This window comes from Phodopus roborovskii, unplaced genomic scaffold (genome assembly GCF_943737965.1).
Source record: "Phodopus roborovskii unplaced genomic scaffold, PHOROB, whole genome shotgun sequence".
Classification (NCBI taxonomy): Eukaryota; Metazoa; Chordata; class Mammalia; order Rodentia; family Cricetidae; genus Phodopus; species Phodopus roborovskii.
This window is the reverse complement of record NW_026126486.1, coordinates 1,397,298-1,541,476: the sequence shown is the minus strand read 5'-3', so window position 1 is coordinate 1,541,476 and position 144,179 is coordinate 1,397,298. Positions and strand designations below refer to the sequence as shown.

The 144,179-nt window shown below is 46.9% G+C and overlaps 2 protein-coding genes across 4 annotated transcripts; one reads left to right on the top strand and one right to left on the bottom strand.

Moving 5' to 3' along the window:
* The first annotated feature begins 66,619 nt into the window (after positions 1–66,619).
* Brd7 (bromodomain containing 7) lies at positions 66,620–98,154 on the top strand. Of its 2 annotated transcripts, none has more exons than XM_051195085.1 (17): positions 66,620–66,894; positions 67,086–67,294; positions 71,497–71,626; positions 71,938–71,995; positions 75,005–75,149; positions 78,861–78,971; positions 85,818–86,002; positions 86,792–86,915; positions 87,480–87,555; positions 88,803–88,910; positions 89,520–89,655; positions 92,063–92,174; positions 94,226–94,282; positions 96,488–96,599; positions 96,829–96,972; positions 97,646–97,789; positions 97,888–98,154. In XM_051195085.1, exons 1-17 carry the CDS (start codon positions 66,846–66,848, stop codon positions 97,890–97,892), a joined length of 1,905 nt encoding a protein of 634 aa, XP_051051042.1. In that variant the 5' UTR covers positions 66,620–66,845; the 3' UTR covers positions 97,893–98,154. The 2 variants fall into 2 exon arrangements, with proteins under 2 accessions (XP_051051042.1, XP_051051041.1); XM_051195084.1 differs by having other exon boundaries at positions 66,621–66,894; positions 97,923–98,154.
* Positions 98,155–100,269: 2,115 nt separating this feature from the next.
* Adcy7 (adenylate cyclase 7) lies at positions 100,270–141,738 on the bottom strand. Of its 2 annotated transcripts, XM_051195082.1 has the most exons (26): positions 141,562–141,738; positions 123,932–124,352; positions 122,555–122,758; positions 121,482–121,649; positions 120,722–120,871; positions 120,306–120,454; positions 119,604–119,715; positions 116,090–116,217; positions 114,672–114,830; positions 114,393–114,525; positions 112,209–112,400; positions 111,911–111,945; positions 111,342–111,422; positions 111,101–111,173; positions 110,013–110,110; positions 108,350–108,434; positions 108,002–108,130; positions 107,250–107,348; positions 106,440–106,615; positions 105,634–105,802; positions 105,251–105,406; positions 104,632–104,778; positions 103,984–104,088; positions 103,670–103,784; positions 102,637–102,761; positions 100,270–102,485 (listed from the first exon to the last, which is right to left on the bottom strand). In XM_051195082.1, the coding sequence occupies exons 2-26, from the start codon at positions 124,100–124,102 to the stop codon at positions 102,339–102,341; spliced, it is 3,306 nt and encodes a 1,101-aa protein (XP_051051039.1). In that variant the 5' UTR covers positions 124,103–124,352; positions 141,562–141,738; the 3' UTR covers positions 100,270–102,338. The 2 variants fall into 2 exon arrangements, with proteins under 2 accessions (XP_051051039.1, XP_051051040.1); XM_051195083.1 differs by lacking the exons at positions 123,932–124,352; positions 141,562–141,738 and having other exon boundaries at positions 121,482–121,596; positions 122,555–122,722.
* Between the last annotated feature and the right edge of the window lie 2,441 nt (positions 141,739–144,179).

The window sequence follows — 144,179 nt, the reverse complement described above, 5'->3', positions numbered from 1 at the left end:
TGAACCCCAAAGGACCTGGAATGAAGGATAGGAGACATGAGAAATCGGCAGCAAGACAGGCTTTCTGATCAAGCTGCAAAATTGTATTTTTCTCAAGCATGTTATATAGTGGTTAGGGTGGGGAAGCTAGGTAAGGTGGGGATGGGGTGGGGGGTCATGGCCTGGTAACCGGACCACAGGATGTTCTTAGTCATAGGTCACTGAAGGTGAGCAGAATATCAGCTAAGAGGAAATGCAGGTAGAGATAAACAGGTTGTTAGCAGGGGAAGAGGTCGCAGGAGTTGCTAAATACCCTAACTGCATAAGGAGGGGTTACCAAGTAAACTACTGCATTCCTGTAAGCCCCAAACTCTACCTGTCAGGAAGTTGGGGAGGGGGAGAAGGTTGATTGGGACTGAAAGTAGCAATCTTCTAACTCAATGGGCTATTCTTAAAAAAAAAAAAAAAAAAAAAAAAAAAAAGCAATCTCTAAGGTTTATGCCACAATCGCTCCTGGCAAGAGTTGGCAGGAGTTTCTATATGGAAAGCTCCAGAGGCCCCTCAGTCAGTATGAGCACCTTACACCCATGTCCCCTTAAGTGATGTGGATGACTGTGAGCCAGTCGCTTGCCTGTTGGTCTCTGATGCTGCCTTTGTCCTCATTTCCCAGCTACCTGACTTCTACTTTGTCTTGGTCAAGCATGGTGCTCAAAAAAGAAATGGTCAGAGTATCCCTGGACCCCTAAAGTCTTGCATAAGCAAGTCCTTTTATTGGATTCCCTCTAATGAAAGACCAGCAAGAATGGGACTTACAAGGCCTCAGCCAGCACTCAGTGCTGGTTGTTCCCTTGTGAAGTAATGGCTCTGCAACTCCTCCTAGCTGGTTGGAAGCCTCTGACACTCTGAATGAAGGTCTTGCCTCCCACTCAGGAGGATGCTTGGAGACAGGTCCCAACAGTAAAGGTTGCAAGCTGACCAGGTTCTGAGTGTGCCATGAGCATAGGCCAAGGGGGACAGATAATTCAAAATGTTACCAATGAGAACCAGGCCTGCCCCTTCACTGGGCACTGTCATACTCACAGGCTTGTGAGTTTGTCCTACACAGGCAAGCAACTGAAGCCCTAGAAAGCCAACAGCTGGGAAGTCCTGTGCAGAGCAGGAGTCTTGGGTCAGGGTCAGCACCCTGGACACTGCCCCTGGGACAGCAGGTAGCCTCTGAATAAGTGCTTCTTCCCTCTCCCTCTCTCTCTCCCCGCCTAACCTCCCCATCTGAGCTGCTGCGCAAGGCACCTCCATTACTGCACTTTGCAACTTCAAGTTGTTCATCCAGTGACCTGAACACTGGAAGCAGAACTCCCCAAGCTGTGGGGACACAGGGAAGAAAACTCCCCGAGCTGTGGGGATGCAATAAATAGAGCTTCCTTAGCTGCGAGGTTGGCTCATACCAGGTCAGAGGCCTAGGCCTGTGCATTGAACGCTTCTATGCTGAGCCTGGGCTTGACTGTAAAAAGAATGAAACTCATGGTAGACTACACCACTAAAGGGCTGCATGGATTAGGAAGAAATGTAGGGGAAAAAAAAAATCACCAGATGCATAAACAGTAAGCGCTCAATTAATACTAACCACTCCGCAGTGGAAACTTGGTGAAATCAAGGCAGACAGGATAAAGATCAGAACCTTGACAAAAATGTTATGACCTAGAACTACTGAATATATCCTGAGCTGGACACTCCATATAGGGGACACCATCTGTTGGAAGCTTGGGGAGGTGCATGTGTGCACGTGTGTGAGCGTGTATATGACCTGTCACACCACAGTCAGACAATGCTAGCCTGCATTTGCGGCAGCAGAGGAGTGCTATGCAGTCTTGGCGTGAACACGATCCCCTCCCAAGCATGCAGTGTCACTGAAGCTCCTAACTGTGATCCTGAAGGAGCAATTTCCCCCTGGCTTGGGCATGTCGGTTCAGGACAAGGCTGATTGCACCTCCCAACCCCGGTGAGAGGAGAATCATGGCTCCAGGCAGTAAGTGGCTCCAGCGCTTCACTCAGACTGGGTCACTGCTGCCTATAGCTACCCAGAAAGAAAGGGGGCTGCTGGGTAAGGCAGTGGACAGGTGAGTGATCAGCATGCTTCCAGCAGGCCCCCAAGCCCCTCCTGTGCACTCCAGGTAAAACTAACCCCTCCCCAGAGACCCAAGGCTGCTGCTGGCAGAGGCAGACCTTGGGTAAAACATCCACGGTCAGGTTTCCCACTCTGAATGGCTTCTTTCAGAGGTGCAGAGGTGAAAGTTTTGTGGGTGGGATCACTCAGCTTCCTGGAGGAGCTAGAGTGGCCCTGGCCTCCCTTAGCAGACCTCCCCTCTCTAGGCCTGGCACCTCAGCTCCCTTGTCAGCCCATCCAGAAGGCTCCAGGCTGGGCTGACTGGAATGGCTCCCCTCTCCTGGCCCATGTCTCCCAGACCTTGTCCTGGGCTACTTCACGGAGGAAGAGGGTGGCCCTGAAAGGATTCAGAAAGCTCCAGGTCTGCATCCTGCTGCTTTTCCATGCTGCAGCCATAGCTGGGGCATGTGTGCGCCCCACCTTTCAAAGCTTGCTCAGAGAGGTTGGCTTGCAAAAAAGATGCTGCGCCAGGTATTGGTGGCACATGCCTTTAATCCCAGCACTCAGGAGTCAGAGGCAGGTGGATCTCTGTGAGTTTGAGGCCAGCCTGGTCTACAGAGTGAGTTCCAAGACAGGCTCAAAAAAAAAAAAAAAAAAAAAAAAAAAACAAAGAAAGATGTTGCATGGTAAGATGGTAAGGTGCGGGTGTCATTTCAATGCATCTCCCAGAGACATGTATGCCTGAAGCTTGATCCACAGTGTAGAGATGTTGAGCAGCGGGTCTTTTGGGTAGGTGCTGGTTCAGGGTAGTTAGGTTATGGGTAGCTACTCAGGCTTGGTCTCTCAGGAATGGATTGTTATTACAGGAGCGAGGCTGCCTCATGACCCAGCTGCACAAGCAGTTGGCTCTCCATTTTGGCGGCCATGTTGTGACGCAGCCAGAGCCCTCACTAGTCCCTCACCATGCTGCTTGCATGCCAGAATCATGGGCCACATGATTCCCTCAAAAAGTAGGGGGAATGGGTCAAGAAGAAAAGAAAGGTCCAAGAACAGCACTTACGGTCAACAAGTCCTGGTCATGTTGGAGACCGTGTCCTCCTATAAACACAGCCCCATGCCTCCTTACCTTCCTTCCCTTTCCCCTCTAGTCTTCAACTCACTCTTTCTCTCTTGTTCTTATTCATTTGTGATGCCTAATTTGGGTTATTAGCTTGACTATATGTGAATTAGCAAGCAGCTGGGCACATCGTGGTGGCGGATACTTTTTTTTTTTTTTAATTGGGTCATTTGAAGTCAGAAGCCTCACCCTAAATCTGGGCCACACCTTCTAGTGACAGCCCACATAAAAGGACATGGAAGAAGGAAATTTTTGCTTTTGCCTGCTTGTCCTCACTCTCACTGGCAAGTTCAGCCACCCTGTTCCCGAGGCATCCCTTCATTGATATTAGAACCTGCATTTTTGGGATTCCAACATAGACTGAAGAAATCCCCAGGGGCTCAGCAACATGTGTGAACTGAGCAACTACTGGGTCCTTGGCCTTTCCCTGGGAAGACAGCCACTGTTGAACTACCCAGACCATTGCCTGTAAGCCACTCTAAGAAACATGCACATGCACATAAACAAGGTCCTTCCCAGAGCCCTGAGTAACACATCAATGAACTATCTTCTTATATGTATTTCCCTCATCATAAAGACATATGCCTGACAATTAAAAAGTTAAGGTCTGGAAAACCTGGAGTCAGAAGAATACAGGCAGAAGCTAGGGCCGAGGAGACAGCTCAGTCAGAAACGTGCTCACTACAGAGCACGAGAGCCTGCGTTCAGATGCCCAGTGCTGGCGTGAAGTCAGTGTAGCATCCCAGGACTGAGGAGGTAGAGGTAGAAAGATTCCAAAGTCTATGGCCAACAGTATCCAAACTGAGAAGCTTCAGGTTTAGTGAGAGATCTTGTCTCAAGAAATAAGGGGGAGAGCAGCTGAGGAATGTACTCAATGTCAACCTCTGACCTCCACAGACCCATGTACACACAAATAAAATGAAATAATAAATACATGAAAATGGAAGGTAGGTATAGTGTTTCACACCTGTCTAGAGGACCAGGAGTTCAGGCCAGCCTACATAGACAGTGAAATAAATGGAGTTCGGGTCATCTGCCACTGAATGTCAAATCACGTCCTGTCAAAGAACTGTAATCCTAAAGACATGAGTACAGCAATGGCTCTACACCGCCTCACTGTCTAAAGCCACTCCTGAAGAAACCGAAGTAGCTAGAAACTAGAAACTTCTAGAAGCTTTGTTCCAATGTCTGGCATGGGTATTAAGATGAATCCACTCACACTGTTGACTCAAATGCCTACTTGCCACCTCTCATGTGGCCCAGGCTTCCTCATGAAATAATGACTCTGAAGGACACAAGAGAGGAGGTTCTGATAAGAAAAGGAAACTGTGGCATGGCATTGTCAAGGCAGTCAGTCGGGAGCCCACCTGGAATCAAAAGGAGGGACTATGGGTCTTGCTGTGCACTCCACAGGAGGTTCTTAAAACCCCGCCTTCTTCAAGATGCCACTCCTCTGCCACAGAACTCTCATTCCTGGGGTTACAGGAGTATCCCACCATACCTGGTATAAAATAAAATTTATCAGTGCAATATTGTTGTCTTTTAACAGACTTCAAAAGAAATAGATATTCAAGCTTTTTAATTTTGGAGAGCCTAAAAAGTATAATAGAAAAAAGCCACACTGTTATCTTCTATATATCCATGTAAATATTTATTTTCTCTTTCACAGTTTCACACTTCATAGAGTACTTTGCTCATACCCCTCACTATGTATCCTCTCATTGAGTTTCCCCTCCAATCGAATCCCTTCTTCTGAACTTTGTTTTCTTTTTTAGCATGCTACATTTAATTAGTTACCTTTAAATGTTAGTGTGTTGTTGTTGTTGTATGCACGTGTATGGTATATGCACATGCAGGCATGTGCACTCAGGCATGCCTCAGAGGCCAGAGGAGGATGCTATGTGTCCTACCCTGCTCCCCCTTACTCCTTTGAGACAGGGTCTCTCACTGAACCAGGAGTTAGGCTGGTGGCCAGCGAGTTCCTCCTGTCTCCTCACCCAGCACTAGGCTTGCAGGTGTGTGTGTCTGTGCCTGGCTTGTTACATGGATGCTAGGGATACAATTCAGGTCCTCGTGCTCATAGCACAGCACAGCACAGCAGGTTCTCTTCCCCTCCCAGCCCATCTCCTCGGGCTCCATATCTTAGGTACTTTCCTTTTCTTTTCTTTGTTTTTGTTTTTTCTAGACAAGGTTTCTCTGTGTAGCCTTGGCTGTCCTGGAATTGGCTCTGTAGACCAGGGGGCCTGGAACTCAGAGGTCCGCCTGCCTCTGCCTCCTGAGTGCTGGGATTAAAAGTGTGTGTCATCACTGGGCCTCGTATGTACATTTTCATCCTGATTTTTGTGCTTATTATTACAGGGCTGCCAAGTTCACATTTTATTCAGTTTTCCTCTACAACTATCTGTCTGTCTGTCTCTCTCTCTCTGTGTATGTGTATGTTTGTGTGTGCACGTAAGAGAGACAGACAGCAGTGTGTGTCTCATTATGAAGCCCTGGCTAGCCTGGAACTTGCTCTGTAAGCCAATTGGGCTGACCTTGAACTCACAGAGATCTGCCTGTTTCTGCTTCCTGAGTGTTAGGATAAGGGTATACTCCCAGCAAAGCAATGACCACAAAGGGACATGATCTAAACTTTCAAATGCACCTTCCTTAGGGTGTGGTAGCACACACAACATTAGCCCTAGGAGTGTTAAGGCAGCAAAATGCCCGAGTTCCAGGACAGCAGGACAGGGCAGCCTGGGCAAGACCCTGTCCCTAAAACCAACCAAACAAGCAACACTCTTCACTGCATCACATGGAAGTGTAGTAGACTTGGCTTGCATGCCCTCTGATGTCAGCTTCTCATTCTGTTCCCACCTGAGCACTGTAGCAAAAAACCAACCGTGATGACATCTGGAGTGTTGTGGCAGCTGTACGGTGCACATGCCATCTCCACCCCTGCTCAGTATTTCCCTCCATAATGTCTAGTACTTACTGAGCACCAACTGTGTTCCCAGCACTCTTCTGTTTTATATGAAATGACTGATCATAATTCTCACCACTTTATAGGTGAAACCTACATATTACACATAAGAGAACCAACGCAAAGAAAGGTTGATAACGATCTCTTCCGCTAGCTGTTGTACCAGGCTGAACCTGGACCCAGACCCAGGTCTGTTTGACTCAAAATCCAGGGGTAAAGACACTGCGGTAGCATTGCAGACATCAGGACTGACTGGGAACCCCAGCAGTGAGTGGGGTATCAGGGTCTAAGCTCCATGTCAGAAAGAGAAAGGCAGCAGGTGTGGCCTCCCATGCTGGGCTCAGCCTCTGGGCAACTGACACGCTCAGGGAGTGGAAACGTGGGAGGGCTAAGTATAGCTCAAGCTGTCTCGGTCTTTGGTGGCTTTTAGGAGGAAAAGTGCCGTTACATGGTCACTGTCCAGGAAGGGGGCCTGGCCAGGACAGACCTGTTTATTTCTGTCTACTACTGTCAACTTGACTAAATTGGGAGATTAGGTATTTCTGGGAGGGCCTTTGTAGAGACAACTGGGCCATGAGGTGCTGGCCTAAGAGCTGGATTTATGGCATGACAGCTTGTGCTTCACTCAGGGAGGTACCAGAACACAGGAGAGGGGGCCTGGTTACAAAGGTTCCTGGGGTCATATCTGCCCTGGCTAGCCATGAGGTGAGCAACTCTTCTAAGCCACATGTTCTTACAGCCAGACATTTGCCCAAGCACATGGAACTAAGTGACTGTGACTGAAGCCTATGAAAGCATCAGCCCAAACAAGCAATTCCTCCCTTCTGGTGTTCTCTCGGGCATCCTGGTTACAGTGGTACAAACACAACCAGCCCACCAGCCCTCCTCCACAGCAAAGCTGCTGCCTTAGCATCTACCCACCTCTCCCAGCCCTCCGGTCCCTACCATTCCAGGCCACTGTAAACGCCTCCTGGGCGTTTCCTGGTTGAATTCAGGCTCCTATGCGCTATTCTCTACCAAGTAAGCTTTATTAATTTACCAATCATGGGGCTGGAGAGATGGCTCAGCAGTTAAGAGCAGTTGTTGTTCTAGAAAAGTCCTGGGGTTGGGTTCCCCGCATCCATATGGTAGCTCACAACCATCCATAACTCTAGTTCCCTATTCTGATATCTTCTGACCCAGGCACCCACATGGTGCATATACATACACACATGCAGAAGAACATTCATACACATAAAGTAAATGAATCTGAACAATAAAAAATTTAAACACCAGTTAAACTAAGTCACCACTTGGCTAAAATGTTTCTCAGCTTTCACTCCTTTGAGTGAAAGACAAAACTCTGAACTTGTCCTAAAAAGAGTCAGTTCCAGACCTTTAGCATCGCCTCCAAGGTCTTGTCACTCTGCATTTAGCTCACCAACGCATCTCAGGTCATTAGAATCAGGCTTTCCTCTTGTCACTCACTGGGCCTTTGCATATGCCGTTCCCTAGATAGCTTGTCCCTCCCTTTCCTTTGTGACTTTCCCATTGTTTTCAAATGCTTAGAAAAGTTTTAGTCTCACAGCATTATATCAAAAGTACACAGATGTCCTTTAAGACACATACCCTTTCTCATTAGCATCATCCCCCAGAAGAGAGGTGCATTCATTACCAGCAGTGGGTCTACATGACACAATGTGATCATCCAAGTTCAGTTTATATTGGGGATCCTTCATTTTATTATCTATCCATGGGTTTGAACAAATTTACAGCATGCATTCATCAGTATAGTCCAGAGCCATTTCACTGTCCTAAAATGTCTCTGCCTTACCTATCCACACTGGTCCCTGATCCTTTCAATTCCCTAGTCTTGCTTTTTCAGGAATATCATTCTTGGCAGTACACCACCATGGCATCTCTTGGCAATGCACATTTAAGTTTCCTCTGAGTCTTTTTGTGTTTTACAGACTTGTGTCTGTAATGTCCAAATAACATTCCACCTCTCCGTAATTTATTTTCACACCTACTGAAGGAAGGCTACTCCTCCCAAATCACCAAGTACAAGCAATTATGAGTGGAACTACTATGAGCATCCATGCTTAGGCTTTGGTATGGGCATACGTTTTCAACCTCTTTGGGAAAACATCAAAGGATGCAGCAGAAGGCCTGTAGGGTAGAACAGGTGTGGTTTTGCAGGACACTGCTCAGCATCTTCCCAAGTGCTGCTGCCTGCTTCACTTCTCCAGCAATGCATGGTAGTTCCAATGTTCCCCAGCCATGTCAGCATTTGGTGGTACCCTGTTTTGAATTTAGCCATTCCCACAGGTTCACACTGGTATCTTCCCCAGGACATGTGATGGGAGCATCCAAGAATGTCTTTTTATGAGCTCTTTCCTTGTTTGTAGATTTGTTTTGTTTGGTTTGCTTTGCTTTGTTTTGTTTTGTTTTCCAAGACAGCCCTGACTGTCATGGAACTCACTCTGTAGACTAGGCTGTCCTCAAATTCACAGATATCAGCCTGCCTCCACCTCCTGAGTGCTGGGACTAAAGGCATGCACCACCACACCTGGCCCTGCCATCTGTAGATCTTTGATGGTGTCAATGACTTTGCCCCTATTTTCATTGGGTTGCATGTTTATTTATTGTTGAGTTTCAAGAGTTCATTGAATGTTTGGATAACATTTAGCAGACAAGTCTTTGGCAAATAGTCCCACTCCATCCGGGGCTCACCTTTTGGCATTATCTTCCCCCCCACCCAACTGAAGTTTTTAAATGGCATGATCTTAGATTACCCAGTCTGTCTTTTACAGATTATGCTTTCCAAGTTGTCTGAGAAGTCACAGCCTAACTCAGGGTCGCCTGCATGCCCTGCTGTCTTCCAGGAATAACAGACTTTTGTGTTTTATACCCAGATATAGTCTATTTTGCATTCCTGTTTGGGAAGAGTGTTTGTTCTGGTCCAGGTTCATCTTCCTGCAGACAGATGCCCAGTTATTCCAGCACCTTTTATTGACGAGACTGACTTTGTCCCATTACATAGCCTTGGCTTTTGAGCTCGCCTCACTTTTTAAGTATTTAGTAAACCTCCCTGAGAGATTTTCCCTCACTTCCCCACCCAGAGGAAGCCTCTCAGAGCTGACCCCCTCACATGGGTCAATCACTTTGCTGGCCTGTAAGCTCCATGGATGGATGCCATGGGTCTCCTCATGTCCACACCTGGTGACACTTATCATATTTGTCCAGATACTGCCAGGCTGAATTCATGGTCAGCAGGACAGCAATCTGATCTTTGTTTATGTAGACTTAATGGTCCTCATACAAGGCAGATATAAAGATTACCATTTCCAGTAAGATGAAGTCAAAGTCACCCCAAGCTCAGTGTGGCTTCTTTCTAATTTTTACACAGGCTCCTGCTTCTTGCTATGTAGCCCAGTCCAGCCTCAAATTCATAATGGTAGCAATCTTTTTTTGTCAGCCACCAGCTCACAAATAATGACACAGGAACTTACTAATTATGAAAGAATGGCCTTTAGCTTAGGCTTGCCTCAACTAGCTCTTATAACTTAATCAATTCATATTAATCTTTCTGTCTCAGTGCCTCAATGGTGACTCAGTCTTTCTTCTTCCCAGAGTTCTTTCTCTCTGCCCGGAAGTCCCACCAGCCTAGTTATTGACCGTTCAGCTATTTATTATACCAATCACAGCTTCACACTGCGTACAAATATCCTACAACACGGAGCACCCCGCCTCGGCCTCCAAGCAATGGGATGAATGCAGGCATGTGCTACCACACCTCACTCTCATGTTGTTAGTAGTTGTTTCACAGAGCCCCTGTGTCACCCAGAAAACCCACCAGCAGGCAGATCCCAGTGTGAAGTTCCAAGCCAGGGCACAGAAACTGCAGAGCCACCTGTGGCCTTGGCCAGATGACAGTCCTGACAAGGTGGCCATGGGTTCAGGAGACCCACCCAAGCCAGGTAGCAGCCAGTGTGCTGAAGTCTCGTCTCCTGCTTTGTTCTGCCTAGTTCTACTCCGCAGTGCCTGCCAGGAACATAACAGTTAAATTCTCTGCAGTATTATTCTCTGCTTTACTTGGCAGCCCACAGAATGTACTTCTGATGTGGCAGGTAACCAGAGAGGGTCTTGGTCTCAGCAATTTGCTGAACACAGGGTTTTGTGCACGAGCATGCATTGTGACCCTTGGGGTTTCCATCAGGAACTTCCCAAGCCTCCTTAGAAGGCCTGTACACCCCAGAAGAGGGAGCGCGATGGAAGGTCAAAAGACGGAGGCTTGTGCAGCTGACCTAGGAGCCTCTACATTGCTCAGCAAGGTGAGCCATAGGATTTATCCAACACTAAGGCATAGGCACAGCCTTGGCCAGCAGGTAAGAGTACAAGCAATAATGTCTATGGTGCCTCATTCTTGGGGCTGTATGACTTTGTAAAATGGCAATCAACTTCTCTGAGTTTATAGGCCTGCTGAAGAACGCAGCCTGTGGGGGTTAGCCTCCCCACAGTGCTCCACAGGTCCAGAGCAGGACCCGACACACAGTGGGAACTTACTTGTTGGTAAGCAAGGATTGCTGACAGATGTAATCCCAGGGATGACATGTGGAAGATCTGGAAGTGTGTTCATGGAACTGACTGCTCACAGTTGCACTGGGCCGAAGACAAGCTTAAGGCACAGACTACTCCAGAGGAACTTTCTGAGTGAGTGAATATGAACCCTGACGCGGGGTGTGGTACCTAATTCACACTGGCCATTTTTCTTTGTTCATTCAACAAGTATCAGTGGAGGGCCACAGCTGGTGCCACCTGACACCCATTCTCCAACCCCCAGGACCAGCCAGGTGTCCCACAAGTCATTTGATTCTAACCCTGGCTCCCAAGGTGAGCGTCAGACTGCATAGGTCCACAGGCTGCTCACCTCAGGTGCCAGCCACACCTCTGCCAGATTCCCACAACCCCATCCTGGGGAGTAATTCACTCCCATGACTCACAGAACTCTAGAAAGTACTGTACTTACAGTTGCTGATCCACTAGAAAGGATACAGCTCAGGAACAGCTAGTAGTGGCAGGGTGTGTGGCAAGAAGGACACACCATCCCCCACACTCACTGGACACCCCCGTATCTGCACTGATGCCCCTGCAATGTCTTCCTTCCAGACTCTTTATAGCCCAGTCTCCTCCCCTCAGCAGACTGTATCAGGGTGGGTGGGATTGGTAGCTCCATCCCTTTAATGCACTGGCTTTTCACTGACCATCCCCAGGCTGTTTGGAGCCCACCCTGAGTTACCCATCTTTATCCCTGCAGAAATGCCAAGGGTTATAGGAGTTGTGTGCCAGAACGGAGGAGGTGGTAGGTAAAAGCTAAATACATTTCATCACACACCACTCATTCTCCTGGAACTTTTTATTTATTTATTTTTTATTTTTATTTTTTAGGATTCTAAGTGGAATCACCAAGAGGTGCCCACCACTGCCGCTCCCCAGTGGGTCAGTACACAGCCCAGACAAGCTCTCCAGGCTGTTTATGCTTAGCTTAGTGGGACCCAACCCCAACTTTCTTACATGCCATTGAATCACCAAGCTCTGAGAACGTCTGCATGGCTCATGTTCACAGGCAACAGAATGCATTTACATCTAGGACTATTCATAAGTACAATCTTGACCTAACAGAGGGCTCCCTGAACCTCTAATGGTCCTACATTAGAGATGTATGTTATAGAGGGGCAAGAGGAAACAATTCTATAGAAGAAAAGTCGAGAGCCACCCTTCAGATCCTGTCTTAGGGCTTTTATTGCTATGAAGAGACACCATGACCACACAATTCTTATAAAGAAAACATTTAATTAGGGTGGCTCACGTTCACTTTCAGAGGTTTAGTCTGTTATCATCATGGCGGGGAGCATGGCCACATGCAAGCAGATGCGGTGCTAGAGCAGAGAGTGCTACATTTTGCAGGCAACAGGAAGTTGACTGATAGTCACACTGAGGGAAGCTTGAGCAAAAGAGACCTCAAAGCCCGCCCCCACAGTGACACACTGCTTCCCACAAGGCCACACCTCCTAATAGTGCCACTCCCTTTTGGGGGCCATTTTCTTTCAAACCACCAACAGATCTCAAAGGCAAAGATCAGACATCCCAAGACCAGGGTGAACTGACCCACTCCTGTCCCCTTAGAGACATTGCTAGTTAAGTATCATCCCCTCTTCTGCAACTCATCAGAGCATCATAATTGATCACCTATACACCTGTCCAAATCAAAGGAAAACTACATAAAGTCAAAGATTACCCTTGAAAAATCTCTAAAATCTAGACCAGGCTAGCCTTGAACTCACAGAGAACCACCTTCCCCTGCCTCCTGAGTTCTGGGATTAAAGGTGTGCTTTGCCATGGATGGTTGAAGCCTGGACTCCTAAGGAATGAGACCTGCCAGCCAGGCAGTTTTCCTCCAGTATTGCCATAGGTTTCCGTGTTGACTGAGCACTGAGCAATGGGTTTGACTGCTGTCAAGACGCTGAGGAGTATGGTGTTGCCTAACTTCTAAAGAGTCAGAGTCACAGAGCGGAAGTCAGGCCTCTTTTTCCTATCTCTCGCCCAGCCACTGGTCGCCAGAAACTTACTGAAGTTGACGATGAATTCAAACTTGTTTTGTTTCTCATAGAAAGCATTTCTATGAGAAGCACATGGCCACAGACAAGGCTGCTAATGCCCTGAGTGAAGAGCACAAGGGTTGTGTAGTCCAGATCAGTGATGGGAACAGCAAATATGGTTTTTCCATGAAGCAGGGTGTCTTGACCCAAAGCAGAACACACTATTGACAAAGAGACATTCTTGTTAGAGACCAAGGAGAATCTGAGAGTAGGAAGTATAGGTCTGTTCGGATACATTGTGGACACCAAGCTAAGTGTTCTCAACATGGTTACTGTTTCAAAAAAGGAGAAAGAAAATGATATTTCTGGACTGAGAGACACTACTGTGCCTTGGCTAGAAGAACCCCAAAACTTTTTAATATCTATAGAAGATGATATCCAGGGGCCTGGAGAGATAGCCCAGCGGTTTAAGAGCACTGGCTGCTCTTCCAAAGGACCTGGTTCAATTCCCAGCATCCACGTGGCAGCTCACAACTGTCTGTAACTCCAGTTCCAGGTGATCTGACACCCCCATACAGACATACATGAATGTCCAAACCCCAAAGTACATTAACTAAATAAATCTTTAAAAAAAGAAGAGAACAACGGAGCTGAAGAATTGGCTCAGCAGTTAAGAGAACTTGACTACTCTTCCAGAGGTCCTGAGCTCAATTCCCAGCAACCACATGGTGGCTCACAACCATCTGTAATGAGATCTGGTGCCCTCTTCTGCAGTTCAGTCATGCATGGAAGCAGAACACTATATACATAATAAATAAATAAATCTTACATAATAAATAAATAAATAAATCTTTTAAAAAAAGAAGATGATGATGATATCCACTATGTTGTTAGAAAGCCCTTAAATGGGCTGGAGAGATGGCTCAGCAATTAAGAGCCCTGGCTGGAGTTCCAGAGGTCCTAAATTCAATTTCAGGACCCACATGGCGACTCAAAACCATATAACTGTAGTCCCCTGGGATCTGATGCCCTCTTCTGGCATGCAGATGTGCATGCAGACAAAACACCCATATACATTAAATGCATAAACAAATCTTTAAAAGAGAAAGGAAGAAAGAAATAAAGCCCTTAAACAAAGAAGAGCAGAAGCCTAGGACCAAAGCAGCCAACACTGAACATCTGTTGACTCCACATGTCCTGTAACACAAATGCTGACACATTTCTCTGAAAACAATGCATCAAGGAGAATGATAAACTTCTAGCCAAAGAAAAACACCAGGAACAGACTGCCTCATCGAGAGCTTCTACTTCTGAGTCCAGTCAAAAATAAGAACTCCAGAGGCAGACGGGCACCTAAGAGTTCGGGGCCAACCTGGTCTACAAAGTGAGTTCTGGGACAGCCAAGGCGGTTACACAGAGAAACCCTGTCTCAAAAAAAAAAAAAAAAAAAAAAAAAAAAAAAAAAAAAACCAATAAGCAAATAAGAATCTGTAAGAGTAAGAAATAAATGATCATATTTTGAATCTCAAAAGGGAAAACCATGAGAGTCACGCAGAGGCATGGGAGAGAGGAAAACACAGAGCCTTGTTTTCTCCTACATGCTTTCAAGTAGTTGCACATCCAATGTCAAATCAAAGGAGCCATAAGAGACCCTTCAGCCTTAGCACCCTATCCAGAGTGCCCAATGTGTGCAAATACACTGAATTGGCTATGCAGACACTGGACATCTGACCCAGGAAAGCCTGAAAGAAAGAGGGTATGACAAGTCTTCCTGAGCACCTATTCGGTGTCTGGTACATTCTGTCTCTTTAAAGCCCTCCATAACTGTGTACAGTAGAGTGCCATTAGCACCTAGACAGATAATTATTGCTTTTTGGACTAGAGAGCTCCAAATATGGTGCCTTTTCTAAGGAACTCCTCAGATCACACAGCTTAGGGAGAAGTTGACTCATCTCCCAGTGCAGATGTTAAAGGGGCTGGGAACCCATCCTGGACTCTCTTATAGCCAACTGCCAGCATATGACTTGAATACCGTCAACCAAATGCACCTATCTAGATATAAATATGCAGGGCCAAAGGCTCCGCTTGCTGAGTAGGCAGGAGAGAGCCATAGCCTTAGCAGCAGGCACAGTCCAGGGGCAAAGCAATGAGTCTCACAAGTCAAGAACAACCTGACAGTGTAAAATGGAATGGTCAGAAAGCCATAGAGGGAGGAAGCAAATGAATAGGGAGGCTAAGAAAGGATGCCCAACTGCTGGCAAACAGGAAGCAATGGGAAGGGAGAAGATGAGATGGGGTGGGATGGGAAGGGAAGGGATGAGAAATGATGGAATGGGAAAGGAAGGGAAGGGAAGGAAAGGAAAGGGATGAGATGGGATGGGATGGATTGGATGCTTCCTCACATGTGTCTGACTACAGTGTGAAAGTCTGAACAATGTGAACAGCCTTGCCTTCTGGTTTTACACTTCCTATCTGTGACACTTGTAGTTCACAGAAACTCAGAGTCCTCCCAACCTCAGGAACAGTAGGGAGAGGAGAGGTCCATGGAGAAACATGTGCCCCCACTAGCTACAACACAAGAGGCCTACTGTGTGCTCTAAGATCCCCCCTGCTCACCCAACCTTCTGTGCACTCGCTGCCACCGATTTGTGGGCAAAGCAGGGCTCTATGCACATGTACAAAGACGGAGCACTAAGGTGTTCTCTGTAGCACTGTTACAGGAAGGGAACAAAAGACAGACCCTCTGGGGTGGAGGCCATTGTGTGCAGCCCAGATTTCTCTTCAGGGCTGAGATACTTGCTCCTCCCTCCATCTCCCAGAAATGCTGTTTGATGGCTCATAGCTGTGTTCCTCTAGGAATGGTCTTTACTGGACACAGCAACCCTGCCTACGGCGACACACCCTCCCAGAGGAGCCCGTGGGAAAGGGCAGGGCAAGGCAGAAGGGGAAAGTCCCTGGCCCTATTCCTCTAGCCAAACAATTCGGAAGGGCTGCTCCTCCTCCAGGGGGCCCCACAGGATCACCCAAGGACCCAAATGAGACTCCTGCTAGGCAGTTAGCACTCAGGACCTAGTCTCTGGGTGTGGGTAGAATACAGAAAGTACCTGCCAGGCAGAAGTGATGCAATTAATAATGTCTTTCACTGAGGCAAGGGGCAGGAGGAGAATGGACTGAGCAGTAGAATGACAGCATTCTGAGGTGTGGCTGACTGTTGCATCCCTGCACTGAGGCAGCCCAATGGAGGGCTAACAGCGATTAGTCACCAGGCTAAGGTAGAATGTAGGACTATCTCTCTCTTGTAGGAAGAGGACATGAAATACTCATGACCGAGCACAGGTCTTAACTGTAAAAGCAACCACACTCCAGAGAACGTGGAATCATCAGCTTCCAGCAAGTCTATGTATGTCAAAGTAGACATACTGGAAAGCAGTAGGCACAGATACAGGCGGTGAGGTCAGTGAACTCAATGTAAGGACTCAGACGTTATGCTGGCCTGCCCCTGTCACTCAAGCAGTACCCTGACCAGCCCAGGGTTCCATGACTACTAGTCTGAAGGAAGGTGTAAGGGACCCCTCTAAAAGCCCACTTATGCACCTTTTCCCACTGTTCCCCTGGGGCAGAAGCCTTTTCCTGTCTCCTCTTCTGTCCTCTCTCTGTCTCTGTGTCTCTTTACCTCTTTTCTCTTTCCTTCCCCCCTTTCCCTTTCTAATAAAACTTCTCATCTCCCCTCACTCCCCTTCCCTGGCACACCTTGGTCACCCTCAACTGCCACAGAATCCGCCAATGTTTCCCTAGAGCTTTATCATAACTCTCAGGAGTCTTGAACCCCTCAATTCTGATGAGCCCTCTACCTCTTCAGCAACGATTCCTTTTCTTCAGTGGCTCAAAAGTGGTGCTTGTCAAGAGGATGCCAGGTCTGCTCCCTCTCCTAGTACCAGCCAGTAACTAGCATCAACTCACAAAATGACCAGGGTGCTGGGCCTGCTTAAGGAAGGGAAAGATTGTGTGATAATTTGAATGAGAACGCCCCCATAGGCTCATATGTTTAAATACATGGTCCCCACTTGGTAGAACAGTTTGGGAAAGATTAGGAAGTGTGGCCTCGTTGGGGGAGGCAAGCAGTGCGTGGGAGTAGGGTGTCAAGACTCCTGCCAGTCCCAGTATCTCTGCCTCTGCCTCTAACTTGCAGATCAAGATGTAAACTCTCATATCCGAGCTAGTGGTGCACACCTTTAATCCCAGCACTCAGAAGCCAGAGTTAGGTGGATCTCTGAGTTCAAGGCCAGCCTGGTCTACAGAGCAAGTTCCAGGATAGCCAGGGTTACTCAGAGAAACCCTGTCTCAATAAACAAAAAGATAAAAGTTCTCAGAAACCATAAGCTGAAATCAAACACTTTTTTATAAGTTGCCCTCATTATGGTGTTTTATCATAGCAATGGCGAAGTAACTAAGACAGACTGATGAAGAAACCAGAGGATTTCGTTAACCTACGTGGTGAAGGCTGCTAGAAGGTCCTTGGAATTCAGTCCTGAGGCTTCTGGATTAAGGGAGTTACAGGGAAACAGGTGACAAAGTCAGCAAAGAACATATTGGTGACATGACCCATGATCAAGTTTAACACCTTGGGGCATGGTGTGCCTACCATGCAACTAGGATGATCCTGTGGCCTTGCATCGTCAAGATGCAATGAGGTCACCCATGAACATACTGGGCACCATGCCGGACACATCTCGGGCCCTCCATTGATATCAACCTCAGAGTCCCCAGGAGGACTCTTCCAGAACCTCCCACCAGGTACCCTTTCCAACATCAAGCTGCTCTCTCTGTCTCGGGAAAGGATTAGGAAAGAGGCTCTTCATAGGCGGTCCTCAAATTCCTCAAGCAAGAGGGGATAAAAGAGTCCTTTAATTGGTACCACAAAGACTTTTCCAGAGAGAAAGAAATAGAACTGTTAAATGAAAGGCAGATTTCTCAGCGGGGCCGGGAGTGGAGGGCAGCTGGCCTGGAGTCAGAACCCAGCTACTGAGCCATTTTCCAAGATGGAAGCCAGGACAGAGGGAGTGTCTTACCCCACTCACACTCCCTAAGTGCCCTAGTTCTGGCTGGCTGAGGCATGCTGCATGAATGAATGGGAGGTAGTGCCGGCATTGCATGACAGCATTTCAACATGCAGCTTGGCATGGGCCACTCCTTAGGATGGAACCTTAGGGAGGGCTCAAGTCAGCTGACAGACATAGCAGCTGACTTGAACTTATAGTCCTAACTTACAGCTGAGCTGACATGAAGATACAGTTCCATATGGTGCATGCCCCATGGCCCTGGGTGGATTGAAGGCCTTCAGTACTTCAATGGTCAGCAGCTCCTCGGGAGCATGCTCCCATTAAAAAAAACAAACAAACAAACAAACAAACAACAACAACAAAAAAAAAAACACTGAGAGACCGATCTCACAGCACACAACAAGACCTCAGCTACACTGCTGGCCTGAAGAAGAAATGGGGTGGGAATCTGAGTCCATGTGTGGGTCTCATGAAACCCAAGGGCCCAGGTTAGGGCAAGGTAAGCATTTTGTCATCCACTATTTGTGTGTGCATTCATGTGTGAATCTTATGCAGTCACTAGCAAATTGCCCAAAGCTGGTTAATTTGTTAGGAAGGAAGGAAGGAAGGAAGGAAGGAAGGAAGGAAGGAAGGGAGGAAGGAAGGAAGGAAGGGAGAGAGGCAAAGGTTTATTTAGCTCAAACTACCGAAGATCCAAGAGTGTGATGTCAGTTTCTGTTTGGCTTTACTGAAGGCCTTTGGGCAGATGGCATTACAATGACAAGACAAGAAACGGAGCGTGGGGAGGAAAAGCTAGGCTTAGTCTTCTAAGTGTTCTGTGAGTGTCGCTCTCTACTTGCTTTGTACCTGAAACACTTTTTGTTTTGTTTTTAGTTCTGTTATTTTGAGTCTTCATACATGGCCCAAATCCTCTTGCCTCAGACTGCCAAATGCAGAAATTACAGCCATGTACCACAATGCCCAGCACTTCATTTCTTAAAGGTTCCATCACTTCAATATTGTCTGTTGGGAATCAAGTGTTGATTATGTAAATCTGTGTGGACAAACCACATCTACACTATAGCAGTTCAATTTTGGAGACATTTGTGAGGGTCATCACATGATCCATAAGAAACATTGCTTGGCCCTGCAGGTTTCAATCAAGCAACACATGAAGTCTGACTTGCATGTGAAACAAGGCATCTCCACCCCTTCCAAACTCAGATCACCTCTTCTCCAGGCCTAGTGAAGGGAGACTTCAATCAAAAGAGTCTGGCCTCAGAGGAAGTCGGGCCCCCAAACACCAAACCCAGGAAAATTTCAGACCATGTTCTAGCTTTGCAGAATGAAGGTGCTGAATCAAAATTCCACCCAGGAGGCTGGAGAGACAGTTCAGCAGTTAAGTGCACATACTGCCCTTGCAAGGACCCTGAGTTCAGATCCAAGCATCCACATGAGGTGGCTTAGACAATTACCTACAACTTCAGCACCAGAGGCTCCAATGCCCTCTTCTGGCCTCTACGGGTACTGCACCCACATGCACATACTCCACCCTCCATCCCCACACACATACACAAGGAAAAATTAAAATAAATTGGCTCAAACCAGAGTTATCGATTAATGTGTTGAACCACACCTGGACCCATCCCAGCTGCTATAGCAAAACTCCTTATTCCAGGTTCTTTGTGAACAACAAAATTTATTCTTACTGCTCTGGGGACCAGGCAGTCCCAGATCAATACACAAGGTATTTGTTGTTGCACATTCTGCTGCTTCAAATAGTAGAAAGGCCAGAAGAGGCTAAAACAATCCTGCAAGCTTCATTTATACAGGTTCTAATCATGCTGCTAAGAGCAGAGCCTCAGACCCTACCCTCCTCCCTTTGTCCCCACATTTCAGGGGGGAGGGCATAGGAGGTTCGAGACAGGGTTTCTCTGTGTATCCCTGGATGTCCTGGAAATCACTCTGTAGACAAGGCTGGCCTTGAATTTACAGAAATCGACCTGTCTCTGCCCCCTCAAGTGCTGGGATTAAAGTTGTACTGGAGACAAGATGCTGGCACGTGGAACAGGAAAGGACACAAACAGTTAGATCACAGCAAACCATTCCTTAGGTAAACATTCACTACAGAACTGGATGTTTGAGGACTGGAGAGATGATGGCTCAGAGGTTAAAAGCACCGGCTGCTCTTCCAAAGGTCCTGAGTTCAATTGCCAGGACCACGTGGTAGCTCACAACCATGGACAATGAGACTGGATGCCCTCTTCTGGTACAGGTCAGCCTATCCCTACCCTGATCACATAACCTTCAGTGGAGCAATCAGATACTATGTGTCTCCCGACATTGCCTGTGATTGTCCTGGTGTCTGTCACTCAACTTCAGATTTGACTCATAGCTCACAAGATGTGAAGGAAACTTAGAGGTTAATTAGGCACAAAAGCAAGTGTCCCATTAATCCACACAGTGGAATGACAGATCTACCCTCTCCTACCAACCACAGAAAAAGACACTACACTAGGCAAGACACCCTGGAGGGAGACAGTGCCCAGAAGCCTGCTGTTGAGACTAGATAAAATTAAATATGGATTATGTATAAAAGAACATGGGGGGTATTGCTTTTTCAAGTACCTAAGTTATTTGGGTTCACATATTCAAATGGTAAAATGGCCCCCAGAGTGTTCACAGTTGCCTGTGAAGGAATTCCAAAATGGCCCCAGGACCCCAGTGGGCCCCTAGTGTACTGTCCGGATCTATACTGCCCCTCCCCACCAAGCCCAGTCTGGAGGTGTGTGAACCTTCAGGAGGAGATCTTCAAATCATCTTAGATTCCTGCTCCCTCCCTCCTCTTTTCACCTCCCAGTTACAAGGCTTTACTCAGCTCTTGCTCTCTGCCACAGGCCAAAACATTCAAGATCAAAGGTTATAGGCTGGAGCCTTCAAAACCGTGAGCCAAAAATGAAACTTTCTTATTTATAAGCTAATTGTGCCAGGTACTTGTTGACAGCAATAAAAAGCCACCAAACACACATGGAGTGTGACCCCTGCAATAAGGTCACTTCATATGGCAAAGATGTGAAGCTTGAAGGTGTCACTAAGCCCAGAATCAGTGGACATAGATTTTTTCTGGGTGGGCCTGGCCTAATCGAACCAGTCTAATGTTTTTAATAATTTTGTTAGTTTTTCTAGACATGGCTTCTCTGTGTTGCCCTGGCTGTCCCGGAACTCCCTTTGTAGACCAGACTGGCCTCGAACTCACTGAGCTTTACCTGCCTCTGCCTCCCAAGTGCTGGGATTAAAGGTGTGTGCCACCGCCGCCCTGCTCTGAGTTTATTAAGATAGAGTTCAGAAAATAGTGGCAGAAGAAGCAGACATGGGGAGCAGCACCCACAGCCTGAGAAGAAGCCATCAGGCAGGCTGCAGAGGGAATGGCCAGTGACTACAGAAGCTGAAGACCTCAGCCTGTACTTGCTACAACCTGAATTCTGCTAACAACTTTGTTGATTTAGCAGAAGAGCCTCCCCCTAGGCCTCTGGTGAGACCACAGCCCCAGATGACACCTTTAAGTCTAGTGGTACATCCAGACACAGAAATGGTGAGATTAAGGAGGTGGATATAGTTTTAAGCCACCAATTTTATGGTAATTTGTAATACAGTTAGAAAACTCAGGTCCTGCTTTATTGGTAACATCCCAAATGTCCATCAACTAAAGAGTGGCTAGAGACAATCTGTGATGTCCCCATACAGTGGACAACAATTCAGCAATGAAACAACAGACTACTTTGTCAGTTATTGTCATTCTGGTAGCCATGACATTCCCAATAGAAACCACTCAAGGGAGGGAAGGATTTATTCAGACTCATGATTTCAGAGGCTTTAGCCTGTGGTCATTTGGTTCCGTGCACCTAGAGAGAACATCACTGGACATGTATGACAGAGAACAGCTGTTATGTCATGGCAGACAGGAGGCAGAGGGGGAGACCGGCAAGGACCAGGGAGAATATAATCCCCAGGGACACCATCCCACCCCACCTCTGCCCTCAATCCCTCATCTCACTCTACCCCCAGTAATTCACTTCCTCCAGCCAAGTCTCATCTCCCAAAGTTTCCAGAACCTCAAAAAAAAAAAAAAAAAAACAAAAAAAAAAAAACCCAGCCCCGCTAGAGCCAACCTCTCTATACAGAAGCCTTTGGGGAAATACCTCATATCCAAACCATAGCACCCACCAATAAATGGAGCAAGACAGACGAGTTTTTAAATGGTATGCTGAACAAAAGAAGCCAGACACAGGAAGCTTGCAAGTCTGTGATTATAATTCTGTGTGTGTGTGTGTGTGTGTGTGTTTGTGTGTGTGTGTCTATGTGTGTGTCTGTGTGTGTGTGTGTCTGTGTATGTGTGTGTATGTCTGTGTGTGTGTCTGTGTGTGTCTGTGTGTAGGCAGAGATATCCAGGCATGTGCACATAGATGCCAGAGAGCAATGCTGGGTGACTTCCTCTATTACTGTTCACTGAACATCTTTTTAAATAAGCTCTCTCACCAAACCTAGAGCTTGGCATTTTGATGAGGCTGGCTAGCCAACGATCTCCATCAATCCTCCTGCCTCCACCCTCTCCTCAGCAATGTGGTTACAGGCATACATCACCATGCCACGTTTTTACACAGATGCTGGGGACTCAGGTCCTCGTGCTTGAACAGCAAGCCCGTCTCCCCAGACCATGTACTCTATGATTCAATTTACATGATATTTAAGAACATGCAGAACTCCGTGGCAATAGGCATAGGAAGTATGGTTGCTTAGGTTGGGGAAGGGAAGGGTTGACTGGACAGAATCATTGAGAAAAACATTTAATTCAATTTCTTCAGAGAGGTATGGCTATGCAAATTTTATTCATTTGTGAAGACTCGAGCTGTAGACAAATTTCATTGTTTATCAGCTACTGTTCAACAACAACAACAAAAAACTAGTTCACCTCCACAGATTTTAAAGCTCTGAGTTGGGAACAAAAAAACCCATGGCTTCTGGGAACAATCTTCAGTGTACATGCATTCACATGTGCACACACACACACCCACACACACACCCACACACACACCCACACACACACACCCACACACACACACACACCATGCCATTCCAGGCCGAGCATTCCAGGTTGCACATGTCTCCCCTTTGGCCTTTGCCTCATTTTATGTGGAGAAGGCAGCTGCCTCCCAGCTCCAGGTCACTGCTCTGAGTGCCTGCCTGTCAGGATAAGAAGGCGAGGGCAGATGCAGCCAATTAGCTGGCCTTTCAAGTGGTCCCGTGGCCTCACATCTGGCTCCATCACTAACACCCAGCTTGAGCCAATAAAAGCCACATAAAATCACAAAGGGCTAATTTGGTGGTCAGTGCCATGACAACCTGCACATGAAGAGGTGTGGGGGCAGGACAGGGACATGGGTGGAGGCCGGGCCAGGAGGGAGTACTTGCTGACCATTTGACTCTGTCAGCAGGGCAGGAAGACCAGGAAGCCACCTCTTCATTGTAGACCCCTTCTGCTCTGGTAGATGCTAGATCGAGTCCCAGACAGTTTGAATGTGTTCTGCCAAGTGCCAAGGGAAGTCCCAGGGGCCCTGCCAGCCAGCACCAAATACAGAGCCAACTCCATGGCAGACTTGCCAGTCTGAACACCCAAATCCCTGCTCTCTGTGTAGGAGAGCAGAACAAGTCTGAGACACTGCGGAATGAGAAGAGACCTATGCCTGGTGCTTGACAAAGGAGGACCTTCTAGACAGCCCCAGCTGCTACTCTCACTCTGAAATGACACCATCAAAGCAGCCATCTTTTTTAGTTGAGAGGATTTGAAGGCCTATCATCCCAAGAAGTCCCAAAAGATGTCATGCCTGTGTCTTGTCTTAGGGTCTGACATTTTCAAGACTTAGGGATGTAAAGTAAAGTTGGACAAAACAGATCAGGGAGCTCTTCAGGCAGAGGCCCTCGGTTTCCCCCTCTATGAAAGGTTATTGAGCTACATGACCATGAAGACTTAGGAAAGGGGGTGAGCCTGCTCTCCTCTCCTTATCTCTGCCCCCGTGAGCTGAAGTTGCAAACTGGCAGCCATGAGCTGGATTTGGCCTTCAGAAATGTTTGGTTTGGCCCACAAGTGTGTTTTCAGGGAATTGGGGCCAACGTTTAAAAATGGAGAAATTTCATGTCTTAAAAATGCCAAACGCCTTGCTCCTTTTGGAAAATGGGAAAGTCTGGTGGCATGAAGCCCACATTCCCACTCAGTGACAATTATCAGGCACTGAGACCAGCTGCCACTTTCAACATGGCTGGCAGGCTCTGGTTTGCCTCAGTTTCCACACTCCTTGCTGTCCCCAGCCAGCCCACTTGGCTCATTCATTTTATTTGCCTGACCTTTGAGGCATATAAGTTGGTGACCTTTCCCATCCTGGCCAGGCCCGTCTGGTTGTGGTCTTCCCTGCACAGTGAATGGGTAACCAGCTGCTTACCCCACACAGGGTCTCCCGAATGACAAGGCACCCTCTTAAGAAGACCAGAGTACAGTTGGGGAAGCGCAATACTGAGAACCCTTTGAAGGCGATGCCGTGGGATTATTTTGCTAAACATAAAAACCCAAAGGCAGGAGAGACACTGATGTGTTTTTGCAAAATTCTAGCAAATTAAAAAAATGTGTGTGGAGAATTCAAGCGGGAGCCTTGGGCTAGCTTTCACGAGCGAATGAACTGTCAGCTGGATGAAGCAGCAGATTAACTTTTATGGGCAATGTTTTGCCCTGGGATGTTGCTCCCATGAGCTGGCTCCATGTGTCTGTGACAAGATGTGCCACTCCAGCCCTTATCTGCAGCCAGATGCGCCGCCTTGCCAGCAGTGGGCCAGGAATCTGGCTTTAAATGGCTCGGCAGCAAATGTCAAAACTGTTTGATCTACTTTTAGAAAAGCACCTTTCAAGCCATTGGAAGATACTTGACACTTTGCAAAAAGATTAGAAAGTTTTCAGCTGAGTTAGAAAAAGGAGCCGGGCGGGTTTAGTTCCAAAGGAGCAAGACAGTGACTTCAGAAGTACCCAGGACCAGGGCTTCACTTTTAAAGTGGGGAGCCAGTGGCAGGCAGGTGTCGCCTCAGCCACCAGCCTGTGCCTGTGGCATTTGGAAATGTCCCAGGACATCTTTCCTTTCTGGGCCATAGAAGAGATGGCCATGTTCAAGATTGCAATATTAAGTAAGGGCTGAGAAGGTGTGGCTACCAGCTCCCAGCCAGTAACTCATCATCTGCATGGACAGCCCAGCACACTTAGCCCACCATTGGGTCCAGATGCCCCAGGAAGTTACACAGAAGTCAGGGCACAGCCTGAGCCCACCACAGCAGAAGGACAGAGTCCCAACACTGGAGCCATAGTGACTGTGACCTGCTGGGATGATAACTGTGACCACCAGCTGGTTCTTCATCCTTGTCTCTTACCCTCTGTGCTTAGACCTGCAGCCATGCCCACTTCTGTTAGAATTGCTCTTCACTGATCCCCTAACTCTTGCTATCCACTATGGAAGGTGGTGCTTAGACTCGGGTATCTCTTTTAGACAGGAATAGGGTATGGTTGGGAAAGTTATGGTTTAGAATGGATATAGGTAGATTAGCCTATCTTCTTGTGAATTATTAAGTAAGAGTGAGATATTAGTATTTCAGCTTACATTGTTATATATTCTTATTTGTGGTAACCTATGTAAAATTAAGTTTATATTCCCTTCCTGGAAGAATTGTATATTATATTTGTCATATTGTATGAAATCTTTCCATTTATGATGCTTTATGCACATTACTCTTGCCATATTCTATGTATTTATACTTTTGCTTGTGTTCAAGACATTTTGTATATTGACACAATTTGGGATATTTATCATGCTGCCCTCTTGTCTAGACATTTCTACTAAACATTTCTACTAGACATTTCTACTCTATATCTATTTTAGGGATTTACATATATATATACATATTTATACATATATATTCATATATATATATATATATATATATATATATATATAGTTTAGGTATTTGTCCCTGCTTTACTCAAAGAAGTTTTAATCAGTTTTTTTTAGCTAAGTTCCTGAGTATTACAGATTATCTTCACCCCTGTTTCCTTTACCTATGAGATTAGTCAGACATAGATGCTTAATCTTCAGTCACTTTATAGACATGCAGAACATGGCATTTAAATGTTTTAATATTAGTACTCCATTGACACTATTGTGTCCATGAGACACTATTGCTCCTGACAGCACCGTGCACTTTCCCGAAAATATGTTGGACACTGTTGTTGCTCCTGCTGGAGTTCATCCTTGCTTCAGCTAATGGCCTCTTGGGCAAAGAATTGCCCCCACCTTGACCACTGATTTGGACATGCAGTCCTATATGCTTGCAGGAGACAAATATAGAAGACTTCTGAACCTTGCCAAGTCAGGGTAAGAGAGCCTTTCTACCTCCCTGCTGTTGTTGTGGTCTGTCAAGTTCTCTTGGCCTTAGCCAAAACTGGGTTTACCAACGTTGCTGTGAGACCTTGGGTGACTGTCCAGGTAGCCTGATATTTCTGTCCTTGCTGCACCTTTTGAAAGTTGCCCATCCGCACTTCCTGCCTACCCTAGTATTGTTATTTTCTTTCTCAGGTCTTGATGAGGTTGAAGATTAAACTATCACAACCATTATTCTCCCTTCCAAGTTATGTTAGGTACTAGACTTAAGCTTTCCATCTTAGGACAACTCCATTGTAAACTCCGTTATGCCTTCACTCTAGGACTAGATTTGTAGGTCGTTTTGTTCTTGATTTTCCTTTTCTTAGAGCACACTTTCTATGGGACCGTAGTGTCTCAGCTGAAAGCCTTGTGCTGTGCCTAAGCCTTGCAGTCACCTACAAGATAAAGATCCTATGCCAGATATCCAGTGATACCCTGGTGCTGGTGGCTTTTACTTCTGCTATGCATATTTATATGGCTTGCCTAGCTCACTCAGCCGCTTATTGAGACACGGTCTCACACTCTGTCACCCTGGCGAGCCTCAAACTTAAGAGATCTGCCTGCCTCTACCTCCTAAGTACTAGGATTAAAAGCATGCAGCACCACACCCAGGCTAAATACAGCCTCTACCCTGCTGGCCTCATTTTATAGTCTCATTTTATAACTAAGAAAACTGAGGTTAATAGACCTAATATCACAAAACTCATACATGAAAACCAAGCTAGATCTGGGCTTCCAGCCTCCCTGATGGAAAACCATGAGACAATACACATACTCTTGCATCTCATAAAACATTAAAAGAAAGCCTGTGGCTTCTAAAACCATGGTAAGGAGCAGAGAGGTCTGCAATAGACTAAGTCAGGATGTACCCATCACCACCAGATGCCCATCCCACAATGAAAGGGATTGCATCACAGTAGGAAAAGGGGTAGTGGTAGCTCACACCTTTAATCCCAGCTCTCAAGAGGCATTAGGAGGCAGATCTCAGTGAGTTCAAGACCAGCCTGGTCTACAGAGTGAGTTTAAGGACAGCCAGGGCAATACAGAGAAATCCTGTCTCAAAAAAGTGCAAAATTCAGACTAATAGTCACTTCCTGGCAAAATGACAGTTACTCTAACAAAGAAGACCTCCTAACACTACATATAGACCCTCTGCGGGACCAGGGCAGCCCTTGGCAAAATGCTACACATCTGCCAGCAGCCACTAGGTCAAAATCTACTCTAGAGGGTTGGAAATGTGTGCTCCCTTCCTGATTATAAAACTAAATCAGCTCTTTGACACTGGTCAATCTTCTGAGGCCAGCTTTCTCATCTATAAAACAGGATAGCACAGCATCACTGTTCAGGATAGGATAAGTTCTGCTGTTGTGACAAATAGCACTAAAGCACCTGTATTTTGACAAAACAAAGGTTTGTTTCTTATATGCTTTGAAGGATAATGAAGGGCTATGACCCACCATAGCAGTCACAGCTCACAATCCAAGGCAGATGTCCCCAGCTAGCACCTAATACCATGCCACAGGACCCTGCCCACCTTCACTGAGTGACAGGCAATACTCCTGTGTACTTCGTGTATTAGAAGAAGATCTGAATGAACATTAATCGGGTGCTGGCAACATCAAACAAACACCTGAGGGAAATGATTAGGCAGCTTCAGCCATGATTCTGAGACCAAACAAATAGAAGTGAGTTCCAGTTCTGGAACACTGGGTGTGACCTTGGGAAAATCCCTGAACAAGGATGCCCACCTTTATCTTTTTTTGTGCAGCATAGCTTGTTCAGTCCAGAGAAACTTGGTAAGAAACATAATTAAAGAACATCCAAAATGAAAAAGAAGAAATAACTTTCTCTCTATTCTTAGCACTATTTTACATGTAGAAAAGTCTAAATTAAACAAAATAAAATCTATCTAGTAGAGCTAATAAATTCAATAAAGTTGAAAGATGTTAAATCATTATACAAAAATCAGCACCATTGCTATGCAATAGCAATAATAATCACAAAAGATTAACAAAGTAATTTCCTTTATAATAGCAACCATCTTTTTATGATGTATTGGACCTGGCTAACTTTTTTATTTTTTTAGCCCCTCTGGCTACTGACTGACTTCTGAAACCAACTGGCACCAGCTTAAAATTGATGGTGATTGGTCTTTGGAGACCCTGTTAGATCTGAGATAGATAGATAGACAGACAGATAAGTGGATGATAGTCAGATAGATGATTGATTGATAAATTATAGACAGATAGATGATAGAAAGATGATTGATAGATAGATGATAGACAGACAGGTAGATAAACTCTGAATGAAAACTATAACACTGTTTAAAGGAAATTTAGGAGATTCTTCTTGATCTTAAATTTGACAATGGTTTCTTAAATATGACAATAAAGGAAAAATCAGATCAAATGGACTTCATCTCAAAAAAAAAAGAAAACTAAACCCTGTGTGCACCAAAAACCATGATCCAAGAGTGTCCCATAGATATGCTGAGATGAATATCCTGATCATGTGAAGATCTATAGCAACAGCAAAAACAATCAAGTCAAACAAGGATGAAGATATCTGAACAGACAGCTGTCTAAAGAAGACACACAAGTGGCCAACTAAGGACACAAAAAGGAAGTTCAGTGCAAGTATTCCTTAGGGAAAGACAAATCAAAACCAGAATGAGATGCTGTTCGATACCCACGGGGATGATTGCATTCTAAAAAAAAATGGAAAATAGCAAGTGTTGGTACAGATGTGGAGAAGTCACAGCCCTCAAAATTTGCTAGTGGACATGTAAAACGGCTCTGCTGTGGTGGAAAACAGTCTTGGCAGCTATTCAAAAACTCAGAGAATTACCTTGCCACCCAACAATTTCTATGCTGAGTATACAGGAGAAAGGATCAAAAGCAGGAACTTAAACAGTGATACACATATGCACATAACAATATTGGTGGGGGTAAAAAAACATTGGGGGGAAAGCTAAAAACATAACCCAAATGTTCATCACACGTGATGAACAAAGTGTGGTTCTGCATTCATCCCTCATCCACAGGGGATGCGCTCAAGGCACCAGTGCATGCCTGATGCCGACAGCTGCAAAGCCTACGTATAAATTGCTTTTTCCTATACATACATTCCTGTGATGGAGTTTAACTTATTCTTCAGGCACAGTGTGACAGTAACAAATTTGAAAAGATATTTAAAATTTCACAATTGTTTCTGATGTTTTCTTTCTAATATTTTCAGATCACAGTTGACCTCAGGTCACTGAGACCTCAAAGCGAGTGTGGAGTATTGTATATATGTGTGCTTTATTCCTCCATGAAAGGAAATGAAGTACTGACATGCTAACACATGGACAAGCCTTGAAAACATTTATGCTAAAGTACAGATGCCAGACACAAAAGTCACATGCTGTGTAATTCCATTTATATGACATATCCAAAATGGGTAGATCCATAGAGCACAGACTAAAGAGGTTGTTGCCAGGGCCAGGTGAGAGCTGAGTGGGAAGTGATTGTTTCATGGATGCAGACTTTCAGTAAGGAAGGTGATTAAGCGCCACACACGGGCAATGATAATGGAGACCCAGCATGGGAATAAGCCGAATGCTACTGGCTTGTTTGTCTTAAAACGTTTGTTTATGTTACATGAATTCCACCTAAACCTGGGAGACAGATCTTGTCATCTCTGTTTATGGCTGAGAAATCTAATATCCCAGGAGACAAACATCTCGTTCAAAGCCATATCAGCCTCTCTTCACAGCCAAGGTCAAGAATCACAGGTCTGGACCTGAGGAAGCCATGTTCAGCTTCAGCTTCAGCCTCAGCCTCAGGAAGGGAGATGGTACCAAGGTAAGGAGCAGAGCAACAGCAGGGGCTCTGGTGGGTCTTTGGCCCGGCAATCTCTTTGTTGTTTGGTTTTGTTTCAAGAGGCCTTGCTAGGGCATCTTCACCTGCATGCCTTCCATTTCTTGTGCTAATGCTGGAGCACTGAATGAATGTTGTAAACCCAACCATAAATCTGGCAACAACTCCCGCAGGAGCTGTGAGCCAGCAGCACAGAGGGGCTCATGCAGTAAGGCAAAGCCCCACACCTACCCACACCTCACTCAGATTACTGTGGCTGTGGGGCCATAAAGTCAGCATTTTACACCATGGTTCATTTTTCTTCCCTATATCAGGCACTGCCCCTATAGTTTTGCTTTTTGTGACCGGACTATTGAGAGATCTTAAAGCTTTGTACGAACACTGAAACAGTTTTCATTTTTAAGTTTTGTGAAGAAATGTTTGAAATAGACTGAAAAATAGGAGAGGAAAAAAATGACTTCCATAAATTTCTGTCTTTGGTTAACATATATGCGCCATCTGTATTTTTGTTTGTTTGTTCATTTGTTTGTTTTGGTCGATTGTATTCTGGTTGAACCACTTAAAAGGAAGTGTCGGGACTCAGGGAAATGGATTATTTGGTAAGAGTGCTTGCCATACAAGCCTGAGGACCTGAGTTCAGATCCCTGGAACCCATGTAAGTCAGACACATGTGTGCAATCACTCTTACACTCACTGCAGACAGACACGGGAGAACCAGTGGCCATGTGTGCCCGCTAGCCTGGAAGGGATCCATAGCAGAAACAAGAGAAACCCTACCTCAAAACAAGGAAGTCAAGAAATGACTCCCAAAAGCTGTCCTCTGACCACCAACATACACTACGACACCTGAATCCCCTCCCTATCACACACATACATACAAATAAACAAAAGTAAGTTGTAGACATCATGATACTTCAACATGTAAAAAAAAAATAGGTCATTTCCATAATTTCTTTCTCACATCTAATAAATCAATGCTAACTTGTTATTCAATACTCTGCCCATAAGTAATTTCCATTCATTTCCAGAATGTCTTTTATGGTTGACTTAATTAGTAACTAATTGAAAACCACATCTTCACGTTTCCTTGTGGAGTCATTTCATCCCTCAATCCTCTGTCTTTTACACAAGCCAGAGTCAGAGCAAAATTGACAGATTCTATGTCATTAGCAAGAAAATCTCACATGTGAAGCGTCTCATCAGAAGGCCCCCAGGTTCCCCACTACTGCTAACGCTAAACTTGATTCTGGGGTCATTGGTCAGAGCCAGATGTGCCAATATACAATGGCACAGAGAAACCCTGGCACAAATAAATAAATAAATAACAAATAAACACATAAAACAAAAAGTTTCTAATTGCCCCATTCCTTCATATAAAAAGAAGGCCTTTCCCCTTCCCAACTGGAGCTACTTGGCCCCACAGAATTGCAGATCCTAAAGAAAAAGGAGAAGAAAAGCTAAATCGTAGTTCTCTGGTCAGAAAATCCAGAATCAGACATAGGACATGAACAGAGCTCAGTAGCTGAGCTGGACCAATGCATGGGCCCAGCTCCTTCATTGATCAGTTTCAACAGCTGAAGTTAAATGCAGATCAGAAGCCATCAGTGAGATCCAGTCCCTGCCTCTCCTCTCCATTTTACACAGTAGCTCTGACCCAGTCCTTTCAGGATTTGGACCGTTTAGCCATTGTCAATTTGTTGTCATGATTCGGGAGAATTCTGGCCTCTCCAAACTCTGCAATCATACAACTTTTCCAAAACATTCTTGTCAATCTTCTGTTTCTTCTTCTGTGCTGGGGTTAAACCCACAGCCTTGTATGTGCTAAGTGCACAATCTCTCATTAACCTTCACTCGGCCACTTTCTGATCATTCCTAAACGTTTCCATCTCAAATGTCTTTCCAGGCACTCTCCTCTGGCTGTCCCAGTGACTTCACAATGCAGCGATAGCTTTTAAATTGTGTCCAGTGCTAAGCAGAGCTGCTGAGATGAACACAGTGGAAATGAACATTTTAACCATATATCTGTAACAAGTGGCTCTTCTTTTCATTTCTTTGTTTTCTAACTTCTAAAAACGTATTTTAAGAACTGCCATTTATGATCAATGATAATTTTGAAGTATTAAGTTATAAGTTCATTTAAACCCAATATTCTTTATTTACAGGGTTAGCTGTTCCTCACATTTTAATGACACGTTTCTTTGTATTTCAGTTGTTTTCATAAAGAAAAACAAGGCTCCCAATGGTGACAAAGGCATGACCAGCCTCTTTATTGACCATTCCCAAAAACAGCATTAAGATTTCAAATGTTATCCTAAAACTGGAATGTGGAATAAAGAGGTGAGAAACTGTTGCATAAATCAGGTCTCAAGTTCATCATTCCATTTGTCCAGGCCTTAAGACCGCTCTCACCTGACAGATGTCTACAATACTGGATCAAGCTATGATTTCTGTTGGACAAATCTGGGTCAGAAAAGTGCTGAGTCATTTATTCAACTCCCCTTTTCTCAGAGAGTAAAGTGACTATCTGACAAGCATCGTTCAAAATGGGGACTTAAGAAAGGTATACTGCCCACCCCAGGGAGGCCTGCCACAGCTACCTTGTGCGTCTCCTGAGTCTGTCTACTAGCTCATGGGCACAGGTCAGGATGGCTCTTACCATGAAAGAGTTCCAGGACGCAGATGCAGGCACAGGCACATCTAGACACTGTGAGTTTCCATGTGAGTGCAGGGAATTGAACCTTAGTCTTCTGAAACATCGGCCAGTGGTTTTTTTGTTTGTTTGTTTGTTTTGATTTGGTTTTGGTTTTGATTTTTGGTTTTTTTTTTTTTTTTTTTGTTTTTGTTTTTGTTTGTTTTTTGAGCTTTGTGGGGATATTTTGTTTTGTTTTTTAGAGACAAGTTTTCTCTGTGTAACCCTGGCTGGCCTGGAACTCACTCTGTAGACCAAGCTGACCTTGAACTCACAGAAATCCACCTGCCTCTGCTTCCCAAGTGCTGGGATCAAGGGCCCGCACTACCACTGCCTGACACAGCCAGTGTTCTAAAGCACCGAGCCATCTCTCCAGCTTCTTGTCTTCCTGTGGAACAGTGAACTGCAGCCTTCCAGGTGGTAGCTCAGAGGAAGCCAGAGGAAGTACCAGGACTAAACCAGCATCATGCAGTGGCCTAGAGCACAAGATACCCCAAGGGGTGTGTCTTGCTGTGAGGGCCCAGGGAGAGGACAGAGAACATTATGGTGAGGGTTGAGGATTTGACTCCATGGTGTTTGGCACCATGGGTTGCATCCTCAGCAATGCTAAAATAAAAACAAAGTTAAAGTCGAGGAGGCAGAGAAGAGAGGCACAGAAGCCAGACTGCCCAGGGTTTCTCATTAGAACAGCACTTACTGGTTCTGTTTCCTTGAGCAAGTAGCTTTCCTCTCTGGGTCTTAGTTCTCACATCTGTAAAATAAAATTATATTAAGGGCACCTACACCAAAGGATTATTGTTACTCCACCACCACCACCCAAGTCAGTTTTGTGTGGTACTTGCACTGTGTGTACAAGAACTTAATAAACATTGTCATCATTGTGACTTACAGACACCTCTACAGATAGGAAGGAGGAGGGGCTGTCCGATCAGAGCCACCAAACTAGTAGAGGGACTTTTTTTGACCCCACAACCTGGTGAAGCTTGAACACAATCAAAACATTTGTCATCTTCACAGCTGATAGAAAGCTGGGACACCATGTCCCTCAGGAACCCAACTACTCTATTCTACATCCCTAGGTACATGCCCAACAGAAAGTTACATGTGTAGCCATAATAAAACATATATGAGAATGTCCCAAAATACTAGAACAGTAGATTGTGGTGTGTAGGTGTGTGGTGTGTGGGTGTGTGGGTGCCTGGGTGTGTGGGTGAGTGTGTATGTTTGTGGGGGTGTTTGGAGGGGTATGTGTGTGTAAGAGAGAGACAGGGCCAGAGAGAGAGCTTACTTTCTCAGCAGTGAGAATAAGAAATTAAAGCTTCATGTCACCAACAGGCTAGATAATTCTCACACAACGTTGAAAGACAAACAGAAGGGAGCCGTCACTGATGATTCCAGTTACATAAAGTTCAAGTTCACAACCAGATAAAACTAATTTATGCTGTTAGATGACAGGAGAGGCCAGTCTTTGGAGGACATAAGAAGACCTGCTGGGTTCCCAGTGTTAGAAGAAATGCAGTCCTGATGGAATGCAGGCAGTCCTTGCACATGCTAAATGAGGGCTCTAATGCTAAGCCATGTCCCTAGCCCTGGGCTCTATTTCCAAGTATGGATGGCTTCCAGGGCATAGTCTCTTGGTAAAATTCCATCACACACTTACAGGTAGGTGTTATGCAATAATACATTGTTTTTTTAAATGGCTGGAAATGTTGGCTTTTAATTTGCTCATTTTCAATCAAGTTATTTGCTTCCCCACTACCACCCCATTAAATGCCAGGCATAGCATTAAATATAGAAGGGCCCTGCTGGCTCCAGACAGAGCCTTTGTTTCTGTTGGGCTTGGATAAAGCCTCCAGATCTGGTCCAAGCTCTTCCCCCTGGAGCAACAATATTAGAGCTGCTGGGACAGGCTGCTCAGCCACAGACACCTCAGTGGCTCCAAGCATCCTCCATCCCCACTAGCTGTCATCTCCTTCCCTCTTTAACTTCCTGAGCTTTCTCCAACAAGCTCTGCCCTCCTCTAGCACCCTGTAGAAGGGTAAAAAGCAAATGTTTGGCATTATGCAGAAATGCCTTCGTGTGAAGAAAAGGAAATCTCATTTTTCCCTACTCCTCAGTGCTGGTGAGAGCCCAGAAAGGGCTAAAAGCATAAATAAGCATAGAGCCTGGCACGACCCAGTATAGTGATAGCTGTTCAGATGCCCTGAATACACAGAACCTTAAATTTCACTGGGAAATGTCTCAACCAGCCAGCCTCAGCCTCCTGATGAGAAAAGTCATATTCAGGGAGTGAAATAAAAAGAGGCAGGAGGCAGACAGGGACCATTTGTGGCTCTCTGCCCTCAGTGTCAATAATGCAGTGAGAAAGCCACCCACAGCTCTGCTAGTAAACTATGTGAGTACTCTGTGACAGGTGTACAGTATTCATCAACACCAGGTACCCTGTGAGTTAGTACAGAGGCCCAAAGACCTACAAGTGCAATCTTTTGTTTTTCTAAATAAAGTTTTATTGGAACAAGCTATACATATTCACTTACATGTAACCTATGGCTGCCATTATACAACAACCACAAATCTAAGAAGTTGCCACATAAGTTGTATGTCCCATGAAACCACCCTTTACAGAAAGTGTCCTGGGGCTGGAAAATGGCTCAGTGATTAAAAACACTTGCTATTCTTGTAGAGGTCCCAGATTCAATTCCCAGTACCCAAATGGCAGCTCACAACCATCTGTAACTCCAGTCCCAGGGGATCTGAAGCCCTCTTCAGTCCTTCATGGACACTGGGCAAGCATATGGTACATGCACACAGGCAAAAACATCCATACACATACATAAATAAACAAACAGAAAGGAAAGGAAGAGAGAAAGGAAGAAAAAAGATAGGAAGGAAGGAAGGAAGGAAGGAAGGAAGAAAGGAAGGAAGGAAGGAAGGAAGGAAGGAAGGAAGGAAAGAAAGAAGGTAAAGAAATAAACTGCTAACCCTTAACCCAGGACCTGCTTCCAGGAGAGAATTCCTTCCACTGGCCTGCAAAAGGGGTGCTTGTGGCTGCATTGTGGAAAAGTCATTAGTACTTGGGGGATCAGTAACTTCAATGTAAGTAATGCATCCCATGGGATGCAGTTTGAAGTACAGAACCAGCTGCACACATCACAAGCAGCATGTGTGGCACTCAACAGTCCTGGGCTGAGGGACAGAGCAAAAGAAACTGCCAGAGTGGACAGCGCTGACGTTTGTGAGCCTTTACTCCATGTCAGTCAGTCCTACAATTACTGTTCAAGTATTAACTCTGTATTTCTTACTTTTCTCATTGTACAGCCTGTGGGAAGGAAGACTTATTTTGTTTCGTGGGTGGAATCCATCATATCGGAAGGTCTGCGTACAGTGGTAGAAGCACGTGGTAGTGACTGTTCATAACACCAGCATACCAGGAAGCAGCAAGCAGACAGAACCAGGAGCCCAGCTATACCTTTCAAAGCTTCTGCCTAGCAGCCTGCTTCTACCAGATAAGCCCTGCCTTACAACAGTGCTAGAACCACCTAAAACAGTGTCAACTTCTGGAGGGAGGTGTCAGACAATCATTCAAAACATGAGTCTGTGGAATCACTTCTCACTTAGCCAACTCTATAAAGTAGGGGAAATTTTGCCCAAAAGATGGGGAAACTAAGGTACCAAAGCTAAGTAGCTTCTAGCAACTAGCAAAGCTGGTGTTTTGACCTCAGATGATACCCCAAACTGTGTTCTTAACTGTTACCCTGAAGAGAATACAGCTAATGGACACCAGGATCCCCTGCAGATACTCAACTCCAGTCCCTTACACCTATAACTCATGCATATCCTCCCACAGACTTTGAATGATTTCTGGATTACTTATAATAATGCACTATAAATACTTGTCTGTTAAAGCACACACATGGAACACTTCAGGAGGGGCTAGAACCAAAGCAGGGGCCATGGAGGAATGGTGATGAAGGACTCGCTCCCCATGACTTGCTCAGCTTGCTTTCTTATACAGCCCAGGACCACCTACCCAGGGGTAGCACCACCCACATGGGTGGGGCCCTCCAACATCAATCATTCACAGGCTTGCCTACAGGCCCATCAGACATAGGTATTTTCTCAATAGGTTGCCTCATCCCAGGGGACCTCCAGCTTGAGTCAAGTTGACCAAACACTAACCAAATGGCACACCCACGTCACTTCACTCACAGATTTAGTGTGCTCAGCACGAGGCAAGGGTAGCTATCTCCTTGGGATTGTCTAGAATTAATTGTTTCTCATTTTTCCCCTTCAAGGTCTGATAACTTATTTGTTAATCTAAAAGCCTGGTTTTTGACTGGACTCAGACTTGGAAGTAGAAGTTTCCAGAGAAGACAGCTAACATCTCTTGGTAATCTGTCCCTGGCATTTTTCTTTGGCTTCCTTTACTCTCTGGACCAAAAGTTTAGCATAATCTTCAGCCTCCTTCTCAGTTCTCTCTTTTTCTTTTTGGATTATAATTTAATTACAACATTTCTCCATTCCTTTTCCTCTCTCCAAACCCTCCCATATACCCCTTCCCACTGTCTTTCAAATCCTACTTTTTTAACTAATTGTTATTGTATGTACACATGTACACACACGTACACACACACATACATACATATATGTATATGTGTTTTTTTTAGGTATGAGTGTAGTGCTCTGTCTGCATGAACTCCTGTGTGCCAGAAGAAAGCACCAGATCTTATTATGGATGGTTGTGAGCCACTATGTGGTTGCTGGGAATCTAACTCAGAAGCTCTGGAAGAGCAACCAGTGCTCTTAACCACTGAGGCATCTCTCCAACCCCATAGTGTGTTGTTTCTTGAGAGCAATACATCAGCATTTTGCTGCAGGGTGTGTGGAGTAATAAGATGCTGGATCTTGGGTACTTTGGTCCTGGGTGTCTTACCTTCTTCGTTTAAGGGCTTTCTAACAACATACTGGCTGACATCTTTAGAGAAACTGATAAGCTTCCAGATTCTCCTTGCTCTTTTAGGCCTAACTGCTGAGGCACTGTAGTATCTGCCAATACGGAATGTCCTTCTCTCCTTAATTATTATTTATTTATCACAATAACCAAGTTAAGAATGCTCAGATTGACACCAGCAATGCACCACTGAACAGACTTCCTCTCTGTGGTTCCCCTTGGCCTATAACAAGAGTACCCCTACACTCAACACAAGTCACTCTCTGCCACAGGTCGAAACACCTTTGCTTTATGAAAAACCTTTGTTTGTGGTTCCCACCACTGATACAGACCACATGACCCTTCTACTCTTCACCCAGAGCATCAGCAGCTACTTCTGTGGCCATGCGCTTCTCATAGAAAGTAAGAAGCTTATGTTCATCATATACTTCAATGAGTTTCTGACAGCTGGTGGCTGGGAGAGAGAAATTCGAGTTTCATCTTGACACAGCCAGCTGTCTAGGAGACACCACAAAAAGAGAGCTGTTTTTTTTATGTTTTTAAATGTGTATGGGTGTTTTGTCCGCATGTATGTATGTGCACCATATGCATGCAGTGCCCAAGGGATCCAGAAGAGGGTCCTGGATGCCCTGGACTGGAGTGCAGACAGTTGTGAGAGCTGTGTAAGGGCTGGGGATTGAACCCGGGTCCTCTGGAAGAGCAGCAACCGACTCTTCACTGTGGAGCCAGCTCTCCAGCTCCTGTTTTTTAATTTTGTATTTCTTTGTTGTTTTGTTTTGTTTTTAAATGCCATTGGTAGATGGTTGAGTCATAGAACTCCTGAGTTAGAAGGGAACAGCTGGGCAGTGGTGGCACACACCTTTAATCCCAGCACTCGGGAGGCAGAGGCAGGTGGATCTCTGTGAGTACGAGGTCAGTCTGGTCTACAGAGCTAGTTCCAGGTCAGGCTCCAAAGCTACACTAAGAAACCCTGTCTCAACCCCACACACACAAAAAAGTAAGCAGTATTGTGTATTTTACCACAATCAAAACCATACCTACAGGGTAAAGATGTAGCTTGATTGGTAGAGTGCTTGCCTGACAGGAAGCCAGGGGTTCAGTTCTTAGCACTCCATAAAAAGCAGATGTGGTGGCAAACATCTGTAGATTCAATACTCAGGAAGTAGAGGCAGGAGGATCAGAAGTTGAAGGTTATTGCTGAGAACATTGCAAGTTTGAGGTCAACATGGGCTATATGAGATCCTGTCTCAAATAAATAAATAAACACTCATTCACACCTATGTTCAAAGCCACTTTGTGTATTCAAGGCTGTTCACCAAATGTGTTGGAGGGCTGGGAGAACAAGGGAAGACTGAAGGGCTGTATACAGAATGCAGACAAATGGCCATGACTGGCAATGAACCAAGCAAGGCAACAAACTATTCTGTGTTTCCGAGTTTCATAAATTCTTCAACTTCAAAAATCTTCACGGCTGAGCTCAGTGTCAGGGTGCTTGCCTAGTTTGAACCCCAATACTGCAGACAAATAAAATAAAGAAAAATGAAGTTGCATATAATTTTAACATGGCTAGTCAGGTGAAACTGGCCCAACCATACATTCATTTTAAAATGAAAAAAAAAAAAAAAGAATCTTAAAGAAAATTCTGTCATGCAAGTCCAGCACAGGGGTCCAGCCCAAGACTCACACTAGCACGGCTGGCTTCATGCTTGGCTTTCTCTGCTCTCCTGCAACCAGCAACTCCGTAGGTGTCCCTGCAGCTGCCCGCACTGCCGGCCTGGGGCTGGTACCATGGGCCCAGCCGGGCACCACAGGCTGGCCGCCTTATCACACCGGGCAGAAGAAACAGCGTGGGGCTTGACACGGGCCCTCCCTTGGCCGCAGCGGGGCAGCTGGCTTTTTTTCCCCCTGACCATCTTTGAGCTGGAGATCAGACACAGGGAAAGATTAAAACAAATATGAATTTAATCAAGGGATTCTGCCGTCCTGGGGTGGAAACAGGAGCCTGCTGACATGAAGAGGGGCTGCAACGCTAGGGAGCCAGAGTGGAATCAAAGCCTCTTGCTTACCACTAACCGCTCAGATGATCCATATCATAACAACAAAAAAGAAAAACAATTATTTATTCTTTTTGATGTTGCAGCTCAGCAGCAACTTGCTTTTTGAAGAGAGCAAGGTCAGAACCAAGTTATTGTTTTTGCCTGAAACTTTGACAGGGACTCGGAGCTCTTCTGTGTGACTCTCGGACAAGAGATGAGAGAGACTTGCAGACGCATTTCTTCCGGGCCATGGAGCAGCTCCTTTGTTCCTCCTCCTGCCCTCCCTCCTCCTGCCCATTTCTCTCTCCCTTCTCTTCCTCGAGGACCTGAGGGCACAAAGGCCACCAAACACAAGTTCTTTCTCTGGTTCATGTTCTCTAGATTCACTCCTAGGGAAGGACCAGGGGACAGTCCCTTAGCCTCTGATTTTCTCCCCAGACATTGGCAACGCAGCTCAGGTATGAGGTTCCATGACTTGTGGCATATAGCACAAATGACATCAGTCAAGGCCCCAACCTGTGAGTTTATCGTTTTCCAGAAAAACACGATTCATCATCCAGGTCCATCCCAGAAAGAATAGGGAAAAGACAGGATTCAAGAGTACCTGCTCCCAGGAAATGACATTTAAGCTAATCTGAGTAGATACAACAGAATGTGACTGGGGAAGAAGTATGTTAGACAGAGGGAGGAGCCTGCACGGCAGCCTGGAGGTAAGAGTGTTCAGGTTCTAAGAACTGGAAGTAGTTTGATTCTGCAGGTGGGGAAGACTGTTAGAATGGCAAATCCCCAGATCTTCCATGGGTCCAGTTCCTGCAGGTCTCTCTTCATAGCAATGGAGAGCCACAGCTAAGGCCTTCCAGCAGGGTGTCACTTGATGAAGGTACGTCTTGAAGTCAACTAGAACCACAGAGCGTCAACACTGGAGTGAGAGATGACACCAGATGACACCAGCAGGGACCAGAGAGGTATCAGGCTGCTGGAGAGGAGAGGAAAATTCTGAGAAAAGTTCATACGGGGACAACATAGGCTACTGTGCCACTGGGCATGAGCAGAGTGGAGGTGAGAGCCTGTCTCCATACCTGAGAGCAGCCATCCGGAAGAAAAAGTAGCCAAGGTCTGGAGGAATGATCATTTCACATATGGAAGCTCAGGGTTAGGGCTCAGGAGATAAGGGGCCAGATACGCAGGCATGAAGATATGTAGATGTGCAGATATGCAGATGATATGCAGATGTGAAGATATGCAGATGATGTGCAGATGTGAGATATTCAGGTTCCCTTCCTCCTTTAGCACCTGCTTCCTGTATGTGGATTTTTCCTGTCTGTGGACTTTGATTCTTCACCCTGATATTAAAACTGATAAGCTCTTCAAGCTGTACCATACTTTAGGGAGTAGAGGATGGGACAAAAGGCACCAGCTAGCTCAAAAGGGCTGACATGCTATATTGCCCAGCTTATGACTACTGTTATTCACTATTTTCCTGTCACTTTCACAAAACACCTGAGAGTGGGTAATTTATAAACCACAGAGGTTTATCGGCTTGATGTTTGAATCTGGTAAGGGCCTTCTTACCACATTCACATGGCACAGGTTATCACATGTGAGAGAGAGAGAGGAGGGGGGTCCACTTTGGCCTTTCTCCTCTTCCCATAAAGCCACTCATGCCGTCTTGTGGTATACCTTTTTGCCCTCACTGAATCCAGATCACCCCCAAGGCCCTACGTCTGAAGACTACTAACACTAGGAAGTAAGGATTTGTTCATAACATCGATTTTGGGAGAAACACTGAAACCAGAGCAGGAATCATGGAAGCAGGTCTCTGGGGAACAGGCCCAGGAGGAGTACAGGAGAGTGACTCACGGGATGGCAGCAGAAGGCCCAATACTACCTCCGTGAGGTAGTTAGTGTATGGGTGAGACAGGTCCATCCCTACCAGGCCTCAGCCATACCTGAGGGGCATCCTGCTATGAAGATTTACCCACCATTTCCTGGTGCTCAACCTGAAAGGCCACTCCTGTCCCTGACACATCAAGGCTGGCCACACTCCCATGTTCAGAAATGAGTTCAGACAACCATAGTTCTTCACGTTAATGAGCCAGAGAGGCAAGAGCAAAAGGCAGGAGGGTCAGTTTCTGTGCTACACAGCAAGCTACCCGTCAGCAAATTGTCAACTAATGAATGGAGTTGGTTTTTTAAAGAAAATAGAACTGAGCTTGGCAGTACACACCTGTGATTCCATCACACTGGAGGCTGAGGCAGGATGCTCCTGAGCTCCAGTCTAAACCACACAGAGATCCAGTCTCAAAAGACAAGCAGAGTGGAAGAACAACCAAAAAGAGCCTTTTCTCTGGAGCCCATGGGAATTTAATCCTGCACAGCCCATCACAATATGACCCTCACTGCTACCCTTACATAGGCCAAACAGAAGACGGAACTGAGCAACCTGGAAGAAACCCCACAAACCCAGAGAAGAGTAAAATACCATCTCACCTCACAGGAAGGCAGACCTGGTGGAGATAGCTGTGAAGTGTTTAGAAGGAAGGCCTCACCTGCTGCTGGCAGCAACCTAAATACCCCATTTCTTCCCACTCTGACCCAGCTTGCCAGCTAACTCCCAGGTGTCTTTCTCTGGCAAACACAACCCTGGCCTGGCCAGAAGTACCAGCCAATGACCAACCCCCAGGGAAGAGCCTCAGCCCCTGACATGTGCGGACTCAGTGAAGATTTGCAGCCCAGCCCATGGTGGAATGACTTAAGTAAGTGTCCCTTCCACTCTTTATCAGTATGAAACCCCAGATGCTCAATCACACACTGTTTCTGACTGCCTCCCTCCCCTTTTTGCTTCCTGGGATGTACCAAAGCCAGCTAATGTCCATGCATGGGAACCATCTCTGTGGCCTGTCCCCGAAGACCCTTGTACTAGAAGCTGGGCCCTGTGTGGTGTTGTGCAGGGTTTGGAGCCTTTGAGAAGTAGAGCCTGACTGAAGGCATTGTGTCATGGGGGTTCCACCCTCAGAAGTGATTAATGTTGGCTGGTGGCATTCTCACAGGTATAAATGTTATTAGAAAAGAGCAGGCCTGGGAGCTAGGGAGATGGCTCAGTGGGTAAATTATTGTGCAAGCATGAGAACCCAAGTCCAGATCCCAGCATGCAGACATTTCAGCACGCACCTGTAACCCCAACACTGAGGACACAGAGACAGAGGCATTCCTGGGACTTGCTGGCCGCTGATCTATCTGAAATGACAAGCTTCAGGTTTCGTGAAAAACTAAGGTGGAGAGCAATAGTGGAAGATACCAACTTCAACCTCAATGTACACACATTCACACGTGTACACACGCACATGCACACATAAATGTGTAAGCCCAGGCCTGAGCCTTGAAGCTCTCTGGCTTCCTTTGTCACCATGTGATCTCCTCCACACTCCCCTGCCATTACATTGTCACCCATCATGAGACCCTCACCAGACTCCCAACACTGGGGGCCACTTGAGGCTGGCATTGCAGTCTCTAGAACTGTAAACAGTTTTTCCTCTCTAAAGTACCTAGCCTTGAATAGTCTGTGACAGCCACAGCGAACTGGCACATCCCACATTTCTCCCAATTCTTTATTCAGCTAGCCTACATTAATAGCTTAAAATCAAACATGATGAGAACATTGTCATGAAAATGAGAAAACATTTCAAAAGGGCTATGCCCCCTACTTTACCAGCACATTTCTGTTCCTTTTCCTAATCTCTTATCACTGTTGCCTGGCATTTAAATTAACTTGTAGAAGCTCTGATGGTGCCGGCCTATCTATAGTCCTGGCTGAGGCAGGAGGGTCACAAGTTCAAGGCCTTCCCGGGCTACAGATGAGTGTATAAATTAGTGAGACCCTGTCTCAGGGGGCTGGAAAGATGGTCAGTAGTTATGAGCACTTGCTGCTTGCTTTTGCAGAGGCCTGGAGTTCAGTGCCCAGCACCCAAACCGGGCAGCTCACAATCAACTGTCACCCCAGTTCTAGAGTAGCCAATGCCATCTTCCAGCCTCCACAGGCACTTGTACATACATTACAAACACACACACACACACACACACACACACACAAAATAATAAAATAAAAATATTTCTATTTAAAGTGAAAACATGACTGGGAATATAGCTCAGTTGTAGAGTTCATGCCCAGAATACATAAGACACTGGGTTCAACCCCTGGCACCACAAAAATTAAAATCCTTGCTCATAGTCAGCTCCTGGGGCTGACTAGCCCACCAGGATGATGACCCAGAGTCCAAGATTGTCCTCATCCTATTCTTTAGCCTCTTTTCCCACCAATCTATCCCCTAGCCCCATCCCTCCTGCACACATTCCCAGGTCCCACCCACTCCCCAGTCCACCGCCCTGCCTGACACCTATGGTGACAATCTTTTATTTACACCTATTATGAGGCTCCACCCTCAGAAGGGATGAATGTTAGTCTAGTGGAGTTCTAGAAAGCACAAAACATTATTAAAAGACCAGACCTGAGGACTGAGAGGGTGGCTCAGTCAGAAATTCAGCCAGGATGGAGTGTGCTACTCATCAAGTCCTCAGGACCAACATAGTCTCTTGGAATTTGCTTCTTTCTCCCAACAGTGAGAAACAGCCACCATCGGTGCATCTACCTATGAGGTTCTGGTAGACTCCATACTTAATGTAAAAATGACTTCTCCCATAGGCCCTGTGACTGCTAGTAAGATAATCCTTCTTTTGGATACTTAGGCTTAGACATTTCTTTCCATCATGGCTCTCTTTCCCATTATGGCTGTGACCTCATGAGTCTCAGGACCCCTAACAGCAAACTACAAAAAGTTCAATTCAGAGTCATTGCCTCAGGTGCCTGAACTGCCCAGGGAGAGGCCTAACTCAGGAGTTCCAATAGTGGCCTCGGGCCTTGGTCTCACCTCTTATCTATCACAGTTTTCATCTTTAGACTCTATTGTGCCTTGTAAGGGCCCCAGAGGTCCCAGCCTCACTTCCTGTCAGCCCCATGCTCACTAGAACATAGAATTCCTTTTCTACAACTCACTGAACAAAAACAACCTTGACTGTCTTGCTCCAAGTGGTCACACAGTCATCATTGCAACAAGCACTGAGCTGGAAGGGTGGAGCTACAGTTAGCTCATTCTGGAGTCGTAAGCCACACTCTTTGTAGGTGTGGAGTCAGTCCCACCCAAGCCAACCATGTGAACTGAGGTGGGAGAAGGGGGGTCATCAGGGGAAATGGAGTGATTCCTCCAAGAAGCAAACTCAGCGAACACAAAACACACTCCTAAGATTCCCACCTCCAGCCAAGACCACCGTCGGAATCATATCCCCATGATTGCACCTGTCCTACTTACCCTTCAGCCTCCCCATCTTAACCATCTTCTAAAGAGCCTGACTCACTTCAACTTTGAAACCAAGCACAGCTGGGATTGAGAGCTGTTCCGGTGAGTAAAGGTGCCTACGACATAAGCCTGGCAATCTGGATTTGGTCCTCAAAACCCTCACAGAGGTGGAAGGAGAGAAACGACTCTACAGAATTGTTCTCTGACCTCCACACACTCACACACACATCCCCCCCACACACATAACAACATACAAAACATTAAAAAAAAATAAAAGCACCTCCATGACACTCATTTTCCAGCCCATAAAACCCAAGGTACAAGAAACTCAACAGCTTCATGCTCTGATCATTACTCGCCTGCCCTTCCATCATGCAGTTGACAGGCATTTGAGCTAGATAGGACCACCTACTACTCTTCCCACATAGCTTTGCTAGTCTCTCTCCTCAGAGAGCATCTTTAGCCAGAGTTCCACCATTTCCTGAGAGTGCTCACCTCTCCATTATTTATTCCCCATGCCAGAAACCAGCTCAACACCCTGACTACCCCCTCAGGAAGACTCGGTGCCACTGCAGCCATACCAACCGCACTTTGGTGCAACGGGTCCCATGCTGATGCCATTCTTTTGTGGCGCAGTTCATCTGAGACTGTGAGCTCCTAGGTGGGAAAGCATTGTGAGTGTGGGCCCCTTCAGTCCTCAAGCCAGTCACCCTCTGAACTGCAAGCACCTGGGCTGGAACCTCTTTAACGCAATGGTGTTTGGATCTGTCAGGGGCATGATCAGAGGCATGGCTGCTTCCCCACTAGCTCACTCTTCACCCCTCCCCCATCTCCTGCTTTCTTAGAAGACAACGGTCTCATTGGTTCCCAGGTCAAAGCTTCCTTTACAAAGCTGGAGAAGGTAGCATTCCTTCTCTGTAGACCAGATAGACCTTGACCTCCGCATGCTCCTGACTCTCTGCACTGAGTGCTGTAATTGTAGGCGTGCACCCCCCCAACACACACACACACAGCAACTTGGAAGTGTATCTTTTTTAATACTCTGTCACCAAAATTCTGGAAGGATTCACTTGGCATGGGCCACAGAACTTCCCAAGCCAATCCTGTGGGCTGAGGAATAGGGTCCCCTGGCCCCAGTAGGCTAAGCCCCACACTAGAACCACAGGAAGCCCGTAAAATGGGATGTGTTGCCAGAGGACAAGGGAGCATGAGAAGGAGAGTCATTTAGTGGAGGTCCCTCCCAACACATCAAGCCTGGCCTGCAGACAGGATCGCTGGTGGATGGTCAGCCTGTTCTGGCTAACACTGCACATGGCACACCACTGACCACAACCAAAACAGCTCTTGCTGTTGGGTATCTGTTCCGAATACTGCTGTGCAACTCACTTATTCCCATGACTACCCTTAAAGAATGTGGAATTATCTGCCCCTTTTCTTGGAAGAGGAAAGTGAGGTACAAGGAAAGGATAATTCATTTGTTCAGAGTTCCCAGAGAAGACAGGGAGGAGCCAGGATTCAAACCTCGGGAGGCATCGGCAGAGCCTGAGCCTCCCCATTGCACAGTATCAACTACAAGGACTGCTTGATCAGGCCCGTGAGCCCTGTATAGGTAGCAGAGCAGCAGCAACCTGTCTCCCCACATGGTTACAACCTCAGTCTGAAGTCTCCTCCACTCAAACAGCCCAGAGCCATGGCAAACTGGCTAGGGCAGCCGCTCTGTCCTCTGCCCCAAGGGAAGGGAGCTGACATGAACACAGCCCTCATCATCTCACAGCCCTGTCCCCTTAGCTGGCCTCAGTTCCTCTACTTCTCAGCATCCCAGCTCCCCACTCAGCCATGTGTGCACACAGAGATGAGGAAGCTGAAGAGTTAAAGCATGGAAAACAGGCCATGGACCATGACCACTGTGAATCTTCCCCTGGCTATACTTTACCCCAAAGCTCCCCACCCCCAGCATCTGAATCCTCTAGTACATTTCTTACTTTGTCCCTAACCAGCTGGGTGACCTTGATTAACCCTTTCCCAGCTGGAGCCTCAGTCTAAGTATCCATACTACAGCTCTGTGGGGAGCTATTCCTCAGTCCTGAGACTGTCATCCTCACCTACTTCCAGCCCAGTGGGGCCCTGACACGGATGCTCAGGGGCCAGCCTGGTCCACCTGACTTCCTGTCCAGTTTCATCTCTCCTGCCTGTCTTCCCGTCAAATCTCAGTTTTCTGGTCCTCACAAATCCTTGCAAAGTAGCTGATGACCGTCCACAGGAATTCCCATGGCTTCAGTGAAGTCAGAGGCAGCCACAGGAGGGATACCCTGAGTTTTCCCAGGTTTCTGGGGCCTGACATTTTGGTTTTAAGGCATTACTGTATCAGGAGCTGGAGAGATCGCTCAGCACAGGCTGCTCTTGCAGAGGACTTGGCTTTGAGTCTTAGCTCCCACATGGTGGCTCACAACCTTTTATAACTCTTGACACCCCCTTCTGGTCCCTTCCAGGTACTGCGTGCAGGTACAGGCATACATGCAGACAAAATGCCCATCCTCTCTGGAGGCAGAGGCAGACAGATCTCTGTGAGTTCAAGGCCAGCCGGGTCTATAGAGCAAGTTCCAGGATAGCCCCCAAAGCAACACAGAGAAACCCTGTCTTAAAAAAAAAGAAAGAAAGAAAGAAAAGAAAAAAGCCCATCCATGTTAAATAAATAAAATTTTTATCTTTTTTAAAAAAAAGACATTACATAACCCTGATAGACAACCAGTAACTAAAACCAATGGCTTTCCTCATCTTCTCCCTCCCAAGATCAAGATGGAGGGCTGGAGTTGCGGGTCAGACAATTTTGCCCAGGGCTTTATAGACGAGGGCCTGGAAAGCTTAAAGCCAGCAGAAAAGAGATACATCCGCTTCCAGCTCACCTGTGACACGGTAGTGACAGGCCCCAGGGGGCACTCGGGCTCTTATGTGGCAGAGAGGCACAAGGCATATTATTCCTAGCCTGCATCCAATGTCAGTCACGTTGCCTGGTACCCCACCCTGTTCCCGAAAACCAAAGGCACCCCTTCCAGAGAAGAAAGGAGACAGCCTCTTCATTAATAGCGCTGGCGGCAAGGTAAGGCCGGCTGCCCGCCCCAAGCCCGCGCCCCTAATTATGCCACGCGCCTTTCATCCCCACGCGCACACGCGGAAAGTTTATTGTTGTATTTCGGCTTTTCTTCAGTCTCCTCTGCCTTTCATGCAAGGGGAAGGGTGCTGAGGGGTCAAAGCTTCCTCCCCCAGCGCCTCTCCCTGCTTCAGTCCTTTAGAAAAACACCCAAAGCCATAATTTGTCTTAGAATTTCTTTTGAAACAGCTACAAGAAAGACTAACGACTGCTCTTTTCCCTCTGTTTCTGATTCCAGCCATCCCTTTATCTGGCTTTCATTAGAGCCTGGGCCGCGCCTCTTTTGTGGGAGAGACTTGAGGGAGCCGAGGCAGTTTTCCCGCCGCTGTGATGTTGCTAAAGATTAAAAAGAGGCTTTGAAGCTCTGCCTGCGCCCCCTCGGAACAGGACCTCAGAAAGACCCGCGCCATCTGGCAAACCTGACATAAAGACAAAATAAAGTGATTGAAACAGTCTCTTCAAAGCCACAATGGCAGATTTGTTGATTTGGGCGTTATCTTTCATGCGAGGCCCTCAGAAGTCACCAGAACACCTAGGTAATCTCAGGCAGGCCTGACTGGAGCGGAGCCTTCCAGGCTGAAGCTTGACAAGCAGACTGGCTGTAACTGGTGGGGGCTGAGGGACGGACTGATGGCCGCTGGAAGTGGCTTTGAATCGAACCACTCAACAACCGAATCTAGAGGCCTGCTCTCTGGGATGGAATTCTTCCTCACCTGTGTGATGCCAGCCGAAGTAGAGCCCAGGCAGGAAGCTGATGCAAGGATGTCCTGGGCAGGTAGGGAAAGGCAAGAGATGAAAGGCCTCTGCTCTGGTTGCCGCTAACAGCCTGTTAGGGATGCCATGGCACTATCAGGGATGTTCCTTGTTGGGCAGGTGCTTTTCTGCTGGGTTTCACGGGGCAGTCTCTCTCAGCCAACCGAGCCCAGCAAAGGTCCTGCAGAGGTACCACTGACCTTTATTCACACACACTATGGCTGGAATCTGGCTCTTTGTGTGCCTTTTCTTGGGCTTCTTCAAAGGAGAAGGTGCTGTCATCATTAGGGTTTATATTGTGTTAGGTGGCAGTGTAGGACCTGCAGCTCTGGTCTTGGATCAAGAATGTTTTGCTGAGCTAGTGTGGTGGTGGACACCTGCGACTCCAGCACTTCAGACGTGGAGTTAGAAGAATTAAGAGTTCAAGGTTCAGCTACATTGCTAGCCTGGACTACATAAGACCCTGTCTCAAAAAAGCAAAAACAAACACTGTTTTGGATAACAGGCTGGAGAGAGCTGCGTAAAAATAGCCCCTCCTGCACTGAGCTTCAGGCCAGAAGTTTGGGGTCACCATCCACATATCCGCCACTCATGCAATGTCTCCTACTGAGAAAATGCAAGGGTTGGAATGGGGAGAATCAGCTGATTCTCTGCCTCCACATGGGATACCTAATTCAATCTCTGACTTTATTTTAAGGCCTTGTTAGCCAAACGTGTGAACAACTTGACAGCTGAGAGGTCTGGAGGCTTTTTCTTGGTCCCCTTAAACCTGGGGTTCGAGCAGATGCTGATGAACCCAATTAAAAAATGAATTGCAGTCTACCATGTTTTAGCAAAATTGTCAATTCACATCTGACCACTGTTCAACCTTCAATGATCTGCTAAAGGCCTGCTGCACACACCCACACAGACAAAAGTGATGCCTATCTGTCCTCAGATACCAGGCCCAGAGAGGATGCATAGAGGGAAGCGTACCAGCAGGAGGTGGTGGTAAGCCACTTCTGCATTCAGAACATAGGCATGGCTCTAGAGACAACTTGCCCACCCCTTTCTTTGCCTCCTCACTCTGGCCAGAAGCACCGCCTGAGCTGCAGCCCTCCCCACCCCCTTGCCCTCTCTGGAGGAAGCTTCTCATCACAGGTGGCCTACACCACCCTTCCTTCCTCTCAGAAGCACAGCTGACTTGGCAGGGGGTGCAGGGAGGGGTTCACAACACATTTCCTGGTGTGAGATTAGGTCCTATCTGTTCCCTCCCACAGTGAGAAGAGAGTCATCTCTCTCCCTCCAGAGACACCATGGCTGAAGAGCACAGGCAGAAGCAGCTCCCAACCCACCAGCTCCTACAGGGAACCTTCCAAATACATAATCCACCCTCCTTTGCTGGCTTCCATATCTTCGTTGTCTGATGAACTCCTACTCACCCTTTAAAACCCCTGTCTAATGTCACTCCCCTGAAGCCCTCTCTGAGCATTCTTCTCCCTCAGCTCACATGACACATCTCCATCTGTCTTGGGTGCCTCAGAAGTAAATATTAGACTAGTCTTCCCAGAAGAAGTATGCAGGTCCAGAAATCAAAAAAAAAAAAAAAAAAAAAAACCTTAGATCAGATGTCAGCTCCCCTATCCATCAGCTGTGACATTTGAGCAGGTCACTTTGCCCCTTTGGTCCCCAATTCCATCATTTGTGAGCAGAGAAAATAAAAGCTATCCTCTTGGATTGTTTTGGAAATTAAATGAGATAATATAGAGCAGGGAGATAGCTCTGTGGGCGAAGAGCACTGACTGCTCTTGCAGAAGACCTAGGTTCCGTTCCCATCACTCACATTGTGGCTCACAACTGTCTCTAATCTAACTTGAGTTACAGAAGACCCCATGCCCTTTTCTGGCCTCCACGGTCACCAGGAGCACACATAGTATAGGCATGCATGCAGATAGAACATTTGTACACATCAGTAAAATAAAATAGTGTATGTATAAGGGAGCCTTAAATGGTATCTTACCCATAGTGGGACTCCAGGAATGTGAACTCATCTGTAGGCAACAGGATCACACATGGTACACAGACATACATGCAGATAAAACACACTCATAAACATCAATAAGATAGTATATGTAAGAGCCAGAAATGGTACCTTACACATAACGGGACTCCAGGATGTGAACTCCATTCCTTCCTTGGTAGAATGTGAGTAATTTAAAGGCAGAACCCACTAATTACTCACTCACTCACTCACTCACTCTTCTTCAATGGTCCAACCAGCCTGAGCCCTGGGATCTCAGCTCCCAGCCAAGAGCTCAGTTACACAGCATGTCACAGTACAGGCTACATCCTAGTGCCCGGAGGTCCATTAGATGGTTCTTTCTCATGCAGCCTCAGCACCTGCTTTGACTGCCAATTATGTCCCCATAATTCCCAAAGGGGTTGGCAAAAGTTGTCTTCTCAGTCCCTGGTACTGCGTCTGGCAAGCGCTAAGAAAGGCAGAATAGACAAGTCATCTCCAGGACCTGTGACCAGGATTTGTTTTGGAAGCAGATGACAATGTCTCTCTGGATTCCACTGAGTATGCTCTCCTTTAGGCATCTTTTCTATGCCTAGCATCTGAGGACAGGCAGATGCTACATTTTTCTATGTGGGAGTGCACAGTAGGTATTCAGAACTGAACCTTCCACCCCCTAGGATGGCCAGCAAACTTCTCCCTAAGCTAAGCATCTATTTTTCAGTTATTATGATGAAATACCTGAGAGACCTGAGGCAGGGAAATATTTGTTTAACTCAGTTTCAGAACTTTCTATTCATGGTTGGCTCCATGGATGTTAGGCTACATAGACTATCTTAGCAGAAGGCCATAATGGACAACTGCAAATCTAAGGGCAGACAGGAGGCAGAGAGCAGGAGAAGGTCAAAGGACAAGAGACACCCTTCAGAGACGTGCCCCAGTGCCCCCTTCCTCCAAGGAGGCCACACCTCAAAGTCAGCTATGAACTTTTACATGGATTAGCCACTGAGGATATGAGCACCCTCACAATCCTGACATCTCTCAGCATCAGCAGCAGTGGGTGACTGAGCCTTTAACCATAAGTCTTTGGGGAGGGCATTTCATATCCAATCCAAAGCAGCATCCTTCATGAGCAGAGCCTCATCTGAACACCCTGGAGAAGACAGAGATGGACCACTACCCACTCTTTGGGTGCTCCTGATCTGCTGGAGAGGATGTTTAGTTCCTCCCTGGAGAGCATGATAGAAGACACAGGCACGACATTCTCAATCTTTAAACATGACAGTCTTGGGGCTGGGACTGTAGCTCACGAACAGAGTATTTGCCTAGCATTTAGAAGGTCCTGAGTTCAATCCCCAGTACACTATTCTTAAGAAGATGAAACAAAGGCTCTTGCTTTGATTAAACCCAAAGCTGAAATGTGGAAGGAAGGAAGGAAGGAAGGAAGGAAGGAAGGAAGGAAGGAAGGAAGGAAGGAAGGGGGAAGGAGGGAGAGGGAGGAAGGAAGGAAACAGCTGATTTGATGGAAGTACTGTGAATTTCAGATTGAAGAAAATTCCAGTCTGACAGCAGGCAGTGGTTTCGTCCCTGAGAGTGCTAACTTGTGGCCTGGTGGGGAAGGCATAGTCTCTGACTCAGGCCCAGTCTCTCACTATGGGGTAGAATTGCTTCTAATACAAGAGGACCCCTCTGATGGAGGATGTAGCCTATCCTCATAGATCACTTGGCACAGCCAGGTAGGCATATATGGGGAAAAGTAACCCATCCCATGTCCCTCTGAGAAGCTGGGTGTGCAGCATCTGTGTGAGCTCAGAGATGTGCCATCCTAAGCCACACGCTGGACACAGGTGACCCAGGATCATGCTCACCTCGGGCTCCTGGCCAAATCTTCTTACTAGAGAATCAAGCCGGAGGAGCTGGCCTGGGGCCTCATCCCTGGCGTCTCATGCCAGCCTGGCCAGGGGAAGCTTTCTCATGATCAGGGACATCTGGGCTGGCGCAGCTCCCAGAGGCCATGACATGAAAAGCAAGGGGCTTGGTGGAAACACCATCTGCACATCATAAAGCCGTTGGTGGTTTCCAGGGCTGCCTCCAGCTGCACTTGGCTGCCAGGATAGAAGAGGGGGCAGGGTGAGGACAGAATGACCAGAGTGTAGCAAGGGGGAGCTCTCCCACCTGGCATCCTAGCAGTTTGACAACCAGTGCATCAGGTTCGTCTCTCTGTGGCCACAGGGATGACACTGGAAGTTTCCTGTCCCAGAAGGTGATCTCGTCATGCCAGGCAGTGACTAGTAGTGGCCAGGCACTCTGCTCTATATTGCAAATCCTAGACCATTCCTAGGATGAGTGGATTGATCTCCTCAGTGTTCACGTGTATGCAGATACAAATGCATGACTGCAGGCTTGTCATGAGGATCAGGAACAACACAAATATGGAGTGCATTGGATGTGAAGAGGTGCTCTATGACTGTTGGCTCTTATTTCCTTACTTGCTGTCGTCTTTCCTGTCCTGAGGCTGCCGGGAAGCTAGCTCACAGAGCACTCGTCTGTGATGGGCAATAGGATTTCAGTAAAAGGTATGGAGGCTAGCTGACTGGACCTGCTGCCCAAACATCTGCCACAGCACCAAGGCTACAGCTGATCAGGTAGGAGGTTGGACCTGGCTCAAGGGAAGCTCATCTATCGGCAGTTGAGCGGGTTCTTTGTGGAGAACTTGATGATTCTGTTAGGTTCTGGAGAAATGGGGAAAAGAGATAAAAAGGAGGAGGAGGAAGCAGAGAGACTTGCAAAGAGGAGGCAGTAAAAGATCAAAGGGAGATGCGAGAGAAAGGTGGCCCCGTTCCTCTTTGGGCTCCTACATGATTCTCCATAGACAAGGCTGTACCTGAGAAATGAGTCTGGCCAAGAAGCATAAACCCAAACGCATGTCTCTTACGCCCACAGCCAATCACGCGTGTTTGTGAGCCCCTTCTCTTCTTTTACATCCCAGCAACTTGCAAAATGGAGAACCCCAAGGGAGACGGACCGTCTTGAGACTGGGGAGCTGAGAGCGTGCTGAGTAGCTGTGGACAAGGGGATTTCTGGAGGGGTGGGGATGGCAGCTGCAGAAGACAAAGCACAGGTGCGCAGCAAGACTGGCTCTATTGAGCCCCTGAGCAGAGGTGTGTGGTCCTTAGAGAGTGTCAGAGTCCTACCACCTGCCACCTCTGGCTTTGCTGTCCCAGCCTGGCTCTATTCCTCCAAGCGTTTACTCCTGACAGCTAATGAGAGGGGGTCATCACATAACCACAGACAACAAAAGGGGCCATGTCTTTGTCAGGGCTCCCCTCTGGAAGGCATATAAGCAGTACAGCCCCTGAGAAATGATGACTGAACATCAGCAGCAAGGAGTGGTATACACAGTCCCTGTGGGTGCAAATAGCCTAACCCCACAAAGAATCTTGCAAGTCCAGAGTAGAACACATGCCTTGAGATGCTCACCACAATCCCCTTTAACTGAAGGGAACCCCAAGGCCGGGACTAAGAATTTCTTAGATTTTTTTTTTTTTTTACCGTAGGCATCCTACACTCTCTTCAACTCCCCAGCCACTCCCCTGTCGCACACATGGACAGAACAAGCTCCAGCTGCCTGAGGGCACCCCCAGGCAGAGACCAAGGATGAGCAGCTGGAAATTGAGTCAGCATGAATGCAAATGGAGGGTGTCAAGGGGCTGCAACAGGGCACAATCAGCAGCCGCCACACAGAGCAAAATCTCATCATGTCTGTTCAGCCTTGGGCTAATATCTGAGGCCAGAGGATGTGATCTATGTGGATTGAATTGTTCACAGAACAGGATGGGAGAGCAAGATGATAGAAGGATGTAATGTGCCAGGTGTGCTCCTACAGCCCACCCTGCAACTTGGAGGAGGTGGGCGGCGCCGGAAGAACAGGATATACAATGACCTGACCACTCCTCAGCCATGAGCTTCTCGATTCACTGGCAGGTGAGGGGATTGGGTTTGACTTGACAGAAATCCTTCCAGGACTGGATCTATAACTCAGTGGTGGAGCATTTGTCTAGCATTTGTGAAGGCCTGGGTTGGATCCCCAGCACTGCAAAAACAAAATCAGACCCCTTCAACCAACCCCTTAGCTGCCACTTGCCCTAATCAGAATCAGAAGGAATTATCAGTGATTGTCAACCTTTCTAACGCTGCAACCCTTCAATAGAGTTCCTCATGTGTGGCGACCCCCAACATAAAATTATCTTCCTTGCTACTTCATAACTGTCATTTTGCTACTGTTATGAATTTTAATGGAAATATCTATGTTTTCCAATGGTCTTAAGCAATCCCTATGAAAATGTTGTTCAACCCAGGGGTCTAGACCCACAAGTTGAGAACTGCTGGATTAAGTCCTAACACTGTACCAAGATCTGAGGGCACCTAGGCAAAGGTGCTATCTTCTATTCTCTGGAAATGGACACAGTCATGGCAGATTCTCATCCCACCCAGTCAGCGGGTGAGATGCACTGATTGCAGGATGTACCCAGAAAAAGGATAAGTTGCTAATGAAATTCTGTTACACTGTAGATTATAAAAGCCATCCTAATTTCAGAGTTATGAAATGTAAAAAGAGATTTACTTTAGAACTTAACAATTATGGCCATACTGTCACAGTTTATAAATACTTTAGAACTTAACAATTATGGCCATACTGTCACAGTTTATAAAAAGAAAAATCCCATAGGCATCACTGCATTTGTTGCTCATGGTGAATTTGCTGGAAGTTATATTGCACTGCCTGTGTGTCATTCCATGCTGCTGCATCAGTAATCTGTCTGAGGTCACTGAGCTCCTAGGTGGACAGAGAGGAATTCAACATCACAGATGACTTCGCTGTGTACCTCTGCCTATCTCCACTTTCTCCTGATCCCTTTTAAGCAGCTCTGAACTCTTCCACGCCAGCCCTTCTTCCAGCTGAAAACAAGAAGCCCACTGAGCACCCTGCTCAGTGCCCCCGCATACCAGCGGCTTTCACGTGAGATATTTCTGGTCCCCAGAAATCTCTTCCTTCTAGGAAAGGCATCCTCCTTTTTAACCACAAGATAGTGCAAGTGACTTCTTCCCCCCTACCTCCCCTCAAGGCTACAGTCACCTGAGTCTTCATTAGAGATCTGAGAGGGGCCAGGCACACAGTTCCTAAAGTACTTTCACTTAGGCCTGTTTGATGATGGTTACTATGATAACTTTCTCACAATATGCCTAACTAATCCCAAGCTGAGAATCCCACCCATGGCGTGTGTGTGTGTGTGTGTGTGTGTGTGTGTGTGTGTGTGTGTGTGTGTGTACTGAGCTCTCACTGGCCCTCTTTTTACTTTTTCTTTTTTTAAAAAGAGATTTTTATTATTTGTTTTCTGTTACGCAGTGTATGGGGAGATATGTACATGTGAATCCAGGTGCCTACAGAGACCAGAAGGTCAGATTCCCTGAAGCTAGAGTTACAGGCAATTGTGAACCATCCACCATGGGTGCTAGAAACTGAACTAGAGTCCTCCACAAGATCAGCAAGCATTCTTGCATGGCATCTCTCCTCTCCAGCCCCTTTCTTTGTGGGGATGGGGGATGTTCGGTTTATTTTGTTTGGGGGGGGAGGTATTGGTTGGTTGGTTGGTTGGTTGGCTTTTTTGTTTTTTTTGTCTTTGTTTTTTTGAAACAAATTCTTACTACATTGCTCAGTCAAGCCTTGAAGTCACTCTGTAGCCAGTCTGGCTTTGACTTTCCTGCCTCGGCCTCCCTGGTGCTGTTATCTCCAAACCTCTCTAAACTCTCGATCATTTTGAACCAGAGACTTTGTGTGCTTCCTGCTGGCACTGGCTTCCAGACGATCATCCCACTGCTCCAAAATGCATTTGAGCAAGCAAAGAGCTCTGTTGTCCCTGTTGTTAGCTCTCCTGAGATCACGAGCTGTGTCCTGGTCCCACCGTAAAGGGTACACTTAGTGAACACCAAGGAATAGATTCACACACAGGTGCACATGGGGTGGCACATGTGTCAGCCTGTATTCAGCCACTGCAAATGATGAAAGTCCCGTTCAAGTGACCAAATCTATGGGCTCAGTGGATTGAAAAGATTAAGAGGAGAATAAGCTCTGGGCTGGACTTGATCCCAGGGCTCTTGGCTCTGTTTCTCAAAGTGACTCTTTTCAGGCAATGTTTCCTCCAAAGCCTCAGAAGCCCCAGGCTGACATACAGCCAGCTTAGTTACTACAAGACAAAGTGGTTAATGCAAAGTTCCCACCAAGGCTAGCCTCACTCAGTGTCCATCTCTGTCCCAATCACTAAGCCAGAGGCAGGGGTGATCCCATTGGCCAGACCTCAGTCACATGGCTACCCCTGGACCAGTTAGTCATAGGCAGTTTTGCTGCCCTTATTGACTCACTGTGGGCAGAGGAAAGACAGTGCTGGATGTGTAGAATACCAGGGTCCAGGGGGACAGCTAGAGCAGGAAGCAGAAGGGACGAACAGCTACTGGAGCAGGGACCAGAAACAGACACAGATGAGGCAGCTAGATCAGAGACCATTCTGCAGCGCGCTGTTTAAAAAGAAAAGAAAATGAACAAAAACAGAAGGAACTGATGGTGTAGTTCACTAGTAGATCATTTGCTTAGTATCTACAAGGCCTGGCTTCCATGCCCAGCACCACAATCAATCAATCAGTCAATGTGAAGGGAAAAGTAAGGGCAACAGAACAAGGCACGAGCATACAATGCTGAGGAACCAGAAGCATACATACTCGAGCAGGTTGCAAGGATGCCTTCCTGAGACAGTGAAAGATGAGAAGGAGCTGGAATTACAGAGCATTGAAGCAGCACTCCAGAGGCTGGGACAGCAGGTATAAGGCTTGCCCTGCTGCAGAGGGAGGGTTGATCAAAAGACAAAGATTAGACAGAGGAAGTCTACTCATGGATGGTAACTCAAGTAGATTATTAAAGAAGAGACTGTTGGGGAACCAGGCACGTGGCCAGGGCATCCGGAGCTTTGTGGACCATGGGAGAGGTGGAGCTTGACCTCAGTAAGCTGGGACGCCTTAGAAGGGAGTGTCCAAGCAGTGACATGGTCTTCTCCATTGAACGTTTCTACACCACTCTGACTCTGATGGACAGTCTAAATAACTAATTCAAGAAAAAAAAATCTATAGTACACACAACTTTCTCTTTTGATACAGGGTCATGTGCAGTCCACTTGGTCCTCAATCTTGCTGTGTAACCAAGGATAAACTTAAACCCCACACTATTAGCCTTTCTCACTTTACACAACCAAGTCCATCCTGTACCACCTAGCGTCAAAGCCCTCAGATCCTGCCTCTGCTTTTCTTTCCCAGACCTCTGCTCACCCAGCCTCCTGACTCAGTGCCCTGGCATACATGATTGATTCTGTTTGCTTGGGCCAGCCCTGAAGACTCTCAGAAGGCTTCTCATCTCCGTGAAACCTGGTCCTCCACTCCAAGTCCTCTACCTGCCCCTACCTGGTCTCCCTGCCTCCCTGGATGACACCTGTCCTTCTCTGACCTTGTAGCCTCAGCGCTCCCTATGGCCCCTTCTCCTCGGGTCACTCCCCTCTCTGTTTCTGCAGTCTCATTCCTGCCTGTGGTCCTGAATTCTCTCTACGCTTGTCTATTCGCACAGCTGGCCTCTCCTCCAAGCATCACTTCTAGGATCATTCCTTAACTCCACCAAATGTGCCCCCCTTAAATGACCCAATTATCCCATCACACCAACCCATATTCCCCACCCTCTTCCCTTCAGGACTGCACCAGAGCCTGGGGTCCTGCTCTAGGTCTCCAGAAGCCAAAGCACCATTTCTTAAACTGTAAATCAGGACATACCTCTGCATCCCCTGCCTTTGTTTCCTTATAAAATCACATTCCTGAGCCATGCCCCCCACTAGGCTCTGTCCAGCCCAGTCAGGTCTCTTACACTGACCTCCTCACACTCTTGCTCCAAGCTTGGCCTCCTTTCTGCCTTGAGTATGTCTACCAAGGAGCTCTCTGCTGCTTCCTGGGTGGATGTAACACGGACCTTGACTTTGCAGAAGGACATGGCCAGTAACGGGGAGCATTGACTGCTGAAGGGTCCGAAGCCAACACTCTCTGGGGAATTGTCCTGGGGCAATTGAGTGGACTCTATGGAAGGTGACCCAGGGCAGACCTCACTGTCTCACCAGGACTATGAGAAGCCAGTCCTGTCCCTTGAAGTGTAACTATCCATGGTGACATTAATTCTCTGCATCCCATCACTGGGCCATCTTGGGGCCTGGCTAAACTGAACCCACCTCATTTCACGTTAGCCTATTTCTCTCACTCCCCTTGGACTTTCTCCTGGTCCTCATTTCCTCCAGGGTGCTCCTTCCTAAGGCTCCCAACCCTTCTCCCGCAGGAGGCCTTGCCCGAACCCCAGGCTGGGACAAAGCCCGATCCTAACTCCTCTCCGTTCTTCATAAGAGTCAGAACATCTGCAAGTCACGGCCATCACTCATGAGGCATATATCTTCCTCATGGGTTTGCAATCTCCATGAAGCCAAAGCCATTCTAGTTCTCCCAGCATCCTCCTAGTTCCTAGGAGCACCTGTGTGTGCAGTAAACACTAGGTGGGTACACAGGGAGGGAGAGGGGGGAGGGAGAAAAGTCCTTGCCATCTCCTTTCATATTGGGTTCAGGACCCCACATTTATCTCTGTCTTGGCCAGGTCTGAGGCTGTCTGTGACTTTCAGGTTGGTAGCAAGGAGCATTTGCGTATGGGCTCGTGGCACAACCCCACACAGTAGAGGTGGCGCAGGATCCCCGCTGCCTTCTCTCTGCTGACTCAGAAGCAAGAGGCTTGGCTGCACCGCCAGTGACTGAAAACAGCCCTGGAGGCTACACTGTCAACAACATGTCACCACACATCACCTCAGACTGCTACATTGCAAAAGAGTTGCCCACTGACCAGCCTCAGCCCCTAAGCCTCAGGGCCTCTCCCAGCAGAAATGGCAGGCTGGCCCCTAGAGGACCCTGACACACCTACTCTGTCAAACTGGGACATGTTCTTAGCTATATCCTGGGCTCTGGAAAATGCTGCCTTTCTCCCTCTCTGGGAGATAGGACTCCCTAACAAAAGTCTGCAGAGGAACCAGGCCTTCCTCACTCACATCTGGAAAGGGCCAAGCATGCTCACTCATCTTTTTGCCCACTCTCATGCTGGTCACACACAGGTGTGTCACCCATTCATCAGATGAGAAAACTAGGTCAGACTGAGGAGAGGAGACACAGCTAGGAAAGGAAACTCCCAAGCTCTAGAGCTCCTCACCTGCCTTCGTACCACAAGAACGAGCTTGAAGGAGCAAGGCAGCAGTGAGGACCAGGGCCATGTTGTGCCGGAAATCTTAGGAGGGCTCCACAGGATCGCCTAGAACCAAGCCAAGGAGTTCAGTCCCAGCCCCAGCAGTCAGAGGCCACAGTCTACCCCAGGATCAGGTAGCCAAGACTGCAGATGTGGCCTGCAAGTATGCCCCTTCTCCATGGGAGCACTACAGCTGAAGCCCTCCAACTCTTCCCCAAGGGCAGGGCACAGGGTGGAGCTGGGCAGATTTTCTGGGAATGCCACGCCCCCCAGTGGCCACCTGCACAGTGCCTCTCCCTTCACAGGCCTCCCTACAAAGACACTCATCCTGTTCCCTCAGAAAAGACTTCAAGCAAGGAAGGAGGGAGGGGCTCACAATCACAGCATGGGGAGGCTCATTCGTTCATTCATTTATCAACAAAGATGGCCTGTATTCCGTCCAGTTCTGCAGAAGATACAGGTCCCTGTCCTGAAGGTCCCCATCCTCAGGATGTTGAAAGTCCAATGGATTTTCAGACAGTGTGCCAGAAGCAAGTAAAGAGAGGAGGCCAGCTTGGGGGGGGGGGTGAGTAAGATGATGGGGTGGGGGGCTGGAGAGACGATGTGGTAGCTCAGGCCCTAAGAGCCCAGATGTGCATCTGGAATTGACTGAGGCAGAAATAAGGACACTGCATTGATGGCATCTGAATTACATTTTCTTTTCTTTTGGGGGGTGGTTAAGATAGAGTTTTGTTCGTAATTTTGGAGCCTGTCCTGGAACAAGACCAGGCCGATCTCAAACTCACAGAGATCCACCTGCCTCTGCTTCCCAAGTGCTGGGATTAAAGGCGAGTGTCACCAATGCCTGGCTCTGAATTGCATTTTTAAAGGACCACAAATAACTTAAAACTTAATGTTAGTAGTGACATTTTGCAAACACTTTCTATATAGTAGGCATTGCCCTTGGTACGCTGGCCTCATTTTCTTTCATTGTTACACCCATCATATTGCTGTAGGGAGCCTGAATTTGTTTGAGGAGGCAGAGATGTCCAGAGTTGGGGAGCCAGGATGTACCTGAGGTCACAAGACTGGTAAATATGAAGCCTGGACTTGGGACAGTTCTGTCCATCCCCAGAGCTAATGTAGGGTCTCCCTGGCTGGAGACTCATTTCTAATTCTCGTCTAAATAACTGGTGCTCGGTATTTTTTCCCAGTGCTGGGGTTGAAACCCAGGCCTTGTGCATACTAGCCAAGCACTCTGCTGCAGAGCTACAGCCCCAGACCTGCTCTTGCATGTTGTGACTGTAGGTATCCTCAACCCTACAGAGGAGCCTGTAGTCAGTTCCATGTATGTGGTTTTCAGGATGTACTGCTGATAATGTGTCCAGACCCACCCTCTGCAAGATGGATATCGATACCATCTCCTGTGTCGAGTGACAAAACTTTTCCTGGGGAGACATAACACACACATCTACACACCCCAGACTGGAAAGCCATGACAGATCAAAGTACAAAAGTCCAACTTGGTAAACCTGTAAGTTTTATTGGAGTGACTTACAGGCATATGGATGAGGAGTTACTTATAGTAGAGATGACTCGAAGACAGCTGCAAAGCCAAAGCCCACCCCAGCATGGGTGACAGCTCCCAAAGCTGGGAACCTGGAGCACACTGCCAGCCTGCAGGCAGCTCAATGGGTTGGAGAGTGTTCTTTCCAGGTGACTCGGTCTAAACCTCTTTTAGGCATAAGAGCTGGTTTCTCTTTCTTCCTGGCAGCTGGGTCTGGTCTTGTAGTTTGAGAGTCTTTTCACTTGAGCTTTTCTCCTCTGAGAGGGACTCTCAGCTTTAATTGCTTTCTCTGGTAGGGAGGGGCCTAGTGAGTCTGGTCAGATGCAGGGATTTCCTGAAGCTATTTTGAGTTGTTGACCTTGCTGTTTTATGTGCTTCCCTGAAAGATGGGATGTTTCAGTGTTGGAGCTGTAGCAAGAAAACTGAGCACAGCCTCTGGGCTGAAAGGGGCTGGGGTGGGTGCACACAGCAGATACTCCACAGAGTCAAAGCAGTGACTAGGAATCTGGCCAGTTCGGATCACCCGGGTAAAGACCGCGACCCTCAGCCTTCATGTTGGATCCCAGAGGCCAGCAGCTACAAAGGAGCAGCCAAAGTCAGAGGTGGAAACCAGGGCCAGGAGATTAATGGAAGCCTAGGGCCACCCTGAGCCTCCCCCAGAACTGTCCCCTTGCTCTTCTCTAAGTTAGTACTGGGAAGCCATGAAGTCGCCATCTCCCCGTCTCCAGGAAGCTTCCGTTTTAGGCCAGTCAGAATCACAGGTATCATAAGGTGTCACCAACATCCTGCCATCACAGAATTATTCCATCGAGGAAAACAGTCACCATCTTTAGAACAGGTCCCTTTGTCCACTTTCCTTGTCTACAGGACCTACAAATAGCTACTAGGCCCACCCCTCACACCATCTTCCGCCGCTCTTTAGCAGGTGTACACCTACATATCCCTCTTCCTGACCTTGCTTGAGGCTGACTATTGCAAACATGTGGAGCCTGAGCTGACCCTGTCTGCAAAGAGTCGGGTGGCATATAGCTTAGAAAGTGGAATTTGAGGGAAAGGCAGACACGACTCAAGTTTCAGGCAAGCAAGATATGTGATCTGAGATAAGCCACCTACCTGGCTTCTCTGGGCCTCTGTTTATCCACCTATTAAATAGAGATGAAATATTATTCCTCCTGCCAGGCCAGAATACGAGTGAGAGGGAATCATGTGTACAACAATTTAGAGCATTTCCCATGTATATACTGTGACAATATCCTTTTAATTCCTTTTGTAGGTCCAGAGCAGATATGGAACTGCCCTGTTGAAGATATTACTTTAGTTGCCTACTACATAGCAAGTTATTCCAAACTCATGGCTTAAATAAATATAAGCATCACCTCCCAGTCTCTTTGCATGAGAAGTCTGGGCACAGCTCATCTGGGTACTGTGCTTCTGGGTCTGTCCAAAACTATGATTGGGATTGATGGAAATTGTCATTCTGTAACTATGTTTCTCTTATTGGTTAATGAATGAAGCACTGTTGGCCAATAGGAAAACAAGATAGACAGAGCGAGGAGACAAGGAGAATTCAGGGAGAGGTAAGAGGAGAGTCAACGTGTAGAGACTTAAGAGAACAGAGAGGTCCAGGCCCTCTCTCCGGTAAGATGAGATCATGTGGATTAATGTAGACTAATATAAATGGTTAATATTTAAGACAGAGCTAGCCAATAAGAAACTACTAACTGGCCAACAACTTTATATCTAATACAGCATCTCTGTGTGTTATTTGGGGGCTGGACCAGCGGAAAAAAACATACTCTTAACATGGGATATTGGCCAGGGCTGAAGTCTTATCTGAATGTTCCAAACAGGAAAATTCAATTTGACACACAATACAAATGGTATGTGTCAGGTACAGAGTTTGAGCTTTAAGCCAGGAATTCGAAAATGGATGCCTTGGGGTCCTTGTCTTGTAGAAATTTCTTGTGAGCAGTGACCTCTGCTTCATGCTGTTATTTTCCCTGCTGTGAACCCTCTACAGGCAGGAAGCTACTAACTCTGCACTATAGGGTCCTCTTCCTCCATCATAGGAGGCAGAGGGAGAGTGGGAAAGGGAGGGAGGCCTCTAGGAAGCACTAGGAGAGTGGTGGTTAACTTGCTGCATATGTCTCAGGGAATGAAACCATCCCTGCCCTCGGAGAGCATGGTGAAAACATATCAGGCATTACAGTCGGATCCAGCCTGGAGGACGAGGGATGCCACAGGTGAGTTGGCAGAGACCCATCTTCACAAAGAAAGAGCTGCACCCAACAGCTGGGGAGCTGGCCTGAGCTCTCTTTCCAGGGTCCTAGGAGCTTGATTTCACTGTAGCTGTGTCCCCTTGTCACACAGTGCCCAGCTTTCCAACCTGTGACTCCAACCTCACAGATGCCAAAGAGGCTGTGTTTATAAAGTAGCAGACTCAGTGTGAAAATGTAGCTGCTTTCTCTAGGAGCTCTGAGCATCACCTTCCCTGGCCTAGCCCTAGACCCTCTTCGTTTTGGCAACAAGACTGGACTTGGTATCCAGGCTGGATCAGTCTCTGTTCTGTGACTTACAAAACAATGGCTCAAGTGAGCCAACCAGAGTTCTTCCCTGGGATTTTTTTTCCCTGGGTGAAGCAAAATTACTTTCCCAGCTGTCAGGACACATCAAGATCCTAGAGACAGCTGGTGGCCATGTTTCAAACTATATGGGGTAGGGATGGGCAAAAGCTCAAGAAGGTGGGGGAACAACAGCACCAAATTCTTGTTTATCACCCTCCCCTTTCAGACAAGTAACCCAATAAATGCCCTTTTTATTGACTTGAAGGAATTCAAATTGGGTTTTGGGTTTTCTATCACTTGCCAAAAGAAGGGTCCTACAATATCAGCCCATCCTCTTGCCACTGGAATCCAAGCACAAGCTACAGGGCTGAGGGTGTAGCTCAGCATTTACTTAAAATGCACAAAGCTGGGTTTCCCGCCCTAGCATACCATGCAGAAGCATAATATACAAGTCTTCCTGGGAGAGGTCATCTAGGGGTCCAACTTGAGTTTTTTTTTTTTAATTTATGTGTGTATGACTGCATGTACGTATATGCATTGTACATATGGAGGTGCCCAAAGAGCCAGAAGAGAGCATCAGGCCCTTGGAACTGGAGTTACAGACACTGTGAGCTGCTGGACTGAATCCAGATCTTCTACAAGAGCAGCAAGTGCTCTTAATTCATCACCATCTCTCCAGTCCCAGTCCAGCTTCTTGATACTGTGTAGATGATCGGTATCAGATTCCTTCTTGAGGAAAAAAAATAGAATTATAAGGTTATTTTACAAAACATATAGGGCACTATAAGATTAAAAGTGAGGAAAGACATCTTCCACTTTGTGTACTAATGAAAAGGATTATGACTCCAGGCCTGGCTTTGAATCTACATCTGGTCCCTATCTCACCTCTCTGGGCATCCATTTCCTCATCTATAAAGTAGGAATACAAATATTACCTGCCCTTCATATTTTATAAAGTTATCACGTGTGCACACACAAAACACATGTGCACACAAAACAAACAAAAACACTGACACAGCTTTGTTGGCTGTGCACCAGCAAGCACTACTTTTAGATAACATCTCACTATGTAGCCCTGGCTAGTCTGGAATTCAGTAGTCTTCCCGCCTCAGCCTGAGTGCTGGGATTACCATCATGTACCACCACAAGCAGATCTTAACATGGCATATCTGGGCAAATGCCAGTGGACAAAATTGTCAGTGAGCCACTGCCCAGAAGGGCATCCCGAGATGAGAGAATAGGCAGGTATTGACACTGAGAAGGACACAAGGGCTACAAAGTAGCAGTCAGTTTGGGCCTCCCTAAGGAGTCAATAGCTACAACTCCATCACCTTTACTGGCCTGAGTTCTAGCTAATTTCTATATTTTTAATCTTTCTTTTCTTTCCAGTTACTTTAGCATGCAAATTATTTTTTAAAGCAACTTAGAAAAGCATAAAATTAAAAGAACCCATCCCCATTGAGTCCTGGTCACCCAAGATAACCAAATTAAGCAGTGCTGTGTGTTTCCAGCCTTTGAGTCCAGATGACATCTTCACTTAAGGTCTCACTTTTAAAAGCACTGCTCCACACTTGGTGGGTTTTATTTAACTTAGAGGTTTTACCCTATCATCAATAAGGTTTTGTTTTTTCTCTCTCTCTTTCTCTTTCTTCTTCTTTCTACATTTATTTATTTGTGTAGGGGTGTGTGTGGATGTGCACGTACCAGGGTACATTAGACATGTCAAAGGACAACTTTTTTTTTCTCCTTCTACCATGTCGGTCCTGGAGATCAAACAAAGATCGTCGGGCTTGGCAGACTCAGTGTTCTTGTTTTCCAGATCCGTTATAGATGAAGTTCAATAATATTGTTAAAGAGAAGAAACAAAAGCAAAGTGAAAAGGAGTCAGGAATTGGGGGGGGGGGTGGGAGAAAGCAGGGTTGGGGGGAAAAGTCAGAGACTGTCTCCGCCTCCGAGCCCGCCTCCAGACGCGGCCCCGTCCCCTGCCGCAGCCTGCAGTGCCGCCTCCGGCCGCCAGGAGCCGCCCCTCGAGGCAGCCTGCACTACGCGCGCTCCGAGGCCGCTCTCTCCCGCCGGGTGCGCCGGCCTCTTGCCCTCCCGCCGCCGCTCTCGCGCTTCGGCCGCGTCTCGCGCGTGGTCTTCTCGTGAGGGGCCTCGCGCCGCTGGGCGCGCGCCGTCCCCCTGCCTCGCGGCGCGGGGTCTCGCGGGCCCCGCTCCCGCCCTCCGCTCGCCTGGCCCGGACCGGAAGCGGCGCCGCACGGCCTGGGCCTGGCGCGGGGGGCGGGCTCTGGGGCCCGGTCGGACATGGGCAAGAAGCACAAGAAGCACAAGTCGGACCGGCACTTCTACGAGGGTGAGGAGCGACCGGCTAGCCTGCGGAGCCGCGCCGCCCCTGCCCGCAAGGCCCCGACCCGCGGAGATGCCCCGGCGGGGCGGCGTTCGACCCGGGCCTGCCGGCCCCGGCGGGTGTTCGTGGGGCGCTGGGAGGTGGGGCGCCCGCCCTCGGTCTGCCCCCCGTCAGCCCGCGCCCTGCTGTTGTTTCAGAGTACGTGGAGAAGCCCCTTAAGCTGGTCCTCAAAGTGGGTGGCAGCGAAGTCACTGAGCTCTCCACGGGCAGCTCCGGGCACGACTCTAGCCTCTTCGAAGACAGATGCGACCACGACAAACACAAGGACAGAAAACGGAAAAAGAGGAAGAAAGGAGAGAAACAGGCTCCGGGGGAAGAGAAGGGGAGGAAACGGAGAAGAGTCAAGGTAAAAGTGGCTTCTTTGCTTATGGCCCCGTCATCAGCTCCCAGCCTCCTTGTCCTCGGTCTAATGGGACACCAGGGCGCCTGGGGAGTCTGGCTTTGTGGAGGAAGAGTAAGATAGGCTAGAAGCCTGGATCACCTGGGAGCTCAGCAAGTCTTGTCCTAGTAATATTCTTGAGCACTTGTGCTGTCCCCACACGTCATGTAAGCAGCTGAGCCTTGGTCTTCAGGGTCTGCTCCAAAGGTTGCTTTTAGAATTACCTTGGAAGGGTAAGAAGTCACTCCCCGGAAAGCCTTGGAGGTTTGGCAGACCTAGCCATTCTTCACATGTGAATGGGATCTACGGGTGTTGAGATGTTCTGAAATAAGTATTTTAGTGGCAGATTGACCTGCAACTAGATGGCATGTGCCTTAATACCAGCACTCAGGAGACTGAGGCCAGCCTGTACTGTTAAATGCAACAATCCAAAAAAAGAAAAAAAAAAAAAAAAAGAAAGAAAGAAAAAAGTCTTGAGTCTGTTGAAGAGAATATGATTAGAAGCCTGAAATAACTATAAACCAAGAGTGAAAGCAGACAACCATTTTACTTAATAGAAAAGAATGAATAGCTGATGTCTTGATTTACAAGGTAGGATGAATAGTTAAGAACTTTCTTCACAGAAGTGAGCCCATCCATATCTGGAATTGTCCTAGAATTCTGCACAAAAGTTTAGCTGCTTCTGAGTGGCTTACCTTAAAAGAGATGCTTCCCAAGGTTTGGTTCCTGAATTTTCTTTTACAGTGTACAGTCAATGTGCCCTACTCCCTGTCAGTAAATACATTGGTGAGTGACCAAGCCTTAGAGACTGTTTCTTAAAGATGTTTTAAGTTATCCAGGGGAAGAAAACATCCAAAATGTATTTCTTTCTGACTGGGTTTTTATTGCCTTTAGGTAGACTATGACAGTAGTCACAGTCTCGTCAGGCTGTCTTGACATTTTCTTTTCCTAAACTACCAAAACCACAGAAGCATGAGCCTTTCAGTTTTTTAACTGAGAGCTTTGGAAGTGAACATGTTGTAAATTGTTTTACGTGTGAGCTCAACAAGCCTTGACAATATTCTGGCCTAGAACTTGGTATAGTGTGATCGATCGTTCAGTTTTCATCACCCAGTTGCTGGGATTATGGGTGTGTACCACTACCCCTGGTTTAGTAACCTAAGAAGTATGTATAGGTAGATTGTATTAAGCTTTCCACACTTAGAAATGTTTGCCCTTGGGTAGAATTCTCATACAGATTGGGTTTGAGTAATTATAGAAATTTAAACTAAAAAATCTTTTCTCAGAATTTTAAAATTTAGTGCATGTGGTGCATGCAGGTACTTGTGGAGCCCAGATGAGGAGGTCATACCCCTAAGAGCTGGAGTTCCAGGTACCTGCTGTGAGCTGCTGAACATAGGAACCAAGCTTGGGTCCTCTGGAAGAACAAGTGCTCTTAAATTTTTTTTTCCAGGGTTTTTGTTTTTTGTTTTTTGTTTTTTTTTTTTTTTTTTTTTTTTTTTTGCTCTTAATTGTTGAGCCTTCTTTCAATCCTCCCTTCTCTCAGAATTTTAAAAGCATTTTAAAATTTAAAATTAAACATATTTCAGATATCTTCTCACTGCTGTTCAGAAGTCAATCTGTTTTATTCTGATTCTTAGTTTATGACCAGTATTTGCTTTCTTGGAATTTTTGGGATTGTCCCCCCTCTCTCGTCGTCGTTGTTCTAATGTTTCACAGTAGATACTTGTACCTTCACTTCTGAAGTGTTTGTTCAAAGTATCTTTGATCATTTTCTTTCCTCCATTTTCTCTTCTTGGAACCTCTGCCATGAAGATGTTGGACTCCTAGATTGAAAGTCTAATTTTCTTTTCTTTTCTCTCTCTCTCTCTCTCTCTCTCTCTCTCTCTCTCTCTCTCTCTCTCTCTCTCTTAGTTTCTTATGTTCTTTAAGGAAGACTCAACTTTATCTTCTGAGCCTGAGACTGTGCATATGAAGTTTCCAAGTTATGTGGGTATTGTTGGTATAGGGTCACTGACACAGTGCTTTCAGTCTATACTTTGTACTGTTAGATCAGTAACTCTGGGGACCCTGACTAGCCACCTGAGTTTTAACAAGGCCTTCAGACTGTTCTGATGCACATTTTACCATAAGAACCACAATGGGAAGCCAGGTGTGGTAGCATACTTTAACCCTGGGGGGGAGGAGGGCAGTGCAGGGGACAGACTAAGTTTGAGGCCAGCCTGGTCTGCATAGTGAGTTCCAGGACTATGGAACTATCTTGAAAAAACAAAAAAGAGGGGAAAAAAAGAGCCATAAGTCAATAATAATCTTTTATGTATTTATATGTCATGTTGTGAAGTTTCTCTAGACTATATACAGAGAAAGGAATAGCTGAAAATGGGGGGAAAGCTTTGTAAGGTAATCATAATTGCTGTCCTAATTGTACCTACTCAACTACCTAGAACAGTGGTTCTCAACCTATGGGGCATGACCCATTTGGGTCAACTGACCCTTCACAGGTCACCTAAGACCATTGGAAAACCCAGGTACTTACATTATGATTCATAATAGTAGCAGAACTTCAGTTATGAAATAGCTCGAAAATGATGGTTGTAGGTCAATCCCCCCCAATGAGGAACTATATTAAAGGGTCACAGCATTAGGAAGGTTGAGAACCACTGACTGTAAGGCATTTCTTATTTCTCTACATTTTTATTAAAACTTGTTCAGACATTTAAATTCTGCCCATCAGAGAGACTCTCTTCTAAGTTTTTGTTTTTTTTTTTTTTAATGTGGATGGGTGTTTTGTCTGTGTATATCTGGTGTGCTGCTACATGCCTGGTACCCATTAGAGGCAGAAGATGGCCCCGGCATTGAAGCCCCGGATCTGGAGTTGTGGGCCACTCTGAATATAGCCAGGTCCTCTGAAACAGCAGCCAGTCCTCTTAACTGCTAAGGAATCTGTCTAGCCCTGACTTGTAGTCTTTAAATTTATAATTCCTGAGGCTTAGGCAGCTTGAGATGGTTTCACATCCTTTCTATGAACTACCTGTGGTGCCCTTTTTCTTTGGTTCTTAATCTTTACATGGTTTTATAAATGTTTTGTAGTTATTCTTTTTTTCCCTTTTATGATTATGTTTCAAGTACTTCATCCCAGTTTATGGCTAGATATTTTAGTTTGGTTTCTTGGCTTTATTGAGGCACCAAAATTTATACATTCAATTTCAAATTTGGAATGGAGAGACAGGTGTTAAGAGCATTTGCTTTTCTAAGGGACCTGAGTTCCGTTCCTAGTATCCTATCAGGCAGCTTAAAACCACCTGTAACTCTAGTTCACGGATATCTGATGCCCTCTTCCGGCCTCCGTGGGCACTGTATGTATGTGGTTTACATATATACACCCAGACATACATGTATACATAAAATAAATCTTTAACTCAAATTTATCAGATTTGTTCTTTAAGAATCAGTCTTTTTGTGTTTCACTTCTTGGGAGTTTGTTGTGTAGGTTGGTTCCTGGATTGATATTCCATTCTGTTGTGCTTGTCCATCCCTTTGTCTGCATTGTCTTTATAATCACACTGTACCAATGCCAAGTGCCATTAGGCTTACTATCTTTTATAGCTTTTGCTTCCTTGGTTGCTTGCAGTACTGGAAATCAGACTTAACCAAGTCCTCTCAGCAGTTATACAAGTGTTTTACAAGGGATCCACATCCTCAGCTCCTTGTTATCTTACTGTGACCTTTTTCAAAACTGTTCTGCTTTAATCATTTACTCTTTTAAAAAAAAGTATTTAACTGGTTGCAGATTTCATGAAAAATTCTGTTTTACAGTTTTAAGTGTTGATGACTTTGAACAGAACATGCTATATGTCCTTATTCAAGTCTTCTGCTATTTATTGGCTCACTGATGTTTCATGATTTCCCATGGAAATCTTAGGTTTGCTCTGAGGAATATTATATTGTGTGTGTGAATAGTATTATTTTCTACTCAATTATTTCTGGCCTTCTTTTCCTCAATGAACATGCTCTCTTTGTCCAGTAGATGGCAGTAAAATACATTGGTTTCTTAATTTAGAATAATGTATTCTTTTCAGTAGTACCTTTTTTCCTTAAAGATCTAAAATATGTATTTAAAGATGTTGATTGTGAAACATTTCTAAATTGCTTCCCTTTGTTTTATTTAGGAGGATAAAAAGAAGCGGGATCGAGACCGTGTGGAGAATGAGGCAGAAAAAGATTTCCAGTGTCATGCCCCCGTGAGATTAGATTTACCTCCCGAGAAGCCTCTCACAAGCTCAATAGCCAGACAAGAAGGTTGGAGTTACTCTGAGCTGTCTGTTCTGAGTGAGGAGGCAGAAGTTGTAGGGAGGGAAAGGGATGGAGCATTAGCTTCTGAGTTATAACTTAAAGACTATAGTGAGTTTATTCTTAGTTCCCTTATTTCTCTCGCTGCATGAGGGCTCTAAGTTAGCTTCACTGTTAACTTGATATTCTCAGCCTTAAGCACTTTTGTGATAAATTGAATTCCTGGGTGAGATGTTTAATAAAACATAGATGAGTCATATAGATAGAAAGCCGAAGTGCTACCTTATGCCTTTTTAACACACATTTCCTGTTTGCTTTAGAAGTAGAACAGACACCGCTTCAGGAAGCTTTGAATCAACTCATGAGACAATTGCAGAGGTAAATGTTTTCCAGCTTTTTTTTTTTTTTTTTTTAAGATGGTGGTAATTCAAAGGGTGAACATAGAGATCCAAACCACAACTCTGTTTTTGGTTATCTAAAGTCAAAATGTGTGACCTAAACCAAAGCATACTTGATTTTAAAAGTAGATGATAAGTACTTTGCCTAGCAATAGAAGTATTCACAAGAGGGGACACATACTCTTACTTGGTTTAACTGGCAACTTTAAGGGTGTTATGAAATGTCTAGTTTTTCCTTTCTAAATTAGTTTCTCATATTAAAACTTGAAGCAAGGAGTAACAATACAGATAACTGCCCCACACCCCCTACCCTGCTCCTTGCTAGTAGTACAAGACAATCCTTCTTATGTGTTTGTGCAGCACCTAGGTTCTGTGTTCAGCAGTTATTAAGTCTGAAAGGTAAAATAGGGGTGCTTAAGCTTTATACCCCTTATTTGACTATGTTGTTTTTGAGCTAGGCTCTCACTCTGAGGCTAACTTGGAATTCACCATCCTCCTGCTTCAATTTCCTGAATGTTGGGATTGTAGGTGTATGCCACCATGCCTAGCTTTATGCCCCATTTACTTACTTAATTACTTACTTACTTACTTGTTTATTTATTTGGTTTTTTGAGACAAGATTTCTCTGTGTAGCTTTGGAGCCTATCCTAGAACTCTCTCTGTAGACCAGACTGGCTTTGAACTCACAGAGATCTGCCTACCTCTGCCTCCCAAGTGCTGGAATTATAGGCAAAAACCATTAATACCAGGCTTTGGGCTAGCCTCTTTTTAAGTGTTGGGATAGTTAAGGAAATGATAATCTCTGATCTTTGCATTTGGTAAGTCATTTGCTTGTCAGTCCAGCAAGAAGAGTTAAGTATTGCTGTTTTATCCCAACTGAAAGGTGTGATTATAAAGTGTTTTGCCCTTTGTAACAAAAGAACATAATGTTTGCCAATAATATAACTGAAAAAATAAAGTCTACTTCAGGAAATATTTAAAGTCAGAGAAACTAACATTGATGAGGACATTTGAGGATTAGAACCCAGAACCACATTCTGTAACTATCCTTAGTGATTGGATGATTCTGTATCCTTGAGACTCAGAACTAAACCTGACTTTAAAAATGTATTTGATGGTACCACCAAAACGATTGATTTTTAGGGAGTACAGATAATTTGTTCTTAAAGGTAAGAAGAGGTCAGCCATTGGTGAAACTTGTTATATCCATAGTAGCCCCTTGGATGTTTGGACTAATGTGTGTGGTCTACAGAACTTGCTCTGCAGACCAGCCTGTCGTTAAACTCACAGAGATCTGCCTGCCTCTGTCTCCCAAGTGCTGTGATTAAAATTGTGTGCCACTACCCAGTGCCAAATTTTTCTTGACACCTTCTCCACTCACAGTTATGTCACAGTATATAAAGTCACCACCCTACAGCTTAAGAAGCTGACCCATAGAGTATGTATACTTGACCCTGGTAATATTAAAAATACTAGTACCGTGTATACAAAATGCTGATACCACATTGAACCCTGGCTACACCAATGATGTGATGCCTTTTCCCTTAAGACAGTCTTGATATAGTGAGGTTGGGTGAGTCCTGTCCCACTACTTAATTTTTTTTTTTTTTTTTTTTTTTTTTTTTTTGAAAGCTCCTGTTCTAATATACAGCCAGATTTGAGAATGAACCTGTGATAGAAAACACTAGTTTTCACATGTAGAGGTTGTATACTGTGTGTGTGTGTGCTCTGTAGCTCATGTGTGTAGGAATCAGTTTAACCATGTTGGTCCTGGGGATTGAACTTAGATGTTCAGTATCTAGTAAAGAAACAGTACCTCTTCTTCCATTATATTTGTACAGCCTTCATAGGCCCTTCTCTTTGGGACAAGAGGCTTTTTAAAGCCCCTGAAGGCACTGTGCATGTCTCTATCACTACGATTTTCATTAGGTCAGGATTTCCTCCTGCATTTGCCTCTCATGTTGTGTGCTCTGGCCTCTTAAATCCTGAGCATCTGCAGTTGGATGAAACAGGCAGGCTAGGGCCTGCCTAAAGGCTTCGGCTCCAGAGTCACCACAAGGCTGACAGCACAGGAAGGTCACACAAACTGTTAACTTTCCAAGGCTATTGCTTCCACTTGGGTCCCTTTCTGAAGACAATATGGAACAGTTAGGTGGATGCTGCTGCATAGTGAACCCAAGTAGTGTGCTCATGCCCGTTCCTAACCCTACCCCATATCCCATCAGTTCCCACCTCAATCCAATAGCAACTTTCCTTTTTTAAAAAGTTTTATTTATTCTATATACAGTGTTCTACCTGCACACCAGAAAAGGGCACTATATATAACCAGTAGGTTGTGAGTCGCCATGTGATGGCTAGAAATTGAACTCAGGACCTCTCTGAGTCATCTCTCCAGCATCCCAATAGAAACTTTTTAATGTCTTTTGAGGGGGGCTCCACATGAACATAATAGAAATGTTAATTAATTGATTGGTAAAGCATGCTTTTATGGACTAGGAATACATACCATTTAGGTACAGAACCAGAAAGAAAGATTGTAATGTGTGTTCATGGTTAAATCAAGATGAGTCACTGTGCAGTTAGTCTACATTACTCATAGAAGATGCTGGTAATTGGATTGCTTCTCTAAAAGAGAAGTTTTCTGTGTCTTAAGGGCACAGCAATTAGCAAGCGATGGTAGTTCTCACCTTTAATCACAGCACTCAGGGGTAGAAGCATGCAAATCTGCGTGAGTTCAAGACCAGCCTGGTCCACAGAGTGAGTTCCAGGACAGCCAGAGCTACACAGTGAGACTGGGAGATAGGGGGGAGCGGTGATACAGTACTGCTATTGAAAGTATCTGACCCCTTATTAATAAAATAGTTCTTGAAATCATTTATTTTTCAATGAAAAGCAAGTATACATTTTTTTACATTCGAGAGTTTATTATTTTGACTTTGCTTCTGTACCAGTAGGTTGTGATAAAAATAATGTCACCTTTTCTACACAGAAAAGACCCAAGTGCTTTCTTCTCATTTCCTGTGACGGATTTTATTGCTCCTGGCTACTCCATGATAATTAAACACCCAATGGATTTTAGTACCATGAAAGAAAAAATCAAGAATAATGATTACCAGTCCATAGAAGAACTAAAGGTAATTGTAATTGGTAGTTTTATTTTGTTTTATGATAGGGTCTTGTTTAGCCCAGCCTAGCCTTAACTGATCTCCTGTCTCCACTTACCAAGTGCAAGGATTGTAGATGGGTGCCACCAGATGTGGCTCTTTAGCTTTTTAATAGAGAAGTAGACTACAGTATAATGCATTCAAACTAAGAGTCAAACTCTTGGATTTTGTGTAAAACAGAAAATCTTGTTAAAAATCTGCAAATCTGTGTTAGATTCTCAGGATCACCATGATGGAAAAGAGAACAGACTCTACAGAGTTGTTCTCTTTATACATGTGCTGCAGTGGTAATGACTGTGTGTGTGTGTGTGTGTGTGTGTGTGTGTGTGTGTGTGTGTGTGTGTGTGTGTGTGCACATGCACTCACAAGCAAGCATACACACATAAAAATAGGTAAATAAAGGGGATCTTTAAAATGTATTTAGTTGCCAGGCATGGTGGTGCATATATCTTTTTTAATCTCAGCACTAGGGAGGCAGAGGCAAATGGAACTCTGTGAGTCAAGACCTGCTTGCTTACATAGTGAGTTCCAGGACAGCCAGGGCTAGGTAGAGACCCTGTCTCAAAAATAAATTTAAATAATATTTTGACTTACTAATCTGCTAATCTCTGCCACCAAGATGACTAAGCAAGTGAAGAAAGGCACTTGCCACACAAGCCTACTGAGTTGAATTCAATCTCTACAATCCACACAAAGGTAGAAGGGGAGAGCTAATGTCATAAAACTATCTCCTAAACTCCTGTGCACACATGCGCATATACATGTCATGCAAATACACAATTTATTTTAAAAGATCTAGTATTTGGTCTTTTTTGTTTTTCAGGACAGGTTTCTCTGTATAGCCCTGCCTGTCTGGAACTAACCTTGTAGACCAGGCTGGCCTCTGCCTCTGCCTCCCGAGTGCTGGGATTAAAGGCATGTGCCTCAGCCACCACCTGGCAATCTGGTATTTAGTCTTTATTTTAACCTCATTTTTTAAATAATATTATTTATTATTTAAATGTCCAAGTCTGTATTTTTCTACTTTAGAAACTCTTGGGTGGATCAGTGGGTAGAGGTACTTGCACACAAATCTTGATACTTAAGGTCCTATAAGTTATCAGGAGAGGACCTACTCCCTAGAGTTGTCCTGACTCCCAAACATGCACCATGGCACATGTGCATATACAACACATTATTTTATTAACAAAGTAAAATACTAAAGGAAAGTTCAATTGTATTTTCCAGTTTGATGAAAGAGAATTGTTCCCTGAGTTGACTCTGGGTGTATTTGTTTCAGCATATTAAATTGTCAACTTTTTGAAGAGAAGAGAGCTGAGAGTGTGTGGCTTAATGGTTGAAGAGAGCTCTTACCTAACGTCCACAAGGCCTTGGATGTGATCCCAAGTGTGAGGCAGGAAGAAGGAATAAAATACATATAAGGAATCTTGGGAGGTTGGGTAGATGGTTCAGTGGCTAAAGTACTTGTTATATAAGCATGAGGACTTTGAGTTTAAAACACTAGCACCCACATAAAGCAGGTAATTGTAATCTTGGCACTATGTGGCTGTGTGGAAACAGGCAGAGACCCATCTCAAGGGCTTGTTGGCCAGCCAGCTAGTTGGAGTATTGAGCTCCAGGTTCAGTGAGAGCCAGTCTCAAAAACTAAGATGAGAGAGAAATACTTTGCATCTGTCATCTGGCTGACACCCAGAAACACACATTCACCCCAAAATAATCCAGAAGCCACCAGGACAGCATGTATGTTTCTCATTTTAGGGTTTTTTTTTTTTCCTCTTCAAATAGTCTGAGTATATGTTGATTTCAGGGATGTGCTTTCATGTTAATCTTGTAAATTAGCCTTATGTGATTAAAGTTTGTATTAGACCACACACACACACACACACTTGCCCTGGCTTCAGTAATTATCGTTTTTGAGGGCCCCCACATGGTAGTGTGCAACCAACCTAACAGATGGACACTAATCAGTTACAGAAGAAAATGGAACAGTAAACATTTTTACTTAGTCTTTTTTAATTCACATGTTAATCAGCTAAAATTCATACAGGCTAGCAGCATCTACTTTTCTTTAGTTTTAATTTGAATATGTAATTAATAATTGACTTACTTGGAAAACCTGAATTCCACTATCTTACTTAAATGGACATTTTTCTTCTGACATATTTTCATCCAGTTAAAATTAGTCTGAAACTTTATTTCAGACTTTATTACTCAGGAGAAGAGAGTTTTACAGTTGTGGGCTTGGTTTTTTAATCTTTTTTCTTGTGGTCACAGCAGAAAATAACATATTTGTCCTCTGAGTATGTTTAAGTAAGTCAGAGCTTTCCAGCACTTTTAGCCTTCTGGATTTTCTACAGGAAGAAGAGTGTACAAAACAATTGAGTGTTCAAGTGCCATCACACAAAGTACAGTAATGACAACTTTCCACATGATAGCTAAAATATAAGGAATCTGAAAGTCACCTTGGGCTATTGATATAACTGGTTCTTCTAGGTTTAAGCCCCAACCACCCAAAAAAAAAAAAAAAAATAGTCTAACAGGCAAGACATAGAGTCATTAAAGTGATTTCCTGCCAATTCATATTCATCATTCATTTTCTTGTCAGCCACATGGTCGTTTCCTGCCTAAACTTAACAGTCTAATGTCTTACCTCACTTGCATTCCTCTGTAGATCAAGTAAGATACTGAGAGGTCCCGAATTTGCCAAACCCTTGACCAGAGCTAGAACCCACATATTCTTCCATTTGATTTTAACTTGATAACATATGTATTGTGGACTTTGAATCTGCTCATAAATTTTTAAAATAGTTTAGTCTGTCCCCCTATTTTTATCTTGTTTTAGTGTTGTAAACTGTCATCATTACTAATAGTGAGGTTTATGTGGTCTTGGTTGGGATTTGGAGGTTTGTGGGACTCTTCTATTTAGGTTTCTCCCATTTGAACAGTAAGGACGTGGCACGATCACACATGGTTACAGACTTGAGACTGTATCTCCAGGAAGAAGTGCAGGGCTCATGCTTCAGCACGCACACACACACACACACACACACACACACCTTTGAAATGTAGTGTAAGCCCCAAGTGCAGTTCTGATAATTGAACTGCTCCAGTTACACATTGTAACTCTTTGAGGTTATGTGGTTTATTTCACATTGACATGATTTTATATCTGAAAATAATGTTTAATTTATAGTAGTGTCTAAATACTTTAATGTAGTATAAATATTTTAACGTTTTTACTCGGTTCATTTGCATTTGGCAGGAAAAATTGTTATGATTTAGCTCTGTTTACAGTTTTATATAAAATTTAAGATGAAATATTTAACTCATAAATACAAGCTTAAAATTTGTCTTAAAAACTGAGGGTAGTATTTGTACTTATATGAACTACCCAGGTAGTTCTCCATTTTTTTTATGTGTGTGACTGTACTGAAAAAAAAAAACAACTAAGTTTATATTCTAGATTTAAAGATAATGCATACATACTAAAGTGCTTAAGAGTTTAGAAACAAATTAACAAGAACTTTTTTGTTGGTCTTAAATTGTTATAGTTGTTATTTAATAAAATAGTGACAGAAAACGATGTTTTTGTTTTTCAAATTTTTATAGGGCCTCTGATTTCAAACAAAGATCTAAGAGTTTTATTTTAATATATTTTTCGTCTTGATACTCTCTTTGTAGGATAACTTCAAGCTAATGTGTACTAATGCAATGATTTACAACAAGCCAGAGACCATTTATTATAAAGCTGCAAAGAAACTATTGCACTCAGGGATGAAAATTCTTAGTCAGGTAAGAAACAATATCACAAATTAATGACTACTATAAAGTCTATATCTTTCCTAAAGTGATACTTTCCTCATTGGCAAATCATATTAAAGTAATCAGAACTTAGGAGAAAAGTTATATCAAGAAAAGATAGAAAGATGCTCAAATATAGTCTTTTTTTTTTTTTTAGACAGGGTTTCTCTGTGTAGCCCTGGCTGTCCTGAAACTCTCCCTCTGTAGACCAGACTGGCCTTGAACTCAGAAATCTGCCTGCCTGTCTCCAGATGCTGGGATTAAGGTGTGTACCATGACTGCCTAGCCAGCCATTTCTTTTTCAAAAGTTAAATTACTGCGTTTATGTATTTGTGCCACAGCATGCGTGTATAAGTCAGAGAGCAACTTGTGGGGAGTCAGTTATCTTCTGATATGTGGATCCTGAAGATTAAACTCAGTTTGTCAAGGTTGGTGGCAAGTGCCTAACCTTCTGAGACATTTCACAAGCCTTTTTTTTTTTTTTTTTTTTTTTTTTTTTTTTAAAAGACAAGGTTTCATGTAGCCAAGGCTAGCCTTGAATGAACCATTTGGCCAAGGAGAAGAGTCCTCCTACCTCCACCTCCTAAGTACTGAGATATAGTCATGTGCCACCACTCCCAATTTTATTTAGTGTTGGAATTCAAACCTGGGGCTTTGTGCATGTGTAGGCAAACACCCCTATCAACTGAGTTACATTCCCAGCCCCTCCTTGTAATTATTTCCCTAAAGGCTCCTGATAGACTTACTTTGCTGTGGGAGAAACAGCAGCTTGAATTTCAGAATAAAATTGGATGAAGTATGAGACCTTTTAGGAGAAAAGTGTTGTTTCCTTTAGTGATAAAATCTAGTGTTCTGATCAGCCCTGTGCTTTCTAGGGCTTGTAGTGATAAGAACAAAATGACATAAGAAATAACTTGAAATTTTTAAAGGCAACCTCTGTGCAAGAACAGTTTCTTGAAAGTTATAATCAATGCATAATAAAGATGTAAGGCATCATTCAGCTGCAGGAGAGAGTTGAAACTGCTGCACACAGACTGTGGCAACAAAGTATGTGAGTCTCGCCCATTTAAAAAAAGGTCTTAATCTGTGGTCTCCAAGTGACTTCTAGCATGGCTTTCCCAATTCCTGGTAAGAGCTAAAATAGGGAAGTGACTGGAAAAAATAGCCAGATATGGGGAGGAGTATACATAAAAGAACTGAGTTTCAGTGTGGCACAGATATGTATAGAAGGAGAAAGGAACCAGAATGAAGAGATGAAGCTCCAGCTTGGGGCAAGTAAAAGGTGGCAGAAATTAGCCACATGTATTCACTTAGGTTTTCTGAACTGGTCTGGTGATCACCTGTATTAAATTTCTACAGTAGAAGAAAGCTTTGGTGTACAGGTGTCTGGGTGTCTGTAATGCTTGGCTCTGAGAAATTATTGGATCAACTTACCTAGGAAAAGGAAAACATTTGAATTGGTGCTTATTGTTGCATTCCTAATATTTAGACAACTTCAGTTCCCACTCACCTATGTTATTTAGCACACTTTTAGGAGAATGTAAAATGTTTGTTTGATCCTTGCAGAAAGACTCAGAGTCTAGAATAAAATCATATTCTACTTTTGAAAACCCAGACCTGCTTGTTGTAAAAGTATATTGAGTAAATACAGTCTTCATTCACTCCAAAATCAGTATGAGAGTGGGGGGTGGGGAGGTGGGGTGCAAGTGTATGTTTTGTTGTTTCTTTTTATTTTCTGACAATATCTCACCATGTAGTTCTGGCTGTCCTGGAACTTTTTGTGTAGACCAGGGTGGCTTTGAACTCACAGAGATCTGCCTGCCTCTGCCTCCCAAATGCTGAGATCAAAGATAAGTACTACCACCCCTAGTGTGTAATGGATTTTCAAGGAAAAGTCTAGTGGTAATTTGTTTTGTTTTGTTCTTTTTGTCCTAATTTGCCACTATTTTCTCTAAATACTGGAATAAACATAACAAGCAAAAGATTTTAGTGTCTTCTAAAGTTTACTGGAAACAGGAAGATTAGCTTGTCTCCTTTCCCTTCTGTCTGTCTGCTTTTTAAAGATGTCTTGGCACTATAACCCTCCTGTGTTCTAGCCTCCTTTTTGACTTCCACTCTAGGTAGAAGGGGTCCTTACAGTGGTGATTTATAAATCTTTCAATTTAAACTTTCTGAGTTAACACTACTTAGTCTAGCAGTGTAGACTTCCAAGAAAGTCTACATGCCTTTCCACGAATGGTATCTTTTTCAGAGGCAGACCTTAATGAGTAATAAGTGAAAAAATAGTAAGAGTCGTCATTTTTTCCATTACACTCAATATTAGTACTTAGTACATGGGTTATTTTTATAAAGACTTGATGGCCAGTCATGGGGCTATCATCTCAACTCTTGGGAGATGAAAGTAGGAGGATTGGGAGTTTGCGGTCATTATGGGCTACACAGTGAGGTTCTTGTCTCTTAAAACAGCAAAGAAAGCAAAGAAAAGCTCATCATAAATACTTGAGTAGAATGCTACATTCTAGCAGTATTTGTAGTGCAGTGGCCCTGGAATCAGATTAATGATATGTCTAGTCCTACTGTTATATAACAGCTGGGTGACCTGGCTGTGCAGCCTCTCTCAGCATTCCTCCTGTAAGTAGGGGCAGTGCTTAACTCAGAATTGTCTGAGACAGAGGGAAGCATTCCATTAAGTGTCAGGACTCTTAAGGCAAATGGTGTCTTGAGCCCAGGATTTAATGAGTCTTATCTTGGAAAGAAAGGAGGCTATATTAAACAGCATGCCTATGTGAAGATATGAATTACAAAAAAAGAAAAAAGAATGCATTACTTTCAAAGTAAATTTAACCTTTTCCTGTGAGTTACAAATTTAGAAATTTTTTTATATTTTAGTATTATGTACATTATGTTTAAAAATATCCCTAAACACCTTTATTATAGTCTGTACTTTACAAAATAATGGAATAGAATTTTTAAAATTACTGAGAATTTTATAATCTGAGCCTATTTGTCTAGCTGTTTATAAAGTGGCTACAGTGTTAGCCTATTGCATTACTACAGATCCAGAGATAGACATAACCAAAGTTATGTATACAAAGAAAGGCATACTGAGTGGGATTTTTCGTTTTTGTTTTAACAATATGGTTCAGTTTGGCACTGATTCAGAGAAGGTGTCGAATACTAGTGCAAACTGATTAAATCTTCCCGGGAGAAAGTTTGGCAGTAAGTATCCCTTCACCCTCCACTGTAGGAATTTGCCCTGAAGGAATAAATAAGAGGCTTCTAGAGAGGTTTATTGACAGTATTTAGTGGAAATTTGAGTCTACTCATATACGTTGAGTTAAATAACTTATTTAATTATTTAGAATGCATTCTAAAGACTAATATGTAGGACAAATGCTTATAGTTTACTAATAAATAGTTTATTAATTTGCTTACCAAATGTTGAGTATATAGTTTGCTAAAAGTAAACCATACTCAGAAGAAAGAATTGAAATGATAACTACTGGTACTGCTGCTCTCTGGAAGATAGGGGACAAGTTTGTACTTGGCCTCTATTGAGTCTTCACTTATTTATAGTCTGATACATCACTTCATAATTTTATAATTCTTTAAAAGCTGTCTTAATTAGGGTTTCTATTGCTGTGGAGAGACACCATGACCACAGCAACTCTTATAAAGGAAAATATTAATTGGGGCTGGCTTATAGTTTAGAGATTCAGTCCGTTATCATTGTGGTTGGGGTGCATGGTGATATGTAAGCATGCATGCTGCTGATCTGGAACTACAGGCAGCAGGAAGAGACTGCTACGCTGGGTGTGGCTTGAGCATCTGAGACCTCAAAGCCCCACCTCCAGTGATACATTTCCTCCCAATACTACCATATTGGCCATATCTCCCAATACTACCCTCTGTTTGGGCCTATGGAGGCCATTTTTATTCAAACTACATTCTACTCCTTGGTCCTCATAGACTTGTAGCCATAATATAATGCAAAATGCATTTGTCCAACTTCAAAAGTCCTCATAATCTATAACAGTCTGAAACTTATTTAAAACTCCAAAGTCTCTTCTGAGATTCATGCAATCTCTTAACTGCAATCTCCTGTAAAATCAAAATGAAAAAACATCACATACCAACATATAGTGGCACAGGATATACATTACTGGTCCAAAAAGGAGGAAAGGAAACATAACTACTGGACCAGAGCAAGACAGAAAGCCAGCCTAGTAAACTCCAGACTCTGCACCTCCATGTGTGATGTCAAAGTGCTCTTCAGATCTCTAACTACTTTCAGCTTTGTTAACTACACATTTCTTTTTCTTGGTCTGGTTCTGCTATTAACAGCTCCCTGTTAGCAGCTCTCCTCAGCAGGTATCCCTAAGCTTCGGGGTCTCCAAGCCAATCCAGACTTCACCTCACAGCTTCACACAATGGCCTTTATGTGTCCATGTAGGGGTGCCCCTGATATGTGCCTGGTTCAGTGAGGGAGATTCTGTAACCCCTTTCTTCTATCCTAGATTCTAAAGCCTGAACCATGTGGCCAAAGCTGCCAGGTTCTGCTGCTTGCTAGGGCTAGATCATGGCCCCTTGTTCAATTCGATTTTCATCAGCTTTCTAATTTTGAAGGTTTCCTTTACTAAGCTTGGCTACCCTGGAACTTTCTGTGTAGACCAGGCTGGCCTCAACAGAGATTCTCCAGCCTCTGCTTCTGAGTACTGGGATTAAAGGCATGTGACCACCACCCCAGCCCTAAACTAAAGGTTGGAAGTTTAGCTGGATGGAATCTTGCCCTGAGGTTACCACTCTCTTTATTCCTCTTAACATCAGGATTTTCTTTAATCTGTTTATCTCCTTGAACACAGACTTTAGCTTCATTCCATTTTCTGGTGCTCCTTTTCATTATAAATCTTCAGAAGAGTGAACACTAATAACCACATGACAGTCAATACTAGGCTGTTATAAAGTTTCAATGCCATTAATTCAAAACACTTCAATTTAGCCTCTGGCAGACTTGTCGGACAAGGGCAAAATGCAGCCACATTCTTAGTCAAAAATACTATAAAAATGATATCCAGGCCACATACAAATATTCTTCTCTGAAACATGAGCCAGGCTCCCTCAGTTCAAATTACCCTCAGTACCACTGTGTTCTTTGTTCCTATAAGAATAGCCCATTAAGCTCCTCCTAAACTACTTTGCTTTTGTTTTTTTGTTTTTTGGTTTTTTTTTTGGGTTTTTTGGGGTTTTTTTTGTTTTGTTTGTTTGTTTGTTTGTTTGTTTGTTTTATTTTGTTTCGAGACATGATTCCTCTGTATTGCTCTGACTGTCCTGAGACTCACTTTGTAGACCAGGCTGGTCTCAAACTCAGAGATCTGCCTGCCTCTGCCTCCCAAGTGCTGGGATTAGAGGTGTACCCTACCATACCCATCTTCAACTGCTTTTCTAATTGAAAAAAAAAAAATCCATATTCCTCCAAACAAAAGCATGGTCAGACCTATCACATTAGTCCCTAGTCCCTGGTACCAACTTCTGTCTTAGTGTTTCTATGCTGTAGAGAGACACCATGACCACAGCAACTCTTATAAAGGAAAACATTAATTGGGACTGGCTTACAGTTCAAAGGCTATTACCATTGTGGTGGGAAGCGTGATGGCACACAGGCAGACATGGTGATGAAGAAGTCGCTGAGAGTTCTACATCTGGAACTACAGGCAAAGGAAGAGACTGCTATACTAGGCTGGCTTGAGTATTTGAGACCTTAAAGGCATCCTCAAGTGACACACTTCCTCCATCAAGGCCACACATGCCTATAGGCCTTTGGGAGCCATTTTTACTCAAACTACCACAAAGGCCAAGTAGGGGCTAAAGGCAGCTCAATGGGCTGAGTATTTTACAAAGCATATACATGAAGCCCTAGCTTCAGTTTCCAGTATGTACTGCATCAAAAGAAAGATGGTGGAGGCAGGAACATCAAGATCATCTTCAGCTACCTAATCAGTTAGGGGCCTCCCTGAACTATTTGAGACCATGTCTCAACACACAAAAATGTTCAGTAAAAACAACAGGAGTCATGCTCTTGAGTGTTGTCGTCTACACCACTCATGGGGAAATGAAAAGGCCTGGAGGGCAGGCATTATTTCTTTGGCCTTAAGGAATCCGGTCCTTTCCAGTCTCTTACTACAATGAAAGCTTCCTATGCTGATACAGTGCAGTTCTCAGAGGTTGTGCTTCTGGTTTATCTACTAGCAACTCTCAGTTAAAAGGCAGAGTGATCTGTGGAAACAAATTTGTCCTCCTTAAAATATGCCCAGAAACCTCAAACCCCTAATGAAATTTTTATAGCACATCATTGCAGTAGAAAATGGAGCATATACTTCACAACATAGCCAAGTTTTTTCTGTTTAGTAAGAACATTATGCACTGTGAAAAAGCAAGTATGCTAGCAACCACTTATTTTCCCCTAATGCATGTTTCCACTCAACCATATGCTAATCATGGTGATCACCATAGGATTCTGGAGTATAAAGATCCTTCAGGTGTTCCAGATTTTAAATCCTCAGTCATTCTTAATCTTCAGGAGATAAGCCCATCTGAATTCTCAGTCCCTGTTCACATTTTGTCCACTGTTAACTTTTTCATGGTACAGTATGGTTGTAAAGCCTCCGCTTACTTTGGAAATTAATAAGAGGTCTCAATAAGTGGACTTTACTGTCCTGGTTCCTTTGCTGCACTTAACACCTGCTTTTCGTCCCTCCTTATTAATAAGTGCAGGCTCTCATGGCAGGAAGTGCATTGTTCAGTGACAGCCATACATTTTTTTTTTTTAATACTTTGCAGGAGAGAATTCAGAGCCTGAAGCAGAGTATAGACTTCATGGCGGACTTGCAGAAAACTCGGAAGCAGAAAGATAGAACAGATGCCTCTCAGAGTGGGGAGGACAGTGGCTGCTGGCAACGAGAAAGGGAAGACTCTGGAGATGCTGAAACGCAAGCCTTCAGAAGCCCCACTAAGGACAATAAAAAGTAATGCATTTTGGAATATGGAGGTTGTGCTTTTTTTTTTTTTTTTTTTTTTTTTTTTTTTTAGTAAAAGGAATATTGATTCAAATTTGACTTGGGCAAACCAAGTCCCCATGCATCAGTGTTGCCTTTCTTGACATAAAATCTGTTTTAATAGTATGATTTCCTTCTTGTCATACAGAGTACTGTGAAAAATTGGCCAAACAGCTCACAGAACAGTTCCAAATAGATACTTTTATTAGTTGTAAGACAGCAAATTAAGGAGTTACAGCATCAGAGTTTATTTCAATAGAACTGTTGTATAGCTATAGCATCATTCCATAAAGATCTAGGGATTCCTAAGTACATGGGCTGGCTCTGAGGTGTGCATGTTTTCCATTGAAGAACTGCTGGTCCTGGTGTCTGGGCAGGCCTCTGGCATAGCCTGTGCAACTCACTTGTACCACGGATTACCCAGCACCTCACTGCCACCCATACAGAAAATTAGAATTAACAGTTGGTTTTTCTGTGCTCATAATGCAAAAAAAAAAAAAAAAAAAAAAAAAAAATTATTTATATAGTTTCTCTTCAAAATAATATCTGAATTAAAATTTATTTTCATGACCAATGGGGGCATGTGTATAATACAAGTAACACTAGAGCCCTTTACCAGGTTTCTGGGGAGTGATGTTTTAAATTGGTTACTGTGGAACAAGTTTGTCCACTTACTATATTCAGCTTTAGGGTGCCTTTTAATGTTTTTCATCTTACTTATTTAGACACTTTTTAACTTTGTGTTAATATGTGTCTCAGGAAAGACAAAGATATGCTTGATGACAAATGGAGAAGCAGCAACTCTGAAAGGGAGCATGAGCAGATTGAGCGCGTTGTCCAGGAATCAGGGGGCAAGCTGACGAGGCGGCTGGCAAATAGTCAGGTAATGTGACTACCCTATTCCCTATTGCTACGGTTTTTTCAGAGAGAGCAAAAATAACATTCTTTATTTTGTTTTTTGAGGTAGGACATCACTATGTAGCCCAGACTGGCCTTGAAGTCATGATCTTACTGTTTCAACCTCAAAATGCTGGAACTGCAGGTGGGCACTACCATGCCTGGCAGCAGACTTTGACAACTTACATTTTGGTCTTTTGAACTACCTATTGATTACATTGGTTTTATGACCAAGTAGAGTTGTACATGACTTTGGGTGCATTTCCTGCCCTCTCCCGAACCTCAGCCCCCAGCAGTCTGTAAGTCTGTGGGAGTTCTGATAGTTTTTTGTTTTTTTAATAGTTTGGGAGAACTAATGACCCACACCGCTTTTCAAATAAGCTTTCTTTATCTTCCATTTCTGTAGCCCATCAGTACCTGTAGACACAGATGGCTATGAAAGTCAGTGTTCTGAATTTAGTGATAGCCCATGATATTCATTTGATGGCTGTGTCCTATATATATAGACTGTGTTAAACTTTATTCTACCTGATAACTTCGGTCATTTCAGTGTGAATTTGAAAGAAGAAAACCAGATGGAACAACAACATTGGGACTTCTCCATCCTGTTGAGCCCATTATAGGAGGTAGGATCACAGTTTAAGACTCTGTGTGAGCCTGGTACTATCTTCTAAGGACAGTAAACTCATGTGTTAGTCTGACAGAATATCTGCTAAACAGCTCACAGGAAAAAGGACATATTACTTGGGTTCTGTCCATAGTTCTTGGTCCCATTGATTCTGAGCTACTGAGGTAGGTAGAACAAGTGGTTGGTTGGAGCATGCAGTGATAAATCCAACTGTTAGCCACAGAATTTGTTTGGGTGCTATGTGTTTTCATGGACAACTAGCTTAGCTTCTACTTCTGTTAATTTGTTTATTGAATAATGTATTTTCACACTGTCATGAGAAACATAGTAGGAAAGTAGAAATGGGTAATAATAGAATTCCTACATTTAGGAAGTAATGTCACGGTCTTTGGAGCCCAGGATAAGTTAAACAAGGTGTACAAAGGGAGCAAATGAACTGGGTCCCTTACTTAACACCCTGTAGAGTAGGGTAGTAAGAACAAATGAAACATCACAGAAAGACATGTCTGCCAGGACTTGAGTACTCATTAAATACCTATCTTCAATCATAAGTGTCCCAGAGGACTAGTTTAGCCATAATTGTAGCTAAGGGTGTGGCTTCCTAACATTTAAGGGCTTCCTTAAGGAAATGATTCTTTAAGGTTGATTCCTTAAGTGAGTTAAGTGATCAGGGAATAGCAGTGGGACCCCTGGCAAGTGGGAAACCTGGAAACAAAGGAAGAGCTTGATGCATTAGGAGACTTAACAGGTGAGCCTACATTCAATCACCAGTAGTAATAGGACTAGCTCAGTTGATAGACTGCTTGCCTGGCATGAGCAAAACCATGCTCAGCACTGTAGAAACTGGATGTGGTGGCAGATGTATCTAATTCCAGCATGTAAAATGTGGAAACAGAAAATCAAGAATCTAAGGTCATCCTTGGCTCCACAGCAAGTTCAAGGCCAGCCTGGTCTACATGAGATCCTCTCTCAAAAAGCCCCAGTTTTCTTACTGTTTGATTATAGGTGCATAACAGTCTGTCCAGGGAACTATTTTAATAACAATCTTACTTTGAGATGAAATGTAACATGATGATAGGAAATACCATATAATGGAGTATAATGAAGAGGACCAAGTTTATGGTTCAAATTAGCTTAGAAATGGATAGAATAAAATCTGCCGACCTCTTTCATATAGCATTAATAACATCTCTATGGATCACTACCATGTGTGCCTCTTTCACTGTGGTGGGTTTTCTGTTCTAGAACCAGGCTACTGCCCTGTAAGGCTGGGAATGACGACCGGAAGACTACAGTCTGGAGTGAACACCCTGCAAGGGTTCAAAGAAGATAAAAGGAACAGAGTAACTCCAGGTGAGGGTCCTACCTGTTTCGGGGAGTTGGGAAAAGAAAGTGCAAAGTTTTATTTATTTTTTTATTTTTATGTTTTGGGGTTTTTTGAGACAAGGTTTCTCTGTAATAGCCCTTAATGTCCTGGAACTCTCTGTAGACCAGGCTGGCCTTGAACTCACAGAGATCCATCTGCCTTTGCCTCCTGAGTGCTAGGATAAAGGGCATGCACCACCACCACATAGCTTCATTCATTGGCTTTCTTGATGGTATTTTTGCCATCCCTTTTTTGTGGTAAAACTCATTTATGTTGATGCACTGTGGTGCAGGTGGCCCTCTATATCCAACTTACCAGTTGAAATAGGGCAGAATGACACTGACTATCCTTATCTCAAACAATACAGTATAACAGTTACTTATATCACACAGGATTCTTCGAGTTGCCTAGATATGATTTGATGTGTAATGGAGGACATGTATGAGCTCCAAGCAAATGTATCTGTGGGGATACAGTCAGTCCCCAAGTATTCTGAGGAATAACTGTACCTGTTGGGAGTGTCTATTATCTTTTAATAAAACTAAAAGGTATATTAACAATCTTAAATGATACTATAGTTTTCATTTTTTTAACAGTGTTATACTTGAATTATGGACCTTATAGTTCTTATGCCCCACATTATGACTCTACATTTGCCAATATCAGCAAAGATGATTCTGATTTAATCTATTCAACATATGGGGAAGACTCTGACCTTCCAAACAATTTCAGGTAAGCCACCAGTTAGTACTCTGAACATTTTTTTTTCTAAAATATTAATGTATCATGTGTGATTTGTAGATCCAAGTTATCCAAGTTACAGAAAATGTGTTCAGTATTTTTTTAGCGAGAACAAACATATCTTCTTGATACTGGCCTTTGTAGTATTTTCTAGTAGAAATATCTTTTCTTTGTAGATGTAGTAGTAGTAGAAATTATCACTATTATTATACATATGAGTGTTTTGCCTACAGGTATGTATATGCCCCACATATTCACCAGCCTGGTACTAGAGTTGGTTAGAAGAGGTTATCAGGCCAGGTAATGGTGGTGCATACCTTTATTCCCAGAACTGGAAAGCAGAAGCAGGTGGATCTCTGTGAGTTCAAGGCCAGCCTGGTCTACAGAGTGAGTTCTAGGACAGCTACAACTACACAGAGAAACCCAGTTTCAAAAAACCAAAAAAAAAAAAAAAAAGAAGAAGAAGAAGAGGGTATGGGATCCTTTGGAACTGGAATTACAGACAGTTGTCAGCTGCTGAGTGGGTCAAATTCAGGTTCTCTGCAGTAGCTGAAGCAAGTGCTCTTAACTACTGAGCCAGTTCTCCAATCTCAGACATACCATTTTGATTTGGTTTGGCTTGTCTTTTGGTTTTCCAAGACAGGTCTTCTCTGTGTTACTTTGACTGTCCTGGAACTCATTCTATAGACCAGGCTGGTCTCGAACTCAGATTTCTGCCTGCCTCTGCCTCCTGAGTACTGGACTTAAAGGTATGCTCCACCACTAGCTGGCTACAGAAATACTTTTTTAAATGTTCCTGATACTCAAGTTTGGGAGCTTCTTAGGTCAAAACCTGTTCTGCTATAAAAACTTTATGTGTCAGTCATGTTTCAGACTTGATGAGTTTAAGAATCCACAAAGCATTTTCCCTAAGCCATGAAGGACATGCGGGACAGCTTGACTATCATGTGCCAACCAAACCTTTGTAGTTATTCCCAGTCTGTATTCCTCTTCAGAATGCTGAGTACTTATTTTCTGCTCAGTTTAATGAGATGCTGTCCCAGTTTACCAGGATTCTGGCTCAGGATGGAACAATAAACCTGAATTTTCTCTTCTTAGCACTGGTGCCTTTGTAACTTTTATTATGTTCACGAATTTAATCCAGTAGATTAACTAGTCTCCTGGTTTGAGGAATTTGTTGTTTTGGGTTTTGTTCATTTATATTGGGATAGGGGTGTTCAGCTCTGATCATGTATATGTTAGTATATGTGTTTGTGTTATGTTTCCTAAATTAAGAGACTGTCTGTGGTTTCAGACTGAGCAGTTCTTATCCTGAGACTGCACCAGATGGGACATGTGTGTTCTAGATTACTCATCAAGGCAATCCACAAATTAGCAGTGTGTTCCCACTATGTGCCAGACATTCTTGCAGACACTGAGGATTCCATACAGAACCGTGCCCTCCTTCAGATAGTGACTGAGTTCTGGATCAAGACAGGGTGGCCCAAGCAGAAGTAATGCTGGGAAAGTGACATGACAGGAGAGGGAACCAACTGACAGTGCTCCTCTCTGAAAGAAGGGCACTGCCTCTGAAGTAGCTAAGCCAGGGACCTCAACTGAGAGTTTGCCTGACCCAGCCGAGAGTATCAAGAAGAGCTGGAAGGAGCAGAACAGGTGGAAGGGAAACAGTGGTCACAAAGGTCACTGAGGGAGATTGCTATAAGGACTTGGTGTTCTCAGTGAATGAGGAGCTGGTTAGTGACACAGTAATGTTCTGATCTGACTTGTGATTCTGAAGGGACTACTTGGGCAACTATACAAAGCGTGGTCTACAAGGGCAGAAATCAGGACATGTTCAATAGACCAGGGAACAACCATGATAGTGTTGAGGGTTAGTGATTAGTAGGTTGCTGGTTCTTAACTGGAGGGTAAGAGAAGTTGAGATATTAGGGTTTTCAGACTTGCAGTTTACTAAAAGAGGGGTGATGTTAGAGCACCACTTTGGAGTAATTTATTAAGCTTGTGATACTTACTCATGCAAACAAAGGTGTGATTTTTGAGGTTTTAGTACCTGAGTTGAATAAGGTTACTAAGGGGAACTAGCAAGAAGCCCCAAGACTTCCTGAAGCCCCATCTTTGACATCTTTGTTTTCTTCGAGGATTCTCAGGAACATTTTACTTTGGCTACATGTATAAATATGAATGTGTATGAGAGAGTGTGTGTGTGTGTGAGTGTGTGTGTGTGAATTCTTTCATGATAAATTAATCACTGGTAAGTATGTAGGTATAATGTTGTTTGTAAACAGAACATTTTATAGTTATACAAACCAAGGGCATCTAATGGGAAGAGTTGGCTGTAGTAAGGGGTAAGCCATGGAGACTATTTCTATAGAAGTGATTTTCTTAACTCTTTTTTCAGCATCTCTGAGTTTTTGGCCACATGCCAAGATTACCCGTATGTTATGGCAGATAGTTTACTGGATGTTCTAACAAAAGGAGGACATTCCAGGAGCCTACAGGACTTGGATGTGGTAAGCAAGCTGCTAAAGAAGCAGGCTGTTTATAAATGAAGCCCTAGACATTCAATGCATTCAATGTTATGAGACCAGGGATTAACCAGTGTGACAGCTGAACTCCATTCCCCTGAAAGGACAGCCTGCCATGGGTGGAAGACAATGAACAGACAGGAATAAGTCAGCTACCAGGATCCGGGAGAGCTAGAACATAGACATGTTATACTGATTTTGGTAAGACACAGGAGTTCAGAAGTCAGCAGGTGCTGAGGAGCCTAATGAAATGAATAGGAGTCCTGCTCCTGAGTGGGACCTAAGCTGGCTGGCAGGATGGGGAGTACGCTTTTCCTTGTGCAGTGATAGCACCACACTAGGAGCCTCAGACAGGAACACCGTCCCCACTGATTCTTCTGTCAACACTTGTGAACTCTAGAGTTCAAGACAGTTTGTAACTGGAATCATTCATTCCTGACTCAGACTAGAACCAGGAAACATTCCCATTGATGTCTAGAATGTTCTGGTCACCAAGTTAGAGGAGTCTAGGAAGCCATCATGTTTGAAATTTTATTTTTATTTTAACTTATTTTAAATTTATTTTTTATGTGTATGACAGTTTTAATGCACGCATGTTTATAGTACCACATGCATGTCTGTCAGAGCTCCTGGAACTAGAGTGATAAATATGGAGTCTCAGATTTTTGTGAGCTGCCTCTTGAGTGCTGGCCAGCAGAACCAGACCCTCTGCAATAACAAGTACTCTTAGCCTTGGAAGTGGTAACCCTCAAGGTGGCAAAGACCTCTCACTACAACTGCGCAAATGGTGATGGTTCCTTAGGTGACTTAGCAAGTAGAGTCAGTGCCTCAAATTCAGTGGCTTCTGCTGCAAAATCCTTCCACATGTACTACTTTCCTTATTGAAGCTAAAAGATACCTTTTCATCTGTTCAAAAATAAATGTTCTTACTCCTTTCCCTCAGCTAATTAGAAATAGTAGTTACCTTAAATCAGATTGCTTTGATTTAGTGGCTATAATAATATATTTGAAATTTTCTGCCTTTTAATCCAGCGGTTTCTCTTCACAGAATTTATGCAACAAAGTAAAACCAGGGTTACACATATCAAGGACAGACATATGGCCTATAATTTTTAGAAATTGGAAATGGGCTAAATAAGAGTATAAACCTTCAAAAAAAAGATAGCACTTTTATTGATGTCCATGATATGTTTTTTTTTTGTTTGTTTGTTTTTATTTTTGTTTTTTTCAGAGACAGAATTCTTTGTATATCGCCTCACTATCCTGGAACTAGCTCTGTAGACAAAGCTGGCCTCAAACTCACAGAGATCCACCTGCCTCTACCTCCCAAGTACTGGGATTAAAGGTATACATCACCACACCCAGCTAGATGTGTTTCTTTTTTCTGTTCCTTTTTATGTGTGAATTACACTAATGTGCATATAATCATGGGGGATAATCTACATTCTGAGGCATTTGTATGTTTTATAGTAACCTCTACTATTAGAATATTGGTTCTTTAATGCCTATTAGTCTCTAAAGCTTCTTCCTATCTCTCCTTGTCAAAGACTCTATATATTTAGGTATTTATTTAACAAGCATATTCTTAATTTTTTGAGGCAGGATCTGTGCAGCCCAACCTAGCCTCAGACTCATGGCACTTCTGCCTCAGTCTCCAATTGCTAGTTTATATGCATGGATCTTAGCATCATTAGCAACTCACAAAGACTCAGAATGCTAATAATTATATTAATTAATTTTGGTTTAAAAAATATATTCTTGGGGGTGGAGAGATGGCTCAATGGTTAAGAGCACTGACTGCTCTTCCAGGTTCAATTCCCAGCACCCATGGCAGCTCACAACTCTGTAACTCCAGCTCCAGTTCACTGACATACATGCAGGCAAAACAACAGTGCACATAAAATTAAATCATTTAAAGTACATATATATACATTCTTATAATCCACATACTTTTCTCTTGCCACACTTTAAGTTTTCTACTTACCTTGATATTTGCATTTACTGCTTTCATCAAAGTTTTTCCTTTATCTGTACAGTTATCACCTGAAGATGAAGACCAGACCAGAGCACTGGACACAGCAAGAGAAGCAGAGGTGCTCACATTTTATTCCTTAAATGGAGAATAAGTTAGAGACCTAAATGATTAGGCTTTATTTACTTTAAGATAATAGTATTAATTGAGGTTCAGTGGGTAAAATGTTTGTCACATAAGCTTACAGATAAAATGCAATCCTTGGAATCTATATAAAGGTAGAAGAAGAGAAATAACTCCACAAAAGTTCTCTTCTGACTTCCAGAATACTATTGTGTGTCATGGCATGGTACCCCCACACACACACATTTATGTGTTAATTGTGTATCATCTGGAGTAAAAGAAGTAGCTTATGTCATAGACAAGCATTTAAAGAAGAGAGCCCAAAGCCATTAAACCACAGTGTAATTGCCCCAGCATGCACCCTCAAGGTTGGAGAACACATTGCTCTCAAGAGCAAGAACAAGGCTGGAAGATGAAGAGGCATTCATTCTCCTAGCATACAAGACACATGCTCAGTGAGCTCAGAAGGCAAATGACTCAGGGTTCCCAAGACAGGTAGTGAGACTGTGTAAGTGCCAACCCATGATAAATTCCTTGTACAGTGCAGAAAAGCTGAGATTTTTCTCCTGGAAGGTAAAAGGTGGGCTACTATGATACATTATGAAGAGAGGGACCATTAAGAATCCATGGGACTTGCTGGGCATAGTGATGTACACCTTTAATGCCAGCACTCAGGAGGCAAAGGCAAGTGGATATCTGTATTCAAGGCCAGCCTGGTCTACATAGTAAGTTTTAGGGCTACAGAGCTATGTAGAGAGACCCTGGTTTTTTGTTTGGTGGGATTTGTCTTAAGCCAAAAGTAACTTTACCCTATCAACATAAAGGAAGAGAATCTGAACTTGGGAAATACACCAAAAGATTATATAAAAGAGAGACATAATAAAAAAAAAATTGACAAGATCTGGTGGGTGAGATAGGTGGTTATTAGCTCATATAGGATGTTTGGGGAAAAGGACCTTTGAGAGAAAAATTCAGAAAGTTTGTTTTGACAGATGTGTTTGGGACATTGTTTGAGGTATTGTCCTGGAAGTCCAAAGTCCGGGCTGTGCTGTGACTCTGACAGATGTAATTCAAAATTAATTTTATTCTATCCATACAAGTAAGACTCTTCAGGGGGAGCATGGAAAAGGTTGAAGGATAGAACTTTGGAGAAGTCCAAAGTTGAATAATGTATGAGTCCCATGAAAGGGTGGTTAGCAGAAATGGAGTAGATTCAGCAAGGTTGAAAGCTGTAGATAAGCCCAGTGAGAAGCCCTTGCAAATATCATTCATAACCTTGATCACAGCATCTTAATAAAATAAATAGAGGCAAAGAGTAGACCTCACTAGGTCATACCTTGAGGACACTGAGCTATATAGGGTTGTTTTAAGATTGGACAGACTCAAACCAAGCTTTAACTGGAGGGAGGAAAAATTGTGATGTGAGGTCCAGATAAAATAGCTAGTACTTAGGTAAACCATGCCGTCTTCAGGGAAAGAGAATCCAACAAGGTCTTATGTTTAGTGAAAGAACAGGAAAGACGGTGGAATAGAGTTATATGGGTCTGGCTGAAATAGCCAATCATGGTTATATGCTTTTTCTGCACTGCACACTCCAGCCTATGTGTGGGCAGCAGGTAGTCAGATTGGAGTACAGTTAGCACTCAAGTAAAAAATGGAACCATTCTTTAAAAGTTGTGGTGAAGCTATGGAAATTCTGAGTCTTAGATTCCAAAACTTCAAATCTACTCTTAAGACTTTCTTCTCTCATGCAATACTAATCACCTAGCTTTGGAGCTTGAGGACGACCCAGGGAGCTGCCAAAGCTGTATATAGATCTGTAGAAATGCAAATGTCAAGTGTGGAGTGGCTGGGCTGAAACCTTTGAAGCAGGCATTACCATGGTCACCAAAAGCATTTAACAGTTTAGACAGTGACAGGCTCTTAGTACTTTGTTGTCAAATGTTGACACGAATCAAATGGTGCAGATTGCATAAGCTGTCATGTCACTACAGAGAAGTGTGGATTTATGGACACTTTTTTGGCCAGGATTTGAGAACAACAGTTTTAAAAGAGTTCTTGGAAGACATAATCAAAATTATGACTATAAGGTGACTAGGTGGAGTAACTTTGCTCGTAAGCACAAGCCGTCATACTGATTTTTCCTTGGCACTGTCATGGTTTAGCAAACTCAAATTAACTTTTTTTTTCCCTGTTGAAGCAGATTACACAGATAGAGCCAACAGGGCGTTTGGAGTCCAGCAGTCAGGACAGGCTCACAGCACTGCAAGCAGTGACAAACTTTGGTGCTCCGACTGAAGTCTTTGACTCTGAAGGTGGGTGTCTGGGACCACAGGTTGCTGGAATATGTCCAGCACAGGCAGTTAGACTTTTTGCCTAATGCTAACTGCAGGAAAATCTTGGCCAACTGAGTTTAGAGACTAGTAGAGCATAACTATACTGTTGGTCTCAATTGGAATAGAAGCTCACCATAGCAGAGCCTGGGACCACAGATTAAACACAGGCTGCCTTTGTTTTCTTCAGTGTTGTCTTCTCACCACACAGAAGCTGAAGTGTTCCAGAGGAAGCTTGATGAGACTACAAGATTGCTCAGGGAACTCCAGGAGGCACAGAATGAACGGCTGAGTACCAGGCCTCCTCCCAATATGATCTGTCTCTTGGGTCCATCTTACAGAGAAATGTACCTTGGTATGTTTGTCCCAGTGATGGGAAGTAGGGCAGGGCTGGGTACATGAAATGAAGGCTTCCAGCAAGTGGCAGTACTGGAAAGTAGCTACATGCATGTAGTATTTCTGCACTTATACATTTTCAATTCTTTAGGTTTTGTTTTTGTTTTTGTTTTTTTGTTTTGGTTTTTTTTTTTTTTTTTAATTACCAGAGATTAGGTAGATGGCTCAGTTGGCAAAGTGTTTGCCACAAAAACATGAGGACCTGAATTCAGATCCCAGCATGTGAAAGTGCAGTGGCATGCATCTCCAGCCTTAGTGAGAGGGTGGAGCTCACGAGCCAGTCTAGCCAAGTCAGTGAAAGACCCTTTCTCAAACAGTAAGATGGACAGTAACTGAAGAAGAGAACTCACATTGACTTGACTTTTAGCATGCACACATCTACCCCTTTGGGGCTGAGGCAGGAGGATTTCTGTGAACCCAAGGCCAGCAAGGGATACATAGCAAGACTCTTAAAAATGTCTAAAGGGCCAGGTGGTGGTGGCGCATGTCTTTAATCCCAGCACTCAGGAAGCAGAGGCAAGAGGATCTCATTGAGTTTGAGGCCAGCCTGGTCTATTGAGCCAGGGCTACACAGAGAATCTCTGGGTGGGGAAGCTAAAGGTCTAAAGCTTTTTTCCCCCAATTTTTCTTAGCTGAACAAGTGACCAATAACCTTAAAGAACTCACACAGCAAGTGACTCCAGGTGACGTTGTGAGCATACATGGAGTGCGTAAAGCAATGGGGATCTCTGTTCCTTCCCCCATCATGGGAAACAGCTTTGTAGATTTGACAGAAGGTAGGTGCCCTATTTCTGTGAGTGGGAGATGTTTTGTGAATAAAAGGAAAGTCAGCCCTTTTTCCCTTAAGATGACTTAAGAACCCTCATCTGGACAGAATGACAGAATGCTGAGTGCCTTCTTCTCCTTCAGAGTATGAAGAACCTAAAGAGACCTGTGCTGCCGAGTGTGGGCCTGACAGAAGCTGAAGATGGCCTGGTATTGATTACATTGTGTACATACTTTTTCATTCTGAACCTGGAGGTGCTTTTCAGAAGATATTAACTATTTGTAAATTGTGTTTTAATTAAGCTTTGGAACAGTTCCTTTCAATGTTCCAAAGATTGGACTTGTATTAGGAAATAAAGCTAAACCTGGACTGTGAGGCTTGCCGGTGTATCAGCTGAATTGCCCCTTGACTTGGTCTGACTTGGTCCGAGGATAGGCACCTGGAACAACACTAGCCGTTTTCATAGTCATCTTTCAAAGGGTCAGGTCCTCAAAATAAATTAATCCCCATTTTTCACATTGCAAGCAGGTAGTTTTAAGATCTGCCTTACCAGAGCTCATCTGAATAACATGAAAAAAGTAGTCTTGTGAGCAGGCTGTCCTGGTGGCCTTGCAGACTACCACTATTGTATTTAACTAACAAACCCCAGATTTTTTGTTGTTGTCATTATCATTGTTATTGTTGGATGTACTTGTGTATACATGGGTACAAGAATGCATGCCATATTGCTTGTATAGAGGTCAGAGGACAATTTTTGGGAGTTGATTATCTGCTTCCATTGTGGATACCATGGAGTAAACTTAGGTCACCACACTTGTTAGAAAATGCCTTTTTACTCACTGAACCTTCTCACTGGCCCAGGACCCAGCTTTTTAAACATAGCTCTGTCAAGCAAGATTTTCTAGCATCACAACGTGAAAGGGAACACACTCAAGATAATGTTAAGGTTTCCTGGTGGAATGTTATTCTCATTTATGATTATCAGGTGCTACATCTGCCCCCAACATACAACATACAAAAAAAAGTGGGCTAGGAAATTTCATGGTAATAAAACATGTCTAGTGTGGTTTTGGTTTTTTTTTTTTTTTTTTTTTTTTTTTTGTCGTTGTTTGGACCTGTAGCAAAAGGACACAAAAAAAGATAAACCTAATCATCCATAGCCACATTAGAGTCGAGAGCTTGCCTTTGCTGTTTTTCCAAGGCCACCTGTTTCATCTGTGTCCCAGAATCATTTCCCTTTATCAGAAATACAGAGGTCAAATGGCCAAGCAGATTAAGTAGGAAACCATCAGATATGTCCCCTTCTATCACATGTCACTGGGCTGAGATGAATGATGGTTTTTCTAAATCTGGATCAAGATATAACTTATTTGAAAAGCAAGCTGGGTATGGTAGCTCACACTTACAGTACTTGGGAGGCTAAGACAAGAGAATTGCCATGAATTTAAGTCCAGCTGGGCTATATAATGACAACCTGCCTCAAAAAAGGGGTTGGGGGATGGGGGCACTGGAGAGATGGTTCAGCACTGGCTGTTCTTCCAGGGGACCTGGCACCCTCACAGACATATACATTATATATATATATAATTATTATTAAGCCAGAATAAGGGCAGTAAAGATAAGTTGATTCTCTCAAGAAATTATAAGAGCCAGGCATGGTGGGCACACGCCTTTAATCCTAGCATGTGGAAGATAGAGGCAGGCAGATCTCAATGAGTTCAAGGCCAGCCTGGTCTACAAACCAAGTTCCAGGACAGCCAGGGCAATACAGAAACTCTTCTCTAGGAAAGGGAAGGAAGGAGAGAGAGAGAGAAATTATCATGTGACTCTTTTTTGTAGACCATTATGTTAATAGAATAGAAAAATCAAGTGTGCTTCTATCAAGTCTTTTTAGATTTCTGGTTTTAGTCTCTTAAGAGTTTAGGGGCTAAAGGGTATAGGTCTATTCGTGGGGTGTTTGAGGGCTAGTCTTTGTGAGGCCTGGAGTCTGATCCTAAGAACCACTTAAATTGGCCACAAAGAGCTGCAAGTGGAGGGCGGCTCTGATTAAAATGTTTGTGCAAGCTTGACAGCCTGGGTTTGGACTCCCAGAACCCAAGTGAAAAGCTAGATGCAGTGGTGTGTGTGTCTACAGTCTACACTCCTATAGGATGATGGGAGGCAGGGACCAAGGACCCCTGGACACTCATAGGGCAGCTAGCAGAAAAAAACCCTGTCTCAAGGTAGAAGGTGATACCAAGGTTGTCTTCTGATTTCCAAAGACGCATATGCACTCGTGCGCGCGCGCGCACACACACACACACACACACACACACACACACACACAAAGGATCTGGCTGTAGTGGCACATGTCTATAATCCCAGCACTCTAGGAGTAGACACAGGAAGATTAGGAGTTGAAGGTTTGAGGACAGCCTGAGCTATATGAAACCTTGCCTCAAGTATATATTTCACCATAATTCACCAGTAGATCTATTTGCCACAAGCCAATTCCTGAAGACCCAGAAATACTTTAATTCAAAACACCTTAGGACATTCAGGGTTTTTAATTGTTGATTGAACATATAAAAAGGAGCCAGGCATTGGTTTATGAAAATAAAACAAAACACTGAGACGGGTGTTATGGAGCTATAAATATTAAACACAGAACAAACCATAGTTGCTTGTTTCACCTGCTCCAAGCATTGGCCTGTTCTCCATGAAGAACACAATAATAATCATCTTTTGTTGGGAAGGGTATTACTTTCTGTAGTCAGTAAGGGCCACCTTAGTAGGGAGTCTGAAATGAGTCCTTGACCCATAGAAGGCTTTGGGTTTTGTTTTTTTGTTTGTTTGTTTGTTTTTAAGTTCCTATGATAAAACAAGACACTTGTAAAGAAATTACTTGGAAATTCAAAAACAATTATGTGTATAACTCCCAAGTGATTTTTTTTTTTTTTTTTTTTTTTTTTTTGTCAGTTACACTCTTATGGCCTGAACAATAACTTAAAAACACTAGCACAGTGCTTCAGTTGAAAATAAACAATGTGTGAGCAGTAGCCAATTATTTTTAAACTCGGGCTAGAATTTTTGTTGCTAGAGGGAAAAAATAACTTGGATGTTGGAAGAGTAGGAGTGTGTATTCCTGCTCTGTGTAGACTGCATCCTAACCCCAAGGGAGCCTGCTGGGAAGCCTTGGCCACTGCTAGATTCCTTTGTGCAGACTGGAGTCAGCCCCTCTTCCCAGGGTGGGCTGATAAGCCCCGCAGAACACTGTGCTGGCAGAGAAGTCCTGTCCCTCCCCTCTGCATTCCTGATCACTCATCCTTGGACTGAAGTCTCAGGTAAGCCTGACTGGTAACCCTGCTGCAGTACACACAGCATTTGTAGACTCCTGTGAGCATGATTTTCTGTACTTTCGGAGGTTCCCTGATGACTTCTAAGAATACCATGATATAGTAAAGTCAGTCCCAAAAAGGAGTGGTCTGGGGCTAAAGCACAGCAAGACACCATCACACAAAGCTAACTCGTGAGTGAGAACAACTTGGCGATTTTACAGGTCAGGGACCCTCAGTACGTGTTCCTGCCAGGTAGATGGATGGTCCTTGCAGCTCTGCCTCAGAAGACTGGAGAAAGGGCAGGAGGTACACAGATTGTCCAAGCCCTCTCTACATAGGCTTTCCCATGGGGGTGAGGGGGACTGACCATGGTAGTGCACATCTGTATTCGAACCACTGAGGAAGCTGAAGCAGGAGAGATAAAGTTTGGGGGCCTAGGCTGACTCTGTCTCCAAAAAAATAAAGTGCAGACAGAAGAACTGAAGCACCATGCCTCATTTCTAGACTTCCAGTTTCCTGAACTTGTCCCAAAAAACTTAGTCAAAATGCTTGATGGAGATCCAAGGCTTTGTCGCTCCTTGCCTCTTGCTGTGAGCCTCAAAACTCTGTCCCTGCAGTCAAGCTAATCCTAACACTGGACAGCAGTCCAATTTACATGTAGTCTGTGGTTAAGAAGAGAGGATATACTGGAAAGAAGATCTTTGTCTAGCATCTAAGAGTTGGTAGTAAAACTCCCATTTCAAACATAAGCCAGAGATGGTAAAAAGTGACATGTCAATTAGAAATTTTTCTCTACTGTTTGAGATTACCTGCCAATATGCACACTGTTTGGAACTCCATTTGCCAGAATGCTGCCTGCATGAGAGATTGGCATCCCATGGCAGGTACTGATGGGAAGAGGAAGGTTTCAACCCATGCTAGACAACTTGGTTGAACCTCCTGGAACCAGGAGAGAGTTTGTCGCCCTGTGTATGCTATTCACTGCCTACCAGGGCAGGTGTCAGTCTTGATCACACACTAAGGTCTCTTCCCCCACACTCTGGGAACACACAGCCCATAGTAGACCAGTGATCTAGCCAACCAGGAACTGCACAGGCTGAAACACAGAGGTCCTGTGGACAACTTAGTAGCTGCTTCAAACAGAATCTGATGCACCTGTCAAAGCCATCCACACAGCCATCTGCAACTGGCATGGGCTGCATTCTTGGCTCCCTCAGGAAAGAAGACTGACTACCAGACACTTCAGTTCAGCCCCAGCCCTTGAAACTTGGCAGTGTCTGTACACACAAAGTAAGTCCGCAGCTCGCCTTTGCCTTTGACGTTGATCAGCCCTCGGCACTCACAAGAATATCCTAGTCCCTGGAGGATGGTGCACGTCTCTTCTGTAACCTAAAATGAGAAAGAGCAGTGTGTCTGTTGTCTGTTCCTAACTGATGGCCAGAGCCACACAGCCAAGTGATAGAAGGGCCAAGTTCCAGAGTGGGATACCTCCTCAGGGCATAACTTTTCCCCAAGTCGATTCCCCCCAGTGGACTTTTACCTGGATTTTCCCAAGCTCCCCGGTGCTCTCCATTCGGCTGGCAACATTGACTGTGTTTCCCCAGATGTCATACTGAGGCTTGCGTGCTCCAATCACTCCAGCAATCACAGGTCCATGGTTTATGCCTTAAGATGGTTTACAGTTAGCCGTGTGTAGTAACACTGAGGGGGCCCACAGAGATGGGTAACAGCAATAGGGGTGCAAGTCCCTTGGGCCTGTTCTCTTCTGCAGGTTGTGCTTCTGAGGGGTAAAAGACCCCAGCTGTCTCTTGTCCATACCATGGATTCATCAGCTCTTCCCTAGTTATGCTAATTTCTCTTTGTAAACAAAATAAATAGGCTTTAAGTGCCTACCTGTAAAGCTAACTATGATTGGTTGGTTTAGTCTATCTTAGTCTCTATATTGTAAGATCATTTTTTATTTGCAGCCAGGACTTTTGGCCCTACATATATATAGTCATATATTATTAAAACATTTCAAAGGTAGGGTTGGTGGCTGGCAAGATGGCTTATCAAGTAAAGATGCCAACAAGTTTGGTGGTCTGAGTTAAATTCCCAGAACCCACATGGTGGAAAGAGGTTCTCTGACCTCCTCGTGTGCACTGTGGTGTGTCACACAAATAAATGTCATTCTAAATTTAATAGAAGGGGTTGGAGAGAGAGCTCAGCTTATCACACAAACATTGGGGACCTGAGTTGGGTCCCCAGCACCCCATGTAAGAAGTGTGATGACACCTGTAATCCTAGTATTGGGGATATGGACACAGGCAGATCTCTTGGGCTCCCTGGCTGACCATCCAGCCTAACCTCATTTGCAAGCCCCAGGTTCTAGGGAGACAGTTAAGAAGCAAGATAGCTCCCAAAGCACACACAAATACACATTTTCCCCCTAAAGGTTACATGACCATATGCAAGAGAGGTCAGTGTTAATGATAACATCAGAGAGTCTGCTGGAACCTCATAGCAAAGGATCCAGGACACCTTCCAACCATGAGGGTGTGCACGAGGCTGAGCTGCCCTTTTGTGAGCCTCACCAACTCGGAGGCGGAAGGAATTGAAGGAGTGCCTGTTGATTCCATCCAGCTTGCTCATCAGGGCCATGCTGAACTCCACCAAGACACCAATGTGTGCATGCTGCCGCTCCAGGTCCTGCAGGACATGGATTGCATACCCACTCTATGCAGCCTTGACTGAGGCCACACACATCCCATGGAGATAGGGTTCCTGTTCCCACCAGGGATCTCCAGGCTGCGCCAAAGAAGGCCTCTGCCCCTGACACAGAACTTTTAGTAAGGCGATAGGACTTGGGATATCCTGAAGTACTGATTTTTACACAGGCCTGGAGTACCTGGTTCTCATGTCCTGAGGGGATACTGAGCCCTGCTGCAGCCATATAGGTGCTGCCAATGGTCTTGATCTTCTCCACACCACTGAACTTAGGCTTCAGCAGCAGCTGCAAAACAAAAAAACAAAACAAAACAAGGCACTATAGCCTTGGTGCTTCCCCTGATGTGCAATGCAGACATATCACATGCATGGCCTTGTCCATCTGAGCTCACGACTGCAGGCGAGGTCACAGCTCCCATCCTCTATCTTCTCATTCCTTCCCTTCTCTGCATCATTTACTTAGAGGGGGGGTCAATGTCTCCCACAAACCAGCCCAAGCTGACTTCCTGAATTGTTGGCAGCATGGGCTTAGCCTGAGTCAAAGTTGTTCTGGAAGGGCCTAAATCTACCTGTCAGAACCTGTCCAGTAGAGATTTAATAAAAGTTTACTTACTAGATTTTTAAAAATCTCTTGGTATTCAGTGTAATACAGGTCCAGCCCATTGGCCTCATGTTTTGTTTAACTGCTCTTTTCTCTTCCAGGACTAAGGATCAAGCCACAGCTTCACACAGACTTAAGCTTGCATTGCAGTACTGAGCCTCCACCCTGCTCTTGCCACCACACAGGTGACAGGTGCAGTAACCCCTATGCAGACTGGCCAGGCCTTACCTCGTCAAAATCAGCAATGATCTCATTCAACAGGCGCAGGCACTCCAACCCTTCTTTGTTGACATCACACTCAGTGTAGAAGACTTTGAAGTCCGGAACGGATGCAAACATGACACAGACACAGTCATAAGACTGATGGTACCAGTCCTGCAGCAGGGGAAGAGAAACAGGACCCTAAGACTACTAACCCTGGATTCAGGTGCTGCTGGGCAGTGCCGGTCCAGTCTGGCCAGCTGTGTGAGCTGTGACAGATTGAATGCAGCTAAGGCAGGAGTCCAGTCAGGAGGTGGTTTTACACTGAGCTGTCATGGGGCCCGTTTCCTGTGTGGGAAAGTCCCTGCCACACGCACCCCATGGAAGTGCAGGAGTCTTATCAATACAGCACATCTGGATGATAGACACCTCGGCATGTTTGAACCTCATGATCTATTTTCCAGGGTAGAAGTCAAGGCCAGGGAGGCATCTTGCCCACACCCCCTGGTGGACATAGACCTCTGACTTGATTGCAAGCCTGCCTTTGCATCTAGCATACTCTGGGGTATACTGCTGAGTAGCCCAGGTTTTGCCAGCACTGGGCAGCTGTGCCCACAGACTCCTGGAGTGTCCCGCCTTCACACACCTCAGCTGCCTTGTCACCAATGAAGTGGGCAGCCACGTGCGCCGGCAGCACGTTTTCCAGGAGGAGGCGGTTTACATTCTCCATTGTTTCAAATTCCTCGTGCTCCTTCTTGAATTTCTTCTTCCATAGACAGTCCAAGCGGCAGTAGTAGTCAATCTGCAAGCCAGGGAGCCAGTGTCACAGCTGTCACACCTGTAACGCCACCCAGAGCTGGGACATAGGGTACTGGACCAGCCTACCTACAGTGCTGCCCACCCTGCCCAGCCCTGTGCAGAACAAGACCAGCACCTCCATGGCAGGCCTGAACCCATGTTGGTATCTTAGGCCCCAGCCCCCCACACCCACTGCTGACTCAAAAGAGGCTGGGCAAGGAGCCTACACACCTGTCTAGACAGCAAGATGAGGGTGGCGTAGAACAGGACCAGGTAGAAGTTGATCATGGTCTTCAGATCTTTCTCTAAACATCTGCTGGGGGAGGGGGCAGTCACCTGAGGCCCCAGAGCAAGGGTGTGGCTGGGTGTGCTTTGTCCAGCAGGCAGGACTGGTGGTGTCCTAAAGGGTAGGGAGTACACATTGGCAGCTGTGCAGGGAAGCAGGGGGAAGGAGGTGACAGTCTCAGTGAGGGACTTCAGGGTCCCTCCAAAAGGCCTGTCTGTGGACTGAGGAGCTGCAACAGCATCTGTAGTTTGGCATAAGGACCTGACCAGAGTAAGGCAGACAGTTTTTCCCCCTAGGTCCTCAAGATTCTAACCACATAGGCTGCAAAAGATCCAAGTCCTTCCCTCAGCCGGAAGCCTTGAGGGCTGCAGAGCCCTTCTCAACCCACAGGAGTGGGCGACTGCCCGGGGGGTAACGGGCATCTGCACTTCTGATGTTGGTGACCCAGGTCACAGGTCGGAATTAGCTGGCTTGAGGCTCCCTTCTTACCCCCCTGACAGGCTCAGAAAGAAGAGGAGCCTGATTGTTAGGACATCTCCAAGAACCCATCGTAAGCCATACACCCAGCTCACAGTGCTGGAGACCTGGGGCCTGGACCAGTCACTGCCTCTCTTAAATCCGAATCCTGCCCACCCTCACTATCTGGTTCAGTGGGACCATGGACAAAGCAGCATGCCCTGGCCAGGCACTGGGTCAAAACAAACGAGCTTGCAGTCGTGGACACCAGTGACACCAGCAGGTAGGGCCCCACCTGTGTGTGCTATTGGGTTCAGTGCTGTTGCCTGGGACATGCCAGCATGGGGAGAGGTTGAAGAGTAGCAGGTAAGCCACCAAGGCCACCGTCAGCAGCAGGGCCTTCAGTTCCAGGCTCATGCGCAGGAAAACGGAACACGAGATGAAGCCCAGGATGCAGCTGCAGGTGTAGTACTGCGGGTGGGACAATGTCCTATTTCAGTCACCGGGAGGCATGCGTGGAGCCAGCTCCTTCCTGCTGAGGCTGCAAGGCCAGGTGTCTGCCACCCTAGGCCACTGCTTCCCTGTCCGTCACAGATGAGCAGGGAAGCCGCACGGCACTGGGCTGAGGGCCAGCCCTAGTCTCACCACTTCTCATGGCCCCATTCTTGACTTGGGCCTCTCCAGGCACAGACCTCGGCTTCTGTCAGCTGCCCTGGGCCCAGCCCTTCATTCCCTTAAGGCCTCAATTAGCCTCTCTGAGTGTAGAGAATCTAACTACAGGGCAAGTGACCCAAAGTCACCCTCGACTGCAACTGATGCTGGTCTGCAGGCCTTGCCTGCAGGCCTTAGAACAACCAGCTAATCCCCCCCCACCCCGGTCCTATTTCCCTGGCATTGGGCAGGCAGGGAACAAATTCAGCTGCCTGGATCTGGCCTAGAGAAGGGCCCACTCCCACTTACATTGAGAGACACTGGACTCATCCTTTCTCTCCAAGGCCCCAGGATTCAGACCTTCAAACCATGAGCTGCACTCCGGTCAGAGTGGCCCAGCGAGAGAACTGGCCAGGGGCTGGGTGGTGCCGGAAGCCGGGATGAGCGTACTCACCGGGAGGAGCTCACATGGGGTCCCAACTCTATTCCTTACAGCCAGCAGGCTTGTCTCATTGCCTCCTGGCTGCTCTGGGCCTGGGTTAAGCATCGGTGGCTGAAGGGAGACAGATTGCCATTAGAGTGGGTCCAGGCATGAAGAAATGTCAGGCCCTGGGTGGGTGACCCAAGACAACTGTGGGCACCAAAGGTGACCTGAGGCTGGGTGCCAGGCTCTCGGCTGAGCCCAGAAGTGACTGTGTCCACAGCAACCACCAGGTGTGGAGGACCTGGGGTGGGGAGAGACAGAAGTGTTGAGACAGCAGCCCAGGGCAGGCAGGTGAGAAAGCTCCTGGGCCCTGAGAGAAGGGCATAAGAGTACACTCCCAAATCCGCAGCCGACAGTGTGGAGGAGAAAGAAGTGTTCTAAAGGAAGGAGCAGGCATAAGGCAGGGTTGCAAGTCCGTCCCTACAGGCTGCTCAGCAACCCACGTGTGACTTGGACCAGAGGGCAAGTCTTATCCCTTACTGAGTCCCAAAGAGCAGGCAGTATGTATCTGTGGAACTGCGGGCCCTCAAACCCTCCCTTCAGGGGTGAAGAGCTCCAAGCTTGCACTGGGGGGATCCCACAGACCACTGCAGAGCTACAGGGGGTCACTCTATATGGAACTGTTGGAGCAACAAGAATCCTAATCCTAGGATCTGGGTTCCCAGGAGATACACCCTTAGCACAGCTCTGCCAGGGCTTGCTGTCCTGACCCCATAACTCACCATGTTGATGATGGCAACGGTCAGTAGGCTGCCAACAGTCAGCACAACCAGGGACAGCCTGAGCAGGGGCTGTGTCTCCACACTCTCCAAGACGGCCTGGAGTGTACCTCGGGCGGCGGGAAAGCACCTCTATGGATAGGGGCAAGTCATGCAAAACAGCAGCTGGGACAAAGGACAGCCTTACTCGGGAGAATGGGTGGCACTAACTGGCCTGGGAGGCTGAGGACTTGGGCGCAGTCTGCAGGGACTCAATTGTCCTAGGGGTAAGATAGAGCACCCAGGCAAGACTGCTGGTGAGGGAGAGGCCATGGTGATGAATGAACGCACTGAATTCAGAGATCCACTCACCGAGAACTCAGTAGCAAAGCAGAAACTTAGCACCAGCCCCAGCAGGCAGGCCACCAGTCCAAAGGACACACCCAGAGTGGCCATCCTAGAAAGAAGGGAAAACTTGAGTCCAGGTACCGTCCACCATTCCCAGTTCTCCGGTTCATGGTGACCTCTCCCTCCCCAGTGGATATTCTGCACCCAGCAAAAGAGACCTTGAAAAATGACTCCAAATGCCCCACAAATAACAATCTCAAAGATCAAGGCTGTCATCAAGTCCCCCTAAGTTTATAAGAAGTGAGTCACATCACGAGCCTCTAGAACTATGTCTGGCATGTAAAACACAAAAGCATCTGTATGAGGGGGCTGAAGAGATGGCTCAGGGGTTAGGAGCACTTGTTCCTCTTGCAAAAGGATCTAGGTTTGATTCCCAGCACCTACATGGTTGGTTCCAAACCACCTATAACTCCAGGTCCAGGAGACTGGACATCCTCCTTTGATAGCCTCAGCCACCAAGCACACATGTGGTACAAATACACACATGCAGGCAAAACACACATAATACAGTAAAAGAATGTTTAAGCATCCATATATAATTTTTATTTAGTTTTCTTTGTTTGTTTTTGGTCTTGTTGTTGTTTTAGCTCTTTAAGACAGTTTATCTGTGTAGCCCTGGCTGTCCTGGAACTCACTCTGTAGACCAGGCTGACCTGGAACTCAGATTTCTGCCTGTCTCTGCCTCCAAAGTACTAGGATGAAAGGTGGTATACCACCACTGTCCGGCTTTAGTTTGGTTTTTACACAGGGTCTTACAGCTCTGGTTGATCTGGAACTTTCCATATAGACCAGTCTGGCCTCAAATTTGCAGCAATCCTCATATTCTCATGTCTCTGCCACTCAGTGCTGTGGACTCACAGGCCTAGGTCACCATACCTGGTTGTTATTCAGCCTCTCTCTCTCTCTCTCTCTCTCTCTCTCTCTCTCTCTCTCTGTGTGTGTGTGTGTGTGTGTGTGTGTGTGTGTGTGTGTGTGTGTGTGTGAATGTGGGCACCTACATGCCACAACATGCATGTGGAGTTTAGAGAATAACTCTGGAGTCTGTTCTCTCCTTTAACTCTGTGGGTGGTAGGGATCAAACTTGAGCTGTCAGGCTTGTTGGCAGGTGCCTTTACCTGCTGAGCCATCTCACTAGCAGCCCTATTTAGTCTATTAAGCACATCCAAAGCCACAATACCGACTGTGCTTTGTTTTAACTGCTTTCTGAAAGCTATCTGTGGCTACACTTTGTTTTCTCTGGCCCCTTGTCCCTGTCTACACCAGCAGTTCCCCAGAACCTGAAGTACGAATTTCAGGGCTCTTGGGTCCAGGCTGGATGCCACTATTCCTGTAAGTCTCACTTTCTCCTCTTGAAAGGGGGAAATGACAGTGCCCAGTGTTTCCAGAGGCTAAGGCAGCAGATGGTAGCCTCGGACAGTTTTACACCCTGTCACAAGGAGAGGTCAGTAACTCCAGCTCTGAGGCTAAAAACCCCCAGCTCCAGGGGTGGAGGATCCAGAGCTGAAGTCACTGGTCCCTTCCAGCTAGCCATGAAGTACCTTGCCAGTTTCTGCTGGGTCCTGCCAAAGTCACCACCCCTCCAGCTGGACCCCAGTGGGCTTGCTCATCCCTCCCACCACAGGCTGACCTGGGCATCACAAGAAGGTGGACAAGTAGGATGCAGATGAAGACAAGGCTGGCACAGGCGAAGTCGTAGCGAGCCCGGGGGATGGGCACCAGGCGGTACTGGGTGGGTGAGTCGGGGGTGGACATGACTGTGAGAGACAGCTACCAGCAAGGTCCCTTTAATGCCTACCCCAGGTTCATATCCTAAAATAAAGTGCCTGGCACCGCTCCTGGAGTTCACCTGCCAACACTATACTCTCTGCACTGGCAATACTCAGCACCCAGCAAGGCTTTTGTTTTCATTTCTCGGGGAAACAAGCTTGAGCTCCTGGAGCTGTCACTAGGCATGACCTCACCCCTTACAAAGGAGTATTATCTATTATCTGAGCCTGGGTCCCTGGACAAGCAGGCAGGGATCCCTGTGGCTTACCCTCCACATGGCATCACTTTGTTACCATTTTTATCATGCTGCCATGGTAAAGGACCAACCAAGACTTGGACCATATGACCCACAGCCAAGGGAAGCCTCCTCCACTCTCCTCCCAGGAACTTCACTCAGAATCCCCAGGGAGAAGATTCCTCCTGTCAATAGTGGACACCAGGCCATCAAGGCAGGAGCCTCCCCAGATGGCCACAGCCTAAAGCTAAGGACAAGCAGCTTCAGCGCCATGGGCTGCAGGCTCCTATCTAAGCTGGACCTGGTACCTGCCTGGCTGCTTGAGGGAAAGATAGATTTGATTCTGATATGGACCCAAGACCTGCAGGGAGCCATGAATTGCTCTAGACCTATAGAGCCATTAGGGCACAAAAAGTGTGTCACAGCAGCCAGGCAAGGGGTCCCACAGGTATGCAACTAGGAGGCTGGATTAAGTCTGAAACACTCATTTGCCTCAATCCCGGGGACAAATCTCTAGAGTGGCGTCAGTTAAAGGGGTGAGGCCGACAGAAAGAGCCACAAATGAGACTGACAGAACCCTGTCCACCCCAACAGCCAGTTAGGAGCCCCCATGGGCACCCCCTCCCCCTCTCTGAGATTTGCTGGACCCAGCAGTTCATGCCCCACCCACCAGGCCTAGAGCAGATGCTCTATGGTAACTGCCCAACCCTCACCTCACACTCAAAGTCCTTCTCCAGGAAGATGGGACCAAAGGTGTGGAAGTCATCAGACTTGGAGCAGCAGGGCCTAGGAGAACAGCAGCACAATGCGCCACAGAGCAGGAGAGGGCCACATCCTCAGAGGAAGCCCCAGGGCAAGGGAAGAGCCCACATCCAAGCCAGGGCTCAGTATCCAGCAGGAGGGGACCAGCCCTGCCAAGGGAGGGAAGAGGGGGGTGGAGCTCACAGGCCTCACCTGGTGGAGCTGAGCCCCTCAATGGCAGAGAGCATCTCGTCATCACAGTCATCCTCCAAGCGTCCCTTGGGGGATGTACTCCTAGAATTAGAGGCCCGACTCCATCACCCCAGGGGCCTATTCAGCTGGAGACTAGGGTATGGATGATGGATTTACCAGTGGGATTACTGGTATCTAGTGTGGTCTCCAAGGTCATGAAAAGGGGTGGGGTTAAGCAAAGGGCCAGCAGCACCACAAGAAGCAGAGGACATATCCCCCCAAGACCAAGGCCACCTTGGCTAAGGGTAGCACCAGCCCAGAAGCCAGAGACACACCTTCCCTCACCACAAACACATAGCAGCCCGCTGTCCCAGCCCTAGGGTAGCATGCAGTGGGAATTCCCACCCCAGTCATTCAAAGAGCCTGGGGTCTGGGAGTCCCACACCCACAAACCCGAGACCTGGCAAACCCACGGAGGCCTGGGCTGGACCTGAAGGGACTGCCCCAGACAGAGACTGGTCGGGGTGCCTGCAGGAGGAGATCAGCACGTGCCGCCAGTGAGCAGTGTGCATGGAGGGCGGTGCACCTACCTGTCAACGGCACGGTGTCGGCGCAGAGGAGTGGCCTGAAAGGGGTGAGAAGAGATGACCAGCCCCTGAACACTGACCCTCATTCACCATGGGCCTGGTTTTCTTTCCTTAGACTGGAAAAGGACCAGGAGATTCCAGGCCCCACTGGAGCAGTCTCCAAACACCTCCTCCTGTCCAGAAGGGAGGCTTGGCAAAGACTACCCACATACAGCTAGAGGAAAAGGGTGGGACAGAGCCTTTTGCTCCCTGTCCCTTCTCAGAGGGTCCTGACCCAGCAACCAGATGGGAGGGGACCTACCTTTGGCCTCTGTCCAGTGGGACTGGGGGTCTCGCTGCTGCTCACACTCTCCCGATGGTTGAGGTGTGCAAAGGGCCTCGCTGCCCCCCAGGACTCGAGATAGCGGGTTACACGCACTGAAGCCCGTATCTTCAGGGTGGCATCCCCCTTGGGCTTGGGGAGATGATGGCTGGGTGGGGGCGGCTGCTGGCTCTGCAAACACATAGACATGACCTGTCCCACCTGTTCCCCTCTCAACCATCCCTGGAAGGCATGTTCACATGCCTGGAGCATTCATTGGCTGCTCTGGTAAAGGGGAAAGTGTTAAGTTTCCAAGCCTCTTCTTGAAGCCCTGGAGACTGGCTGAAGCCCTCAGTTAGCATCCAGGCCAGGATCAGCCCCCCTCGAGAAAGGGGTAAGCAGGAACCCTGCCCTGCCCACCCACAGGTGGCTCACACATGCTCCTTCTGGTGAGGGCACTGAGGAAAAGATGTGTGCTGGCCTGAATCCAGAAACATGGCCACTAAGGCATGGGCCCAGTCCAGGGCAGTCTTTGAAGGAGTGCCACACCCAGCCTCAAGTTCAGCTCCAGGCCCATTTGCCACACACTTGCTGGGTCCAGCATCATGCTGGGGCCTCAGGGGCTTAAGCCAGGACCTGGGGGTCCAGCTCTGCCTCCTGCCCTAATGCCACTGAGCCCCAAGTCCCCCTTAATGGATGCCTGGGCCTTCTCCAGTCAGGGTGGCCAGGTATAGCTGGAAGAGAGGAAAAGAAAGAGCCTCAAGGTCATCAGACACAAGCATAGGCTACCTGTGTCTGCTGGGGTCTTGTGCCCCTCCTCCCCCCCAGCATCTCAGACACTCCCTCCAGAGCCCGTCTCCTCAGACTTGCCAACACGAACAGGCAGCAGCCCGCCTACAACCCCAACCCCTGGCCAAAGCACAGTGGCAATTTTACTGGACACTTATAGCATCTCTGGGCATAGAAGCCTCTTTAAACCCTCACTGCCCGCCATCTACTCAGTCTAGGACCAGTATGTAGAGTTCCACCTGAGGAGGTCCTAGGATCCAGGCAGACGACAGCCAAGCCAGGCAGTGAACAAGAGCTGCTGGATCTGGAGGTGAGGACCTTCCCCTCTGCTGCCTGTAACCCTGGTCATGTGCTGACTGGACACAAGAACGAAGAACTCCTACAGGCCCCTCTAAACTGCAGCCATGTGAATGAACCGGTCAGCAGAGCTGAAGAGAGGGACGAGGAAGAACGACAGTTCCACACTGCCAGTGCACGCACACACATGCTGCTGCTTTTCTGGAGCTTGGCTGGAGTCTGGCCAGCATCCTGCAATTCTGCTGGCTCAGTCTGGCAGCCCTGGGGGTGGGCTTTGGAACTAACAGGCCTGCAGATGCCTTTGAGGTTGGGGCTTCATCCATTTCAAAGCCACTAAATGCATGCTCAGAGCAGAGCTGGGCAATCTGCAGGCTAGAGGGCCAGTGGTCTTTAGCAGCATGAACGACAACAAACAAGGGAAAAGATAAATAAACAGGACCACATGGGGACAGTAAGGCCAGGAGCAGGCATTTTCCTGTAGCTGCCCTGTGGACATTAGCAAGATAAGGCAGGCAGTGCAGGCTAGGTGGGTTTGCAGGCCGTCTCCAGGAGTAGCCAAGGGCCAGGACCAAGAGTGCTGGAAGGAGCTCCTGTCAGCATTCTTGAGCAAACTCCAAGGATGATTCAGGAGGTTAAGACCACAGACAACAAAAAGCAGCAGACTGCCAACTTGGAACAGTCAGCAGACAAACCCAGCAGACTCTCCAGTTGGGCCTCCAGGGCAAGCTTGGCTCCAAGAGAGGAGGCAACTCGAGCCACCTGAGAGCCCCAGACCAGCAAGCTCCAGGGGCAGGCTGCCTGGCCATTCTCTGCTTCCCTGAGTAGTCACAGAGGTAAAGAGTCTGTCCTGCAGCTTCATGGGACTACACTAACACTGCGCTCTGTGCCCAGAGTTGCTGACATAGCCCTTGCTCCCTGCCTTACAGAAACACAAACAGGTTGTTCCTTGGTGCCTAGAATGTGCCCAGTTCAAGGAAATGCCCTCCTACTTTGGGCTAGTCTCTGCCACCTCACCACAGTCTTGAGGTCAGCTGCCAGTAGTTGGGACCCTGTTCTCAGGCTGCCCAATCCCCCCCCCCACCCCCCAAGCCCTTATACCCGGGGGTCGATCACCAGGTAGGTTCGGATGTTCATCTCTTTCAGATAGGGGTCACGCTGCTGCCCGTTCCCATCCTCCACCTCGTATGCCTTGTCCAGGTGGTTCAGTGTCGCCTCTGTGATGTGCACCCGGCTGGGGAGACCCAAGTCAGATAAAGCAGCATGGCCCAGGCACCCATTTAGGGGTACACAGCAGGTGGGACTGGCTCCACCCCCTGCCCCCACACCTGGTCCCACCTCGATCACCCTGGTCTCTGTCCCTGCCCTGATGAAACTCACCCAGGGACCCCAGCTGCCTCCATTCTATTGGCCAGGGACACATCATGGGACCACACATCATACTGCCACTTGCGGAGCCCGATGACCCCACACAGCACATTCCCGGAGTGGATGCCCACACGCATGCTGATGTCCACTCCTGTGGCCTCACGCACCTGCCTGGAGCAGAACAGTCTGTCACCTACAGCAGCTCAAGGCCATGCTTGAGGTCTTGGGTATGGCAGGGCACCTAGGGAGGCAGGGCTTCCTCTTCAGAGAGGCCAAGAACCCCACCCCTGGGAGTGTGCAAGCTCACACCCACCTCAAGGGTGTGTAGGAAGTGAAAGGGACTTAGGATGACACTTATACTGATGGGCCACATTCTGTCCCTGGTATCCCTTGTCCTGCAGGCAGCCCTGGTTAGCTCTGATAAGGCTGCCAGGGTGTGAAGCATGCTAAGCCCTACCCAACACCCAGCATAGACAAAGACCCTGGGAGGTCTCTACTCCAACTGTAGGAAATGCGGGCCCTATTCAGTACAAGGCATCTCCAGGGTGAAGCCTCTCAGGATGTGGCACCCACCCCATCCCCCAGGGATGAGCAGACCTCTACACTCCTCAAGCACCTATGTCCACCACTAGAACAAGGGATGAGCTGGAGCCACCAGGGCTAGAGCCAGCAGGAGCAAAAGTCGCCTCTACACAATGCAGAATGGGGACTTGCCGAGTCCCATGGCAGGCGTCTTGGGTGTTCTGTACTGTGGGAAGAGTTCTTGGAGGCACAGCAAAGTGGTGCCGGATGGAGTACCTCCTCAGTTGCCTAGACAGGCCGCCTGCACCATCATCTCATGCTTCTTCCTGCATACCCCTGCGCACCTCACCAACAGACGGATGCCAGCAGAAGGGCCCAAACGATCCAGGCCTCCTTGTTGCTGGAGAGTAAGTCCTCTGGCACCAGAAACTTCCCAGAGGAAGGGAAGGCAGATGGAGTCTTGCCACTGGACCTTGCCCCTGAAAAGCCTTCCTGCTGTCTTCCCTGACCTTCCCCTGCTGTCCCAGGCCTTGGGAGGGTAGAGCTTTTTATTTATTTTATTTTGTTTGTTTGTTTGTTTGTCATATGAGACAGGGTGTCTCTATGCAGTCCTGGAACTTGCTATGTAAGCCAGGCTGGCCTCAAACCCACAGAGATCTGCCTGCCTCTGCTTCCTCAGTGCTGGGATTAAAGGCATGTGCCAACCATGCCTGGCCTAACTCAGCTCTTTAGATGCTTCTAGGACTTGCAGCCACAGGTGGGCCCTGAGGAAGGGAGGCCAACAGAAGGAGTATGCATCCTCCACATGGCATACTGAGAATCCAGGCAAGTCTCACCTCCCCACACCCACCTCAATTTGTAGTTTAGCAAGGGGACATGCACCTGTGCCCTGGCCCACCTGCACCTACTTAATGGCCTCACATATGTCCAGACCCATCTTCACGCAGTTGCGGGCGTGGGTGGGCAGCGACACAGGCAGGCCTGACACGCAGTAGTAGCAGTCTCCCAGGATCTTGATCCGCATGCACTCGTTGGCCTGCAGGGTAAGCAAGCAAGGGGTGGTTCTCAGGGCAGCTCTGGGGCCAGCTGGACTCGCCCTGCCGGCAATGGACTTCAGTGCTGGTGCAGCGGCTGCTTCAGAGACTGGTGAGAGGACCCAGGGAGACCCAGCCAGGAATCCAGATGAACGCCAGACTTAGTAAGGGCTATAGAGGATGGACCATCTTTTTTATTTATCCGTGTAGTGTTTGAACACCTGCTGTGTACCTGGCCAGGTAATGTAATAGAGTATAGCAGCAAAGTACAGATACAAATCCTGCAGTTGTGGAATGAACATGCAAGTAGAAAGTTACAACTAAATCAATACAATTAGAAGATACACCTAGGAGAAGATGAGGTACTGGAGAAAGAGGAAGGGCCCAGAAAACCAGAGCCATCACAGTCCTAGGAGAAAAGTATTCTGGGGGCGGGGGGGCTAGAGAGATGGCTCAATGGTTAAAAGGAACTGGCTGCTCTTCCAGAGGTCCTGGGTTCAATTCCCAGCACCACCTACATGGCAGCTCACAACTGTCTATAACTCCAGTTCCAGGGAATCCAACATACACAAAAAAATTAAAAAGTAAAATGTTAACGAAAAGAAGAACATTCCAACATATGCAAAGGTCTCCAGGCCAGGAAGCTACTTGAAATAAAACTAGGACGGTCAGTATAGCCAAAGCAGAGTAAGTCAGGCAGGAGTCGCAGCGGGCACCCTAAGCAGATGCTAAGCAGAAGTCAAGCCCAGAGGTGCTATGCTGCTAGATCTGGAGCCAACAAGGTGAGACTGGGCCCCACGGGAAATGCCTGGAGAAGGAGGGTCCGGGATGGGAGTCTGCAGCCCCACCAAAGACAGAGCTGAGGCCACCAGTCCTCTCAAGCCCTCCAGCAGGGGCCACATGTAGCGTCTCGTGTGAACACCAGCCTTGCTTTGCAGTTTCTCGAACCCCTGCCCTGTGCTCAGCCAGTGCTCAACTGACTCCCAATCTTGGCCCCTGCCCCGCACCTCTCTTGTGCCGTGAGTGCTCAAGGGGGAGCCCCAGTCATAATGCTCAGCACCAATGCTCAGGAGCCACAGGAAGATTTGGTAAAGGATGAAATCCATTCCTGGGAGCGGAAGAGATGGCTCAGCAGTTAAGAGCACTGGCTGTTCTTCCAGAGGACCCAGGTTCAATTCCCAACACCCACATGGCAGCCCACAAGTGTCTGCAACTCCAGTTCCAGGGGATCCAGCCCCCTAACACAGACATACATCCAGGCAAAACACTAATGTATATAAAATAAAAATAAATAATTAAAAAAAAAAGAAAAGAAAAATCTATTCCTGTTTGGTACTTGCCAGGCTTCTCAGGGCCAGAAGGACAAATCTTACTCTGCCTAGGTCACTAGGTTCTTGTCTGCCTCCCTGATACTACTACTCCTGCTAACACACACACACACACACACACTACACACACACACTACACACACACACACTACACACTACACACACACACACACACACACACACTACACACACACACACACTACACACACACACTACACACACACACTACACACACACACTACACACACACACTACACACACACACACACACACTACACACACACACACACTACACACACACACTACACACACACACACACACACACACTACACACACACACACACTACACACACACACACACTACACACACACACACACACTACACACACACTACACACACACACACACACACACACACACACACACACACACACACACACACTACACACACACTACACACACACACACACACACACACACACACACACACACACACACACACACACACACACACACACACTACACACACACACTACACACACACACACACACACACACACACACACACACACACTACACACACACACACTACACACACACACCACACACACTACACACACTACACACACACACACACACACACACACACACACACACTACACACACACTACACACACACACACACACACACACTACACACACACACACACACACACACACACACACTACACACACACACACACACACACACACACACACACACACACACACACACACACACACACACACACACACACACACACTACACACACACACACACACACACACTACACACACACACTACACACACACACTACACACACACACTACACACACTACACACACACACACTACACACACACACTACACACACACACACACACTACACACACACACACTACACACACACACACTACACACACACACACACACACACACACACACACACACACACACACTACACACACACACACACACACACACTACACACACACACACACACACACACACACTACACACACACACACACTACACACACACTACACACACACACACACACACACTACACACACACACACTACACACACACACACACACACACACACACACACACACACACACACACACACACACACACACACACACACACACACACACACACACACTACACACACACACTACACACACACTACACACACACACACTACACACACACACTACACACACACACACTACACACACACACACACTACACACACACTACACACACACACACACACTACACACACACACTACACACACACACACTACACACACACTACACACACACACTACACACACACTACACACACACACACACACACACACACACACACACACACACACTACACACACACACACACACACACACACACACACACACACACACACGGAGCTGTCTTCACGTCATGGAGACAGAGAATTACATCTGCTTCAGGCCTTATCTGCCTGCCCCACAGGTTTCTCCTCCCTCCAGGTCTGAGTTGTGTCTGCCCCCAATCCCTTGCTGGCCTCAAACTCACAGACATCAGCCAGCTCTGCCTCCCAAGTGTTGGGATTAAAGGTGTGTGCCATCACACTGGGCCACAGGTTTCTTTGGAAGACTTCTCAAACTTTCTTATATGCACAGTTCACCTGGGAATTTGTCAAGCTGAGACTGAGTGAGGCGAGGCATTCTGGGTGCTCCCAGACCCCCATGTAAGGCAAGGCTGGCAGGCTGGAAGCCATTTGCAGGTTGCAAGTCTAAGCCTCCATCTGAGCTGGGCCCATAAACACCCTGGAAGTGCACTTATCTTACCTTGCTCTCCTGCTGAGCCGGGAGCCAGCCCCTGCACCTTGGCACCCCACTCACACGGACTACGCAGAAATCACCTACTACACAGACACTGGCATTCGGCCTTAGCCTCCCATCCACTCCCAGCTCACAAAGCATAGGATGCCCTGTGAGGCAGCAGCAGGCTGACGGCACGCCCACACTCACCTTGGCAATCTGGTCAAACTTTCCGAACAGCTCATTGAGTACCACCACCAGCTCCTTGGGCGAGCAGTCGCTGGCCAGCCGCGTGAAGCCCACGATGTCTGCATACAAGATACTAGTCCAGGTAGACAGAGCTTGGATCAGATCTCTGGGAAGTAGCCCTGCCTCTGCCCGCATCAGTCCCAAAGGCCAGAAGAGGTACTCCCATCCAGCATGGCCCATCTTAGTTCCAGAGGCCTCTCACTACAGCAGGACAGAGCACACTACCTACTACCACCACTGCTCAGCTCCCAGCACCCTCCCCCCCCCTGCACCTGCACCAAGAATCAAGAGCCTTGAACTCCCAGAGCACAACTCCCCTTCCTTACAATCCTCCCCAGGCCTGGAAAGAACCACAGGCGAGCAAGCTGAGATCCAGGGAGGTAGGTGGCAATGCCCTCAGGTCTATGGCCTGTAAGACCCCAGGCAGATAGATGCAGCCCTGACTTGTACTAACAGATATCTGTTGGGACATAATGCTGACACTTTGGGCAAAGACCCAGGTGGAGCTCCAGGTGACCACACTACACCTCACAAGAGATCCTGCACCCTGACCAATCGGTAAGGCCAAAGAGGGCCTGCCCTCCAATCCCTGTGTGGACTGAGGCTCCCCACAGAGCACTGTCTGCCCAGGGCCAGGGGACGCTCAAAGGATGCCTTACCCACCTGACATTCTGGTGCCGCTTGACGTAGAGGCTGTGAAAGTTGTTGTCAGGCATGTGGCGGTGGTCGCCACCCTCTCTGAGGCGCTCAATGATGGCCAGCTTCATGCCCATGGATATGTGAGCTGGGAGCACGGAGAGCAGCAGGTTCTCCTGGCACAGGGGGCAGAGCAGTGGGAGGACGGTGGAGACAGGCAGAGCATTAGCAGGCCCCAGGCTAGCCGCCTGGGTGGCATTCTTCCCACAGTTCTGCCCATGATGCATCACCCTGGTGGACCCTAACCCTGTCACCAAAGCCCCCAGGTCTGAGACCCACAAGGGACCAGCCACACAGCCACATGGACACTTGGCCCAGTGGAGGGATGACAAGGTGGGTACACAGTAGTCAGGGAGAAGGCAGGTGGGGACGCAGGTCCCTACCTGCTGGCGCTTCTCCACACGCAGCTTCCGGCGGATCTGGATGCACTTGACAGTGTAGATGAAGAGGTCCCGGGAAGCATCCTGAAGCTGGTGCTTGTGGAAGGCACCGGTGAAGTTCCCACCCAGGAGGATAACGGCATTGGCCAGGAGCTGAGGGCAGCCGAGGGCAAGCAAGGCTCAGCATGGTCCAGCCGGAACACTTGCTCAGCAAGACCCCCACAGCAGACACGGTGGCATTTGTCCCCAGTGTCTGACCCAAACACTCTTCAGGTTGTCATTTTTCCCTGGGTTAAGCAGAAAACTGAGACCAAGGTGGCAGCTGGTTCCCTAACGAGTTGCTATGACCACAGGACCAGGACTTGGGCCTTTGCCCTACCAGACACATACCTTGTCTGTTAAGACCAGGGTACCAGAGTCCAGGAATGCCAAGTACTTCCAAGGAGATGGTGGCTACCTCACTGAGCCCCAAACCCAGCTGGCTGCCCAGAGCTCTGCCCTCTCTCCCAGAAGTGGACATCTAGGCCAGCCAGAAGGAAGACACATCCCTGCACCCCAATGATGCGAATTGGGGGCACACTTACTCAACAGTCACACACACTAAGACTGGGGTTCTATCAACCTGGGGGCCCTGGGGAGAGACACTCAGGGCAGGCCCTCATCACAGCAGGGCCTGAGTCCACAGTTAAGACAGACAGGAAGGGACCCTGCCTGCCACCACAGGTCTGCAAGCATGTCCCCACCCAGCCTCTGTCACCCTCACCTGCAGCACCAGCTGTGCTCCGGACACGGACATCTTGAAGGCTCCTGTCACAGCTCCAAACACCAGGAGGTGGGAGACAGTGGAGACCATCCCCACTGTGACGGCTGCCCGCGTGCTGAGGGGCAGCAGCGCATACACCACAAAGACAATGAACAGGAAGAAAGGCACCTGGGGACAGTGCACCCAGACACTCAACACGGCCCAGGACGGAGCAGGAGAGGTCCTCAGCCTGTTGTTGCCTGGGGTATCCCAACCCTGGGATCTCTCACCCCTCCCCTGCATGGCTGGCAGGGACAGACACCGTAGGACATGAAGACACAGAGTGCCTTGCTCGCCATTGAATACTGAGTTTATGTCTGCCAGAGCCTCGGCTGTTGGTCTGGTAATCACTGGAAGGCTGCGATGGGGTCATCACTTGTTGCCTCCCACGGGCAGGGCAGCCTCACTCCCCCCCCCACCCCCCCACCCCGCAGTCTATGATTTCATGAGCCTGAGCCCACCAGGTCCCGGCCTGAGCCCACCCTATCACGGCCTGAGCCCACCCAGTCACAGAAAAAGGCACAGGCTCTGATGACACTTCACAGCAACTGTGACTAACTAAGGTAGACCAGTGCAACTTAACCAAGATCTCCAGCTGTCACTTGGGATAGCTAGCATAGTGAGTGAGCAGCCATCTTAGCCTCCACCTGGTGACAGGCCACTCAGGAACAAATTAACACAGAGGAACAGAGTCCTAAGCAGCCAGGCCACTGGAGCAAGGGCCAGCTCTACTCAGCTCTTCCTGGCTCTGCAACCCATTGGTGCCTTTCTGCCTCCTTGAGTTGGAATTCTGTTATCTCTAAACAAAATGCCAGATCCTATCCAAAATGTCAGATACCCAAAGGGACACTCTGAGAAGAGAGGCATCTTGGGGCCTTCTTAAATCCAGTGTTATAGCCCGCAGGGAGGCCACAGCACAGACCTGCCCTGGCCCACTCCCATAAATCCCAGGGCCACAAGTAGGCAGAAAAACTTCTGGTTGCATATCCCAACTGCTTGCACCCAAGCTCAGTGACATCAGCTCCCACCATTACCTGCTCCCACGCACAGGCTCCATTCTTCCAGGAGTCCCACACCAGCACGGAGCCGAGCATCATGAGGCAGGCCCAGGTGAGCAGAGCCAAGGCCCACAGCCATCGCCGCACCAGGCACTCAACATATACCAGCACATAGAGAGCCACAAACAGCGTCAGCGTGAAGAAGGCAGTGCCCAGGAAAGCCTGGTGTCTGGGGGGATCCTGGGTAGAGCAAACAGACAGAGTACCCTGATTTTCTCCCCAGGAGCAGCTACTCCTCCAAGAGTCCACCCAGAATCAATCCAAGCACCTCCCGCACAGCAGTGCTGGGCTCCCCGACACCTGGTCTCCCCATAACCTCAGCACTGCCTTTCCCAGTCACTGCAGCAGCTTGAGCACCCCCACCCTTCCCTAAGAGACCACTGCTCCCCTGTGGGGGGTAAGTGGGACCACAGGAGCCGGAATAGAGCAAAACCTTGCTTAAGTCCTGGAGGAGAGGAATCTGTGCCCAAGAACTGGCTTTGGAGGGACATAAAGAGCAGGCACCCCACACAGAGGAGGCACTGGAGTAGAGGTGGGGAGAAGGATCCAGAAGATGCATCCACAGACCCTAAGCATCATGAGGCAGAAGCTCAGGGCACCTCTGGACAATGACAGGAAAGTGGCGCCTGTGTTGTAGCGCAAGGTCTAGCTGTCCCTTTCCACTCCCTACAGGGCAATGCTGCCAACACAGAACTCCCTGCAGCCCCTATTACTTCAGGAGCTTCTGACTGTGTTTACAGCAAGCAGCAAAAAAGAAGAAAACAGCAGCTTCTCAACAGTCACACGCTGAATGACAAACAACTGCACCCAGCTAGTGGCTGCAGCAAAGCAAGGCACAGGTGGCTGTGAATTCAAGGCCAACCTGGGCTACATAATGAGACCCTGTCTCAAAAAAAAAGAAGAAAATAATAAAGAAAAGAAAAAGAGGATGATAAGGAACAGGAAGACGGGGTGGGGAGGAAGAGGAAAAGGAGAAGGGAAAGCAAGGGAAGGAGGAGATGAGGGGGAGAAAGAAAAATTCTGAGCTCATACATAGCCAGATTCAGAAAGGAATAACAGGGGTTGATTGGTGGTGTCTGCCATGGTCAGACACGGGAAGGAGGTGATATACAAGCCTTGACTCAGATCTTTAACAGGCTGAATTTCATGGTGGAAAAAAATAAAAAAACAAAAAACTGGAGTGACTTCATACAATTAATTATAACAGTGAAAATCAACCAGACTTCAAGATCAAATTCAAATTGACTTGTTTTCCACCCACCTAGCAATTCACAAAGAAAATGAAGCCTCAGCTAAAGCTAAGCTTTCCCCATCAGAACAGGGAGGCCAAAGTACCCTAGCCCAGGGCCTCACCTCGTGGCTGAAGGTGATGATGATGAGTGCAATGCAGGTGGCCACAGCCACCAGGAGGAGCAGGAGCAACAGAGGCCCGTGCTGGCTGGTAAGGCGGTACTTCTCATAGAGCATTGCCTGGTTGGGGCCTTCATCACCCTCATTTAGAAAGTAGCGCCCCTTGGCTGGCATCTTCTTCGTCAGTAGCGTGGTCCAGCAGCCTGCTCAGGAGCCCCACAGCCTGAGATACATCTGTCTCCTGACACTCGTATACGTGGCCTAGGCCTCTGGCCTCTCTGAGGCTAGCAGGCAGGACTGGGCCGAGGCACCCAGAGCCTGTGGCTCCATGGGCACATGGCACCAGCTCCAGTCACTGAGTGTTGGTCACTGGTGTCTTCAGGGTATCTAGGATGGGCTGACAGAACCTTCCAGGTCCTCAGATCTGTGGAGACAAAGCAGACCACAAGTGTTTAATGTCCATGGGCCAAATAAGGGCTGGCAGGACGGAAGGTGGGGCCAGTTCCATACAGTACCTGAGCACGTGAATTTCTAATTCAGAGTCGTTAGAAATGGAATTATGGATGCCAGGTGTAGTGGTACTAAGGAGGCTGAGACAGGAGGATTGTGAGGACATCTGGACTATATGACAAGACCCTGTCTGAATACGTTCCCAGCCCCTCAATCATGCCAGTCAGTTTCTAAGGGCCACAGGCACGTGTGACTTGTGGGCACTGCAGTGGATGGCACAGACCCACTTTCTCAGCCTGGAGACTGGCAAAACACACTGCCACTCAAAGCCTGACTAAGCCACTTCCAGTTCGGTGACCGACTTCCCAACATCCTGTGCACGGCCACACGCATCTCTTTTTCTAAGTGGATCCCTAGGGATCTCCACAGAGCTTGTCGCTCAACCTTCCTTAGTTCGCTGAGCTTCAGTAGAGCTACTGCCAGACCAGATGAGCACGGTGTAGGATCTGATCTAACCTCTGCTCTATTCCCAGGGTCCCTGTGTGAACAACACACTCTCTGGATGCCTGGGACTTAAGGACAGACAGTATCAGGATCCAGGTGGCTTGGGGAGACCGAGGGCACAGGCCCAGCTTGCACACGGCCATTTTCAACCTGGGCAAGACTGTGCTTGACCATGCTGAGCATCCACAAGACAGCATGTTTTCTTTTTATCTAGTTAGTTAGATTTTTTTGTTTTTGTTTTTGTTTATTTGAGAGAGGGTTTCTTTATGCAGCTCTGCCTGTCCTGGAACTTGCTCTGTAGACCAGGCTAGCCTTGAACTCAAAAGATCTACCTGCCTCTGCTTCCTGAGTGCTGGGATTTAATACATGTGTCACCACCACCTGGCTTATTTTTATTTTTAATTATGCATGTGTAAGTGTGTGTGTGTGTGTGTGTGTGTGTGTGTGTGTGTGTGTTGCATGTATGCAGAGGCCAGAAGAAGGCATCAGATGCCCTGGAGTTGGAGTTATAGGCAGTTGTGAGCCACTCAGCGTGGGCTATGGAAACTGGACTCAGGTCCTCTGTAAGAGCCCCAAGTACTCTTAACCACTAGCTGCCTCTCCAGTCCCAGATGTGTCTTTCTTATAGGTTTGTTTCTGTTTGAGACAGGGCCTCACTATGTAACCCTAGCTGGCCGGAACTCACTTTGTAGTCCAGGCTGGCCTCAAACTCAGAGACCCACTTGCCTCTGCCTCTCAAGTGTTAGGATTAAACACCACACCTAGCTTGAGCTGTGTCTTCTTAAAGTGACCCACAGACACAGAAGTTTTTTCTGATACAAGGAGTTGAACCTGGAACCTCACATATGCTAGTGAACACTCTATTGTGGAACTGCAGCCCCATGCCTCTTTTTTCTCTTTTCATTTTGAGACAGGACTTCATTAAGACACCCACGCTGGCCTTGAACTCATTCTGTAGCCCAAGTAGGCCTTGAACCTGCCATCCTTCTGCCTCGGCCTCCTTTTTTGCTGGGATTACAGGTATGTGCCAGCATGCCTGACCCACTCAGCATGCAAGTCCTACCTCATAGCACAGAAAGCACAGTCCGGGAGAGACAAGGCAGCCTTTACTATGAACCTAAAGGTGGACCCGGGCTGGCTGTGCTTCACCACAGGCCCCTCTATGCTTTGTATCAATGTCCATCAACACAACTGTGTGTTCCCAAAGGGCTTCCCAGCCACAATTGCGATGAGCCAGCTCAAGCTACTGCTTGCGGCTCAGGCTGTGACAATACTCTTGCTTGTCAACTTGACTATGTCTGGATTCAATTAAAATCAAGCATCTGGACACACCTACGAGGGGCTTATCTTAATTTGAAGTGGGAAGAGCCACATTTAATCTGGGTCACACCTTCTGGTGGCAGTCTATATAAAGGACATGGAAGAAGGAAGCTTTTGCTCTTTGCCTGCTTGCTCTGGCTCTCACAAGTCCATTCCTTCTAGCAAGTCCATTCCTTCACTGGCAGTAGAGTGAACCTTCTTCAGGGTTCCAGAGCTGAAGACCAGCTGAGACATCCAGGCTCATGGGCTGAGCAACTACTGGATCCTTGGACTTTCTATCACTAGACAGCATTGTTAGACTACAGCCTGTAAGTCATGCTAATAAATCCCACGTGTGTGTGTGTGTGTGTGTGTGTGTGTCCCATATATGTTCCATACATATCTCCTATATATAAATAATATATTCTAATACATTTGATATTTCTATGCATCCTAATAAATCACACACATATATATATATATATATATATATATATTTTTTTTTTTTTTTCCAGTAAGTTCTGTTCCTCTAGAGCAGTGGTTCTCAACATTCCCAATTCTACGATCCTTTAATACAGTTCCTCATATTGTGGTGACCCCAACCATAAAATTATTTTCATTGCTACTTCATAACTGTAACTTTGCTACTGTTATGAATCATAATGTAAATAGCTGATATTCACAGTATCTGATATTCAACCCCAAGAGGTCACGACCCACAGGTTGAGAACCAATGCTCTAGGGAGTCTTGAGAATCCTGACTAATACATAGGCTGACCTTACTAACCTTCAAGAGGAAACAGACATATATCAAAGCAAAACTACCAATGCATGCAAAATAAAAATAAATAAGTTAGCTGGGCAATGGTGGCACACACCTTTAATTCCAGCACTCGGGAGGCAGAGGCAGGCAGATCTCTATTAGTTCAAGGCCAGCCTGATCTACATAGCTAGTTCCAGGACAGGTTCCAAAGCAATACAGAGAAACCCTGTCTCAAAAACCAATAAATAAATAAATAATTTTTTAAAAGAGGAGAAATAAAAACAGAGCAGCCACACACAGACTCCACCTGGAGGCAGCTGCCTTATTGCAATAGAAGCCTCTCACAGAAGAACCATCTTGCACCAGGAACTGATGACCCCCTTTAGAAATGCCTCACTTTGAGGCAACAGGGTGGAGGACACAGTGTAGGCAGGCTGCCGGAGAGGTCACAAAGGGCAAACAGCTAGCTGTCAGTAGAAGCTTCAAAGAAGGAGGGAACAAAGCCCTCAGTGACTAAGGCACAGGATCCCAGGGAACCTACTCAGTGCCCACTGCTGTGAAGCCCCTGGCCATTCCTCCAGCTCTGCCTCCCTCTGCCTTTAGCGCAGGCCCAGGAACAGGAAGGAAAAAGCCTAGGGACTTGGGACTTGAGACTGCACCCAAGCAGCTGTCCACAAATACCTACCTGGGCAGAGGTCCTAGGCATAAGCCCAGGCTTCCCAAGGGCCTACAGCAGTAGACATATTGCAGATTGCTATCTAGGAGAATACTGTCTCTACAGGCTGGCAGTTCTGTTTGCACAAAGCTCCCTCATTTGCCTCTTCTCTATCTAGGCAGGCCACTCTCAGATCCATAGGAAGTGCTGACTAAGCACCAGCTGCATGTGCCCAGCCCTATGCTGTGTGCTGCAGAACAGGCGAGGCCCATCCCCGAGGAGTGCCCAGCTCCTCAGTAACTGCACACACATTCAACCATTTCCTAACACGTGCAAAGCTGAGCCCAGAGAGGCACGGCAGCTTGCCTAAGATCACACAGCTGAAAGTGCTTGCCAAAAGGGCTGGGACTCAAACCACAGCTCCTGGGAGCAGGCTTCTCCACTGTCACTCTAGGGGACAAAACCAAATGCCACAAGCACACAAACTGCAGTTCTGCCTGGCTCTCTGTCTCAGTGCCAAACACCAATGGGCTAGGACTGCTGGGCTGAGAAACCTCAGACACCAATGGTTGAGACAAGTCTCCAGAGACACTCCTCTACGCAAAGCCAGGCTGCAGGCCACCGGGACACATGTGTGTGGTGTGAGGACACACATGTGCACACTTCAACACATGCTCCTCTGGTTCCAGACATGACCTGTCTCCTCAAACACATAGCCAGGCTGAGGAGCTGCTGCACGCCCGAGCCCATGGGAAACCAGGCCTGGTAAACATTTGTATTTGTCAATCTAATTAGGCCATTTCCCGGGCAATAGGATGCTCCAGCCACAAGGATTCAGCCCACCCAGGGCTCTTATTCGGCCCCTGGAATAGCTGAACAGAGGGATACGAGACTACAGCTGGCAGCAAAGCTTCCTCCTGGCCCATTGAGAGGGCCAGGAACCCAGCAGCAGCAGCAGCCACTTCCATAGGCCAGCTCCACCCTGAGCCAGTTCCAAGGCTAGACCCAGACATATCACACCAGGGCAAGATTCAAGGTTCCTCCACAGACCCACCTCTTGCTTCCAGCCACTACATTGGCTGGCGACTGGGAACCCTTTGCCATAGCCCCCTCAAAAGTTCCTGTGGCTAGACTGAGATGGCTCAGTGGGCCAGAGCCTGTGCTGTTCGAGCATGAGGACCTGAGTTTAAATGGAAGAAGCTGGGTGCTCTCCCCTGAAAACCCAACACTGGGAACTGTGCAGAGATCTCTGGGGTTTTGTGATCACCAGCCCTGTCCAAAACACAGAGTGCTCCAGGTCCAGTGAGAGGCCCTGTCCTTGGGTCTGCACACTTGCCTGAAGGCCCACTGTTCCCAGTTCCCAGGTGTGGGAAGTGAGCTACAGACAGGTGCAGTCATTGCCATGGTCACTGTGATTTTCTTTTTCTTTTTTCCTTTCTTCCTTTCTTTGTTTCTTTCTTTTTCTTTCTTTCTTTCTTTCTTTCTTTTTTTTTTTTTTTGGTTTTTGTTTTTTTGTTTTGTTTTGTTTTGTTTTTTTGTTTTTTTTTTTGTTTGTTTTTTGGTTTTTTTTTTTGTTTGTTTTGTTTTGTTTTGTTTTGTTTTGTTTTTCAAGGCAGGGTTTCTCTGTCCTGGAACTAGCTCTTGTAGACCAGGCTGGTTTGGAACTCACAGAGATCCACCTGCCTCCCGAGTGCTGGGATTAAAGGCGTGTGCCACCGCCGCCAGGCTGAAAGCTATGATTTGAACACAGGCCATGAACAGCCCACTCCTCACCCTGCCTCTCACTCTCACAGAAAGCCCCTAACACCTCAATAGCGCCCCCTTTCCTGTACCCATCCCATAAGCCAGGGCAACATGATAGTAAAAAAGGGTAGGGGCTAAGTGGAGGCCATTAGACCTTTCCCTCTGCCCTACAGGGGCAGGGACCAAGCCAAGCAACAGGATCCAGGAGGGGTGCCTCATCCAGGAAGCCCTCCAAGCCACACACTCATTCCTTTCCTGTATCTCAGGCAGGGCTGGGGCCTTCTCACCAGTTCTAGCCAGTGGTCTCCATGTTCCTGAGCAAGACGGGAGGCTGGGATATCAGAGACAGGCACAGGGCTGGGCCTCCAGGCTGCCTGGGAGACCCACCCCCTAGTGGAACCAGCAGCTATATGTCCTAAACCACCCATGCTTGTATCACTTCCTTACCTAGACAGAGCTGGCAGGAACCCAGTCCAGCTTCCTCAGCGAGCCTGGGGCTGCAGAAGGCCTGGGGCCCTGGTGTCCTCAGAAAAGGGAAGTGGGGGCCTTGAGGCATGAGGGCTCCTCTGTAGGCCTGTGAGGAAGAGGGGCCCCACCAGGCCCTGGCCCCACCCCAGCCCGTTAATCTTCTACTCCTATCACTCCCACAACAGACCCTGTTCCCAGGCCTCAATGGGGGCCACTGGAGAGCGCCACCACCGGCAGAGCAGACGCCTCATTTTCTGAGGTCTCATTCTAAGCCACCCCTTTCAGAAGACCCTGAGCTTTATGCACATGCTACTAGAAGTGTCTGGGGTACCCAGAAAACCCCAGGACCAAGTGATCCCACCCTAGGGCCTCCCTCCCCAGCTTGGTCTTGCCCTAGAGCCCTGAGGGTCATGGCTTCCATGCTTTCTTTCAGCTCAGTATGTGCTGGTCAGATGCCAGTACTGGGCCTCAGTGAGCCCAGACAGGATGCTTTTCTGTCTGTCCTACAGCCGGTCCCAGCTAGTCTTTGTGAAGTAAGCCTGCAACAATGCAGGGTGAGGATGCAGAGCCTAGGAATGACCATGCGAAACAAAGACAGCAGCTGTCAGCTAAAAGGCAAGAACACCGGGGCTCCCCTTCCTAGAGCAGAGGAGCCCAGCCTGCGGCCTCATGTGCTATATGGCTCCCAGGGGTTGGAGTTCAGCCGCTCTGTACTGGCTGGTGGAGGGCCAGTGTTGCTCACACTGCAAGGGCCCTACCTTCCTCTGGATTGAAAAGGGGTCTACAAAGTTACAAGCTGCTGGGCCAAGCTTCCAAGGACAAAGGACATGTGAGTCCAAAGCTAAGGGCCAAGGAAGTCCTTCAGGACCAAACCCGAGCATTGAGGCCCAATCTGGGGGTGGGGGGTAAGTGTGGTAGGACCAGGTCCCAATTCTCCCTCCTATCCCTATCTCTGGAGGGCAGCCTGCCAAGCCCCGGGCAGAGCAATTATTTGAGACTCCCAGGGCAGCTAGCTTCAGCCTCCTGTTTTCTCGGGAATGGCTTTACTTGGCCCCAGGAGGTCCAGACTGTCACACCAGTCACTATCTTTCTGTATGTGACCCTGGGCAAGGCTCTTGTCTGAGTTGGGTCTCGATGTCCCCCTTTTCAAAAAAAAAAAAAAAAAAAAAAAAAGCAACTATAGCAGACCTCTGGGGGTTCTGCTGGGCCTTGGGTGGAAATCGCTTCACTCGGTGAAGAATCTGAAGGCTAAGGACAAACCAAGGGCAGGCTGGCACCACCCATGTGCTGAGGGAAAGAGTGGTCCTGGGCACTGCCACCCTCCCTTCTCCGGCACAGCAGGAGGCACCTGTCTCACGCCTGCGCAGCTTTTTTCTGTCTATAGGTGGGGTAGGGTTTGGGTGTCCATGGAGGCCAGAAGAAAGCATCAGATCTCTGCAGCTGGAGTCACAAGTGGCTGTGAACAACCAAAAGAGGGGCTGGGAACTGAACTTCAGTCCTCTGGGAGAGCACCAAAGTTCCCTTAACCACCGAGCCATCTCTCCAGCCCCTCATGGTTTGTGACAAGGGCTTACTATGTTGCTCAAACTGATTGAAACTTCAGATCCTCCTGACTCAGACTCAGAAGTGCCCAGTGCTGAGGTTACAGGAGTGGACCAGCACAGCTTCTCTGTTAGAATGCAAATACAACAGATGTGCCCACAAATCCGGTGAAGACTGGGGGACCTACCCCAGAAGAGCTGGTCATTCGTTCATTCCTTCACTCATCTCCCGGCATGCATTGCAAACACAGCAATAACACCTGTATACCAAGCACCTGGCCATGGCCAGCAGAAGCTGTCCAGGACAAGCTAAAAAACAGCAGAGGACTCAGGGCCTCCCTATCACGTCTGGGGACTCTGCACGCAGTGGGAGCCAGGCTACAGCTAACTGACTGACTCAGCCACCCAAGGGACACCAGCTGTGCCCGCCTCTTGTTTTCTTTAACCTTTTTTAAAGGTTTATTTAATTATGCATATGAGTGTTCTATTTGCATGTATGTCTACATGCCAGAAGAGGGTATCAGATTCCATTATAGATAGTTGTGGGCCACCATGTGGTTGCTGGGAATTGAACTCTGGACCTCAGGAAGAACATCCAGAGCTCTTAACTGCCAAGCCATCTCCCCAGCCCCTTCTTTAACTTTTTTACACTTATTTACTTTGTGGGTGGGTTCCCATGTCTGTAGGACAGAGGACAACTTGGGGGAGCATTTTTTGTTTGTTTGTTTGTTTTGTTTTTTTTTCTTTTTTTTTTTTTTTTTTTTTTTTTTTTTTTTTTTTTTTTTTTTTTTTTTTTTGTCTTCTTTCCCCACATGGATCCTGGGATTAAACCTAAATCACCAGTCTTGGTGACAAGTGCCTTTACCAGCTGAGCCATCTCACTGGTCCTGTCCCCACCTTGTGCTCCAAGTTCCACTAATTATGATTCATTCTTTTAAACGCTGCCCTCTAGCTCCTTCCACCCTTTAGAATGGAAACACTTTCACACCCATGCTGAACAGAGTTCTGATCCCCTTTCCCTTGATAAGGAAGAACAGAAAGCAGAAGTCTAACTGGCCTCAGGACCTCACTGATGCCAGGCCCAGCCCACACAGCAGTTGGGGAGGCTGCCTGCTGGCTTCACACTGTACAGGGCCTCACCCAGACACTGAGTTGCTGTGATGGACGGATGCAAAACCGAGCATGTGAGTCTTAGCTGAGGGCTGACCAGTGTCTCAACCAATACAGGAAGGGTTCTAAAGAGGTCAGGAGCCTATGCAAGCACTCTCATATCAACAGTCACATAGCTAAGGCTTTTTTTGGTTTAGTTTGGTTTGTTTTTTGTTTTTGTTTTTGTTTTTTTTTTTCTTTTTTTTTTCAAGGCAGGGTTTTTTGTTTGTTTGTTTGTTTTTGTTGTTTTTTTTTTCCGTGTAGCTCTGGCTGTCCTGGAACTCGCTGTGTAGATCAGGCTGGCCTCAAACTTAGAGATTCACCTGCCTCTGCTCCCTCCCAAGTGCTGGCACTAAAGGCATACTCCACCACTGCCAGGCTGGCTAAGGCCTTTTTAACCCAGTCCAAACTCAAGAGCCATAAAGAGAAGACTAACAAATCCAAGCATTTGAATAAACAAAATTTACTACTTTATTTGGAGAAAAAAAAAACCTTACCAAAAGAATAATCAACAGAAGAACTACACATGAGAGAAATACATTGCAACCCACATCACTGGGAGCTAATCTCCCCCATATGTGAAGAACACCTACAAATTAAAAAGACCAGGAATGAGAGAAGATACAAACCCAAAGGTCAAAGAAAAGTCAACTCAAATAGCTTTTAAACATTTGGAAAAAAGATGACATCAGGTATACTATATATTGGAAATATAAATTAAAACCGCCATGAAAAACTATCTTACCTATCTGATTGGGAAAGATGAGGACACATGATAAAGTCTGCGAAATGGGCACTCACACGATTATTCCTGGCAGAACATGTGTCAACTACATACACACACAGATACCTTTGAACTTAGCAAATCTACTGCAGTAATTGATTGTACACACACTCTTGCATGTATGCACGGACACATACAAGATTCCATCATGTTCCAATCAGGGGATGGTGGCCCACGACTTTAATCCCAGCACTTGGGAAGCAGAGGCAGGCGGATCTCTGTGCGTTCAAGCCCAGCCTGGTCTACAGAGTGAGTTTCAGGACAGCCAAGGCTACACAGAGAAACCTTGTCTCAAAAAAACCAATAAATAAATAAATAAATAAATAAATAAATAAAAACAAACAAACAAAAAACCCCCAAGATTCCATGTTCCACTGCTGGTGACAGCAAATGACTGAAGTGTGGCTACCACTCTAGGCTGGTACAGCACATCTTTGTGGTAGAACATGTATAGCTGTCCACGGTGTGCACAGCTCCCTGGGAAACTCTACAAAATCAATGCCAAGCCTGCTAGATACACACTAAAGCGGAACATGTTTCCCTTCCCACCAAAATCCACTCTGGTCCTAACAGCTAAATCTCAGTTCTCATTCTTACCACTGAGTTCTGTTGTCATATTGCCTGTGCAATTATAAAAAGTCTTAATAGAGGGGACTGAAGAGATGATTCAGTGGTTAAGAGCACTGACTGCTCCTCCAGAGGACCCGTTTGATTCCCAGAACCCACATGGCAGCTCACAACTGTCTCTAACTCCTGTTCCAAGGGATCTGACAACCTCATACAGACATTCATGCAAGCAAAACACCAATGCACATAAAATAAAAATAAATACTATTTTTAGAAAGTCTTAATAGAAAAAATGGCCCTTGGCTCTATCAGACACAGCTGCACGACTGCTCTATGCCTCAGTTTCCTCTTTTTGAAATGGAGGAGAAGAGCAGTCTGACCGCAAGGCTTAGCAAGGGCTAAGGAGTCATGAAGGCAAGGTGCTGAGCCAGCATCTGACACAGAGTGAGGACAGCCACGTGGTTCTGTTTCCAAACCAGCAAAAAGCATCAGGAGTGTGCAAAGAGCGAGCTGGGAAGAAACCCTGCCTCCAGTCTTGTCCAAAGCCCACAGCACTGGCTCCTGCGGAGGGCAGAACAGAAGTCACCTCCTCAAGCTGCATTTTGGGGTCCCAGGCAGCAGCAGAGCTGATACCTTGGGTCACATCCATCTGGGCCCTGAAGAAGTAGCCATACAGTAACTGTGGAAGGGGCTGGGGATGCTGGTGTGAGCTGGGGGAGCTGGCAGGTGACATCCCGGAAAGTGCTGGACACTGCCCTAAGCCAGAGAGTCTCAGGCTTGCCAACCGACTGACGTGTTCTGCAGCCTCTGAACATGGCCATGAGGCCTCCGTCTCTTCAGGAGCTGCTGCTAGCCCTGGCACACACCTCTGGGATCCTAGCCTACAGTCCAAGGCTCACTGCCTGGGGTGGCAGAGATTTGAACTCAGCCTTGCCTCATTCCAAGGTCCAGCCTCATTCTCTCTTTCTTTTTTAAATTCAATTCGTTACTTTTTAATACTTTATTTTTGACTTTGATGTATATGGGTGTTTTGCCTCTGTGAGGTATATGCACCATATGTCCACCTGTTCTGAGAAGACCAGAAAAGTTCACCTGATCTCCTGGATCTGCAGTTACAGGTGGTTGTGAGCTGCCATGTGGGTGCTGGATTGAATCTGGGTCCTCTGGAAGAGCAGTCAGTGTGTACCCTTAACTTCTGAGCCAACATGCCAGCCATAAATTCAACTTATTAATTTTATCTTATGTGTGAGTGTTTTGCCTGAATGTTTTTGTGCACCACGTGTGTGTCCAATCTCCTAGAACTGGAATTAAGGATGGTTGTGAACCACTGTGTGAGTGCTGGAACAGCAAGTGCTCTTAACCACTGAGCCATCTCTCCAGACCCCAGGCTCATTCTGAACTTTTCATTTGCACACTTTGATGTACACTGTGCCAAGCAAGACGGCCACACAAAGCTACACACCCATCCACAGTGGTCCATCACAGGCAGTGCTGAGTTCGGCTTGTCCTCTTCCCTTTAAAGTCCCTCTACATTTGAGCAGGTCAGCATCCTACATTGCAGCAGCTGGTTGGGGGCCTCTCTCTGCACTGATCTAATGAACTTCCTTTAGGAAACACTAGCTTTAGTCTCCTAGATCCAACTGAGAGCTCCTCCCCATCTCCAGGCCATGGTGGCAGCTCCCTAGGAGCTCCTCGAGACTAGGGGTCCACTTCCACCTGAGCCTCGGTCAGACAGGGTGGGGAGACCTTCCCGAAACCAGCCTGACTTTGTCCTCCTGGGTAAAGGAAGGGAGAGAGCCTCTGTGGCTCTCCTCAGCTCAGCAGTTGCCCTCAGGAAGTTTCCAGGTAGGGACACCTTCTCCTACTTAGCTCCATGACCCAGGCAATTCTTAACCCTCTCCAGACCTGGTCACTCCAGGGTTCCCAAGCTTCTGCCCTGCTTTTTCAGCAGAGAGATATAGGAGTGAGCAGCCTGCCCCATCAGAACCCAGCATGACACCTAGGGAGGCCAGCAAGGCCTCTGTTCCTACAGCAGCCTGAGGCAACCACCTGTCCCAGAAGCCCAACAGCCCACACAGCAAGCACCAGCTGTGGAAAGGCCTCCTCAGCCTCGTGTCCTGAAAGCCTCGCCCCCCAGACTTCCTGAGAGCCCTGTCAAGGCCAAAAGGACCTGTCCACAATGGGGGAGGGGCAGGCCTGAGAGCCGGAAGCGCTAGTCTTCAGGGAAAGCAGCACCCACCTCACCCCCCACCCATGTCCCCTAAACCACAGACCAACTTCCGGAGCCACACCTACCCACAGGCTCAGACGCCCTTCCCATGGCGACCTGAAGCCTGGGTAGCCTCCTCTGGTTCCTTGATCCTTCCCCAAACTCCAGCCTTCCAGAGCTAGGCTGTAGGCTGCATGCTAAAGACACACATGAAGGAGGCTCTGTCTCAGCAGGCCCTGCTCCCCAAACCCTGGCCTCCCTGGAGGACAGAAGACAATCTTCCAAGGCTCTGCCAGAACACAAAGAACACCAAGCTAGTCCCCCTGCTTACCCCAGCCCAAAACTCGGCAACTTCTTGGGCCTTCCTGGTGGCTGTGGGGTTTGACTTATTTAGCTTCCCCAAATAAGCCCCACCCTTTCATCGTTGGGTCTGGGTGCCTGAAAATGCTGCCCATTGCCCACCTTCCAGCACATCCACCGGACAGCTCCAGCCCTGCTGAGTCAGCTCCTCTAGGAATACCACCCAGGCCCTCCGGCCTGGCTTCTATGCCCATGTTGGCTTCCCCGAGTCTGCCCCTCCCATAAAGCTATGCCAATGGGCTATACACTGCCCAACATCTTGCCTAGCGGGCACGCAGACCCTACTCCACTCTGCATTAGAGTCAACACCTCATGGGCAGTGTAGGCAGGCCAAGCATGGGGTCCAGTTTGACCTCAGTAAAGCCACCTTGTCAGTCTACAAATGCTGAAAGCTGGAAGGGGTCCACCCTGCTGTCCAGGCCCCCAGTGCTATCACCAACTACTCTCTGGACTCCCGCCCTCCACCAGGACCAGGGTAAGATGCTGAAGCCACAAGGATCAAAACAGTACGGGGTTCCTGTACAACACATGTGAGGAGAGGGAAACCATGTGATAAACTCAGTAAATGAGGAGAGGAAACAGGAGGGTGGACAAGGTGCCCACAATGGAAAAACAGCAGAGCTTAGAGGCTGAGAGTTCAAATTCTGAGCTCAAAATCAGAGTGCGGATCTCACTCCACCCGGAAGGTGCTGTGTGGCTTTAGACATGCTTACTAACCCCTCTGGGCTTCAGTCTCCTGATACAAAGGATGAACTGGTAATGGTACCTAAGTATTAGTGGCTTCTTACAAGAGATAGTAAGCAGGAGCTAGAGGGATACAGCACCACAGTCATGCCAGCGTACTCTAACACATGAGGCTGGCAGCCTAAGAAACCTTGATGTAGAAGGACTAGGATTGTCTCCCCAGGGATATCCATCTCACTGCCTGAAAGCCCCTGCCCTCCCCCAAACAGCTCTTCTCTCTTATTCCCCTGACATACCAGTCCTGCCCCCTGAGCCCCTCGGCATCACCAGCATCACCGCGCACCCCACCCAAGGGCTGAGTGATGGCCCCAGGGAGTCTGGGTGTTTCAAAAGAGGCCACCTCCCATTAGTCAGGCCCCATCAGAGCAGGACCTTCAGCTCACTCCAAAGGGCTCCTCCTTCCCAGCTAGATGGGGTGCTGAAGACAGATGGGAAGCAGGGCCTGTCAGCTGCAGAGGTGGATGCACTGAGGCCCAGAGAGGGGGTGACTGTTCCTGGAGACAGGGACACACACACCCAGCCCATGGGCCCCAAGTCCATATTCTTCTGAGTGGGAGACTAGGAGACGGGCCATGGACAGAGCTGTGCCCTCCCACAGCACTTGCCAGGGAAATGCACACCGGCCTGGTGCCTGCAGAGCCTGGGGCCTTCAGTTGTCCCACATGTGCTCCAGAACCCTGCTTCTCCCTATTCAGCCAGTGAGAAGCAATGACATAAGGCATCTGGGCCTGGGACATGAGACTAAGCCACTTCCTGTGGACCAGGTGACAATCCAGGTTCAGGGTTCCAGAAGCGCCGTTGGTACCCTTCCCTCCTTCAGGGAATATCACGGTCCCCAGGTCCCAGCCTGCCATTATGCAAAAAGGGCATGAGTATCTTCCAGGAGCCAGGCCTCCGATCCAGGGCCACGGCCACTCTGTTAGGGCCAGCTGGGTGCTGATGCCCAGGGAGGAAGCAAGGAAGGTGACCGTGGAGGTCTGGAAAGCATCCTGAGAAATGGGGTAGAGTAGCAGAGATTTCAAGAAGGCCTCAGTTGCAGGGAATTCCTTCTAGTGGCCATGGGTGGGGATGAGGGACAGAGATAGGCACAGAGGCACAAGAAGAGGACATAAGAAGGAAGATGTCCAGTGACCACAGGAACCTGCCACAGAAAAGGGGGTTGACCAGAGCCAAGGGTAGGAGGCAGCTGCCACATGTACGGACTTAGGGCAAACACACTGAGACCCCTTCTTGGCAGACCCCAGGATTCCTGAAAAGGGTCCTCGCAAAGGAGCACCAGCCAAGTAAGTGCAAGCATGCAGTGTGGATGCTGTGCTGGTGGGCAGAGAGACTGCACAGGCAGACAGCAGCAGAGAGCCAAGCCAGTGTTGTGAGCAAGTCAGGGGTCTGGCCACGAGTGGGCAAGGGGACAGGGACAGTGCTGAACGGAGAGAACGGGTTTGATGGGAGGCTGATGGAGCCCACAGCTGACCTCTGCAGGGCAGAAACTGGCCTCACACTGTTTGTTAGAGATCTTGATATGGTGGACTTCTTACAGGGTCCAGGCTGGCCACCCCTCATTGTGTGCTGGCCACCCCTCATTGTGTGCTGACCACAGGGTTTACTCAGTTCTACCAAACCAGCACCTAGACCACGCTACATACAGCCTGCAAGGACAGCAGATGACAGCAGGAAAGCTCTGTTCTGGGTGTCCCTGGAGAAAGCCAGCTAGGGAAATAGAGCTCGGGGGTCTGAACCAAGATTGGCGAAACCCGGCCATGATGCAATGCTGAAACCCTGTGCAGCAGCAGGTTAGGCCGGATGCCTGCGGCTAGCTGGAGGTGCTGTGCCACTCTGCATCAGAGGGCAGAAGGCCAATGGACAAGAGAGCAGGCCACAAAAGAAATACCCCTCCCCCAAGCAGCAGAAGCAGCCGATGCTCCACAAGCCGCCATCAGAGCATGCCTCTGACCCTCATATTTACCTACCCGGTACCACTAGCCCCTTCTTACATATGAGAAAACTGAGGAACAGAGAGAAAAAGTGACTTACAGAAGGGACACCAGCTATCTGAGACTTCCCACTAACCCTGTCTCCTACCCAAGGCAGGAGAGAGCCCTGTGATACGATAATGACCAGCATTTCTGGGGCACTGGAGACCAACAGCAAGCCATTTCACAGCAGACACAGGCTCCATTCCTTGCTGACCCTGTAAAGTAGGGTTCTGCTGGCATGGGGGCTGGGTAGCCCGATGACCCCTTCGAATTCATTCCCAGTCTGGTTCTGCACAGGCCTGTCTAGTTCAGTGAGTGCTTCCTCTTTGAAGCCTGAAAAGCCTGAGCAGGGACTACTGTGACATGGGCCTGCTCAGTGACCCCTCCGCCTGCTCCCACGAAAACCAAGATCATTCTCCAGCTGGGCTAAGAACCACCTTGTGCCCAGCAAAGGGGGTGGGGAGGTTGCCTGCTTAGTATAAAGGACCCCACAGTTGTGTCTTCTGGGGCAGAAGGAATGAGAGGCCACACCAAGGGACAGACCACCTTGCTGCTCAGGATGACTCAAGCAATAATGGAGTGGCAAGGACGCATTGTCCTGGTACAGCTCTCTGCTGAGGTTGGACACGACTACATGGCCAAGAAGGCTCAGCCCAGCTAAGGACTCAGGTGGGCAGGCATATGGAAGGTCCCATGTCATCTACCATTTCGCAATGGGTCCCAAGACAGCAGTCACACTGCACAGGGACCTCTCTTTGAGAAAGCTGACTCTAGCTGGCGTGGAGGCTACTACCATTAGTCCCCCCAACTAGTCCGCAACAGAGCTCCTGTTCTCTGCTTTGACCCTGTACCTCACCAGAAAGGAATCACCCCCAAGCATGGTGGCCCACGACCCTTGTAGTGCACAGGTAGGGACTGGATGACTTGACCCAGACAACACAGGCTACAGCCTCTGACACACGGTCAAAGAAACAGTCTCAGGCTGTAAGGGTGCTCACTCGTCCTTCAGACAGGGTCAAGCTGGACCACTGTCTTCCTTCCAAGACTACTATGGCCCTTGCCATGTCCACCTCCATTCCCTAGAGCCCCAGGACCAAGTCCTAGCATGGAGGCCTTTACAGCACCATTTCCAATCCTGGAAGTCAGGCACTAGGACACAGGCTCTTCTTCCAGCTCCCACAGTGTTGCCTTACCTCCTTCCACTGAAACTCTCCTGCCCCACCCGCCATCCCCCACCCACCACCCACCCCGACACCACACAGACACCTGGCACAGGGAGCCCCAGAACACAAGGTACTCTACAGAAACGAAGAGACCTCAAGCCTGGACTTCCTGCAGTGTGTCTTGCTTCAGACTTCCTCTGAAGCCCAACCCTCCTCGATGCGGTCTCCCTGCTCTCCAAGACAATAACACATTCCATGCCAGATTCAGTCTCTCTTTACACGTGTTTTGTTTGGATTTTTACAAAACTCACTCAAACATTAAATACTTAAATTTTAAATGTATTCATTCACACACAGGCTGAGACCTCCTGAGCAACAATAAATGATCCATGCCGTGAGGCCCGTGGGTCTAGACCGCCCCTCACATCACATTTACAGCTGAGAGCTGGTGACAGAGCCTTCTAGGCAAAGCCAGCCCATATTGTGGCCTCCAGTCCAAGCCTTTGAAATCTGTTTTGGCCCCACATCCAGACACCATGCCACCCTCTCCCAGCAGCTGGACAGGGGGAATGGCCCCTGAACGGGGAAGCAGCACCTACCCGTCCACTCTGTGCCATGTGCGTGGAACCCCCTCCAAATGCCCCTCCTTGATCCTAGAGCCTTGAAACAGAGGAAAAGGAATTGTTCCCTCTTTCTTAGACATTTTGGTTTTCTTTCTCTTAAGTGAGTATCACTTTCAGAATATTTTGTCTAATTTTTTTTTCTGTCTTATTTTCGGTGCTGCTCCTCAGGAATGCTAAGCAAGTATTCTACCACTGAGCTACACCCCAGCCCCCACATCCAGAATTACTTTTGTTGCTTTGTTTAATAAGTTTCCTTGATAATTTTCTGTGAGAAAAAAAAATGAAATGTACTTGTAAATATAAAAGCACAATCTTGAAAGAAACACGGGAATCCAAGAGTATGCCGTTGCCAGAATTCCAGGTAACAGGGCCAAATGAGCAGCATCGCTGCCTAAGACCTGTTTTGCAGCACCGGTTTTGCCAGACTGGGAAAAGCCAGGGCCAAACTGTCTGGGTTTCCCAGTGAGGAGCCGCCCTCCCAGCTGTCTGAACAGGAGACTGAGGAGCCCCCTCTCCTCACCAGCTGGCCCAGCCCACCAGCAGCCAGGCCTGGGCTCACCTCTTTCCCACAGGCCTGGGACCCAAAGCCCGGGCCAAAGAACAGACGCATTCTATGCCCAAATCAAATCACACTTTACCTGGCTCTTCCGAGGCACTAAAGCCACCCAGCCAAGCTCTGTGCCTGCAGGGAGGTGGCTGGACCCTGGATACCCTTGCTCCGAAGGCGTCCTGTCTCACACATGGGAAGGCTCCCTCCACCGGCTACCTAATGAGAGTGAGTCACATCTGGGACCCACCACTTCCTGCTCGGCAGTGGTAACCGGCAAGAGGGCTAACTAAAGCTGGGCCCTCAGCTCCGCTCAGCTCCTGCTGTGGTGGGGGTGTGAGGAGGGCCCCTCTCCCGCCACAGGAGTGGGGGAGCTGCCAGGCCAGGCTCCCAGACCCAATGACTTCATGGAAATTTGAAGCTTGAAGCTGGAACAATTTAAAAAAAAATTATAAAACAAGAAGTGAAAATCTCCATTAGAAGCCCCAAGACGATTGCTCCAACCAGAGAGCAGATGCATCCTTACTGAGCAATTAAAGATGACAGCCTGGCACAAGCCTCCAGCTCAGCCACTCCCAGACAGGCCCCTTCCCTCTGTGGACTCATTCCACTGGAGTGATGTAGGGGGCTGGGGAACCCATCTGAGAGGTCACAGATCTTTCTGCGCTTCACATCTGTCCCTAGCCATGGCTAGGGCAAGAGTAACATTCAGGTTCAGCATTAGGATTTTGATTCCAAAACAGATCCTGCCTGAAGACCCTCAGCAGCGTGGTCATCATGAGCCCGGGACTCAAATGTGGCTTCCCTTCTGTTGTGCTGGCCTCACTTCCCCTGGGGTCATGGGGAGCTCAGTAGTAACACACAGAGTGCAGAGGGCTGGGAGGGGCGAGCACCCACCTGGCCCTCAGGCAGCCTTCCCTGCATGTAACCTGGAGTACTGGGATTATTTTCTACCTTTTCTCTAAACCCGCCCCCAACTCCTCCATGTGAGCTCCTCAAAGCAAGGCATGTTTCCTCCTCCCACAGTACGGGACGGTCCTGGTGTAGCCCCAGCCTCTATCCTTTCCCTTTGGGCTGTCTTCCACGGGCTACATCCTTGCTGAGCGCTACATCCTTTTATGCCCAGCATTCAGAGCACACTGGCCAAGTACCAGGACATGGATGGGATTTCAGAGCCAGTCCCTGTGCTGGCAAGTACAAGGTGGCCTACAAGGCTGCCACACAGGACTCTGGATTGTCACAGAAGCTAGAGGGAGGACAGGAGGACAGAGGGGACATCGCAGAGAAGCCACACATTGGCATACCCTTCACTGAGCAACTCTCTTCCGGGCCTGGGTGTCCTGAAGCATCTGAAGAAGAAACGGTGTGTGTCACCGAGGAAGAGAAAAGGCAAAGACCTCTGCAACACACACAGCTGGAAATGACTCCTGAAGAATATACAAGGATCACCCTCAGAGCCAGCAAGACGGCTCAGCAGGCAAAGGAGCCTGCCACCAAGCCTGGCAGCCCAAGTTCAACCCTGGAAACCCATGTGGTAGAAAGAGAACACACACACTAAATAAAAATGTGATAAAACATTTAAAAAATAGATTACCCACACATCAGTAACAAAAAGACAAGTGGTCAGGCAAAATGGTGCCCTTGGGAGGCAGGAGCAGGTAGGTGAATCTTTATGAGTTCAAAGCCAGCCTAGTCTATACAGTGAGTTCTAGGCCAGTCAAGACTACATAGTGAGACCCTGTCACAAACAATAACAATATAATACTAATAATGACAGCAGTAAAAATATCAGTCCAATTGAAAGACAGGCACCAGCTAAGCATGATGGGACACACTTTTAGTCCTAGCTACTCAGGGAACTGAGGCAGGAAGATTCCTTTGGCTCAGGAGTTTCAAGTCAGCCTGAGCAACATAGTGAGACCCTGTCACAAGCAAACAATAATAATAAACAAACTAGACAAAAGATTAAACAGATGTTTCAACAAAGATGCTTCTTAACAATCACTAAGCACCTAAAAAGGTACTTAGCACTCTGAACCAGCAGAAAACTAAAGCTACACAGATTACGCCGTACCACCAGGTCAGCTAAAGGAACATACCAAGTGTTGACAAGAACGTGGGGCCACACCAGTTCTCCATCCTGACGGGAATGGGAAGGCTGGAGAGCTGCTGGTTGTAACCCCAGACGCTTCCCCTGTGACCCCTGTGAGGTGTTCGCTCAATAAACGTGCAGCTTTAACCACAATCTCCAAACTGAAGACAGCGCTCTTGCCCTGCAACAGTGACTCAAGCCTTCGTGGACCTGTACAGCGCAGGCTACTCCTCAGTAAGAAGGCGGACCGCTCATAGACGTCACCACACGATGAACTGAGACAGACCGAGTGAGAACCTGCGTGCTCCCGGAACAGTGCCGCTTAGGGAGCCTGCTGATTAGAGGACGGACACAAGGGACCTCTGGGGTCAAAGGGTTCTTCCTCTGCCTCCGGTGTTACTTCTGCACACCAGTGTCCTTGACTGAATCACAGTCTTTTTCTCATGGTCACTGGACGTCCATTTAGTCAAAAGGTTTGGTGCACTATCAGACCTGCAGGCCTGGCTTACACCAGAGGACAAGACTGGAGTGGGGCCCGGCAAAGGAGGGTGCTGCCAGGGTAAGAGGTGGACCCAGACTCTCCCTAACTGGAACCCTGGAGAGTATGAGTGAGTGGC

What these genes read in the sequence shown, in the direction of transcription:
- Brd7 (XM_051195084.1), top strand. Translation starts at nt 66,846, where the DNA reads ATGGGCAAGAAGCACAAGAAGCACAAGTCGGACCGGCACTTCTACGAG. An exon ending in GGCGGCTGGCAAATAGTCAG is followed by an intron (nt 86,916 to 87,479) that starts GTAATGTGACTA and finishes CGGTCATTTCAG; the next exon opens with TGTGAATTTGAAAGAAGAAA. An exon ending in GACCTTCCAAACAATTTCAG is followed by an intron (nt 89,656 to 92,062) that starts GTAAGCCACCAG and finishes CTCTTTTTTCAG; the next exon opens with CATCTCTGAGTTTTTGGCCA.
- Adcy7 (XM_051195082.1), bottom strand. Translation starts at nt 124,102, where the DNA reads ATGCCAGCCAAGGGGCGCTACTTTCTAAATGAGGGTGATGAAGGCCCC. An exon ending in GTGTGGAGAAGCGCCAGCAG is followed by an intron (nt 120,455 to 120,721) that starts GTAGGGACCTGC and finishes CCCCTGTGCCAG; the next exon opens with GAGAACCTGCTGCTCTCCGT. An exon ending in TTCCTTCCGCCTCCGAGTTG is followed by an intron (nt 102,762 to 103,669) that starts GTGAGGCTCACA and finishes AACCATCTTAAG; the next exon opens with GCATAAACCATGGACCTGTG.